Source organism: Rhinatrema bivittatum, chromosome 2 (genome assembly GCF_901001135.1).
Source record: "Rhinatrema bivittatum chromosome 2, aRhiBiv1.1, whole genome shotgun sequence".
In the NCBI taxonomy this organism is placed as follows: Eukaryota; Metazoa; Chordata; class Amphibia; order Gymnophiona; family Rhinatrematidae; genus Rhinatrema; species Rhinatrema bivittatum.
Genome location: NC_042616.1, coordinates 821,962,792 through 822,106,970, shown reverse-complemented (window position 1 = coordinate 822,106,970; position 144,179 = coordinate 821,962,792). Strand labels below are relative to the sequence as shown.

Sequence of the window (144,179 nt, the reverse complement as noted above, 5' to 3'; positions counted from 1 at the left end):
TATATCTCAGAAAGGCAGCAGGGAACTCAAGCTTATCGGATATATTTTTCTGTTGGTGAATCCTGGTACCTATAAGATTAAAGAAAAAGGAAAGCTAATATTTTAAGTTTTTGGAAAAACATGAAACAGAAAAGAAAGTAGTTAATAATGAAAGGCAAATAGTAAAAGAAAAGAAACTTACCCATTGAATATTTCAGTTGAAGTTGATAAAGGTGTTCCTGGAATGTATTTAAATAAATTTTGTTACCAAAAGAAGTTTCTTCAATTTGTGTTCTTTAAAAATTAATTCTATTGAATTTGAATCAATGTATTTTATTACTGTGAATTACTACCTATAGTATTTCAGAATTTTATTAATGATTATTTTTTTCTACAACTGAATCTTATAGCACTTCTCTCCTCTACCCCTGGAGAAATCATTAACATTGTTAATACAGAGAAGAAGTGTTCCTTTATGTGTGACTGCCATTGGAGAAAACGTGAGGGAGAGAGGTTATCCACTTTGGCCAGGTGACAATTCAAAAGCGCTCCCTTTACAGTTGACTACATTACCCAAGTTCCATAGCAGCCTGGAACTATGGGACTCTTAGGGAGGAATCCCTGTGAGTAGGGACGTGGGGACTTCACAATTACTAGGTACACAGGTGGGTTAAATTGGGGAGAATTAAAATGTCAAAGGGAGGGGAGGAAGGAGCTGCAGTCATACCCTGCAGACGAGCTACAATTGGGGATATCCACTCTTCCTGAGCCTATGGACGTGGAAGTTACCAGATGAAGAGGAGAAAATTGAGGTGCATTGAAGCTACACTGATTCACAGGAGGCTTATTGTCACTTGCTTTTTGCTAAACTTTGCTATTTGGGAGGGAGCATTTAACTCAGTGACCATGGACTGTGGCTACTACAAACATTGCAGGGTTTAATTGTGAGAGATATCAGTGCTGAGAGAAAAGTCTTGATTTTTGCTATGGGGGAGGTAACAGTTTAACTATAGCAACTGCTGTGATGGAAACTATTATAAACTGTGGCCTGGACCAGTAAAGGGAGCAAAAAACAGAGGGTGGACAGGCCCTGTTCTGCACTTGTCTTGGAACTATATTATAGAAACACCTCTTGCGAGTCAGTATTTAAAGAAGGAAGGTAGACACCTGCAGAGGATACCTATCAGTTGAAGCTGCACCAGTGGCCTCCGGCTGGCAGGACCTCCACACTATTGTAAATATCAATGGTGATCAGATTACACATTGCAACTATAGTAGGAATATTGTGCAGGAAAGTTGTAGCATCAACTGACTGTCACTGGAAGGCCCTGAAATCTAAAGGCCATGATCCACAAAGAACTAAAGTTACCAGTGATTGTGAGCCCAAATCTGGTTAGCTGTGTGAATGAATATTGGACTGGTAATGTGACAGATTGAAAATCTACTACTGTGCATCTTTTCAGTTTAGAAGTGCAACCATCAGTTGGGCTAGCCTAGAAAGAAACAATCAACACTGGTACTCTCTTCCACCATTTAATGTTTGTGTATTTATAACCTGCATTGACCACTATTGGAAACAGGATGCTGGGCTTGATGGACCCTTGGTCTGACCCAGTATGGCAGCTTCTTATATTCTCATGAATACATTGCAGCTGCCCAAATGTATGGCTAAGCCAATTGCTGATGGACATCAGAGTCAACATTCTCAAACAATAACTCTAGTAGATGATACCCAGAGGTCCATAAAGTTGGCACAAATTAAGAAGATAAACTCTCACAACAAACACATTGATATGAAATATCATCTTCTAGAGACTTACAAGAGAAGGGCACTATTAAACTTGAATACTGCCCCTCAGAAGAAATGGTTGTAGATGAGATGACAAAACCACTGTATAGAGACTGTCACTGCAACCTCATGGAAAGGATGAACCTCAGAGGTTGACCATTCAGCCATTGAGAAGGGCTGTTAGAGAATTCATAACTAAAATATCATTCCCTAGTCCAGGCAGCAAGGGGTTAAGCTTCCCTGGCTATGTCACCTGTCTTCATACGGGAAGGGGTGGGACTGAAAGGTGTGCTGTGGTTAGTGTGTACATGTGAATTTTCAGATTTTATTAACAAACTATGCGTGATCATCGTTACATATCTATGGATGTTTTTAGATCAGCTATTTTATGTGCCGAATTCAAATCTTATTTGGTTTTTGGTATCTGGTGTTGGGCTTGGTTGGTACTGGTATGGTTTGGAGATTGTAGATTGTGGGAATTCTTGGAGAATGGGTGCAGTGCTTGAGTGGTAACGTTTCTCCCATTTGTCATCAGGTTAGTATTTCGGAGGTCCATATTCAAACGCATTTTGCCAGATAACAAAAATGTATCCTTCTAAATGAAAATGTGGCCACTTATCTGGCTAAATTCTAGTTGGATATCTATTTATCTGGCTATAGTTTGGCTGGATAAGTAAGGAGCATTCCAGGGGTAGCACAGAGCTGTTTGGGAGAATGTATCCAGCTAACTACAATATTCAGATAACTTATCTGGCTAATTCTGGTCAGGATCCATGTGGGACCCCTCTATTCATTTTAAAAAGATACAAAAAAAACCATTTGCATGTTCACGTGTGCATGATTCCCAGCGCGCACACATAAACACGGTTATTTTACAACATGTGTGCGTCGGATGTGCACCGGATTTTCATGTCTGCACGCGCATGGCAGACGGGTGGCCTGATCCACGCACAGAAGGGGGATTTTACAAAAATACATGCAGTAATGCAATTGGGCCTCCCCCAGTTTCCTCCCAGTCCGCTCCAATTAAGGAAACAGACTGCGAGGGAACTTTCCTATCCCTAACCCTACCCTTCCTACCACTTCCGCTCTCCTCCTCGACCCCCAAACTAATCCTAACCTTCCCCATTTTTTATATTTTTATACTTAATGCTCCTTGGGAGCAGAAGTAAACTACACATGGGCCAGCTGCTCCTCCCTGCCCAGACCATATCCACCGGTCCGCATATTTTGGGGTGGACTGGGGGGGGGGGGCTGGGATGTAATCCCCTGTTTTTATGCGTGCTGCTCTTTTAAAATGGGGCCTTTTCTTGACCCACAATGAAACAAATATGATTAATCCCATTCATTTATGTTTCCTTTCACTTCTATAGCCCATTGAAGTCCATGGCTCTGCAACAGGTACAGGGATCTATTTGTTATGTTTTATCCATTTGTTTCAAGTGAATGCATATCCATAGCCTACTAGTACCTCACAGGCTCAGTCACCCAGCACATTGCTCTGGCCTCTCCTTCATTCCTCTTCTCTACCTTCTCCCCACAGGTGATAGAGGCTAGCCATTCAAACCTAGGAGTTCATGATCCCCCTACCATGACCTGAGAGTGTGGCAGATAGGGCTGTGCATTCGTTTGTGATGAAATAGGAAATAGAGACAATATTTCCTATTTCGTCGCGTTTCAGAGGGTGACAAAACGATAAGAAACCCACGAAACTTTCATGTGGTTTTCTTATCGTTTTCGGGGGGGGGGGAAGGGCACATTAAAAAAAACCAAAACCCCAAACCCACCCCAACCCTTCAAATTTAATTAATTGCAACCCCCCCACTCTCCCGCCCTTCCAAGACTTACCGAAAGTCCCTGGTGGTCCAACGGGGTCCCGGGGAGCGATCTCCACCTCTTGGGCCATCAGATGCCAGTAATCAAAATGGCGCCGATGGCCCTTTGCCCTTACCATGTGACAGGGGTTATTGGTGCCATTGGACAACCCCTGTCACATGGTAGGAGCAATGGATGGCCCGCGCTATTTTTTAAGATTTTTTAGGATCCTAAATTTAGGTCTGTTATTGATTTTATTATATTTGGTTCCAAAATTACGTGCTAGTTCAGAATAACAGTGCTAAGCTCTTAACTTTGATTCCCCACCCTAAACAACAGTTTTTAGTCTCCTAAATTTAGGATCCTAATGAAACTAGAAGCTCAACCCTACTAAATTCTCAAAAGAGCCAAGGTTAGAAGAGTAACTCAAAAGGTTAGGAGCCTAAAACCCTTTGAAAATTGATCACACAATGACTAGCTGTAAATCTACCAAGAAGGCAGTGATAAAGCCCCTTTCCTTATAACTGAAGAAATGGTAATATAAGTGATTGACAAAGGCTGAGGATGACTGGGTCCAAATTGCTCAACACTATTAAATAAAACAAGGAGGAGGAGAAGAAGAATCACTCATGTGGTGCCGAGTGATTGGAGAAGAGCGGCAGTGGTCCCGCTTCACAAGAGTGGGAACAGACACAGAGCTGGTAACTACAGGCCAGTTAGCCTCACCACGGTGGTGAGAAAAGTGGAGTCACTACTGAAAGAAAGAATAGTGAACTATCTACAGTCAGGAGAATTGCTGGACCAGAGGCAGCTTGGATTCACCAGGGGAAGATCCTGTCAGACAAATCTGATTGACTTTTTTCAACTGGGTGACTAGGGAATTGGATCAAAGAAGAGTGCTCGATGTTCATCTACTTGGATTTCAGCAAGGCTTTTGATATGGTTCTGCACAGGAGGCTGGTGAATAAAATGAGAAGCTTAGGAGTGAGTGCCAAGGTGGTGGCCTGGATTGCAAACTGGTTGATGGAAAGACGACAATGTGTGATGGTAAATGGAACTTACTCTGAAGAGAGAGCGGTGTTAAGCGGAGTGCTGCAGGGATCGGTGTTGGGAACGTCCTGTTCAATATTTTTGTGAGCGACATAGCGGACGAGATAGAATGTAAGGTTTGTCTGTTTGCAGATGACACTAAGATCTGCAACAGAGTGGACACGTCGGAAGGAGTGGAGAGAATGAGATGGGATTTAAGGAACGCTGGCAGAGTGGTTGAAGATATGGCAGCTGAGATTCCATGCCAAGAAGTTTTAGAGTCATGCATATGGGGTGTGGTAATCCGAAATAACTGTATTTGATGGGGGGGGATGAAGGGGCTGATGTGCATGGGCAGGAGAGAGACCTTGGGGTGATAGTGTCTAACAATCTAAAATCGGCGAAACATTGTGACAAGGCGATTAGCTAAAGCCAGAAGAATGCTGGGCTGCATAGAGAGAGGAATATTCAAGTAAGAAAAGGGAAGTGATTATCCCCTTCTACAGGGCCTCCCTCCATGCGATTGGATTCAAACAGATATCTCCTCACCCACTCACCAAGCTGGACATGCTTTAGACCTCATCTGCATTAACCACTGCTTCCTACCCTCCAACCTCCCCCCCCCCCCCCCACATGCTCCCCAGTTCCCCTGGTCTGACCACTTCCTCATTGAAGCATCCTCTCCACATAAACGCCCCAATCCCTCCCAACCCACTGCAGAGCTCTACCATTGTCTTTCGAAAACCGTATACTGGAGAAGAACTATCCCAGGCAATCTCCAACTCTTGCACATTCTCAACTGCTTCCAATCTGGAAGCAGCCCTAGCTTTCTGGACTAATATCACTCTGGATATCGCCAATAATCTATGTCCCATCTCCAGACGCGAACTACACACCTGTCTCAAAAACCAACCAACCTTGGTACACAACTGAGCTTGAAAAACCCTAAAAATAAACTCGGCAGCTTGAAAGAATCTGGCGGAAAGCCCCCTCCCCCCAAAATGCCTCAAGATACAAATCTGCCCTCACCACTACAGAACTTCAACACTTAACCACAAATGCAATTTCTATGCCTCCCAAAATACATAGGTATATGTATAACCAAAGGCTCTTTCACATATGTCGCCGACCTTACCAAGTCAACCCAACCCCCCATCCCTGATACTGAAGTCTCCTCCAGAAGTGAAGAAATCGCACAATACTTCCATAACAAAATCGCAAATATTCTCCTCAGATTCCAATACCCCTCTCCCTACAACCCCTCCCTCCTCCCCACTAGCGCAGACCCTATCACTTCCACTTTTGACATATTAGAAACCACCTCAGCCATGGAAATTGAAACTGTACTCAAAAAACTTAAACCCGCGTGTCACCCCTCTGACACCATCCCTACAAAAACTCCTCCTTTCCATTCCAAACACGATCGCCAAACCCATTGCCAATATTATCAACTCATCCCTCACTTCAGATACCATTCCAGACACTCTAAAATTAGCAATTGTCAAGTCGCTCCTCAAAAAACCCTCCCTCAATCCCAAAGACCCCTCTAACTTCTGCCCTATATCGAATCTACCCCTTATTTCCAAGATCATGGAAAAGATAGTTAATGCCCAACTCACAGAATATCTTGAAAAACAACAAGATACTACACCCATCTTAGTTTTGGATTCCGCAAACACCTCAATACCGAAATGCTATTACTTATACTTTCTGACCACACAATCAGAGGCATGGACCAGGGTAACTGCTTTCTCCTTGCCCTGATCGATATCTCTGCTGCCTTTGACACCATTAATCATAATCACCTCCTCACAAGGCTGGTGGAAATAGGCATCTCAGGTCTAGCCCTCCTTTGGTTTAAATCATACTTATCCAGCAGGAAATTTGCTGTCAAAATTGGTAACACTGAATCCTCCTCCTACTCTCTGCTCCAAGGTGTCCCTCAAGGCTCCTCCCTATCTTCTACCTTATTTAACATATACCTCACTACCCTCTGTCAGCTCCTATCTAAACCTTGGCCCCAAATTTTACCTCTATGCAGATGATGTCTAAATCATCATCCCCATTCATTCCTCCCTATCTGATGCCCTGGCTTTTTGGAACACCTGCCTCTCCTCCATAAACAGCTTTCTCACAACATCCCACCTCGCTCTTAATACATCCAAAATGAAACTACTCCTTATATCCCAACACCAACCCCCCTACCCTCTGATCTCTAATGACCAGCCTTCAAAGCACTATCTTCCCAGCAATGTGTTAGAGATCTGGGAGTCTTCTGGACCAACAACTGAGCTTAAAAAAATACATAAGCTGTATTCTCAAAGAGGGCTTTTTCAAGCTCAAACATCCTAAAAAAACTGAGACCTTTTCTCCACTATCATGATTTCTAAACTGTCATCCAGGCTACACTATCCTCAAAGCTCGATTACTGTAACCCCCCTCCTACTTGGCCTCCCTTCCTCTACTATCAAATCATTACAAATTTTCCAAAACGCTATAGCCAGGGTCATTACGAACACACGGAAATCAGACCACATCACCCCGATACTGAAAGACTACCACTGGCTTCCCATCTCATCACGCATCATCTTCAAAATCCTTACCAATAATTCACAAATCCGTCTATGGAAATTAATTCCAGCTGGTTAGACGAGCCCTTCCAATTCATGCTCTCTAACCGACCCACCAGGGCCCATCAACAAAGGTCTCCTCAAAATACCTTCGCTTAAAAAAAGCCCATCTCTCATCCATAAGAGATCGCACAATCTCCGTTGCAGGTCCTAGGCAATGGAACCTCCCTCCCCACTCCGCTCAGATTAGAACCATTCTATGCTAAATTTAGAAAGAAAGCTAAGACTTGGCTGTTTCGACAAGCCTACCCTGAATAGACCTCATTCCTTGCGCTCTCCCATGCCTCCCTCCTCGCCCCCCCCCCCCAACCCAACCCCTTATTTAAGTCATCAGCAACATGACACCCTCACCTTCCCTGGCACACCCCCTGTGTATATAAATCTACACCGTTGTACATAAGTTTCTACCTACCCCACTTCTTTCTCCTCTTGTTCCATTACGAATTACACTCTACTTCCTCCTGCTCTTCATTTTCTAGTTACAGTTTCACGTTTTTGTTCCCTTTCCCAGCCCCGTTTTATGTACTCTGTTTTCCTAGGCTTTCAGTTGCAATGTAAACTGGTATGATGTTTGTTTACTAATGTCAGTATATAAAAGCCCCCAAATAAATAAATAAATAAATAAATAACTATTGAAAAGCACTGGTCCAAGTACAAATCCCTGAGGCACTCCACTGTTTACTCTTTTCCACTGAGAAAATTGACTATTCAATCCTACTCTCTGTTTCCTGTCTTTTAACCACTTTGTAATCCATGAAAGGACACTGCCTCCTATCCCATGAGTTTTTAGTTTTCTTAGAAGCCTCTCATGAGGGACTTTGTCTAACGCCTTCTGAAAATCCAAACACATTACATCTACCGGTTCACCTTATCTTCTCTAAGTGCTCCTTTAACCCCTCGATCATCTAAACGGCTCCAACTGACTCCCTCACAGGCTTTCTGCTTCAGATATATGTATAAAACGTTTTTACTTTGAGGTTTTTGCTTCTATGGCCAACTTCTTTTCAAATTCTCTCTTAGTCTGTCTTATCAATGTCTTACATTTAACTTGCCAATCCTTATGCATTATCCTATCTTCTTCTGTTGGATCCTTCTTCCAATTTTTGAATGAAGATCTTTTGGCTAACATAGGTTCTTTCACCTCCCCTTTAATCATGCCGGTAATCGTTTTGCCTGTTTGGCCTCTGTTAAACACCTTCAAAAAAATGAAGCAGATTGGTTAGGCAAGACTTCCCTTGGGTAAATCCATGTTGACTGTGTTCCATTAAACCATGTCTTTCTATATGCTCTACGATTTTGATCTTGAGAATAGTTTCCAACTATTTTTCCCCGGCACTGAAGTCAGGCTCACTGGTCTATAGTTACCCAGATCACCCCTGGAGACTTTTTTAAATATTGGGGTTACATTGGCCACCTTCCAGTCTTCAGGTACAATGGATGATTTTAATGATAGGTTACAAATTTTAACTAATAGATCAGAAATTTCATTTTTGAGTTCCTTCAGTACCCTAGGATGCATACCATCTGGTCCAGGGTGATTTGCAACTCTTTAGTTTGTCAGTCTAGCCTACTACATCTTCCAGGTTCATAGTGATTTCGTTCAGTTCATCTGACTCATCACCCCTGAAAAACCATTCCGGAATTGGTATTTATTTATTTATTTATTTAAAATCTTTTCTATACCGTCGTTAAGTAAATATACTATCACAACGGTTTACAAAAAGGCACAAAAGTAAATGTTGAAATGTATATGGTAGTACATTCTTGGGTAGATTATAAAAGGGTTACGTGCATAACTTATGAGCGTAACCCTTTCAAAAACCCCCTGCGCGCTCTGAGTCTATTTTGCATAGGCTCAGCGGCTCCGCAAGCCCCGGGACTCGCGTAAGTCCCGGGGCTTTCCTAGGGCTGTGTTTCGGGGCACGTCAGGGGGGGCATGTCATAGGTGGCGCGTCATTCGGGGGCATTCCGGGGGCGTGGCCGTGGGCATGGTTCTGGCCCGGGGGCATTTCAGGGGCATGGCCGAGCCCTCCAAAATCGCTCCCGGGCAGGGGAATCGCGAAGTGGCGGCCGGCCAGCACACACGAGTTACACCTGCTTGGGGCAGGCGTAACTTTCGTGATAAAGGTGGGGGGGTGTAGATAGGGCTGGGGGTGTGGGTTAGGTAGGGGAAGGGAGGGGAAGGGGGGGGGAGGCCGAAGGAAAGTTCCCTCCGAGGCCGCTCCGATTTCGGAGGAGGCCTCAGAGGGAACAGACAGCGCACGGGGTTCGGCGCGCGCAAGGTGCACAAATGTGCACCCCCTTGTGCGCGCTGACCTGGATTTTATAGATATGCGCGGCTACGCACGTATCTTATAAAATCCGGCGTACCTTTGTTTGCGCCTGGTGCGCGAACAAAAGTACGAGCGGGCGTAGTTTTATAAAATCTACCCCTCTATAAGAAGTGCCATTTAGGTTCGATTACATAATTTCATAATAAAGGCTATTTGATTAATGTACTAAGTTTTGTCCTTTTATACATGAACCAGATTTACTTACATGTATATCTCTTTAGAGCAGTATCATTTTTCTAATGTTAGTGATGGAATAAAAATAAAAGGAAAAAATATGCACGCATTGATGTTCTACTGCCTGCTTTATCTACTCTTCTATTCTCCGTTCTCTTCGTCAATCGCTTGTTTAAACAGCCAGGTTTTTAAGCTCTTTTTAAAAAGCTTGAAATTTTTCTGTAGTCTAATTTCTAGGGGCATGGTGTTCCATAGTACAGGTCCCGCCAAGGACAAAGCCCTCACTCTGACCTGGGTTAGTCTTGCTGTCCTTATGGAAGGAATGGTTAGGAGGGCTTTGTTAGCTGGTATCTCCCCAACATCCTCATTAGTAAACACAGAAGCAAAGAACTCATTTAGTCTTTCTGCAATGGCCTGATCTTCCCTTGTATACTCCTATCACTATAGTCTTCCCCGAAGCACAAGAGATTTCTACCCATAAAGATTTGATTGTGCATTTAGTCTCATGCAGGATGTTTATCCTGTTGGACTCTATGCCATCCCGGACATAAAGCGCCACACCGCCTCCCGGATGCCCCTCTCTGTCATTGCGATATAATTTGTACCCCAGTATAGCACTGTCCCATTGGTTGTCCTCTTTCCACCATGTCTCTGAGATGCCAATTAAGTCTATGTTATCATTTACTGCTATACATTCTAATTCTCCCATCTTACTTCTTAGACTTCTGGCATTAGCATACAAACATTTCAAAGTTTGTTTTTTGTTTGTATTTTCATTCTGCTTTTTAATTGATAGGGATAAGTTAGAATTTTTTAGCTCAGGTGAGTTTTTAGTTACAGGCACTTGGACTGCTTTTCTAATTATTGGAACCTCACTGTCGGGATGCCCTAATTCTAATGCATCATTAGTATCCTTTGAAGATACCTCTTTCCAAACCATGCGCTGCTGAGCGACTGTCGGCTTTCCCCTTTGTTCTAGTTTAAAAGCTGCTCTATCTCCTTTTTAAAGGTTAGCGCCAGCAGTCTGGTTCCACCCTGGTTAAGGTGGAGCCCATCCCTTCCAATCCTGTGTTTAAAAAAGGATTGGATAAGTTCTTGGAGGAGAAGTCCATTACCTGCTATTAAGTTCACTTAGAGAATAGCCACTGCCATTAGCAATGGTTACATGGAATAGACTTAGTTTTTGGGTACTTGCCAGGTTCTTATGGCCTGGATTGGCCACTGTTGGAAACAGGATGCTGGGCTTGATGGACCCTTGGTCTGACCCAGTATGGCATTTTCTTATGTTCTTATGTTCGGAAGAGACTCCCCCTTCTCCAAAAGGTTCCCCAGTTCCTTACAAAACTGAATCTCTCTTCCTTGCACCATCGTCTCATCCACGCATTGAGACTCCGGAGCTCTGCCTGCCTCTGGTGACCTGCGCGTGGAACAGGGAGCATTTCAGAGAATGCTACCCTGGAGGTTCTGGATTGAAGCTTTCTACCTAAGAGCCTAAATTTGGCTTCCAAAACCTCCCTCCCACATTTTCCTATGTCGTTGGTGCCCACATGTACCACGACAGCCGGCTCCTCCCCAGCACTGTCTAAAATCCTATCTAGGTGACGCGTGAGGTCTGCCACCTTCGCACCAGGTAGGCATGTTACCAGGCGATCCTCATGCCCACCAGCCACCCCAGCTGTCTACATTCCTAATAATCGAATCACCAACTATGATGGCCGATCTAACCCTTCCCTCCTGGGCAGTAGGCCTTGGGGAGATATCCTCGGTGCGAAAGGACAGTACATCACCTGGAGAGCAGGTCCTTGCTACAGGATCCTTTCCTGCTGCATCAGGTTGATGCTCTCCAATCATGAGACCTTCTTCCTCCAGGGCAGCACCAGGGCTGCCAGTCTGAATTTGGGACTTGGCTACTATGTCCCTGAAGGTCTCATCTATATACCTCTCTGTCTGCCTCAGCTCCTCCAGGTCTGCCACTCTAGCCTCCAGAGATTGGACTCGTTCTCTGAGAGCCAGGAGCTCTTTGCATCGCATGCACATGTACAACTTCTCACCGGTGGATGAAAAAATCATACATGTGACACTCGATGCAAAAGACTGGGATGCCCCCCTCTTGCTGCTGGACTGTTGCCTTCATCTCAAATTTGTTCAGTTCCTTCTTAAGTTTCAGGTTGCTATGGGAGTAGGTATGTGTCTATTTAATGTCCTTTAAATGTATTAGTGAATTCACTATATGTCTGGTAGAGGCCTACAGGGAAATGATCAAACTCGTAATAAGATTGGTTTTTTGGGGATTTTTTTTTTAAAGTGGCACCTGCCTATAAATTAAAGGATGAGCTAGGGTAGGTGGGTTGGGAAATACAAACAGTTTAACTTCAGTGACTCATCGCTTTCTTGATTAACAAATGTTGGTACCTAATCAAACCAAATCACACTACCTTAACATCTTTCCAAGATGGGTAACTGAACTGAACTTTTCAACCTTTTTACTTAGGTATACCCTGCTCCGAGCTTATTTCTAGCTTCTGGCTACTTTTTTTTTGTTTTTAATATACAAACAATCTAACTTCTACTTACTAGCTGCCTTACAGACTATTAAAAATAAACACACTAACTACTGCTTCTAGCTGCCTTAATGACTGACGTTTTAAAAAATACAGTCTAACTTCTGTTTATTTGCTACCTTACTGATTATTAAAAGCACAAACACACTAAATAATATTCCCAAATAGTTAACTTCGCTCCCCATACTTTTAAAAAAAGAAAATTTGCCAAGGCAAAAAATCTTACTGATTCCTTTCAGCCACCAGCAAGATGATCCTCTCCTCTCAGTGTTCCCCCCCTAGATTCATCAGAATGCTGTAATATCACAGGCCTAATGCCTGGACTCTATCAAGCTAGGGCAAGATAACATAGTACAAATTTCATCTTTGTGAGACTTTCCTCATTCCAAATGATGTCAAATCTTCACCAAGGTGTACTGTGCTGTTCGTACGCCTCCCCTATGCATGAAAATCTGGCCCCTAAATCCTAAACCACCACCATCACCTCACCTTGAGGTATTAGCTGCCCCATATTGGAAATATTAAAAATACTTTTCAGGGTCATACTTTCATTTAATAGGGAGACCCCATTCGCTCACTCGCTTTTATGCACGGATTATCGGTGCGGGTTTGAGTGAGGATGAGGCCGCTTATTATATAGGCCCTGTACCATACTTAGCTTTGCGCATTTTTCCGTACATGTGGGAATTTATGTATGCAAATCATTTGCATAATTTATTTTTTTTTACATCCCACGGAGAAGCGGCAACTTCAGCCATGCGCGGTGATCAAAATCCGCACTCACAAAGAGTGCCTGTTTTGCTGTGGGTCTTATTATATCGGCTCCAAAGAAACCCATGTGGCCAGGACTTGCCCAGCTGGATTGAGCCAAGCCCATATGAAGGCATTCCTGGATTCCTCCAAACTCCCTCCTGCCCCCCTCAAAATGTGCCAGGGATAGGGACCTTCCCAGCACCAACTTACCCATTCTGGAGGTCCTTGCTGATGAAAGGAGCCGGAGCCATGCCCAATCATTATTGCTCAACTGTGAATCATTTTAAATGTGGCAACAGCCAGCCCAAGAACATAAGAACATAAGAAATTGCCATGCTGGGTCAGACCAAGGGTCCATCCTGCCCGGCATCCTGTTTCCAACAGAGGCCAAACCAGGCCACAAGAACCTGGCAATTACTGCCATATGATGTTCTTAGGGCTAGCTGATGGGCATGCAAACATACGGCCAAATTTTCAAAGGCCAGCATGTGTAAAACCCGGAGATACGTGGTGGCTGGGTCGTGAGCACAACTCGGGGATTTTAAAGGTCCGTATCACACGCTTATCTCCCAGCATGCGCTGAAGGAGCAGTTAACTAAAAGGGGTCTGGGCAGGGTGGGGGTGTTATTAGGTACTGTCCCGCTGAAGCGCACGCCAGTAGCTGGTCAGCCCGTGCAAACTACTTACTGATCTGGAGAGCAAGTAAAGTATTCAAACAACAACAATAAAACCTAGTCAGAAGGCTTTTAGGGGTTGATGAGGTTAGGGGAAAAGGCAGGTAGGGTAGGTAGGGGGTTTAGGAAGTTCCCTCCCAGTCTGCTTGTTTATTGGAGCAGACTGGGAGGGAACTAGGGAAAGGCCCTATCCTTTGATACGGTCCCGCACAGGAGACTGGTGAATAAAATGAGAAGCTTAGGAGTGAGTGCCGAGGTGGTGTCCTGGATTGCAAACTGGTTGAAGGACAGAAGACAATGTGTGATGGTAAATGGAACTTACTATGAAGAGAGAGCGGTGTTGAGCGGGGTACCACAAGGTTTGGTGTTAGGACCGGTCCTGTTCAATATCTATGTGAGCGACATAGCGGATGAGATAGAAGGTAAGGTTTGTCTTTTTGCGGATGACACTAAGATCTGCAACAGAGTGGACACGCCGGAAGGAGTGGAGAGAAAGAGATGGGATTTAAGGAAGCTGGAAGAGTGGTCGAAGATATGGCAGCTGAGATTTAATGCCAAGAAGTGCAGAGTTATGCATATGGGGTGTGGTAATCTGAAAGAACTGTATTCGATGGGGGGTGAAAGGCTGATGGGCACAGAGCAGGAGAGAGACCTTGGGGTGATTGTGTCTAATGATCTGAAGTCGGCGAAACAATGTGACAAGGCGATAGCTAAAGCCAGAAGAATGCTGGGCTGCATAGAGAGAGTGGATGAGATAGACTGAGAGTTAGAGTACTCACTAGGTGTTTGCTGTTGGTATGCGATTCCACCAGGTAGGTTGAAGAAGGTACAGGCACCGAGGCAAGGAGAGTGGGCCCTTGAGGATCGAGTACCTGTTCCCTGTAAGGCACCTGAAATAAAGCAGAGGGCCCCCGAGGAGTGGGTACCCAAGTTAGCAGTTACCCCAAAGGGCAGAGAGAGAGAGAGCTTCCAGCGGCAGCACGGAAGCGGCAGAGTAGCGTAGACAAGAATGAATTCGAGTCCTTGCTAACTCAATGAACTAGCAAACTAGTGAAGGTAATATACCCGGATGGCGTGACGTCAGCATGAGGGAACACCCTCGAGGTTCACGCCAAGGGTGGTATAAAGACGTGGGTTGCGCGCACGCACGCACTCTAGTAGGTACCTGGGAGGAGCAATGGTGGGAGGCTGCACCATAGCCGTTCCAGGGACGCCGGAGAGGTCGGCTTGTAGCCGCTGCAGTAGCCATCTTTCCTACGTAAGCGGGAGGAGCCATGAATAAGGTGAGGCAAATGGGGGGGAAGCCATCTAGCACCGATGGACGCAACAATAGCCACTGCTATTAATTGCATCAGTAGCATGGGATCTTCTTAGTGTTTGGGTAATTGCCAGGTTCTTGAGGCCTGGTTTGGCCTCTGTTGGAAACAGGATGCTGGGCTTTATGGACCTTTGGTCTGACCCAGCATGGCAATTTCTTATGTTCTTATGTTCTTATGAGAGAGGAATATCGAGTAAGAAAAGGGAAGTGATTATCCCCTTGTACAGGTCCTTGGTGAGGCCTCACCTGGAGTACTGTGCTCAGTTCTGGAGACTGTATCTCCGAAGGGACCGGGACAGGATGGAGATGGCCCAGAGAAGGGCGACCAAAAAGGTGGATGGTCTTCATCGAATGACTTATGAGGAGAGATTGAAGAATCTAAATATGTACGCCCTGGAGGAAATGAGGAGCAGAGGTGATATGATACAGACTTTTAGATACTTGAAAGATTTTAATGATCCAAAGACAATGTCAAACCTTTTCCGTTGGAAAAAAATCAGCAGAACCAGGGGTCATGATTTGAAGCTCCAGGGAGGAAGACTCAGAACCAATGTTAGGATGTACTTTTTTACGGAGAGGGTGGTGGATGCCTGGAACGCCCTTCCGGAGGAAATGGTGAGACCAAAACTGTGAAGGACTTCAAAGGGGCATGGGATAAACACTGTGGATCCATAAAGTCTAGAGGATGTGAATGAAGAGATGGTGCCTGTGGGAATGACGGCTACTACCTGGTGATTAATACCCTTATTCTATAAACATACACACGGTTAATGCGACTCCAACATTGCTCTAAGACTCCAACATTGCTCTATGCTTCAATTGCAAGAGGAAATATGGAAAAAATGGATTTGCATTCACAAAAAAGCGGGGAATAGCTTGCTTGTTACGGCGGTTACTACCCCAAACCAAATAAGCCTGATACTTCACTTTCAATGCATTTCCAATGTAGCTCTCTGCTTATCCAGCGTAGCTCTCTGCTTCAACGGCAGGGGGGAATGAAGAAAAGAGGATTTATATTCAGACAATAACCAACAAAGACTGAATTGCACAGGCTGGGTAAACAAATAAGTGTGGGAGTAGCAAGCTTATGGAGGCAGTTACTACCCCTAACCAATCAAGCTAGATACTTTACTTAGATGCAGCTCCAGCAATGCTCTCTACATTAATGGCTGGGGTGGAAGGGAATTGGAAGGGAATTGGAACCAAAAGGTTACTAAGGGCCAAAGAGTAAAAGTTAAGTATGAGAAAAAACAAGTATGAAAGCTTGCTGGGCAGACTGGATGGGCTGTTTGGTCTTCTGCCATCATTTCTATATTTCTATATGTTTCTATGTTTCTGCACTCATGTTACAAAATCGGCTCCATTTGTGTGCGTGAGTCGGCACATGCTATAAAATTGGTGTGTCCATGTGCGCACGCCGGGAACTGCATGCACATGGACAGCTGTGCACAGGTATTAAAATTCCCCTTATAGTGGACTAGAATAAAATGGCACAGTCCAGCCCAAGACCTTTGCCATTTTGGTGTTGCTAGAGATGGCCAACACCATTTTTAAAGGATTTGGCTGGGGCATGTCTGATTGGGCTATGCCCTTGCTTCTTTTTTTTAGCATATATGCCCACAGAAGGAATAAGCGGGTACCAAGGAGGTCCTCACCTCTGACACAATTTGAGGGAATCAGAGGAACTCAGGGAGACCACAGTTGGCTTAGCTCATCCCAACTGATTAGGCTTGGGCTCTGCAGGTTTCTTGCAAGGCACAAATGGAGTTGCAGGGCCCCCAAGAGGACCTGTTTCAGTTTTTGTTTTTGTTATGGGTTTTTTAAATGTTAATATTGGTTTGAGAAATGATCCAAACCTAAATAAACATTAAGGAGGTAATTTTCAAAGAATTATGCAGCAGTTGCACATGTAAAATGTAGAATATACACCTATAAGTAGCGTATACTAGCATACAGTATATGCTATTTTATAAAGCTCGAGAGTTTTCATGTACTTGCAGTATCATGTGTAAAGATGAACATGGTAAAAAGGTGTGGTTTAGGAGCATTCTGGGGCAGGATTCAGAAGTACGTATGCAAGATGCTATTTTATAAAGCTCGAGAGTTTTCATGTACTTGCAGTATCATGTGTAAAGATGAACATGGAAAAAAGGTGTGGTTTAGGAGCATTCTGGGGCAGGATTCAGAAGTACGTATGCAAGATGCTATTTTATAAAGCTCGAGAGTTTTCATGTACTTGCAGTATCATGTGTAAAGATGAACATGGAAAAAAGGTGTGGTTTAGGAGCATTCTGGGGCAGGATTCAGAAGTACGTATGCAAGATGCTATTTTATAAAGCTCGAGAGTTTTCATGTACTTGCAGTATCATGTGTAAAGATGAACATGGAAAAAAGGTGTGGTTTAGGAGCATTCTGGGGCAGGATTCAGAAGTACGTATGCAAGATGCTATTTTATAAAGCTCGAGAGTTTTCATGTACTTGCAGTATCATGTGTAAAGATGAACATGGAAAAAAGGTGTGGTTTAGGAGCATTCTGGGGCAGGATTCAGAAGTACGTATATGCAAGATGCTATTTTATAAAGCTCGAGAGTTTTCATGTACTTGCAGTATCATGTGTAAAGATGAACATGGAAAAAGGTGTGGTTTAGGAGCATTCTGGGGCAGGATTCAGAAGTACGTATGCAAGATGCTATTTTATAAAGCTCGAGAGTTTTCATGTACTTGCAGTATCATGTGTAAAGATGAACATGGTAAAAAGGTGTGGTTTAGGAGCATTCTGGGGCAGGATTCAGAAGTACGTATATGCAAGATGCTATTTTATAAAGCTCGAGAGTTTTCATGTACTTGCAGTATCATGTGTAAAGATGAACATGGTAAAAAGGTGTGGTTTAGGAGCATTCTGGGGCAGGATTCAGAAGTACGTATGCAAGATGCTATTTTATAAAGCTCGAGAGTTTTCATGTACTTGCAGTATCATGTGTAAAGATGAACATGGAAAAAAGGTGTGGTTTAGGAGCATTCTGGGGCAGGATTCAGAAGTACGTATGCAAGATGCTATTTTATAAAGCTCGAGAGTTTTCATGTACTTGCAGTATCATGTGTAAAGATGAACATGGAAAAAAGGTGTGGTTTAGGAGCATTCTGGGGCAGGATTCAGAAGTACGTATGCAAGATGCTATTTTATAAAGCTCGAGAGTTTTTATGTACTTGCAGTATCATGTGTAAAGATGAACATGGAAAAAGGTGTGGTTTAGGAGCATTCTGGGGCAGGATTCAGAAGTACGTATATGCAAGATGCTATTTTATAAAGCTCGAGAGTTTTCATGTACTTGCAGTATCATGTGTAAAGATGAACATGGAAAAAAGGTGTGGTTTAGGAGCATTCTGGGGCAGGATTCAGAAGTACGTATGCAAGATGCTATTTTATAAAGCTCGAGAGTTTTCATGTACTTGCAGTATCATGTGTAAAGATGAACATGGAAAAAAGGTGTGGTTTAGGAGCATTCTGGGGCAGGATTCAGAAGTACGTATATGCAAGATGCTATTTTATAAAGCTCGAGAGTTTTCATGTACTTGCAGTATCATGTGTAAAGATGAACATGGAAAAAAGGTGTGGTTTAGGAGCATTCTGGGGCAGGATTCAGAAGTACGTATGCAAGATGCTATTTTATAAAGCTCGAGAGTTTTCATGTACTTGCAGTATCATGTGTAAAGATGAACATGGTAAAAAGGTGTGGTTTAGGAGCATTCTGGGGCAGGATTCAGAAGTATGTATATGCAAGATGCTATTTTATAAAGCTCGAGAGTTTTCATGTACTTGCAGTATCATGTGTAAAGATGAACGTGGAAAAAAGGTGTGGTTTAGAAGCATTCTGGGGCAGGATTCAGAAGTACGTATATGCAAGATGCTATTTTATAAAGCTCGAGAGTTTTCATGTACTTGCAGTATCATGTGTAAAGATGAACATGGAAAAAAGGTGTGGTTTAGGAGCATTCTGGGGCAGGATTCAGAAGTACGTATGCAAGATGCTATTTTATAAAGCTCGAGAGTTTTCATGTACTTGCAGTATCATGTGTAAAGATGAACATGGTAAAAAGGTGTGGTTTAGGAGCATTCTGGGGCAGGATTCAGAAGTACGTATGCAAGATGCTATTTTATAAAGCTCGAGAGTTTTCATGTACTTGCAGTATCATGTGTAAAGATGAACATGGTAAAAAGGTGTGGTTTAGGAGCATTCTGGGGCAGGATTCAGAAGTACGTATGCAAGATGCTATTTTATAAAGCTCGAGAGTTTTCATGTACTTGCAGTATCATGTGTAAAGATGAACATGGTAAAAAGGTGTGGTTTAGGAGCATTCTGGGGCAGGATTCAGAAGTACGTATGCAAGATGCTATTTTATAAAGCTCGAGAGTTTTCATGTACTTGCAGTATCATGTGTAAAGATGAACATGGAAAAAAGGTGTGGTTTAGGAGCATTCTGGGGCAGGATTCAGAAGTACCTATGCAAGATGCTATTTTATAAAGCTCGAGAGTTTTCATGTACTTGCAGTATCATGTGTAAAGATGAACATGGAAAAAAAGGTGTGGTTTAGGAGCATTCTGGGGCAGGATTCAGAAGTACGTATGCAAGATGCTATTTTATAAAGCTCGAGAGTTTTCATGTACTTGCAGTATCATGTGTAAAGATGAACATGGAAAAAGGTGTGGTTTAGGAGCATTCTGGGGCAGGATTCAGAAGTACGTATATGCAAGATGCTATTTTATAAAGCTCGAGAGTTTTCATGTACTTGCAGTATCATGTGTAAAGATGAACATGGAAAAAAGGTGTGGTTTAGGAGCATTCTGGGGCAGGATTCAGAAGTACGTATGCAAGATGCTATTTTATAAAGCTCGAGAGTTTTCATGTACTTGCAGTATCATGTGTAAAGATGAACATGGAAAAAAGGTGTGGTTTAGGAGCATTCTGGGGCAGGATTCAGAAGTACGTATATGCAAGATGCTATTTTATAAAGCTCGAGAGTTTTCATGTACTTGCAGTATCATGTGTAAAGATGAACATGGTAAAAAGGTGTGGTTTAGGAGCATTCTGGGGCAGGATTCAGAAGTACGTATGCAAGATGCTATTTTATAAAGCTCGAGAGTTTTCATGTACTTGCAGTATCATGTGTAAAGATGAACATGGAAAAAAGGTGTGGTTTAGGAGCATTCTGGGGCAGGATTCAGAAGTATGTATATGCAAGATGCTATTTTATAAAGCTCGAGAGTTTTCATGTACTTGCAGTATCATGTGTAAAGATGAACATGGTAAAAAGGTGTGGTTTAGGAGCATTCTGGGGCAGGATTCAGAAGTACGTATATGCAAGATGCTATTTTATAAGCTCGAGAGTTTTCATGTACTTGCAGTATCATGTGTAAAGATGAACATGGAAAAAAGGTGTGGTTTAGGAGCATTCTGGGGCAGGATTCAGAAGTACGTATGCAAGATGCTATTTTATAAAGCTCGAGAGTTTTCATGTACTTGCAGTATCATGTGTAAAGATGAACATGGTAAAAAGGTGTGGTTTAGGAGCATTCTGGGGCAGGATTCAGAAGTACGTATGCAAGATGCTATTTTATAAAGCTCGAGAGTTTTCATGTACTTGCAGTATCATGTGGTAAAGATGAACATGGTAAAAAGGTGTGGTTTAGGAGCATTCTGGGGCAGGATTCAGAAGTACGTATGCAGATGCTATTTTATAAAGCTCGAGAGTTTTCATGTACTTGCAGTATCATGTGTAAAGATGAACATGGTAAAAAGGTGTGGTTTAGGAGCATTCTGGGGCAGGATTCAGAAGTACCTATGCAAGATGCTATTTTATAAAGCTCGAGAGTTTTCATGTACTTGCAGTATCATGTGTAAAGATGAACATGGAAAAAAGGTGTGGTTTAGGAGCATTCTGGGGCAGGATTCAGAAGTACGTATGCAAGATGCTATTTTATAAAGCTCGAGAGTTTTCATGTACTTGCAGTATCATGTGTAAAGATGAACATGGAAAAAAGGTGTGGTTTAGGAGCATTCTGGGCAGGATTCAGAAGTACGTATATGCAAGATGCTATTTTATAAAGCTCGAGAGTTTTCATGTGTTGCGATCCCGGGGCGGCCCCGGGATCGGCACTCACCCCGCCGCGGGTCTGCGGGCACCTCTCCCTCTTCGGGAACCTCGGGCGCAGCCTCCCCCTCGCAGCTCGGCCTTGCGCGGGCCTGCAGGGCCCTCTGGCACCGTGCTCCAGCGTCCTCTTCGCCGTCGGCGGCCTCCCGCGGCTAGCTCCGCCCCCTAGGCCCGCGCGCGCGGCTGAGCCCTGGATTTAAAGGGCCAGCGCGGGGAAAGGCTCAGCACCACCTCTCCTGACGTCAGACGCCTCAGGGTATTTAAACCCTGCACCGAGACTCTCCCCTTGCCTTGCAACGAGGTTCCAGGTTTCCTGTAGTTAGTTGCTGCGTCCTGTGCTTCCTTGGTTTCCTGATTCCTGATCCCGGACTGGCTTACGACGACCCTCTGGCTCCTGATCCTGATCTGGCTTACGACGACTCCTCGGCTTCTGACTACGGACTGGCGTACGACGATTCCCTGGCACTCGACTCTGGACTGGCAAGCGGCGATTCCCTGGCACTTGACTCTGGACTGGCAAGCGGCGACTCTCTGGCACTTGACTCTGGACTGGCAAGCGGCGACTCTCTGGCACTTGACTCTGGACTGGTGAGCAACGACCCTCCGGCCCTCGACCGCGGATCCCGTCTGACTCTGCCCCCACGGGCTCTCCTAAGTCCCAGCGGCCGGGTTCCTACGGGCTCCTCCTGGGGGGACTCCGGCTTCCAGGGTGAATCTCCTAAGTCCCAGCGGCCGAACTCCTACGAGCTCCTCTCGGGGGAGGCTCGGCTTCCAGGGCGAAGACTTCCTCACCACTGTGTCAGCTCCATCCGTCTTCCTCTCCCTTGCCTAGCCCTTGGTCGCAAAGGGCTTTCCAGGGTCTTCCTCGGGCCAGCCACTCCTCCGTCCTTGCCGCCTCCCGGTCGGGCCTACTGCTACTACCTCGCAGTACTCCATCTTCCGGTCCCGATCGGCCCAAGGGTCCACGAACCCAACATCATGTACTTGCAGTATCATGTGTAAAAATGAACATGGAAAAAAGGTGTGGTTTAGGAGCATTCTGGGGAAGGATTCAGAAGTACCTATACAAAATGCTATTTTGTAAGCAGTATAAATATACATTATTGAATTTCTCCAAACACGTTTACACCTGCTAATTGACTTGCACAATTAAAATCAGACTTGTCTTTTGTCTGCAGTTTTTGGGTTGGAATATAGGTGATCCTGTGGGGGTTCAGCTTGAGTACTAGATGAATGGAGAAGTTATAGGCATTTTGGTGATTCCAAGCATGTGCACAAGTAAATATTATCAGAGGCAGAATACAAGCAGGGGAGGTAATTTTCATAGGTGTTACATGCATAAATGTAACATACGATTGTAGCAATTTTCAAAAGACATTTATCCACATTAAGTGCACTTAACATGGGTATGACAATTCAATGGCATATATTGTAGCAATTTTACACAGGTAAAACCCAATTTTAATCATTTTTAAAATTACTCCCATACTTTACAAAATACCTGCCTCCGTATATATTTCTGGGTTATTACACATGAATTGTTACAATTATTGGGGTGGATTTTAAAAGGGTTACGCATGTAATATATGCACATAATCCTTTAAAACCCCTCCTGTGCATGCCAAGCCTATTTTGCATAGGCTTGGTGACGCACGCAAGCCCTGGGACGCATGTATGTCCCGGGGCTTGAAAAAATGGGTGGGGCGTGGGCGGGGATAGAGGCCTCACCACTGCCGCTGAGCCTGGGGATCGTGTGCTGGCTCTCGGCCGGTGCGTGCAACCTACGCCTTCCCAGAGGCAGGCGTAAATAATAAAACAATGGTGGGGGGGGGACTTGGATAGGGCTGGGGGTGAGTTAGATAGGGGAAGGGAGGGGAAGGTGGGGGGGGGGGGGGGGGGCGGAAGGAAAGTTCCCTCCGAGGCCACTCCGATTTCAGAGCGGCCTCGGAGGGAACGGGGAAAGCCATTGGGGCTCCCCTGGGGCTCGGCGCATGCAAGGTACACCCCCTTGTGCATGCCGACCCCGGATTTTATAACAGGCCTGCGGCTGCGCGTGCATGTTATAAAATCGGGTGTAGATCTGTGCACGCCGGGTTGTGCGCACAAATCTACACCCGTGCATAGGTTACAAAATCTGGCCCACTATGTGCCTACTTTTATAAAATGGTTAGAGAACGTATGACTGTTCCTGTACTACAAATATATCAGCATGCTGAAACAAATGCATGCACATTCAGGGCACACAATTTATAAAATATTAGCATACTAGCAATTTATAAAATACTAGCACACTAGCAATTTATAAAATATTAGCATACTAGCAATTTATAAAATACTAGCACACTAGCAATTTATAAAATATTAGCATACTAGCAATTTATAAAAATACTAGCATACTAGCACACTAGCAATTTATAAAATATTAGCATACTAGCAATTTATAAAATACTAGCACACTAGCAATTTATAAAATATTAGCACACTAGCAATTTATAAAATACTAGCATACTAGCACACTAGCAATTTATAAAATATTAGCACACTAGCAATTTATAAAATACTAGCACACTAGCAATTTATAAAATATTAGCACACTAGCAATTTATAAAATACTAGCATACTAGCACACTAGCAATTTATAAAATACTAGCACACTAGCAATTTATAAAATATTAGCACACTAGCAATTTATAAAATACTAGCACACTAGCAATTTATAAAATACTAGCACACTAGCAATTTATAAAATACTAGCATACTAGCACACTAGCAATTTATAAAATACTAGCACACTAGCAATTTATAAAATATTAGCACACTAGCAATTTATAAAATACTAGCATACTAGCACACTAGCAATTTATAAAATATTAGCACACTAGAAATTTATAAAATACTAGCACACTAGCAATTTATAAAATATTAGCACACTAGCAATTTATAAAATACTAGCATACTAGCACACTAGCAATTTATAAAATACTAGCACACTAGCAATTTATAAAATATTAGCACACTAGCAATTTATAAAATACTAGCACACTAGCAATTTATAAAATAGCACACTAGCAATTTATAAAATACTAGCATACTAGCACACTAGCAATTTATAAAATACTAGCACACTAGCAATTTATAAAATACTAGCATACTAGCACACTAGCAATTTATAAAATACTAGCACACTAGCAATTTATAAAATATTAGCACACTAGCAATTTATAAAATACTAGCACACTAGCAATTTATAAAATATTAGCACACTAGCAATTTATAAAATATTAGCATACTAGCAATTTATAAAATACTAGCACACTAGCAATTTATAAAATACTAGCATAAATCTTTGCAGGCCTACTTGTATGAGCAAATGGAGTACCATGGATAGTTTTGAAATTTGGGCTTTAAATGAACTAAAAAATGAAAACAAAGGATGAAAAAATAAACCAAAAGGAATTTCTTTGGCCTGCATATCCTAACTTTTTATCAGCAGACTTTAGCCAGAATTTTCAAAGTGGATTTCTGCATATAGATCTGCTTTGAAAATTCACAAGTGTGTGTGGAACCTCCATAGCATCCAAATCGGGCGCAGATTTGTGCACGCCGGGTTGCACGCACAAATCTAAGCCCACGCATAGCTATTAAAATCTGGCCCATTCTGTTGTTACATTTATCACTTCCTTCCCACATTGTAAGAGGCTTATTGAAAATGGAGTCAAGATTATAATCTACAAAATTCAAGCGAATCTGATGCAGATGCTTATCTTGCTTTGTTAATTTATTGAGTACCCCCTTGGGATATGCAATCCTACAACAAATATGTTCTACAACCTTTAGCTGTCAATAAACTTCCATATGTTATCTTGAGATTCAGTGCATCCTAAAGAGAAGATTTAGATGATGTACAAAGACATATTATGGTCAAGCCTCAAAATCTGTGAAATAAAATTACATAATTCATGTCCTTTACAATGTGACCTTCTTTTGGAATGACAGTATATAAAACGCTTACATAAGTAAATAAATAAATAAATAAATATTGTGCTCCTGCAGCAACAATAGTAAGAAAGGTAGTTTGATGTTGAGGTACAGTTGTCACAGGGAATGGAGAAACACAAAAGTGCAATAAACTATACCTTATATGTGTTCATTGAGCTCTTTGGTATGACCAATTTCAAGTCTTGAGTATGTTGAGGATGTTGAAGAAACCAGGGTTAAAGGTTGCATCTGAAATACCTACCAAAGACTGCCCATCATTAGAAGCTCCTCACAATCGATGGACCTTCTCCTCAGAAAGGACTGTCAGATTTCCCAAGGTGAATAATACAAGTGAAAACTTACCTTGCAGTCAGTTACATTTAGTTGCTGACTAGTTATTATTACATACATATGCAGAGTTATTAGAAATGTTTCCAATTCAAAGTATATTACTTAAAATAAATGGTGTTACACTGGATGTGTGTGGTGCGATTATTCTCAACTAGAAGACGTTGTGGTGATATTTCTGCCCCCAGTAACACTGTCTTCTTCCCACAGCTTTGAGGAATGTATATCTTACGTAAAACACTTTGGTCGGACTCTCTGAATATAATAATAGTATATAGTCAAACAGTGACGACCATATAGCATAATTAAGCTTTCCATCAAATTTAGACATCAAAGCTAGAATTCTCCCAGTAACACTGTCTTCTTCCCACAGCTTTGAGGAATGTGTATCTTACGTAAAACACTCTGAATATAATAATAGTATATAGTCAAACAGTGACGACCATATAGCATAATTAAGCTTTCCATCAAATTTAGACATCAAAGCTAGAATTCTCCCAGTAACATAGCAATGTAGTAAATGATGGCAGAAAAAGACCCAGTGGTCCATCCAGTCTGCCCAGTAATCTTTATTTTTTATTATTTTATTCTTAGGGTAATTATTGCTCTGTGTAGGTTCCCCTTTTCTTTGTCTCCATCATTTAGGGCCTCATTTTCCAATATCGCATTGGTAACGCATTAGGGGGCGTTACCAATGCAAATGAGGCACGCCGCACACGAAAACATTAGCGCAATGCACGATGTTTGGACGGCAATCATCGCGGGCCACGATAGTTCCAGACAGCCGGGGGGGGGGGGGGAGGGAGAGGGAGAGGGAGAGGGAGAGGGAGAGGAGAGAGAGAGAGAGGACGAAGAGGAGGAGCGAGAGAGAGACGAGACGGAGAGGAGAGAGAGATGAGAGAGGGAGAGAGAGAGAGAGAGAGAGAGAGAGAGACTTCCTATAGTGCCTATGCCCTACATAGGTATTTGAATCCCTATGGGACGGCTACCTACTAACTCGGGGTGGGGATTAGGTATGAGCGTCGGGGGTTGGGGGCCCACTTTCACATTCCACATGAGACCTACGGACAGAACAGTGGTCTCTAGTGCAGATTTGCTGGCCGTCGGAGTGAGGACGCTCACTCCAAGAAGAGATTTGGGCAACATTCTCTCCACCTAGCATGTTGTTGCCCAGGTAGAGTGTCCATCTCTCTCTCTCTCTCTCGCACCGCGATAACCCTTTACTTATTTATTTATTTATTTATTTATTTATTTAACAATTTTTATATACCGACATTCGTTTGGAAGACATCACATCGGTTTCCATAGAACAAAAATAGCCAACAGGGCTTTACAAGGAAACTGAGTAAAGTAACTAGAGAGGGGGGGGGTAAGGGGTGTAAAAGGAATATATTAGGAGAGCTGGGAAGGAGAGGGGTAGAGGGATAAGGGAGACCAAGGATATGCTGTACATGTAAATTCGAGGTAAAAAACATAAATATTAATTATAACTTATGTACAATAGTAATACAGTGGGAGGAGATACGAGAGGGGGTTTAAGAAGGGACCTTAGGGCGGGGATAGGGATTGGGGGGGGGGGGGGAGAGGGAGAGGAGAAAGGGGCGGAAAGGGGCAGGGGAGAAAAGGAAGGGTGGCTCAAGGAGAGGTGGCTCAGGTATAGGTTCGTGTGAACAACCAAGTCTTGAGATTCTGTCGGAATTTCTTAGGGCACGTTTCAAGGCGTAGGTGGGTGGGCATAGCGTTCCATAAGGAGGGACCAGCTAGGGATATGGCACGTTGTTTAGTGGCTGTAAGGTGATAGAGTTTGGGAGAGGGTGTGTGAATATTAGCTGTGTATGGGGTTCTGGTAGGTCTGGAAGAGGAACGAAGGTGTAGACTGTCTGGAAACCAGAGCATTTCAGGATTGTGTATGGCTTTATGGATGAGTGTAAGAGTTTTGAATTGATTCTGTCTGCGATGGGGAGCCAGTGGAGTTGTTTGAGAATGGGTGTGATATGTTCTTTTATACGGGTGCCTGTAAGTACTCGTGCAGCTGCATTTTGAAGCAGCTGAAGTGGGGCAATGCTGTTCTTGGGAAGTCCTAGGAGTAGGGAGTTTGATAATCAATTTTGGATTAATATTAAGGCTTGCAGGGCAGTTCTAAAGTCATGGAAGTGCAGCAAAGGTTTAAGTTTTTGAGGATGTGTAATTTGAAGTAAACATCCTTCATGGTAGAGGAGATGAATTTCTGTAAGCAGAATTGAGGGTCAAGTGTGACTCCTAGGTCTCTTACTGATTGCGAGAGGACAGGGGGAACAAGGGGAGAGTTGGGTGAGGGGGTAGGTAAGGTGTAAGGGGTGCGGTGAAATGATTCATAAGTTCGGTTTTGTTGGGGTTTAGGGCAAGGTTAAGTTGAGTAAGTAGACAGTTGATGGATGAGAGGGCACTGTCCCATCTTTTAAGGGCATTGGAGAAGGAGTCTCCAATGAGAACAATTTCATCTCCAATGCCAATTGCCTGTATCGCAGTCCCTAACGCACATTCGGGGGTTGTAGTTATTAGCCGCGGTAGCAGCCGCGCTACCACTGCGGCTGTTTCGCCGCACACGATAAGCTTGTTCCTGCTTTAAATATACTCCGCCCCCTGAATACCTAATCCCTAATTTGCATTCGCAAATCGCGTTAACGGCTGTTAGCGCGATTTGCGAATTTATCGCACGCGGTAAATAGCTTGGAAAATGAGGCCCTTAGTCTGTAAAAGTAATTACACATAGCACTCTTTAAAGGTACTGTTTCTAATAATTTAAATGACAGTTACCATCATAAGAAAAGAATGGGAAATTAAATCAATGAGAACAATTTCATCAAGTGATTTGCATTGAAACCTTTGAACTTTATTTTTACAAAACTCCAAACAGCACAAATACACACACAGGTCAATGCAAAATACATTCACACGGAACAGACATGTACATGTACATACTCACATTGATATGGACTTTGCAGGACCAGAGCACACCCAGAGATGGACTCACAACAGCTTAGGAGAAAAGTGTGATCTTGAGTCCAGGTGCTGCCAGCACTCACATCATCCCCCATGATTCTCTCTAGAATGACTTTATATCTTCTCAATCTTTTTCTGAGTTGATAACTTAGACTGATCACTGCTGGTGCTTCTTATAAGTTTATACTTTCCTTTTGGTTAGCATTCAACTTCCTCAGCCTTTAAGATTGGATTGTATTCTCCTCACATGAGTTACTTAATATAAAAATGGGGATGGTATTTAACTGATCTGATTGACCCAGATGATTCATATATACTTGGTTGCTGAGGGTTGGAAAGAAAACCTTTTTTTTTCTTTTGGTGCTTTTATATGTCAGCTGCAGCCACCCATGCAGGGAACAATAGCCTTCCTTAAACTCAGAAGCTGGCATCCCTGCCAGCCCAATAGGAGATCTCCAATGAGCTAGTCCCTGAGGAAATGGCATTTAATACACTCGGAACCCTCGCTGAACGACCTCCTGCAGTTGATCTCCTGCCGGCGCCATTTTCCGTATGGAAAATGGCGCCGGCCATACGCGTATGGCCAGCGCCATTATCCGTACGGAAAACGATTTGCGGCAGGAGATCGCTCCCGGACTCCCGCTGGACCCCCAGAGACTTTTGGCCAGCTTGGGGGGGCCTCCTGACCCCCACAAGACTTGCCAAAAGTCCAGCGGGGATCCGGAAGCGACCTCCTGCGGTCGAATCGTGTTGGTCTATGGCCGCCGCCATTTTGCGGCGGCCATTTTGCAAAATGGCGCCGGCTGAAACACGCTTCAACAGCAGGAGCCCGTTTCGGACCGCCGCTGGACACCAGGGTACTTTAAGGCATTTGGGGGGTCGGGAGGGGGGGGATTTAATTTAAAGGGTCGGGGTGGGTTTTAGGGGGATTTAGTGTGCCGGTTTTCCTGCCCTCCCTCTTCCCCCGATTTAGCTATGGACCGCCGCTGGATCCCAGGGTAATTTAAGGCATTTGGGGGTGGGGGATTTAATTTAAAGGGTCGGGGGTGGGTTTTAGGGGGTTTTAGTGTGCCGGTTCACGATTTTAACGATTTTCACGATATTCTAAACACCCAAACGGCAACGATACGATTCCCTCCCCCTCCCAGCCGAAATCGATCGTTAAGACGATCGAGGACACGATTCACATCTCTAATCTCTACACAACAAGAAACTGGAAGGAAGTAGAATAGAAGAAAACCCGTTTACAGTAGAAAATGTATGGAAAGAGCTAAAGAATCTGAAAGTGGACAAAGCCATGGGGCCTGATGGGATTCATCCAAGGATACTGAGGGAGCTCATAGATGTTCTGGCGGGTCCGCTGTGTGACCTGTTCAATAGATCCCTAGAAACAGGAGTGGTACCAAGAGATTGGAGAAGAGCAGTGGTGGTCCCGCTTCACAAGAGTGGGAACAGAGAGGAGGCTGGTAACTACAGACCAGTTAGCCTCACTTCAGTGGTGGGAAAAGTAATGGAGTCACTGCTGAAAGAGAGAATAGTGAACTATCTACAGTCCGGAGAATTGATGGACCAGAGGCAACATGGATTCACCAGGGGAAGATCCTGTCAGACAAATCTGATTGACTTTTTTGACTGGGTAACCAAGGAATTGGATCGAGGAAGAGCGCTCGATGTCATCTACTTGGATTTCAGCAAAGCTTTTGATACGGTTCCGCACAGGAGACTGGTGAATAAAACGAGAAGCTTACGAGTGAGTGCCGAGGTGTTGACCTGGATTGCAAATTGGTTGACGGACAGAAGACAATGTGTGATGGTAAATGGAACTTTCTCTGAAGAGAGAGCGGTTTTAAGTGGTGTACCGCAAGGATCGGTGTTGGGACCGGTCCTGTTCAATATCTTTGTGAGCGACATTGCGGACGGGATAGAAGGTAAGGTTTGTCTTTTTGCGGATCACACTAAGATCTGCAACAGAGTGGACACGCCGGAAGGAGTGGAGAGAATGAGACGGGATTTAAGGAAACTGGAAGAGTGGTCGAAGATATGGCAGCTGAGATTCAATGCCAAGAAGTGCAAAGTCATGCATATGGGGAGTGGAAATCCGAATGAACTGTATTCGATGGGGGGGAAAGGCTGATGTGCACGGAGCAGGAGAGGGACCTTGGGGTGATAGTGTCTAATGATATGAAGTCTGCGAAACAATGCGACAAGGTGATAGCAAAAGCCAGAAGAATGCTGGGCTGCATAGAGAGAGGAATATCGAGTAAGAAAAGGGAAGTGATTATCCCCTTGTACAGGTCCTTGGTGAGGCCTCACCTGGAGTACTGTGTTCAGTTCTGGAGACCCTATCTACAAAGAGACAAAGACAAGATGGAAACGGTACAGAGAAGGTCGACCAGGAAGGTGGAGGATCTTCATCGGATGACATACGAGGAGAGATTGAAGAATCTAAATATGTACACCCTGGAGGAAAGGAGAAGCAGGGGTGATATGATTCAGACTTTCAGATACTTGAAAACCTTTAATGATCCAAAGACAACGACAAACCTTTTCCGTCAGAAAAAAATCAGCAGAACCAGAAGTCACGAGCTGAGGCTCCAGGGAGGAAGACTAAGAACCAATGTCAGGAAGTATTTCTTCACGGAAAGGGTGGTGGATGCCTGGAATGCCCTTCCGGAGGAAGTGGTGAAGTCTAAAACTGTGAAAGACTTCAAAGGGGTATGGGATAAACACTGTGGATCCATCTAGTGGGCGTAAATAAAGAGGAGGCAGCAAAACACTGCACGGAGCGGCAGTAGCCACAGAGGCATTCACGGAGCGGGATGCCAGTGGCCAGTAGTTGGTGTTCCACCTTCAGGCAGCAAAACACTGCACAGAGCGGCAGTAGCCACAGAGGCATTCACGGAGTGGGATGCCAGTGGCCAGTAGTTGGTGTTCCACCTTCAGGCAGCAAAACACTGCACGGAGCGGCAGTAGCCACAGAGGCATTCACGGAGCGGGATGCCAGTGGCCAGTGGTTGGTGTTCCGCCTTCACGGAGGGCTGCCATCTCCAAAAAAAAACAACAAACAAACAAACAAACAAAGCAGGGGTGGGTAAGAGTATGGGGCAGGGGTGTGGCCTGCTTGTTGCGGCGGTTGCTACCCCTGATTGAGCTGGATGTTCACTGGGATGCGGATACGGCGCTGCTCTCTGCATTGGTGGAGGGGTGGAAGGGAGTTGGGGCCGGAGGGTGCTGGAAGCCAATAGTGACGGGTGGGAGGGAGAAAAAGGGGGGGGGGGGGGGGGAATGGATGAAGTGCGTGGCTTGCTGGGCAGACTGGATGGGCCGTTTGGTCTTCTTCTGCCGTCATTTCTATGTTTCTATGTTAGTATTTTTCAGACATATCTGGCTATGTGCCTCTACATAGTTGTATAAATCGTTATTTATCCTCATAAGTCCGAACTTACATGGCTCATGGTTTTACATATGTGAAAATTTGTGTCCGCATATGTACTTATATTTTATAACCTGCGCATATCATTTCCATTTAGGTTATAAAATACAGTAGCAACTTTGCGAGTGCCTATATAGACATGTATATGGGTGCACATGAGCCATTTTTATGGTCAAATTTTATTACATTATAATCACTGTTGGCAAGCAGTCCACCACCTTTATGTGTGCAGCAGGTCCTGCATTCCAATCAGAACTAGATCTAATACAGTTCCCCTCTTGGTTCCATGACCCACTGCTATATGAATGAAGCAGTCATTGATGGCATCTAGGAACTTTATTTATTATTAGGCAACACATCTGTTTTATTTATTATTTATTGAATTATACTTTGAGCTTTTTGGTAATTGCTTATTATATTTGAGAAATATGAGGAGGTCCATATTCAACCACTATGCGGCTGTGCTAGTTAGCTGGTTATACAAAGCCAGCTAACTAGCAGGGTATATTTAGCAATATGGTAAAATGAGAGAAATTTTTCTGCATCCTATAGTTTGATATATTGCTGCATTTTTTATGTATTACTGTTTTACATTCATTTATTTTACTGATGTATGTTTGTTGATGGATTACATTAATGATTATTGTATGTTTATTTAATCTAATACTAAACTCTTCAAAAAGCGAACTCCTCCTAATTTCCACCGAAAACAGTAACACAGACGCAAATCCACCACCCAATTTACAAACCCCACAAGTAAGAAACCTAGGAGCTATCTTCGATAATAAACTAAACCTTAAATCATTCATAAATCAAACTACTAAGGACTGCTTCTACAAACTCCAAGTCTTAAAAAGAATAAGACCACTGTTTCACTTTCAAGACTACAGATCAATTCTTCAATCAATAATATTCGCTAAACTAGATTACTGTAACTCTTTACTATTAGGTCTTCCTTCTTCTCACACTAAACCCCTTCAGATGGTTCAAAACACGGCTGCAAGAATATTAACAAACACTCGGAGAAGAGACCACATATCACCAATTCTCAAAGACTTACATTGGCTGCCAATTCACTACAGAATTCTATATAAATCCATCACCATTATTTACAAAACCATACATCAACACTCTCAGCTCAACCTTCAAATTCCTCTCAAAAAATTTACTTCCAATAGACCAATCAGAGTGTCCTACAAAGAATCCTTACAAGTACCACATTCCAAAACCATGCGACACATAACAACCAGAGACAGGGCTTTTTCCACCGCAGGACCAACAATGTGGAACTCCATCCCACCAGACTTGCGACAGGAACCCTGCCTCCCCACATTCAGGAAAAGACTCAAAACGTGGCTTTTTATGAAAGCATTTCCTGACCTAAACTGAACCTTAATCATTCTTTGACCATTCACTCTGACTTTACCTTAACATAGCAATAAATACCTTAACATAGCAATAAACTCCACAGCATTAGGGCAATTCGTTATTACCTCAAATCATTGATAGGCATATATGTATTTAGTTTAAAAAACCCCTGCTTCTTTTCTCTGTTCCAAGTTATATTACTCCCTTGTTTTATTGTAACTGCATCCCTTAACTTTCACTTGTATATTGTTTACTATTACTACTACCTTTATAATTTATGTTATTTATTGTTATTTATGACCTCTTGTTACCTCTTCACTTGTTAATTGTAAACCGACATGATGCGATACCCATCGCGAATGCCGGTATAGAAAAACTTTAAATAAATAAATAAATATTATTATTATATTTTTTTTGTAAACAGGTTTGGATTGTACTTTGGTACAAGGAAGGTTGTCTAGAAATGTAAATTAATATAGTAGTAACATAGTATATCCACAGTGAGAGATCCATATATGCTCTGACCATTCTGTGAAAGAAGTCTTTCTGTACTCTTATAATATGAAAAATACCTTTGTTCATGTCCTTTCTGCAAGCTATTTATAGAAAAGATATCTATCTCTATCCCAATTAATGTTTACAATAAGAAAAGTGTACTGGCAGCACCAAACAACTCTTGATTCATAAACTGGAACATCCACTCACAACATTAATAGCTGTAAACCTGAAAATGTTTATATATTTCTTTTTTGGCAGATGCATGACTGTCTCTCACTCACTGATCCCAGCTACCTGCACTAAGTGCCCTGCCACTGCTACCAGCAAGTCGTCCCTCACCCTGTGGTGGCTTTGAAGGGGCACACAGGATCATCTCCCGCTGTCCACAACATCTTTCTATTTTCCATACTGAGGCTACTCGTGCACCTCAGCCTTGAGAAGGGAAGAGATATGCTCCAATGTATTATACAGTGGAGAAGGGGGAAAACCTCACTTATAGTTTTGAAGCCAATATTAATTCTAAATTCCTCTTTGTGGAAATTACTTCTCTTCCCAAGAAGGAGGACAGATGTACTGGGAGATTTTCATGCATTCTGCAACTTTCTAGGCAGAAGGGCACTGACTCCGGTGAGACATTGGGAGTAGTGAGAAGAAGCCAGAGAAGGGTTAGCTCCAGCATCTATGCCCTGGATACGTAATAAAATAGTTCAAGCACCTCCTCACCTTTCCCTCTGCTCACTTACATATTTTTTATGCAGCAGAGTTTGATGTTGGGATATTCTAAGTTTGCAGAAAGAATCCCTGTTCTATGAGTTGCTTGTTCTGGTGTGGCCTAGAGTGCTCTGCTTTGGGGTAGGACATTTTCAGGTTGACGCTTAGGAGAGATCAGTTACAGAGTTCACAATATACGACACAGTAATTGCACAGTATCCCATCACTGATGATTCTGACCTTGTTACAGGCATTGTACAGGGGTTCACGTAGGGCTCTTGGATTCACAGTTCACTTTGGAATGTAGGAAGAAAGCTGCATAGGCAGAGAGTGACAGAACCAGAGAGAGAAAAAGTCATCAAGAGTAACACACACCACCCAGATCAGACCCTCACCAACAATGTCTTTAAGGCATCTGTTTGTATTTAGTGTATTTGGATGATTATTTTGATTATGGTCTGCTAGAAATAAGGGCTTTCTTGGACTTCCTGTCTTATTGCAATATCTAATGGTCAGGCTGATTGCACTCCATAATGTTCTGATATAGAAAAGCAACAAGAGAATGACAAATTTCTAATAGGGAACATCTCTCAGTCATTTCTATGTGCTCTAGCTTGGCTACTAATGTATGGGAACAATTCAGAATAAGCTAGGAAATCACACCTAGAGCTTGTCTGTGTCCAGCACTTAGAGAAACATTGCTGATTGCATTCTGCAGATGCTGAAACTCAGAATCACTTCTTAGGTCTGTGTTAGCCACCACGAAGTAACATTACACCAGGTAGCATATGTCCAGGGTGTAATCCATGTGATGGCATTGGGAGAAATCACAGCTGGCAGTGTAAAAGGTTCAGAGAGAGGTCAAGGCTCAGTGCTTTGTAAGTTGGCTGGAAAACCATATGTCAGAAAGAGCTATATAAATGTATATCAGCATCACATACAATGCAAGTGCTGGAAAAGAGGTCCTTTTATAAAGTTCAGGAAGACATCATGTCCAGGGCACCAGCTTGGCAGTCTCTCTTCTCTTTCTCTTGTGTCAGTGGAGGCCTGTAGAAGCCACTAGGAGCTATGGAATGGATTCTGCTATTTTACACATCTCTTTCTTCTGAATAGTTATAAAGTTTTCATTGGTTGCTGGCTTTTAGGGCAAAGGCACCTCACACTGAGATAACAACAGTAAAAGGTAGAACACTAACAAAATCCCGTGAAGGAGGATATTGGGACAAATATGGACTAAATTTGCTTAAACAGAGTGAAAATACACTAAAATCCATGATCTCTTTATAGGAGCATTTTCTATCACTTCCTGGACTGGAGAGCATCTTCAGCATCCATATTATTATTATAAAATCCATGATCTCTTTATAGGAGCATTTTCTATCACTTCCTGGACTGGAGAGCATCTTCAGCATCCATATTATTATTATAAAATCCATGATCTCTTTATAGGAGCATTTTCTATCACTTCCTGCACTGGAGAGCATCTTCAGCATCCATATTAGACGCACTGTGCATTTTTTCCTGGGATTATGAAGCTTCTTTTCTGTCTTTAGTGAGCAATGGTTGCACATACTTGTCTCATTTCTCGAGGCCATGGTGTTTCTATTTCATTGTACACTATGAGCTGTAGATAGAAAATATGGAGCAAATCATTGGCAGTGCTCAAAATCTGCCTCAGTTTGGCAGGAAAGGACCTAGGGAAGGCCCAAAGAATAGATATCTGTCAAATTCACATAAAGAGAGTAGAAAGAGCACTGGGATTAAGCTGGGATTTCTCCCATTCCTTCGGGTCAGGAAGAAGGCTGGGAAAAGAGTGTAGCTCCTGGGCAGTGGATTGATAATGTGTCATCCAGAACGTCCACTCTGTTCATTGCCATCTCTCTATCTCTGGTTCTGGGAGATACAAATGAATGACAGTTTTAGGCAGCTATGACTTCCTGCTCAACAAAAGAGAGGAAGGGTGAGCCAGTGAAAGGTCAGTCCTTAGGGTCCTGGCACTGCCAGCAGTAAGACATGTCTTCCAGGTACTTCTCCACCTGAATGGTACTGGCTACAAACCCAAACTTGCACTCCAGCAGAGCAGTAGCTTCTTTTAGCACAGCCTCTGCATCAGCATTTTCATCTGGGGATAAAAAATGAAACAGCATTACAATACAGAAGGAAAAGAAATTTCTTGGATACAAAACCAAGGAAAGCTGCATGCAAAGTGCAGATCAAACACTACACCAACTTTTATTTATTTAATTTAGATTTATATTCCACTTTTTACAGTGCTTCAAAGTGGATTACATTCAGGTACTGTAGGTATTTCCCTATCCCCAGAGGGCTTACAATCTAAGGGGCCATTTATCATAATGCACTAAGTCATTTTTGCATGTGAAAAGCCCCGTTAACGCATGAGATAGCACCATATTGTATGGTGTGATGCAAATTTGAAAAACATGGGAAGTAGACTGGGTTTGCCTGGTGAATTGAAGCTCCTGGAGGAGAGAGAGAGAGAACCTAGCCGTAATGTCTTCTACCTAGATAGATATTTGTATCCCTATGGTACGCCCACCTAGTAACTCGAGGTGAGGTTTAGGTATCAGTGTAGGGGGTTAGGGGCCACTTTGACATTCAACATGAGATGTACGAACTCTTGTGAAGATTTGATGGCCTTTGGAGTGAGGAAACTCACCCAAAGATGAGATTTGTGCAATGTTCTCTCAACCTAGCTTGATGGACTCTACCTGGGTAACATCAAGCTAGGTGGAGAGAACATTGGCCAAATCTCATCTTTGGGTGAGTTTCCTCTCTCCGAAGGCCATCAAATCTTCACAAGAAACCACTGTTCTGTTTGTACGTCTCACGTTGAATGTCAAAGTGGCCCCTAACCCCCTACACTAATATCTAAACCTCACCTTGAGGGATACAAATACCAATCTAGAGAGAGGACATTATGGCTAGTCTCTCTCTCTCTCTCTCTCTCTCTCTCTCTCATAATTAGTGCAAATTGCGATAAACTGTATATCTTCATAAACAACGCCCCTTTTGCTATCGCATGCGATACTTATCGCATTTTGATAAATCCAGGCCTAATTTTGTACCTGAGGCAATGGAGGGTAAAGTGACTTGCCTAAGGCCACAAGGAGCAACAGCAGGACTCAAATGCTGGTCTTTTGGTTTATAGCCCACTGCTGTAACCACTAGGCTTCTCCTCCACTCCAATACTTTTAAAGTATTTGATAAATGTGTGTGTTAAAAAAAAAATGAAAGTAGAAGAGGGAGATGAAAGATGATCTGCCAGTGTAGTACTAGTAGAGACTTATCTGGCTAAGTAGCAGGATTTAAATATTCAGCTGTGTTAGGTGGCTACCACTTATCCGTCTAAGTATTTATCTGTCAAAGTGGTAGGTGGGATAAGTTAACAAGACCTGCTATCAAGCGGATTTAAAGTTAACAGGATAAACTTATCTGGATACATTCAGTGGCACAGTCGCACTGCTGAATATCCTGGCTATGATATCTGGATAAGTTTATCTGCCTAACTTTCTTAGCTAGATAAGAATTGAATATTGAGCCCATGGTACCCAGTGAATCATGACTGGGATAGGAATATACTATCAGGAAGGCCTGCATAGAAAGGGAGAAGGCTATGTGGGTTAATCTGGAAAGAGGGAATGAAACATCTATTTATAGTGGAATGATACACAGACCTCCTTCAAAGGCAGAAGAAATAAATAGAAATTTAAGTTAAAGACATTCAGAAAATTGCTATGACAGGGAAGGTGCTATTGTTTAGTGATTTCAGTCTTCCAGCGGTTGATTGGGACATCCCAGCTGTAGTGTCACCAAGAAATAAGGAAGTCCTGGTTTGTCTGCAGGAAGAACTAACAGAACCAGCACATGAGGGGTGATACTGAACCTGGTGTTTAGCAATGGGGAGAGTGTTTCTGATGTCATAATGGATTCAGAGATCACAGGGTGGGGTGCTTCAGGATTAGAGCATGGGCAGTGAAGGTCCTAGACGTCAGAAACATCAGCTTTGTTAAGATGAAGAGGTATTTCAAAGAGGTATTAAGGGGTACATTTTCAGAATGTTTACATGTGTAAAACTGGAAGTTACATGAGTAATAAGCATGTATGCACATAAATAGTACTAGCAGCATTGCATGTAAATGTGAAAGGATAAAAAATGGGGTGATTTGGGTTGCTCCAAGGAGGGGTTCAGAAGTTCATGTACAAGTTAGCATTTTGTAAGTGCTATATTTAAATATTTAAAATAGCTTACAACCCGCTTATCTCAGCAACAGTCATTCCAGACAAGGAACATAGTACATAAATATAAATTTAAATCAAAGACTACAGACATGGTAAAACAAGTACATGGACATAAACAATAAAAAATAGAAGATTCAAATTATAATAAAATTACCAAAACCCTGCTGAAATAATTATTTTTTAGATCTTTAGACTAAAGATCTAACTACAGCATGTAAATCAGATGGAAGCACATTCCATAATGCAGGGCTAATGTGTGGCAACTAACCTTACCTCCTTAATTGATGTAATTACTAGCAAATCTTGACCTTGAGAACATACAGACCGATCCAATACTGTGTGCTAGCCACTGTGCATGGCTTAATATGCGATTGAATGCATGATTTGGAAATGCATCCATAACCCCCGATTGAATATGGGAATTAGTGCATCCAAAATGTGCATCTGAATCACTGTATAGCCAATAGCACTCATCACATGGAAATTCATATAGATGAGCTTCAAGCTACATGTATTAAAGAAGTTAAGACCCCTCCTACACGCCAACGACTTTCACACTGTTCTGCAGACCATCATATTCTCCAAAATTGATTATTGCAACTCCCTCTTCCTAGGCCTCCCAACCTCCACCATCAAACCTCTACAATTACTACAGAATGCTACTGCCAGAATACTCACTAACACACGGAAGAAAGACCATATCACCCCCACCCTAAAAAACCTACAATGGCTCCCTATCTCTTCAAGAATTCAATACAAAGATTAACCTTATGCTCAAGACACTATTCAATGATGACATAGACTGGCTACAAGACTTCCCTATGCTTCCATACCTCCAATAGACCCACCAGATCTGCATACCAAGGAATAATCCACACACCCTCTCCCAAACTCACACACCTCTCCTTGACAAGAAATCGAGCTCTCTCGATAGCAGGGCCATCCCTCTGGAACACCATGTCTCTCAAACTCGACATCGAGCCATCTACACAGACATTAAAAAAAAAATTAAAGACATAGCTTTTCAAACAAGCGTTTGAATAACCCCATTTTTCCCACCAAGTACGCCCTTAAGCAATCCCTATCTTTATCTGCTCCCCCTGCCTCCCCTCATCTCCCCTTCTTTTTCTTCAACTCCCCCATTGCCCCCACGGTAATCTTCTTCATTATCACCTGTTCATATTTACCTTACCCATTATACCTAGTTATGACATGTTCTGAATGATTTAGTATTCTTTTCCCTGCTAAATATAATCTTGCTACCATCTGGACTTTGTCCAACATACTTATGTTAATACTACTACTCTCATAGCACTTTAGTTTACTCTCTGACTATTGTATTTATTTACACCCTTGCTAACTATATATCATAACAATTGTTCCATGTAAATGTTACTGTTTCCTGTAAACTGATAAGATGTGCAAACGGTGATCGGTATATAAAAGCTATTAAATAAATAAATAACTTAGGCTATTAGCTAATCCCCATGATCCAATAAATTTTCTCCGTGGCCAATACTGTTGCGCCTTGTTCTGGAGCAGTGTATGGAGGCTCCCTGGTCGGACCCAGGAAGCACCTGCCACCAAGAGGTGGCACACAGGAGGAGACAGAGGCTAGCTGGAGCTTCACCACTGGAAGCCCGAGGTCCCCCTGGGTGGAGCCCTTGGGGACCCGGGCTGCTTGGACTTAGGTGGGCCTCACAGGGTCTCCCAGAAAGAAAGTTCTGGGGTGTGCCCACCAGGATCAAGGGTGCGCGGTCGACATCAAGGCTGGAGGTCTGGAGGACCAGAGAAGGCCAGAACAGAGTCTGAGATGACAAGGCTAGGAGCAGGGCCAGAATCAAGGCGGCACTGTCAGTAATAGCGGAGGTCAAGTCCCAAAGGTCAGTCCGAGAGTAGTCAGCCAAAGCAGAGGTCAGGTTCCAGAGGTCAGACGTGGTTGAATAGATAGGCAGAGGTCAGTATCCAGGCAGCAGTCAGCATAGTCATGAACAGGCAGAGGTCAGTACCAGAGAGTCATTCCAAGAGGTACTACCTGGGGGAATGTAGGAGAAGACGGACACTGGAACAGAAGGACGCTGGAACAGAAGGACGCTGGAACAGGACTGGAACAAGACTGGAACAGGCGATGAGACCTGGAGGCAAACTAGAACACACTCGGTGTTGACTCGATTGCCAGGCAAGGAAGTGCAGGCAGGCACTTCCTTTAATAGTGCGTTCAATCAGGGCGCGCTGCAGAGCTTGGACCTGCCCCTGGCCTTTTAAGGGACCGGGCGGTCCGCGCGCTCACGCCTAGGGGTAGGGCTAATGCCACGGAGGATGCCGAGCCCCTCCGTGAGGCCTGGTGTGCTTAGGTAGGTCTGGTGACCGTCACCGCTGGACGCTGAGGCCTGGAGGAGCTTGTGGCTGCTGCTGGAGAGGCTGACCCGAAATCTGCAGAGGAGTTGAAGAGGTGAGCAGGCCACCTGGAGGGTGGAGTCTGGTTTTGTGGAGATCCGAGGAGGCGAGGGATCTCTGTGAGAGGGCTAGGAGAGGACTAGCGGCTTCAGCAGGGAAACGTGGAAGGTATTATGAATACCCATGGCACATGGTAATTGCAGCTGTTAAGAGACTGCTCCCACTCTTTGGAATACCGGGAATGGACCAATGTATTTAGGTGCCAGACGATGTGAAGGGAGTTGCAGCCTTATGTGTCGGGTGCTTAGCCACACCTTCTGGCCAGATTGGAAGAGTGCAGCGGGACGTCTGTGGGCATCTGAGGTATGCTTGGAATGTTCAGCGGCCTGGTTAAGATGTTCCGTTACCTGGTTCCACACCTGACGAATGGTGTGAGCTGTGAATTGGGCAGCTGGTGATGGAACAGAGAGAGGTACTGGCAGTGGTAAACGTGGTTGTCAGCCAAACGCCACGGAGAATGGCAATATTTCGGTGGCAGCAGAGATGTGGGTATTATGGACAACTCGGCCCAGGGCAGCAGGTCGGACCAGTTGTTCTGCTGATCATTCACGTACGAATGGAGGAAAGTCTTCAGGGTCCGATTGGTTCTTTCTGTTTGGCTGTTGGCCTGGTGGTGATAGGCCGACATGAAATTCAACGTGATGTTGAACTTCTTACATAAGGAGCGCCAGTACCTTGCGGCAAACTGTGGTCCCCAGTCTGATATAATCTCTTTTGGGAGAACATAGAGGCAAAAGACATGCTTCAGGAACAGTTTGGCCAGTTCTGGGGCTGATGGAAGGCCTCACAGAGGGATGAAGTGACCCATTTTAGAAAAGCAGTCAATGATGACCCAGATCAATGTGTTGTTTTGAGACGGTGGTAGATCCGTGATGAAATCTGTCGATATGCTTGACCAGGGTTCAGTGGGGGCTGGAAGCGGTTGGAGGAAGCCAGTCTCGAATTCCTTGAAGCTTTTCTGGATCCATATAGAATCCTCAATCGGAGATGATATACCCTAGAAAGGGCAGGCGGATTTGCTCGAGATGCATTTTTACAGTTTGGCATAGAGGTGGTTCTCTCTCAGGCATTGAAGTACGGTCTTGACATGATCATGATGTAACTCTAGATCCTTTGAGAAGATCAGGATGTTGTCAAGGTATACGACCACAAAGGAATATAGGAGATCTCAGAGAATTTTGTTCATAAGACATTGAAAGATGGCAGGGGTGTTACAGAGGCTGAAGGGCATCACGATATACTCGTAGTGACCATCCCTAGTGTTGAATGTGGTCTTCCAAATATCTTCCGGTTGGATGCGTACAAGATTGTACGCACCCCTTAGATCCAACTTCGTGAAGATCCGGGCCCCTTGGAGGCAGTCAAACAGCTCACTGATGAGGGGCAACAGGTACCGATCCTTTCGGGTTATGGCATTAAGCCCTCTATAATCAATGCAAGGACGCAATCCTCCGTCCTTTTTCATGACAAAGAAGAAACACGCTCCTGCGGGAGAGTTGGAAGGTCTGATGAACCCTTTTTCTAGGTTTTCCTTAATATATTCAGACATAGCTAAGGTTTCTGGACAAGACAATGGATAGGTTCTGCCCTTGGGGGGCGTTGTGCCAGGCAGAAGCTCTATAGGGAAATTCAGTTTGCGAAGTGGAAGAAACGTGTCTGCCTTTTGCTTCGAGAAGACGTCCTCAAACTCGGCGTACTGGGTTGGCAACCTGGTGAGGGTGGACTTTAGGACGGTTACCACTGGAGACACTTGTCTTAAACAGGTCTTCTGTCACTTGGGACCCCATTGCACCAACTGCAGAGAATGCCAATCTAATTGAGGTCCGTGTACCTGGAGCCAGGGAAGCCCTAGGATGACTGGATGTGTAGAATGTTTCAGAACGTAGAAAGACATCTCCTCCTTGTGGAGAGTTCCCACGGTGAGATGGATGGCCGCTGTTCAGTGGGTGATGAGTCCTGGGAGAAGTTCCCCTTGGATGGATGCGATGCGGAGAGACACATCTAGGGCTATAGAGGGATGTTTAGGAGTTTAATGATGTCATCCATGATGAAACTGCCACTTGCCCCAGTGTCGACAAGGGCAGTGGTGGTGAAGGAGCGAGACTCGATGCCAAGGGAGACTGGAAGTAGAAGTTGGGGGCCAGTGACAGTAGCGCCCAAGCTTGGGACCCTCGCCTGGCTTAGGCATTGCAGTTTCCCGGTCGAATTGGGCATGACTGCCGAAGATGTCCGGAGGCACCTCAGTAAAGACAGATACCTTCCTTTCTCCGCCAAAGGCGTTCGGTCGGAGATAGTCGCCCACGGTTGACCTGCATAGGTTCCTCAGAGGGAGGCGGTGATGCTGATAAAGCCTTAGATGGAGTACTTTCAGCACGCGTTGGGCATGGAGTAGGAGATCGAGAGGCCTTTACTTCTAGTCGCCGTTGCCAAAGTCGGTGGTCGATCTTCCCGGTTAGGGAGATCAGATCCTCTAGAGATGTGGGAGTCTCATGGATGGCGAGTTCATCTTTGAGAGCACTGGAGAGACCATCTAGGAAGATGGTTTGCAGACAATCTTCTTGCCACCCGTCCTCAGTAACCCGGGTCCTGAATTCCACCATTTATTCAGAGAGGGTTTTCAACCCATGACGGATGTGGAGAAGGTTATGGCTGGTTACTGCTTGATGGCCTGTGTCTCCGAAGGTCTGCTTGCATACAGTGATGAACTCTGACAGCTGGGAGAGCATGGGGTCGAAGCGTTCCCACAACGGAGAAGCCCATGCTAGAGCCTTTCCCTCTAAGCGAGAAAGGATGAAAGTCACTTTCGTGGTTTCCTTCAGGAACTGTTATGCTCTCCCCCTCGAGAGGGGAGGAGTTAGCAATCTGTTGTGAATCTGATGCTGGATACTCCTATGGGAGGAGGAATTAGCAATCTTGTTATGTTTTACTCCTCGAGAGGGGAGGAGTTAGCAATCTGTTAGGAATCTGCTCCTGTGGAGGGAGGAGTTAGCAATCTTGTTATGATCTACTCCTAAGGAAGGAGGAGTTAGCAGTTTGTAATGCTCCATAGGTGGAGTTAGCAATCTGAAATGCTCAACTACTGTAGATGGAGTAGATAACAATCTCTTATGAATCTGTTGTTGAAGACTCCTGATGGGGAAGGAGTAGCAACCTGTACCAGCGGAGTGCTTAGAGAGGGAACTCAGCTGTAGAGGCATATAGATGGGTAGGTGGATCCCTGGGCTGATGGCAGATGACAACGCACCCAGGTGGATATCCTGAGAGGGACCACCGGCTAGGTTTGGGTATGGAGACAGACACAGATAGTTCTTTTATTAAACAGGTTAGTAGAACCACCAGAGGTGGCAGTAGTGAATAGATATTCCCGGCAGGGATGAAGTCCCTCAGGTACTGGAACAGCGATCCCAGTGTTGCTGAGCTATAGAAAGACTATAGATAGTGAGTAGACAGGGTATGCTGTGTTCATAGCCAGAACTAGATGACAATCTCACATAAGGTCTTAAAGAGGCTCAGTAGCTGGAAAGGGTTAGGCCCTCGAAGAGCGAGTACCTGGTTCCAGGGAAAGCTCTGAGAGAGCGAAAGTAACTCACAAATGTCTATATCTGCGATAGCTTCCAGGCAGTAGAGAATCTTCAGAGTGTTCAGGAACATGGGCCCTCGAGGAGCGAGTACCGGTTCCTATCTGCAATCTGAAATAAAGAAAAGAGAGCGAGGACCCCGAAAAGCGGGTACTCCTGGTAAGTCCGAGGAGGCAGAGTAGCTTGAACGAATCCTTAACGAGTCCGTATTCTTGTCCTTGCTAACTCGATTTGTTAGCAAATGTTGAGACCTTTTGTATTGGAAGCGGATGACGTCAATTCAGGGGGATGCCCCCGAGGTTCGTGCCCTTACTGATACATACATCATAGCACGCGCACCCTACATTATCAGGAACATGGCGGATCCGCAGCGTCGAGCCGGTCCGGGGATGCCGGAGGGAGACAGCATGGAGACGCCGCGGCCGCAAACTGTCCATCAGACCCAGAGGGAGTCGCCACAGAGGTAGAGAGGGCGTAGTGAGGGCGTTGAGCAGCGACGGACGCAACAGTACCCCCCTTCAAAGGGCGATCTTCTCTTCAGGTACCAGGCTTCAAAGGATGCGCGAGGTGAAACTGATGAAGCATCTCTTTATCCAAGATATTGGTCTGAGGCTCCCAAGCGATTAAATTGGGGCCGAAGCCTTCCCAAATCAGAAGGTATTCAAAATTCTTGCCTCTGTTGCGAACATCCAGAATCTCTTTGATCTTAATTTCTACTTCATCTTCTGCAAAGGTGACAGGTGGCTCTTGAGATTTGGAAGAATCTTTCAAAGTGTTATTGGTGATATCAACAGCAATGGGTAGAGCTGCTGTGGACATTACTGAGGAATTCAGTGGAAGTGGTGATGTTGAAGAATGTCCAAAATCCACTTTTACAGATGACTCTCCAGTAGATGATGCTGGATGAGAGATGGTAGAGTTTAGCAGCAATAGCTAACTGCTATAGACGCCACTGAAACTTCAATGGAAGTGGTGATGTTAGGGTACGTCCAACCCCACTTCTAAGGGTAACCTCTTCAATATTGAAACTGGATGAGGTGTTGAACTCAGCAGCAATAGCTTAGCTGCTATGGCTTCACTGAACCTTCAGCGAGAGTGGAGATGTTGGGTACGTCCAACCCCACTTCTAAAGATATCTCTTCAGTAAGTAACGGGATGAGGTGTTGCATTCCGCAGCAACAGCTCAGCTGTAATGATGTCACTGAACCTTCAGCGAAAGTGGAGATGTTGGGTACATCCAACCCCACTTCTAAGGGTAACCTCTTCAATATTGAAACTGGATGAGGTGTTGAACTCAGCAGCAATAGCTTAGCTGCTATGGACATCAGTGAAACTTCAACAGAAGTGGCAAAGCTGGGGTACGTCCAAAACCCACTTATGGATAACTCTTCCGAAGAATTGCCAGAAGAGAGATGGTGGCAGCACCAGCGAATCAAACAGGCTGGTAGCTAGAGATATCTTCTTTGGATCTAGTAGTGCAGTAGTCCTTGAGGCACGACTTCCGAGTGAAAGCAAACGTAGTAGATATCTCTAAGTAATAGTCCGTGAAGACGGTAAAGATGTAGAGCGCCATCTAGCCATGGTGAGCATAACAACCACTATGAATATCAGCAGTCAGGAAAGAGAGACTACTGTGTATGTCAGTAAGATCTTCAAAAGAAGTGGCGATGTAAAGGAACATCCAAAGCCCACTTCAAGTTGTGATGCAATAATGGATCTTCTAATTTGACAAAGGGACTCCTCAGGTCTTCCACAAGACATCTGATAATAAAGTTGCCTCCTGCCCCTGAGTCCACCAGGGCAGGGGTTTGAACTGTGGCTGGTTCAGAGGTCACAGAGACTGAAAGAGAGAGTGGAGGAGATAACGCCGTATGGCCCAAGAACAGTCCTCCCGCGGGACTTAGGCCCGTCCATTTCCCGGACAAATGGGGCATATAGAGACATCATGGCCGGGCTGACCACAGTACATGCACAGGCCGCGTTTCTTCCATAATCTTCTCTCCTTTGAGGACAAGTGACCATGACCAAGTTGCATCGGTTCCTCTTTATTAACAGCAGGAATTGCTGGACCCATCCGAGGTGCAGGGGTACTGGCCTTTTTCAACCCTGGTAACACCTTAGGCCGGAGTTCCTTCGCCTTGTCTCGGAGCCGACAATCAATCCGAGTAGCTAAGACTATCAATTCTTCCAGCGAGTCAGGTGTCTGGCGAGCGACCAGCTCGTCTTTCAAGCGGGTATCCAGGCCTCTGCAGAAGAGAGTCTTGAGACATCTGGGGTCCCAGCGAAGTTCCGCTGCAAGAGCCTTGAATTCTATGGCAAATTCAGCCAATGATCTGTTGCTTTGCTTCAAGTCCCCGAAAGCAAACCCGGCAACAGACATACGAGCAGGGTAATCAAAAGCGGATTTAAACAAGTCCATAAATCCTTTTATGTCCTGCAAAATACGGGCCTTGCGTTCCCACAAGTTAGATGCCCACGACAAGGCTCTCCCATCTAAGTCTGACAGGATATAGCTGGTCTTAGAGAGACCCGTGGGAAACAATGAAGGTTGTAAGGTGAAATGTAAACTGCACTGGTTCAAAAAGCCCCGAGTCTTCTGGAGTTCTCCAGAGAAGCGAATAGGAGCTGCCAGTGTAACTGCAGTCTTTAAAGTTACCTCCTGTAACTGACCTTCTTGAGTAGAAGCTGTGCCTTGTATCTTCTGTGTATGAAGCGGTGGAATGCTGCAGTAAATTTTTCCAAGGTTTCTTGCTGTTTTGAGATGCATTGAGCCAGGCCCAGTATAGCCTGCAAGGCGGAGAGGTGTCCGGGGTCCATGGGTTACTGACATCCCATACCTTAAGCTGGATTCCCAGGAGTACTGCTTCCAATTTAAAGCCGGATCCACTGGAGTTAGCAATCTTGTTATACTCTCCCTCTTGAGAGGGGAGGAGTTAGCAATCTGTTGTGAATCTGATGCTGGATACTCCTATGGGAGGAGGAGTTAGCAATCTTGTTATGTTTTACTCCTCGAGAGGGGAGGAGTTAGCAATCTGTTAGGAATCTGCTCCTGTGGAGGGAGACGTTAGCAATCCTGTTATGCTCTCACCCTCGAGAGGGAGGAGTTAGCAACCATTTTATGATCTACTCCTAAGGAAGGAGGAGTTAGCAATCTGTAATGCTCCGTAGGCGGAGTTAGCAATCTGAAATGCTCAGCTCCTGTAGATGGAGTAGATAACAATCTCTTATGAATCTGTTGCTGAAGACTCCTGATGGGGAAGGAATAGCAACCTGTACCAGCGGAGTGCTTAGAGAGGGCACTCAGCTGTAGAGGCATATAGATAGGTAGGTGGATCTCTGGGCCGATGGCAGATGACAGCGCCCCCAGGAGGATATCCTGAGAGGGACCACCAGCTAGGCATGGGTATGGAGACAGACACAGATAGTTCTTTTATTAGACAGGTTAGTAGAACCACCAGAGGTGGCAGTAGTGAGTAGATATGCCCGGCAGGGCTGAAGTCCCTCAGGTACTGGAACAGCGATCCCAGGGTTGCTGAGCTGTAGAAAGACTATATATCAGGGGTGGGCAGTTCCGGTCCTCGAGGGCCACAAACCAGTCTGGTTTTCAGGATATCCCTAATGAATATGTATGAGAGAGATTTGCATGCACTCTGCCTCCATTGTATTCACATCTACCCGTTCTAGACCTCTCATGATTTTAAACACCTCCTTCATATCCCCCCTCAGCCGTCTCTTCTCCAAGCTGAAAAGTCATAACCTCTTTAGTGTTTCCTCATAGGGGAGCTGTTCCATTCCCCTTATCATTTTGGTAGCCCTTCTCTGTACCTTCTCCATCGCAATTATATCTTTTTTGAGATGCGGCGACCAGAATTGTACACAGTATTCAATGTGCGGTCTCACCATGGAGCGATACAGAGGCATTATGACATTTTCCGTTTTATTCACCATTCCCTTTCTAATAATTCCCAACATTCTGTTTGCTTTTTTGACTGCCGCAGCACACTGAACCGACAATTTCAATGTGTTATCCACTATGACACCTAGATCTCTTTCTTAGGTTGTAGCACCTAATATGGAACCCAACATTGTATAATTATAGCATGGGTTATTTTTCCCTATATGCATCACCTTGCACTTATCCACATTAAATTTCATCTGCCATTTGGATGCCCAATTTTCCAGTCTCACAAGGTCTTCCTGCAATTTATCACAATCTGCTTGTGATTTAACTACTCTGAACAATTTTGTGTCATCTGCAAATTTGATTACCTCACTTGTCGTATTTCTTTCCAGATCATTTATAAATATATTGAAAAGTAAATGGAATAAAATATAAAAAAGTAATGCAGCAATGGGCTTTACAATGAATGCGGAACTCAGGGTATTAACTCTAGAGGGTATCCAAAACAAATGCGGAGCTATGTACAGAAAGCAAAATTATAATAAATTATATAATAATTGTAAAAACATAATTACAAAGGCAAAAGAAGATCTGGATAGCTATTTATATTTACAGGGTGCGTCACTGTGACCTGGGGGGGAATGAACATTGAGAGAAAGTCATTAAGGGGGGTAACGGAAATAAGGGGCATAGGCTGTTGGGACAATATATATAAAACAGAAGGGGAGAAAAGGTGGGAGAAGGTAAGGGTTAATATTGTGAAAGCTTGCTTGAAAAGCCAGGTCTTGAGTTTCTGCTTAAATTTCTTTGGACATAGTTCCTCGTGAAGACTGGGGGGCATATTGTTCGAAAGCAAAGGACCTGTTATAGAGAGGGCACAGTCTGAGGTGGACTTAAACTTTGTGAGTTTGGGAGAGGGTGTGTGCAAGGTTGCCAGGTGTTGGTTTCTGGTGGGTCTGTTAGAGGTACGAAAATGAAGGTGCTCATTGAACCAGTGTATATTTTTGTTGTGTAGAGATTTAAGGATGATGGCGAGAGACTTGTATAGAATCTGGGATGTGATTGGCAGCCAGTGCAGATGTTTGAGCACAGGGGTGATATGAACATTTCTACGGGCATTAGTGAGGATTCGGGCAGACGCATTTTGGAGCATCTGTAGTGGTTGGATAGCATTTTTGGGAAAGCCTAGGAGGATGGCATTACAATAGTCAACTTTGGACAGTATGGTGGCTTGGAGAATTGTGCGAAAGTCATTGAGATGTAGTAGGATTTTGATTTTTTTTAACTTATGAAGTTTGAAAAAACAGTCTTTTAGGGTAGGGTTGATGAACTTTTTTAAGTTAAATTGATTGTCTAGTATGACGCCTAGGCTACGAACATGGGGGGAGAAGGGGATGGAGGTGTGTTGGGCAAGGGTAGGTTAAAGTTGATATTGCAGGGTGAGATGACTAAGAGCTCAGTTTTAGCGGTGTTGAGAGCAAGGTAGTTGTCAGAAAGCAGGGAGCTGATTGAGGCAAGGGCGGATTCCCAGGTCTTCATGGCATTGAGCAGTGTGTCGTTGATGGGTATGAGGATCTGAACATCGTCCGCATATATGACATGTGGAAGACCAAGATCAGATAGGAGGTGGCAGAGAGGAAGGAGGTATATATTGAACAGAGTGGACGAAAGCGAGGAACCTTGTGGGACGCCTTGGGTCAGGTTAAATGGTTTTGATTCACTGTTCCCAGTTTTTACTCTGTATTGTCTGTTGCTGAGGTATGACTGAAACCAGCAGAGGGGGATGCCAGAAATGCCAATTTCTTGGAGGCGTTTTATTAAGATGTTGTGGTTAACAGTGTCAAATGCGGAGGATATATCCAAGAAGGCAAGCATGTAAGACTGGCCTTTGTCTATGGCTTTTAGTATGTAGTCTGAAAGGGAGATGAGGAGCATTTTGGTGCTATGGTGTTTGTGGAACCCATATTGGGAGGGGACGAGGATGTGGTTTTCATCTAAGTAATCCGTAAGTTGACAATTGTTTGTTTTCTTTAGGATTTTAGATATAAAGGGAAGGTTGGAGATGGGGCGAAAGTTGGCAGGATCAGCATGGTCGAGGGAGGTTTTTTTTAGAATAGGTTTTATGATGGCTTGTTTAAGTTGGTTTGGGACTGTATCAAGGGATATGGATCTATTGATGATGTTGGAAATCGGTTTGGTGATGATGTTGGGGATGGTGAGGAGGGTTTTAGTGGGAATGGTGTCTGAGCGGTGCACTGAGGGTTTGATTTTCTTAAGGTCAGATTCTATTTTCATCGATGTAGTGTTCTCAAAAGACTTAAGAGTGGTGGTAGTGTTAGTTATTTGGATGTTGGAGGGCATGGGGGCATCGGCATTGTTGTTGGTTGCTTGGGTTTTTGATGAAGTGGACGGAGCAGTTAAGCATGACATAATTTTATGTATTTTATTGTGGAAATATAGGGCAAGGTTTTCACAGTTGGCCTTGTCATCCATGTCAGGGGTGGTGGTGGGGGAAGTTTTAGTTAGGTTTGACACAAATTCAAAAAGGGCTTGAGCATTAAATTGGAGTTGATGAATTCTTTGGGAGTAGAAATCTCTTTTGGTTTTGTTTATGGCTTCTCGGTAGGTGTGGAGGAGGGATCTGAATTTTGCCAGTTGGGCAGGTGTGGGATCTTTATGCCAGGTTTTTTCTAGTTTGCATTGGTTGTGTTTCATGTTTTTGAGCTCTGACGTGTACCAGGGTTTCTGTTTGTTATTTGCTGGGTTGATTTCTCGAGATTGGATGGGGCAGACGTTGCTGGCAACAATGCTGGTTAGATAAGTCCAAGAAGAGATAGCGGACTCAGAGTTGGTCAGGTCAAGATTGGTAAGTTCTTTAGTAAGGGCTACGATGAAGTCAGTTTTTCAAGTTTTATGAAAGTGAATGGGTTTTTTTAGGGCGTGTGGGATTGCTAGTATTTTTGGTAGTACAAGTGGTTTTGATGCAGAAGTGGTCGGACCAGGGGATAGGATTGCATGTAGGGGGGGTCTGGTAGGATCAGGGAATTGGTGAAGATGAGATCAAGGGTGTGGCCTGCCTTATGTGTAGGACTGGTAATTATCTGCTTGAAGCCGAGGGCATTCATTGATCCAAGAAGGGCATCACAGGAGGATGATAAAGGTACTGAGTCCACATGGAGATTAAAGTCCCCAAGTATGATTGCAGGGGAGTTTATGTCTATATTTTTAGTAACATATTCGATCATGGGGGATGAGTTATTATCAAGGAGCCCTGGGGGCGCGTATATTAAGCAGATTTGGAGGTTGGGTGATTTAAATAGTCCAATTTCCAATTTGTGAGGGAGGAGATCGGTTGTTGTCTTAATCTAAAGCTCTTTTTTGCAGCTAGAAGGAGGCCTCCTCCACATTTCCTGGGTCTAGGGATAGAGATGATGTCATATAGGTCAGTGGGAAGTTGGTTTAGTAAGACAGAATCAGAGTCCTTTAGCCATGTCTCGGTAATAGCACAAATGTCAGGACTATCATCAGTGAGAAAATCATTGAGTATTGCCGTTTTTTTGACGATTGACTGAGCATTTAAGAGGAGGATTGTGAAGGTGGTAAGGCCAATTAGTTGGGTGAGGGGGGTGATCATGATAGGGAGCAGTGATCTGTGGTGTTCATGAGGGGTTATGGCCTGTGGGGGCTGAGCTTTAGGAGTGTAATACTTGAGGGTGAAGAGGGACCACCGCCGATCTTCTCCAATCACACGGCACCACTCCCATTTCCAGGGATCTATTGAACAGGTCACTCAGCGGAGCCGCCAGCACATCTCTGAGTTCTTTCAGTATCCTGGGATGAACCTCATCAGGCCCCATGGCTTTGTCCACTTTCAGTTTTCATAGCTCTTCCCATACATTCTCTTCTGTAAATGAAGTTTCATCCATTCCACTCCCCTCCAGTTTCATGTTAACTAGTGATGGTCCTTCTCCGGGGTCTTCTTTAGTGAACACCAAACAGAAGTATTTGTTTAATATTTCTGCCATTTCTTCATCTCTCTCCACCCATTGATCCTTTTCATCTTTCAATTTCACTATACCACTTTGGACTTTTCTCCTTTCACTGATGTATCTGAAAAATGTTTTGTCACCTCACTCTACCTCTTTGGCAATCCTTTCTTCTGCTTGACTTTTCGCTTTCTTGATTACTTTCTTCGTCTCCTTCAGTTTTACCAGATATTCTTCCTTGTGATCCTCCCTTTGGGATCTTTTATATTTCTTAAACGCTATTCTTTTAACTTTTATTTTATCAGCACCTCCTTTGTGAACCAGATAGGTTTCATTCTTTTCTTGCTTTTCTTTACTTTTCTAACATATATATTAGTCGCTTCAGTAATTGCTCCTTTTAGCTTAACACTTCTTTAACTTCAGAACATCTTCCAGTTCAACTTAAGAAAGTGATGGTAAGCTGATGTAAATATTTTGTCCAATTTTTGGGCTGTCCCTGCACAATCATTTCTCACCAAAATCATTGAAAATTTAGCTTTGCAACAGTTATCTACTTTCATGGATTCAACTACATTCTGGACCAACACCAGTTTGGATTTAGGCGCTATCACAAATAGATACCATCAAAAGGGGCTTTGATTCAGGCATGTGTAACATACTGTTAGATTTGAACTCTGCTTTCGATATTGTTAATCATGAGATTTTGATATCATGTCTCTCAGAATTCGGGATAGGAGGCTAAACATGGCTATCACACAACAGATTGGCTTTGAACATACAATATACTGAGATTATAATCTTGGGTCAGGCAGTGAAATTTCCAATACCAGAGAATGTTAGTTTTGAACACTATTCTATTGAAATATCACAAAAAGTACACAGTTTGGGGGTCATTATTAATCCCACATTGTCCATGAAATTTCATATCGCAAAGGTTTTTCAGACTTCACTTGAAATCCCTTCTCAACCCTGATGATTTCCATACAGTTGTACAAGCATTCATTTTTTCATCACTTGATTACTATAATTCTCTTTTCATTGGCTTGCCTCAAAGTACATTCCATTCATTAGAAATTATTCAGAATGCCACAGCCGGAATGTTAACAGGAACAAGATTACATGATCACATCACTCCTGTTTACATTGATTACTCATGCAATGGTGAATTCAATATAAAATAGAATCTATCATTCACAATTTATTACATGACATATGTTTTCTATAGATTACCTCCACCCTCAGAATATGTATGCTCATGGACTCAAGCACTTCTAGATATTCCTGGACCCCATTAAGCTTGGCTAGATTTACCAAGAGAAAGTGCCTTCTCAATTTGCAGGGCCCAAAGTGAAGAATAATCTACCAACACAGCTCCAGAGCATTACAGACCTGAAAGAATTCAGGAAGAACCTAAAAACATACTTATTTATTGAACCATTTAAGAAGTTTCAGGAACAATAATAATACAAGAAACTATTTGCCTCATTAAGTTAACCTCATTGGGTCCTATGAAATTTTAAGTGTTATTTTATTGATATGTATTGTTATATTGTTTGAGGTCCATAAGCAAAACCCATTTAGATGAATAACTTAATAGTTATCCATCTAAATGACTTTCCCGGCTATATTCAGTCTTTATCCGGCTAAATTCTAGACAGCTAATAAGTTAGGCGGCTAGAATTTGGTCAGATAAGTTAAGGATGGTTCAAAGGTTTAACTGGGAGGAGTTGTGTTAGCCAGTTAAGTTAACTGGGCTAACTCCGATACACAGAGTTTGCTGGATTACTTAGCCAGCTTAGGGAGTCATTTATCAAAATGTGATAAGGTGTTTTTGCATGCGATGGCACCATATTGTATGGTGTGATAGGAGGAGTGTGGGCTGGGTTAGCCTGTCTGTGAAGAGCTATAATGCTGATTTTAACTACACCTCTTTGAATTGTGTTAGCTGCTGTGACCATGTGATAAGGTTCATTGCCTTTTGTGATGTCTCCTGTAAGGCCTGAGAGAGAGAGAGAGAGAGAGAGAGAGAGAGAGAGAGACTGGCCATAATGTCATCCCCAGAGGTAGGTATTTGTATCCCTATGGTAGGCCCACCTAGTAACTCGAGGTGGGGTTTAGGTACGAATGTAGGGGTTTAGGGGTCACTTTGACATTCTGTGTGACATGTACGAACAGAACAGTGGTCTCTTGTGAAGATTTGATAACCTTCAGAGTGAGGAAACTCACTCCAAGATGAGATTTGTGCAGTGTTCTCTCAACCTAGCTTGATGGTCTCTCTACCTGGTGTGACGGGGTCACTATGCTAGACCAGAACCGTCAGAGAAAGAACCAGGAACCAAAGATTCAAGGGAAGGGGGGAAGGAAAATATAGCAACCCCAGGCAAGAGACGTTCCTTCCCCCGGAAGTTATAAGACCAGAGGAACCACAGGTGTGGGAAGTTGAGGGTGTGGCTAAAGGAGCCAATCAGCTGGCGGAAGAGACGGAGTTAGCCACAGGATAAAAAGGACTCCCTAGGAGAGCAGTCTCAGTCTCCTGCCGGGGACTGAGGAGGAAGGTCGGGCTACCTGGCGGCTGCGGGAAACTTTGACACCGGATACTCCCCGACCGTGTGGAGGACGGCAACCCCTATCACAAGGAAGGTGAGCGCGGGGACTTTTGTTGGTCTGGACTCACGATAAAGATACATTTGCCTGGAGAACTGCCAGTGGGTGGCTGTATCTCTGGGGAAGTGTTGAGCTCCCAGAGGTACGGAGGGAGGTGGCAGTTAGGCCCAGTGGGGCCGGACTCTTGAACTATGGACATTGTGAGGGACTTCGGAAGCCAGTGGTTGGACAGTGAGTTGCTGGCTCAGTGGGGAAGGCATCGGCCTTCCATCCAGGTGGTGAGGGTTCAATTCCCACCTGGGGACTTGTAGGATAAACACTACTAAATTGCTATTTTGAGTTTCCAAGGGACCAGGGAGGCTCTGCAGGGATTGGATCCCGGGAACAGACGCAAGTGGCACTATACAGACCGGTGAAAGCGTCACAAATGGTGTCAGAAGTGGGATTGCTGACAATTACCAGGAGAGGAACTGGAGGGACTGTCGGCCAGAGACAAGGAATAGAGTATCCAGCTCAAGGCGTATTTCAGCGGCCCTGGGAGGTAAGGGTACCTACAGAGGGCGCTGATGGATTGGACAGGGCTGGAGGGTGAAACAGAACTGTAGAGGGAAAAGTGGAAAAAGGGTAGCGCACTTGGGTTTGTTTCTTTTCCCTTTGCAGACAACATGGCGTCGGAGGAACTGCTGAAATGGGTGGTCGAGACAATGCAGGCACAGCAGGCGGTTACGGACCAGCTGGTGCAACAGATGCTCGAGCAGCAAACTCGCCAACAGCAGGTCATGCTACGGATGATGGATGGACTCACCCAAGGTTTTAACAGGTGGACCCTCTGGGGAAAAGAAGAGGTACCTGAGAGGGAGGACTACACTGCAGATCTAGGCCAGAAGGAAGAGGAGCTGCAGGTCATGAGGGTGAGAAGTGATGCAGCAGCTGTGGGGAAAGTTCAAGCCCAACCAGAGAAGTCAGAGCCAGAATCCTGTATCCGAGGTACTTCTGAGGAATCACATACACATGGGTGGAAGGATGGACAGCCAGGTGAAGTGGCTGGGGAATCCAGGCCCCTAGGTTCAGAGGAAGGACTGGGTAAAGGAGAGGATGGACAGCCAGGGGAAGTGGCTGGGGAATCCAGGCCCCTAGGTTCAGAGGAAGGACCGGGTAAAGGAGAGGATGGACGGCCAGGGGAAGTGGCTGGGGAATCCAGGCCCCTAGGTTCAGAGGAAGGACCGGGTAAAGGAGAGGATGGACGGCCAGGGGAAGTGGCTGGGGAATCCAGGCCCCTAGGTTCAGAGGAAGTACCGGGTAAAGGAGAGGATGGACGGCCAGGTGAAGTGGCTGGGGAATCCAGGCCCCTAGGTTCAGAGGAAGTACCGGGTAAAGGAGAGGATGGACGGCCAGGTGAAGTGGCTGAGGAATCCAGGCCCCTAGGTTCAGAGGAGGGACCAGGTAGAGGGGAGGATGGACGGCCAGGTGAAGTGGCTGGGGAATCCAGGCCCCTAGGTTCAGAGGAGGGACCAGGTAGAGGGGAGGATGGACAGACAGGAGAAGAGTCTGAGGAAGAGTGGCAGTCTGACCGGGTAGAAAAACTGGAATGGGAGACGACGGAGAAGGTAAAACAGCTGAAAAAGGTTTTAGAGGGGGTTTCTGAAGAAGCGACCCAAGGACTAGATAAAATGCAGAGAGACCAGGATAGTCAATGGGGACAGGTCTGGGGAAAGATTCAGTGCAGGAACTATAGGAAGAGTGCACCCAAGTATAAGCACTGGCCCAGGAAAGGAAGGGGCTGGTGGGTGTTTGAAAGGAAGACGTTTTGGGGACTCAGAAATGCCGGCTCCTAGTTAGGGAAGTGGTAGGAGTCTCACCATAGGGCGAGACTCCTAGAAAAGGGGGGAGGTATGTGACGGGGTCACTATGCTAGACCAGAACCGTCAGAGAAAGAACCAGGAACCAAAGATTCAAGGGAAGGGGGGGAAGGAAAATATAGCAACCCCAGGCAAGAGACGTCCCTTGGTTCCTTCCCCCGGAAGTTATAAGACCAGAGGAACCACAGGTGTGGGAAGTTGAGGGTGTGGCTAAAGGAGCCAATCAGCTGGCGGAAGAGGCGGAGTTAGCCACAGGATAAAAAGGACTCCCTAGGAGAGCAGTCTCAGTCTCCTGACGGGGATTGAGGAGGAAGGTCGGGCTACCTGGCAGCTGCCGGAAACTTTGACACCGGATACTCCCCGACCGTGTGGAGGACGGCAACCCCTATCACAAGGAAGGTGAGCACGGGGACTTTTGTTGGTCTGGACTCACGATAAAGATACATTTGCCTGGAGAACTGCCAGTGGGTGGCTGTATCTCTGGGGAAGTGTTGAGCTCCCAGAGGTACGGAGGGAGGTGGCAGTTAGGCCCAGTGGGGCCGGACTCTTGAACTATGGACATTGTGAGGGACTTCGGAAGCCAGTGGTTGGACAGTGAGTTGCTGGCTCAGTGGGGAAGGCATCGGCCTTCCATCCAGGTGGTGAGGGTTCAATTCCCACCTGGGGACTTGTAGGATAAACACTACTAAATTGCTATTTTGAGTTTCCAAGGGACCAGGGAGGCTCTGCAGGGATTGGATCCCGGGAACAGACGCAAGTGGCACTATACAGACCGGTGAAAGCGTCACACCTGGGTAACATCAAGCTAGATGGAGAGAACATTGCCCAAATCTCATCTTGGAGTGAGTTTCCTCACTCTGAAGACCATCAGATTTTCACAAGAGACCACTGTTCTGCTCGTACATGTCACATAGAATGTCAAAGTTGTTTGTTTTATAGTTATATGTAAAGCCCGTTGTCTTATAGTTATATGTAAAGCCCCTTCCTTTTGGGCATCTCACTGTTTTATGTAAACCGGAGTGATTTGTATCTGATACAAGAACCTCGGTATATAAACATTAATAATAAATAAATAAATAAAGTGGCCCCTAACCCCCTTCACTCATACCTAAACCCCACCTCGAGTTACTAGGTGGGCCTAGCATAGGGATACAAATACCTACCCTTGGGGATGACATTATGGCCAGGCTCACTCGCTCGCTCTCTCTCTCTCAAAAATGGTCCTCCCAGTGTTCATATGCAGGAAATACAACAGGTCTGACACCTATCACAAATTCAGATAACGTTATCACAATGTGCACTAACTTAGCTCTTCACATAGGGGTGGATTTTCAGAGCCCTGCTCGCCTAAATCCGCCCAAAACCGGGCGGATTTAGGCGAGCAGGGCCCTGCGCGCCGGTAAGCCTATTTTACATAGGCCTACCGGCGCGCGCAGAGCCCCGGGACTCGCGTAGGTCCCGGGGTTTTCGGAGGGGGCGTGTCGGAGGCGTGTCGGGGGCGGGCCCGAACCGCGCGGCGTTTTCGGGGTGTGTCGGGAGCATTCCGGGGGCGGGCCCGGGGTGTGGCTGCGGCCCGGGGGCGCGGCCGCGCCCTCCGGACCCGCCCCCAGGTCGCGTCCCGGCGCGCAGGAGGCCCGCTGACGCGCGGGGATTTACGCCTCCCGGAGGGAGGCGTAAATCCCCCGACAAAGGTAAGGGGGGGGCTTAGACAGGGCCGGGTGGGTGGGTTAGGTAGGGGAAGGGAGGGGAAGGTGAGGGGAGGGCAAAAGGAAGTTCCCTCCGAGGCCGCTCCGATTTCGGAGCGGCCTCGGAGGGAACGGGGGTAGGCTGCGCGGCTCGGCACACGCCGGCTATACAAAATCGATAGCCTTGCGCGCGCCGATCCAGGATTTTAGTGGATACGCGATGCTCCGCGTGTATCTACTAAAATCAGGCGTACTTTTGCTTGAGTCTGATGCGCAAGCAAAAGTAGGCCTATTCGCGCTTTTTGAAAATCTACCCCATAGCTAATTAGCACAAATTGTAATAAACTGAATTTTTGCATAAACCACGCCCCTATCACATGCAGTACTTACCGCATTTTGATAAATCCAGGCCTAAGTCTGGTTGAGTCAAAGAGCTGTCCTAAAGTTAGCTGGCTAGAATTATCTAGTTAACTAATTAAGGGGGTCATTTATCAAAATGTGTTACGGCATTGTTGTCGGTGTTAGGGCCATAATGTCATTACGCGTGTGATAAATACTAGGGGTGTGCATTCGTTTTCGCCATATTGGCGAACAGCAACGTATACTGCACTATTCGTAGTATTCGTGGGGAAGCGAAACGTATAGCGATTCCCCACGAATACACGAATATTCGCCGAATTATACGGCCACTTAAATAAAAATTTAAACAAAACCCCCCACCCTCCTGAACCCCCCCAAGACTTACCAAACCTCCCTGGTGGTCCAGTGGGGGGTCCGGGAGCCATCCCCTGCACTCACACCCTCGGTGCCGGTTTCATCACGGGCCGATAGCCTTTGTCACAGGTGCTACCGGTGCCAATGGTCAGCCCCTGTCACATGGCCATCGATGCCATCTTGTGCTCCTACCATGTGACAGGGGCTGACCAATGGCACCGGTAGCCCCTGTGACATAGTATGGGCAAAGGCTATCGGCGCCATTTTGAGTATTGGCATCGGACTGCCGGCGTGCAGGAGGTCGCTCCTGGACCCCCGCTGGACTTTTGGCAAGTCTTGTGGGGGTCAGGAGGCCCCTCCAAGCTGGCCAAAAGCTCCTGGGGGTCCAACGGGTGTCCCGGAGCGACCTCCTGCACTCCGGCCGTCCGATGCCAGTACTCAAAATGGCGCCGATAGCATTTGCCCATACTATGTCACAGTGGCTACCAGTGCCATTGGTCAGCCCCTGTCACATGGTAGGAGCACAAGATGGCGCCGGTGACCATGTGACAGGGGCTGAGCAATGGCACCGGTAACCCCTGTGACACAGGCTATCTGCGCCATGATGAAACCGGCACCGAGGGTGTGAGAGTGCAGGGGATGGCTTCCGGACTCCCCGCTGGACCACCAGGGAGTTTTGGTAAGTCTTGTGGGGGTCAGGAGGGTGGGGGGTTGTAGTTAATTTTAATTTTAGTCGGGACACGAATAGAATTCGCCGTATTAACGGATCGGGGCACCATACGGCCGAATGTAACGCATTTGTTCCCCGAAGAATCCGAATCACGAATGCAACGTTTGGCGTCCCTCTGCACATCCCTAATAAATACTGCATCATGAGATGCATATGCAAATTTGAAAATCTTATTCAAGTGGGAGGAGTAAATAGAAATGAGGGCTGGTTAATGTTGCATGCAATAACATAATGCACACTATCACGGGATTTAACTGCACCTTTTTTCTAAGCATTATGCCTGTAATAGCTGTGTGTTACAGCCGAAACAGGATTTTATCGCAAATCCCATTTTGGGGGCAGAGGGAAAGAGAAAGAGAGCCTCTGAGGAGGCTCACATATAAGTCAATTTTTTAAACCAATATAAGAGGGGACCTTTGTAACTCAGGGTGAGGTTTTGGTGGTGGGCACTCTCTACCTAATTGCTATCAAGCTAGGTCTTTTTGTACCTTTCATCACTCCAAATCACATAAAATCTTCACTGATGTCCACTGTGCTGTACATGTAAAACGGCCCCCCAAAACCTAGTCCAGCACCAAAAACTCACCCCGAGTTACTAGTAGCCCCCTTACAGTAGTATAAATAGTTAACTTAGATGTAAGTCTCTCTCAACTCATATTGTGGAAAAATAACAATGTAGTAGGGATGTGAATCATTTTTATAACGAATTGAAAAATCGTACGATATTTCTTAATTCGTTATATATTGGTTAAAACGAGAAACGAGCACTTTTCCCCCCGAATTTGTGAAAATCATTTTTCGGGTTAGTTTTCTTTTTTTTTTTTGTTACTTTTTACTATGTTTTTGTTAATGCGCGCTACCGGGAGTTAGTACGCACTAACAGGAGTAGTGCGAGCTAACTCCCGTTAGCGCGCACTAAGCCGAAAAACAATTTTTTACTAAAAAAAAAAATGCCGATCTGTGGGAAAATAAGATTTCCTGCGGCCACACGAACCCGAAAGCGCAACTGATCGGGCACCCGATGCATATCCCTACAATACAATACCTGCAAAATTGTCCAAACCACTCCCCTTTTTTTATTATAGCTAAATTATAAATCTAGGCCTTAGATAGGCAGCTATATTCAGTAGATTGAATGTACTGTTGAATATGCCTCCAAAGTTTGCTATCCGGACTGTGTCTGAATATAGACCTCTTTGTGAACAGTGATTATGGGTATTTTTATTAGGGATATGTATCATTTTTGTGACGAATTAAAATATCGTACGATATTTCTTAATTCGTCATTTATCGCACAACCAATAAACGATCACACTTCCCACGATTTTTTGGAAAAAATTGGTTTTTGGTTTAGTGCGCACTAAACAAAAAACGATTCTGTACAAACAAAAAATGCCGATCCGCGGGAATACGAACTTTTCCCGCGGCTACACGAAACCAAAAGCAGAAACGATCAGGCACCCGATGCACATCTCTAATTTTTATGTAATCCATCCCGAACTTTGGAGGGTGCAGGATACCAGTAATTTTAAATAAATAAATAAACTCTGGGAGTACAATGCACCCACAATCTCTAGTCCTATGTGGGCTATTAAATTATTTATTTTATTTAACACTTTTTATATACCGGCATTCGTAGGACACATCATGTCGGTTCACAAGTAACTGAGAAAGGAAATTACAATGAACGAGGATGGAGGGCTAACTGGGAAATAGTTGGATAATATACGAACTGGATAACATTTGAAAGTACAGGATAGAGAGTCAAAAGGCAGGGATATAACTTTGTTGAACGACATGGAATTTGCTTATCCATGTTAAGATAAAATATGCATAAGCAGTGTTAAGGGGGGCATTTGTGTGCACTTATAAACTTGGTATATGAACTTATTTACAGTATAAAGGAGGCAAGTGCACTTATGTACAATTATATGCAGAGGGAGGAGGGAGAGAGCGAAGGGGGAGAGGAGGAAGGGGTGGAGGGAAACAAGGAAACATTATGGCAAGGTACTTTCAGGGAAAGTTTACTAGAGGGTGACGGGCGGGGTGGAAGGGAGGCTGCGGGGTGCAGGGGAAAGGTGTGGGGAAGGGAGCAGGGGGGGTATTGGGATGGTAAGAGGGAGGTAAGGAGAAGGTATGGAGGCTGGGCGGGAGCTGAGAAAGTTCAGAGATGAGCAGTGATTAGGGTTGAGAGGAGTTGGGGTAGGCCTGTTTAAAGAGCCATGTCTTGATTCCTTTTTTGAAATGGCTCAGGGACGGTTCTAAACAGAGTTTGGCAGGAAGGGAGTTCCAGAGGGTGGGGCCCGCGATGGAGAAGGCTCTTTCCCTGGTAGTGGTAAGGTGCCCAATTTTGAGTGAGGGGGTTTGAAGGGTGCCGGCGAGGGAGTTTCTAGTAGGGCGATTAGTTTGGCGGAACTATGGCATATCTTCAAGCCAGGGGGAGTTGTTTTTGTATAATGTGTTATGGAGGGTGGTGAGTGTTTTGTATTGGGAACGGAAGGCAATGGGGAGCCAATGTAGATCTTGTAATATGGGAGTGATATGATCAGTTTTTCTGGTGTTTGTTAGGATTCTTGCCATAGCATTTTGGAGGATTTGAAGGGGTTTAATAGTGGAAGCTGGGAGGCCTATGAGGAGGGAGTTACAATAGTCGAGTTTAGATAATATGGTAGTTTGCATAACAGTACGGAAGTCATGGGCGTGTAGGAGGGGCTTCAGTTTTTTGAGGGTTTGAAGTTTATAGAAGCCCCCTTTTAGCAGAGATTTAATGTGGGATTTGAAGCTTAGTTGATTGTCTAGGGAAACTCCTAGGTCTCTGACACTGGGCGGTAGTGTGTAAGCTTGTGAGGCGTTTTGAATCATTTGGTGGATCGAGTCGATTGGTTGATTTGTTAGGATAAGGATTTCAGTTTTAGAGGCATTGAGTGCAAGGTGGAGATTGGAGAGGAGAGTGTTGATAGATGTCAGACATATTTCCCAGTACTGCAGGGTTTCGTTGAGGGATTTCCGAATGGGAATAAGTATTTGTACGTCGTCTGCATATAAGAAAAAATTTAGTCCTAGTTTAGAGAGTAGGTGGCAAAGTGGGAGTAGATATATATTGAAGAGGGTGGACGATAAAGAGGAGCCTTGTGGTACGCCTTGTGTGAGGGGAATGTGAGCAGATTCAAAGTTATCAAGCTTGAGTAAGTATTTTCTGTGGTCGAGGTATGAGGAGAACCAGGATAGGGCTGTGTTTGAGATGCCTATCTCCGCTAAGCGTGAAATTAGGATTTGATGGTTTACAGTATCAAAGGCGGCTGAGATATCAAGAAGGGCAAGTATATAGGATTGGCCGTGATCCATGCCTTTGAGGATGGTGTCTGTTATGGCAAGTAGGAGTTTTTCGGTGCTTCGGTCTTGACGAAAGCCATATTGAGCGGGATGTAAGATATTGTTTTCTTCTAGGAAATCGGTGAGTTGAGTATTAACCACCTTCTCCATGATTTTGGATATAAGAGGCAGATTGGAAATGGGCCTGTAGTTTGCAGGGTCGTTGTGGTCGAGGGTGGGTTTTTTTAGTAGTGGCTTTACAATGGCAAGTTTAAGTGGGTCGGGGACTTTCCCGGTGGTGATGGAGCAATTTATAATATCTGCTATAGGTTTTGCAATGGCGGAAGGAATGGTGAGGAGAATTTTTGATGGAATGGCGTCTGCGAAATGGGTGGCAGGTCGCATCTTTTTTAGTATGGATTCAACTTCCTTCAAGGAGGTGAGGTCAAGGGAGCTGAGATTAATTTTATTGTCAATAGGTAGTGGGTCTGTGGGGGCAGGATTGTAGGGGAGCCGAGTTAGAATATTGGAGATTTTATTTTTAAAGTAGTCTGCTCTCCTTTAGGATTATTTTCTCCTATGTGCATTGCTTTACATCTGCCAGTGTTTGCACTAGAATAGAAGATAGCAAAGGCTAAGTTGAAATTTTTAAGATAATTTTAATCCTCATCTTTGTCAAAAACTGCAGCATCATTGTTTTATGCATTCATGTCATTTTCTTTTCGGTTAACAGATAGAACATGCATGATCAGTAATACTGGCACATGCAAATTTAATTGTTATAATTTATAGGAAAATATGTCAGAAGTATAACAAATTCACAGACATAAAGCCAGGATACCGTGAATGAAAATGCCTGCATAACATTGATGTGGGGTTCATAGCATATCTTAACAATTAAATAAAAGTGATTATTTTAGCCAGCACCTTTCTTCAGGTGCACGACTGTTCCTGGAGGTCAGTGTTTTAATCTCAAGTAAGTCCAGAGCATGCACACAGATGAGGAACAACAAATTGAATGACAATGCCCAACATGTTTATTGCAATATGGACTTCCTCAGCAAAAATGGAATTGTCCAGCATTCTGATTGAAATTCTGATGACAAAACATTCCTTGTATGGACCGACTTACCAATAGCAAGATGGACTGACACCACATTCTGACTGAGGGTCAGAGCCCAGAGTCGGAGACTGTGAATGGCTTTTACTCCTTTCACCGACAATAATACTTCCTTCACTGATTTGAATTCAATTCCCCTGGGCACACCTGAGAAGCAGCAAGAGAATGTTGATGCTTGGAAATAGAATTGACTCAAATTGCACAACTTGCAGTGTGGGAGAAACAGCAAGGGCACACAATATAAATATAATAACTACATGGCACCTAAGCCTAAGATGGAGCATACACAGGTCTGCAAGTGTACAGTACCCCCATCACAACCTGCATCCCCCCTGCCATTCCAGTACTCTGTCAGTGCACCTTAATCATGATCTAGCCTGAAAGTACAGTATCAAATCTAACACAACTGCTGATTCATCTCAGTCCTTACTGCATAGTTTTGTTTCATATTATAGAGACCTAGGGATCCGCTGGTACACCTCAATTTTAACATGTCGCCACATTTTATTTTGTCTTACTCTGCATTCATTCAAAGACCTTCCTGTCTGATTGTTGGTAAGATGGGGAGTAGGAAAACAATTTTGAAATAAATTTACCTGGGTATAACTGGCAGCTAAAAATGATCCCCTCCCCCCATGCATGAAAAAGGTACCTTCCATACTGTTTCACAGCACACAAAGGGCCAGGGCTGGGGCAGGGTAGATCCTAGGGGTGTGCATTTGTTTTGAACTTAAATGTAAAACGCAACTTTTTTTTTTTTTTTAACTTAAAGTGATGAGGCGAAAACGATCGGATTTCCAACTTATTCAACATAGCTATGTTGAATAAGTTGGAAATCGCGATTGTTGATCCTAAATAAAAATTTAAACCCCCCCCCCAAAGACTTACCAAAACTCCCTGGTGGTACAGCAGGGAGTCAGTACGCCATTTCTGAACTCCTTTGCGAGGAGCACGTGACGTCGGCGCTGGCCAAAAGTTCCTTTTGGGTGCAACGATAGTCCCGGAGCGATCGCGCGGGGAATCACGTGACCCCGCGTCACTCCGACGTGACGCCGACGTCACGTGCTCCTCGCAAAGGAGTTCAGAAATGGCGTACTGACTCCCTGCTGTACCACCAGGGAGTTTTGGTAAGTCTTGGGGGGGGGGGGGATTAAGGAGGGTGAGGGGTTTAAATTTTTATTTGCACGTATGGACATAGACTCAACTTATGGAATTCTCCATATGTCCATATTGACTGAAATTGACCCCCCCTTTCGACTTATGGACTTATGAACATAAACGTTTGCTCTGCACATCCCTAGTAGATCCCCAAGTTTTCATTGCATGCACAACATTTCAGGGGTTACTTCTTAAGGCTATCATTCTTATAAGACTATCCAGTTTTTTGTGGCAGTACCTATCAATTGAGATTCGACAAGAATCAGATTATCTGGCTACTCCTATAAAGCTAAATGGAAGGTAGATCTTATTAAGATGAAAAGGGCATTTGGGGTGAAGACTGGGCAGGAAATTTATTTTTGGGCTGACGATGATTGGTTAATAGTGGGAAAAGATGTGTGGTAAGAACGATAATGTGATGGTGTGGTAAATGAGGATGATATACTATTTAGTTTTATTTGTTGTTTTTATGTATTGTTTTTTATTTTTAAATTGTTGCACACCTCTTTGATTGGTGTATTGACCATAAGGCATTATATAAAGGTTTCAAATAAATTACAAAATAAATACATAATAAAACTTAAGATATTACATATTAATCAGGGTGCAACCGGGCTGCTGGCGCTAACCTTCAAAAAGGAGATAGAGCAGCTTTTAAACTAAATCAAAGGGGAAAGCTGACAGTCACTCAGCAGTGCATGGTTCAGAGGGAGCTATCTGCAAAGGATATTAAAATAACAGAGAGAGTATAATAAAAGCAATAGTAGCCCATGTGCCTGTAAGAACCATCTGAGTTAAAAGATTGCAGAATATCCCATCAAGTGATAAGCAATTTGTTAATACTAACAAAAAACATGTATGTTAAAGCAAGAAGTCTAAAAGTAAAATGGCAGAGTTAGTGTTTACAGCACTGAATGAGGAGGTAGACATAATTGGCATTTTAGAGATTTGGAGGAAGGAGGATAACCAATGGGCCAGTGCATACCATGCATGAGACTAAATACAAAATTGAATCTTTATGGGTAGAAATCCCTTGTGTGTCAGGGAAGACTATAGTGAAAGGGGTATACTACCATCCACCTGGTCAAGATGGTGAGACAGACAGTGAAATGCTAAGAGAAATTAAGGAAGCTAAGCAAATTGGTAGTGCAGTAATAATGGGAGACTTCAATTACCCCAATATTGACTGGGTAAATGTATCATCGGGACACGCTAGAGAGATAACGTTCCTGGATGGAATAAATGATAGCTTTATGGAGCAATTGGTTCAGGAACCAATGAGAGAGGGAGCAATTTTAGATCTAATTCTCAGTGGAGCACAGGACTTGGTGAGAGAGGTAACGGTGGTGGGGTCACTTGGCAATAGTGATCATAATATGAGAAAATTTGATTTAATGACTGGAAGAGGAACAGTGTGCAAATCCAAGGCTCTCGTGCTAAACTTTCAAAAGGGAAACTTTGATAAAATGAGAAAAATTGTTAGAAAAAAACTGAAAGGAGCAGCTACAAAAGTAAAAAATGTCCAAGAGGCGTGGTCATTGTTAAAAAATACCATTCTAGAAGCACAGTCTAGATGTATTCCACACATTAAGAAAGGTGGAAAGAAGGCAAAACGGCTACCGGCATGGTTAAAAGGGGAGGTGAAAGAAGCTATTTTAGCGAAAAGATCTTCATTCAAAAATTGGAAGAAGGATCCAACAGAAGAAAATAGGATAAAGCATAAACGTTGGCAAGTTAAATGTAAGACATTGATAAAACAGGCTAAGAGAGAATTTGAAAAGAAGTTGGCTGTAGAGGCAAAAACTCACAGTAAAAACTTTAAAAAATATATCCGAAGCAGAAAGCCTGTGAGGGAGTCAGTTGGACCGTTAGATGATCGAGGGGTTAAAGGGGCACTTAGAGAAGATAAGGCCATCGCAGAAAGATTAAATGATTTCTTTGCTTCAGTGTTTACTGAAGAGGATCTTGGGGAGGTACCCGTACTGGAAAAGGTTTTCATGGGTAAGGATTCAGATAGACTGAACCAAATCACGGTGAACCTAGAAGATGTGGTAGACCTGATTGACAAACTGAAGAGTAGTAAATCACCTGGACCGGATGGTATACACCCCAGAGTTCTGAAGGAACTAAAAAATGAAATTTCAGATCTACTAGTAAAAATTTGTAAACTATCATTAAAATCATCTATTGTACCTGAAGACTGGAGGATAGCTAATGCAACCTCAATATTTAAAAAGGGCTCCAGGGGCTATCTGGGAAACTACACACCGGTTAGCCTGACGTCAGTGCCAGGAAAAAAAGTGGAAAGTGTTCTAAACATCAAAATAACAGATCATATAGAAAGACACGGTTTAATGGAACAAAGTCAGCATGGCTTTACCCAAGGCAAGTCTTTCCTCACAAATCTGCTTCACTTTTTTGAAGGAGTTAATAAACATGTGGATAAAGGTGAACCAGTAGATGCAGTGTATTTGGATTTTCAGAAGGCATTTGACAAAGTTCCTCATGAGAGGCTTCTTGGGAAAATAAAAAGTCATGGGATAGGTGGCGATATCCTTTTGTGGATTACAAACTGGCTAAAAGGAAACAGAGAGTAGGATTAAATAGACAATTTTCTCAGTGGAAGGGAATGGGCAGTGGAGTGCCTCAGGGATCTGTATTGGGACCCTTACGTTTCAAAATATTTATAAATGATGCAAAATTGTTCAGAGTAGTTAAATCACAAGCAGATTGTGATAAATTGCAGGAAGACCTTGTGAGACTGGAAAATTGGGCATCAAAATGGCAGATGAAATTTAATGTGGATAAGTGTAAGGTGATGTTTATAGGGAAATATAACCCATGCTATATTTACACAATGTTAGGTTCCATATTAGGTGCTACTACCCAAGAAAGAGATCTAGGCGTGATAGTGGATAACACATTTAAATCGTCGGTTCAGTTTGCTGCAGAAGTCAAAAAAGCAAACAGAATGTTAGGAATTATTAGAAAGGAAATGGTGAATAAAACGGAAAATGCCATAATGCCTCTGTATCGCTCCATGGTGAGACCGCACCTTGAATAATGTGTACAATTCTGGTCGCCACATCTCAAAAAAGATATAATTGCGATGGAGAAGGTACAGAGAAGGGCTACCAAAATGATAAAGGGAATGGAACAGCTCCCCTATGAGGAAAGACTAAAGAGATTGGAGAAGAGAAGAGAAGGCTAAGGGGGGATATGATAGAGGTGTTTAAAATCATGAGAGGTCTAGAACGGATAGTTGTGAATCGGTTATTTACTCTTTCGGATAATAGAAAGACTAGGGGGCACTCCATGAAGTTAGCATGTGGTACATTTAAAACTAATCAGAGAAAGTTCCTTTTCACTCAACGCACAATTAAATTCTGGAATTTGTTGCCAGAGGATGTGGTTAGTGCAGTTAGTATAGCTGTGTTTAAAAAAGGATTGGATAAGTTCATGGAGGAGAAGTCCATTACCTGCTATTAATTAAGTTGACTTAGAAAATAGCCATTGCTATTACTAGCAACAGTAACATGGAATAGACTTAGTTTTTGGGTACTTGTCAGGTTCTTATGGCCTGGATTAGCAACTTTTGGAAATAGGATGCTGGGCTTGATGGACCCTTGTACTGACCCAGTATGGCATGTTCTTATGATCTCAGACATAGTGGCAAGATTATTTTCCCTCAATGAATCAGGCCTAAATATCCGATCACCCTATGGGCTCCAACATTGGGGTCCAGAGACATTCTTTCTTGTCCTCATTCCTCGGAAACAAGTTCAGGTGCTGGGCCTGATTCCCTTTGGATATGGACACTTTTTCATAAGCCATCCCAAGATGTAACCAGGCCAATGCATTTCCTGTACTGGGTACACATTCTGTGATCTCCAGCTCATTGGCTGCAGAAACACCCACTCATCCATTGACTCCCTACTAATCACCAGAGGCTCCATATCCTGGATACACTTCTGTCTGTGATCCAATGCTGGTATCCACTGGTGTAGTTTGCTGAGACTGAGTGGGAGTGGTTTAAGACTTCTCAGTCTTGGAAGAAACCTCATTAGGATTCTCTTGGTCTGTACTTCTCCTCCATGACTTCAGATAGGTCAATCAGTGCACATTTGTGCCAGCAGGCCAGTGAAAACCACAGGAGTCATCAAGATTTTTGAAAACACTGGCTCATACATGAGTCATTTGCAGTCAAAACACTTGAGTTGTACTAGCACGGACCCCAGCAGCAGATGACAATGGGGGAGTTGATCTCTGCCCATGGTCTCTAAACCATCCAATGGTGTCCAAATGCTCTGGAGCTAAGGGCTGTAGTGATGTCTCAGGTGACTTGGAGGCACAATCTTGACTTTCTTCTGTAACATGAGTTGAGGTACTGTGGCAAAAAATTGCATGGTTCAAGTAAGGACTTCAGTTTTCCTTTGGTTATGTTCCCAACATGCTCTACTCTTACTGCTGAGCTCTAGCCATGTTGTCATCCAGGTGTGGCAAGCATGAGCTTTTAATCTCTATGGTGACATTAGTGACTTCCTTAGTGACTGCTGAATAATTATGTTAACTTCTGCAACCAAATCACTCGCACGGGTTCATCTCTGGTAGGACGTTTTCATGGCCTTTGACTTTTGCTCAGTGAAGATGGCAGACATCTTTGGCCTCCTGAACTCCAAAGAGCTCCAGAATCATCTGGATGCCATTTTCAGGTAATGGACTCATTGGCACATACTAGGGATGTGCAGAGGGCTGGCGCCATCTTGTGCTCCTACCATGGACAGGGGCTGACCAATGGCACCGGTAGCCCCTGTGACATAGTAAGGTCAAAGATTATTGGCGCCATTTTGAATACCGGCAGCCGACGGCATGAGTGCAGAAGATGGCTCCCGGACCCCCCGCTGGACCACCAGGGAGTTTTGGTAAGTCTTGGGGGGGTCAGGAGGGTGGGGGGTTTGTTTAAATTCGCTCCTTTAGACGGCCAAATAATTCGGCAAAGATTCATTGTATTCATGAAGAATTGCGATACGTTTCGCTTCCCCACGAATACAACAAATATGGCCCTATATGTTGTGGGTTACCAATACATAGGAAATGAATGCACACCCCTAGCACATACCCAAGAATCTCAAAGAAACCTTCAAGCCCCACATTGGGTGTCATTTTTGTATAGTTCCTGTCCTGCTGGCTAACAAGAATCAGTTCTCCCTCGACTAATACATGAAACTCTGCTCTCAGTCTCTGAAATGATCTTCCAAGGTAAATTAGGAGTATAAGACTAATTCTATTCTAGCCATAGATCACCTTCTTGTTCTTCAATATTCTCAGTGGGCCCTCTTGCACCCAAAGACAAGATCTCCCTGATCCCTAAGGCCTAGGAACCCCACTTTGGATTCATCAACCACCCTCTCTAGAGAGGAGGAAAATATCCTGTGGAAAGGCAATTGCCAAAGAACATTGAACCAAGTGGGCTGGGCTGATGAATTCATAATAGAAAGACATTTTCCATTCAAGAGTTTCAGAATACACAATACTCCCAGTCTCCTACCTCATCAGCCAGTGTTTGGAGAGACACTGAGATCATTAGTAAGGGATACGTTTAATGACCCCCTTAAATATGACAGTGGTAGGAAAGGTTTGGGAGGTTTTAATATTGCATACAACTCCTTCAAGAGGAAAGGCAAAGGGATAGGTGATGAGAATTAAAAAAAGGTGGATATCGGAAGCATTACCTTTTAGTACCAGTAGGTTATAACACCAACTAGGTTGGTATTGGCAGGTTGATGGTGAGTGGGTACTGTTCAGCAAGACCAGTGGCACCTAGGAGTCTGGGTGTTTGAGCAAAATCTTTTTAGTTTTGGTAGTTGTTTACATTATTACAAAACCCTGATGTAAGATAAGTTGTTTTTTGATTCAATATGGCATCCTGTATGCTCATCTACTCAGGAGAGTAGAGACCCAAGGAGGGGAAAAAACAAAAATGAACTGGATAAGGAGTGATATCCTGATATTGTCATGCCTCTATGCCTAATCACCAACACTGATAGTCACAAAAGGGCTATCCTAGGAAATAGCCACCGCACATTTACAACGTATCAAGGAGTTCCCTTGATGTTGGGTTGTGTACCATGCGTCTATGCCTGGCAGCTGAGATATATCCTTGCAGTGTAGACAGGAATATCTGGGCAGACTGGATGGGCCAATTGGTCTTTTTCTGTTGTCACCTGCTATGTTACCATGCTACAAACTTAATTCAGGGAAACGGTTTTCAAAGCCTCCTGATTTTGCCCATATTTATTCAAAAGCCTTTTATCATCTTCTTCTCCTCCTTATGTTTTCCACAGTCTTATTCTATATTATTCAGTATTTTGGTTTTTTCTGTTGCGCCCGTTGGTCACAGATGGCTGCAACCGCTGATGCTCACCTCATTTCTCCCTGTGTCTGCCTCGTTGGGACAAGTGGCGGCCTCTGTGAGTCAACGCCGACCTCCACAGTGTCTCCAGAGCAGCGTGGACACGCGCACGCAAGGGCCTCCTAAGTACACGTCATGGTGAGAACCTCGGGGGTATCCCCTCCCGATGACGTCAGATGCCTTCGGTACTTAACCTGACTGGCCCTTGGCTAAGACGAGTTAGAAAGGATTACCTTATTCCGCTCTACTTGGATTTCCTGTCTCTCCGTGGGTTGGACGCTAAGTACCCACTTCTCGGGGGCTCACCAGCACTTCTGGTTATCTGCTCCTCAGAGGGCCTTCCTGCCTATGTCTCCTGTTACCCACTGCCTCGGAGCTTCCTGGATTCCTCTGTGAGTACTTCATTGCCTTCTACTACTCTGCTTGCTGGACTCATCTGCGGCGTACCCCATTCCTGGGGCCACTACCGCACCTCTACAGTCAAGCCTTCTCTTCACTATACACAGCTTTTCCTGCCTCATTCTGCTACAGCTTCCTCGGGCTCCTACCTCAGTCTTGTACCAGCGCAGACTCCTCGGCGTACCCCGCTCCGCGGGCCACTACTGGAGCTGCACCCCGAGGTCGGTCCATCGCCTGTAGGAATGTCTGGCTTACCTGCTCTGTGGCCACGACCAGGATACCATCTTCTTCATCATCATTGGGGTATTCCCTACTGCACAGAACTGTGTCTCTCTATTTCCCGCTCTGTGGGTTTTGCCTTTTCTCCATAATAAAGTCTCTCCACTAGGGTGTGCTGTGTTATCAGACTGAGCCTGCCTACGGTGAGGTCCACAGGGCTCCAACCTGTGGACGGAGTCAGCTCTCACCTAGGCCAAAAGATTCACAACTACTCCAGTTCATAACAGTTTAATTTTTCTTTATTATGATCCTTAGTTTTTTTTAAGTTATACATCTTCCACTTTTTGCCTTTTTCTTTTGTACCTTTTTCACACTAACATGTCTTTCTTTTTTTCCTTCTTTTTTTGTGTTAATTTTGCCCTCCCTCTCCTGCTTAACATCCCTCCCCAAAGTATTTGTAAAATGTTAGACCTACTCTCCTCCCCACACATCCCACCTCATAAGAAATCTTGATGAAATTGCCTACCATGGTACCCAACTGCCTTATCAGTAAATTTTGTTATCTGTGGAAGGAGAGGATGTAATGCCCCCACACCATGTGAAATGTTTCAGGAAAGTCGATGAAGGAACTAAAGAAGTGGAACTTACCTTCCATGAGGACCCAGAAGACATCTTTCAGGATGGCCAGGGTGGTTCCCAGGACAAAAAGAGAAAAGAGGAATGTACAGATAGGGTCTGCAACTTTATACTGTGGCTGAAAGAAACGAATGATGACAGTGCAGTGAGTATCCTGAGTTGGAAATAATTAAGAAAGAGCACAAGATATAGTGAAGTCCATTGAGCTCAACATCAAGTCTTTAACAGTAGGAAAACGAGATCACAAATACCCAGCAGATCCCAAAAAGTAGATGATTTCCCTGTTGCACCTATACCCTGGAGATAAGCGGTTGCCTTCCCAAGTCTACCTGGCTAATAATGGTGAATGAACTCTTCTTCAATCAATAGATCCTGGGAGAGGAGTGACCATATAAATGTAGAAGATAATCCCTTCAAAATTCAGCCAAAAAAGTAACAGAATAGATTCCAGAGTGGCCATCATACACATATATAATGTGTTGCAGATTTTTAAAGCACTGTTAGTTGTAATCATAGGTCACGTCAATTAGTATGGCATCTCAGAATTTTTTCAAGAGATTTTTGGTAATGAAATTTTAAAAAGTTGTTAGAAAGATGCAAACTTAGCTTTGAAGGTTCCTCTTGTATGCCAACACTGGCTCAGTGTTTCAAAAACGTTTCTTTAAATGATTTATATTGTTCATGGGTAGGCTTCACTCCAGCCTACCCATTCTTAGACACTGGCTCAAGGTTTTGAATAAGTCTGCATCAGGGATACATGAAAAACCTTAAATGCCAGTTTCTGGGACCACAAAACGTTTCAAAATATAGTCCAATTGCACCAAATATTCTATGCAAGAGATATATATTGATCCAAATTGACATGATAGGCTTCACTCCAATCTACCCATTCTCAAGAAGCAAACAAAATGGCTGACACATATTTATAAAAGTTAGAAGTGCTAGTTTCTAATAAAAAACACAGCTGAGCAGATGACCTGTGCCCTAGGTTTATTCTCGTTATATTGAAAAATGACAATCAGCTGTAATTATGCAACCCAATGAATGGAGCTTTAGAGCTAATACAATATCTCTATAGACATGCTTAACCAGCTGATTTTTTCATTGAGACCAAGCGGTGTTATTATGTTTAAATGATAATCAAATACTGCTTGCGTTTATTAAGTACTCACACAATAGCCCCTCTCCATGATTTTTAGATTATGGATATCCTAAGAAGGCAGTCAAACTTGCTTTTCTTCAAGCAAGATTTTTGGACCTGGATTCTTTATTATGTGGCAGGGTTACCAGTCCTGACCTCAATAAGACCTGGGTGAGACCTTGTTTAGCTAGAGAGAGTGAATAGGTTAGAGTAGGGGGAGGATCCATTCCCTTTGAGGGGTGTGAAATGGACCTGGATTCTTTATTATGTGGCAGGGTCACAGGTCCTGCCCTCAATAAGACCTGGGTGACCCCTTGTTTAGCTAGAGAGAGTGAATAGGTTAGAGTAGGGGGAGATACCATTCCCTTTGAGGGGTGTGAAATGGACCTGGATTCTTTATTATGTGGCAGGGTCACCAGTCCTGCCCTCAATAAGACCTGGGTGAGCCCTTGTTTAGCTAGAGAGAGTGAATAGGTTAGAGTAGGGGGCGATACCATTCTCTTTGAGGGGTGTGAAATGGACCTGGATTGTTTATTATGTGGCAGGGTCACCAGTCCTGTCCTCAATAAGACCTGGGTGAGCCCTTGTTTAGCTAGAGAGCGTAAATAGGTTAGAGTAGGGGGAGATACAATTCCCTTTGAAGGGTGTGAAATGGACCTGGATTCTTTATTATGTGGCAGGGTCACCAGTCCGGTCCTCAATAAGACCTGGGTGAGCCCTTGTTTAGCTAGAGAGAGTGAATAGGTTAGAGTAGGGGGAGGATCCATTCCCTTTGAGGGGTGTGAAAAGGACCTGGATTCTTTATTATGTGGCAGGGTCACCAGTCCTGCCCTCAATAAGACCTGGGTCACCCCTTGTTTAGCTAGAGAGAGTGAATAGGTTAGAGTAGGGGGAGATACCATTCCCTTTCAGGGGTGTGAAATGGACCTGGATTCTTTATTACGTGGCAGGGTCACAGGTCCTGTCCTCAATAAGACCAGGGTGACCCCTTGTTTAGCTAGAGAGAGTGAATAGGTTTGAGTAGGGGGAGGATCCATTCCCTTTGAGGGGTGTGAAATGGACCTGGATTGTTTATTATGTGGCAGGGTCACCAGTCCTGTCCTCAGTAAGACCTGGGTCACCCCTTGTTTAGCTAGAGAGAGTGAATAGGTTAGAGTAGGGGGAGATACCATTCCCTTTGAAGGGTGTGAAATGGACCTGGATTCTTTATTATGTGGCAGGGTCACAGGTCCTGCCCTCAATAAGACCTGGGTCACCCCTTGTTTAGCTAGAGAGAGTGAATAGGTTAGAGTAGGGGGAGATACCATTCTCTTTGAGGGGTGTGAAATGGACCTGGATTCTTTATTATGTGGCAGGGTCACAGGTCCTGCCCTCAATAAGACCTGGGTCACCCCTTGTTTAGCTAGAGAGAGTGAATAGGTTAGAGTAGGGGGAGATACCATTCCCTTTGAGGGGTGTGAAATGGACCTGGATTGTTTATTATGTGGCAGGGTCACAGGTCCTGCCCTCAATAAGACCTGGGTCACCCCTTGTTTAGCTAGAGAGAGTGAATAGGTTAGAGTAGGGGGAGATACCATTCCCTTTGAGGGGTGTGAAATGGACCTGGATTGTTTATTATGTGGCAGGGTCACAGGTCCTGCCCTCAATAAGACCTGGGTGAGACCTTGTTTAGCTAGAGAGAGTGAATAGGTTAGAGTAGGGGGAGATACCATTCCCTTTGAGGGGTGTGAAATGGACCTGGATTCTTTATTATGTGGCAGGGTCACAGGTCCTGCCCTCAATAAGACCTGGGTCACCCCTTGTTTAGCTAGAGAGAGTGAATAGGTTAGAGTAGGGGGAGATACCATTCTCTTTGAGGGGTGTGAAATGGACCTGGATTGTTTATTATGTGGCAGGGTCACCAGTCCTGTCCTCAGTAAGACCTGGGTCACCCCTTGTTTAGCTAGAGAGAGTGAATAGGTTAGAGTAGGGGGAGATACCATTCCCTTTGAAGGGTGTGAAATGGACCTGGATTCTTTATTATGTGGCAGGGTCACAGGTCCTGTCCTCAGTAAGACCTGGGTGAGCCCTTGTTTAGCTAGAGAGAGTGAATAGGTTAGAGTAGGGGGAGATACCATTCCCTTTGAGGGGTGTGAAATGGACCTGGATTCTTTATTATGTGGCAGGGTCACAGGTCCTGCCCTCAATAAGACCTGGGTGAGCCCTTGTTTAGCTAGAGAGAGTGAATAGCTTAGAGTAGGGGGAGGATCCATTCCCTTTGAGGGGTGTGAAATGGACCTGGATTCTTTATTATGTGGCAGGGTCACAGGTCCTGCCCTCAATAAGACCTGGGTAAGCCCTTGTTTAGCTTGAGAGAGTGAATAGGTTAGAGTAGGGGGAGATACCATTCTCTTTGAGGGGTGTGAAATGGACCTGGATTCTTTATTATGTGGCAGGGTCACAGGTCCTGTCCTCAATAAGACCTGGGTGAGCCCTTGTTTAGCTAGAGAGCGTGAATAGGTTAGAGTAGGGGGAGATACCATTCCCCTTGAGGGGTGTGAAATGGACCTGGATTCTTTATTATGTGGCAGGGTCACTGGTCCTGCCCTCAATAAGACCTGGGTGACCCCTTGTTTAGCTAGAGAGAGTGAATAGGTTAGAGTAGGGGGAGATACCATTCTCTTTGAGGGGTGTGAAATGGACCTGGATTCTTTATTATGTGGCAGGGTCACCAGTCTGGTCCTCAATAAGACCTGGGTGAGCCCTTTTTTAGCTAGAGAGAGTGAATAGCTTAGAGTAGGGGGAGGATCCATTCCCTTTGAGGGGTGTGAAATGGACCTGGATTCTTTATTATGTGGCAGGGTCACAGGTCCTGTCCTCAATAAGACCTGGGTGACCCCTTGTTTAGCTAGAGAGAGTGAATAGGTTAGAGTAGGGGGAGATACCATTCCCTTTGAGGGGTGTGAAATGGACCTGGATTCTTTATTATGTGGCAGGGTCACAGGTCCTGCCCTCAATAAGCCTGGGTGACCCCTTGTTTAGCTAGAGAGAGTAAATAGGTTAGAGTAGGGGGAGATACCATTCCCTTTGAGGGGTGTGAAATGGACCTGGATTCTTTATTATGTGGCAGGGTCACCAGTCCTGTCCTCAGTAAGACCTGGGTCACCCCTTGTTTAGCTAGAGAGAGTGAATAGGTTAGAGTAGGGGGAGATACCATTCTCTTTGAGGGGTGTGAAATGGACCTGGATTCTTTATTATGTGGCAGGGTCACCAGTCCTGTCCTCAATAAGACCTGGGTGAGCCCTTGTTTAGCTGGAGAGAGTGAATAGGTTAGAGTAGGGGGAGATACCATTCCCTTTGAGGGGTGTGAAATGGACCTGGATTCTTTATTATGTGGCAGGGTCACCAGTCCTGCCCTCAATAAGACCTGGGTGAGCCCTTGTTTATCTAGAGAGAGTGAATGTATAAAGTCAGAGTATATATATGCGCTTGTATAAAGTCAGAATATATATATGCACTTGTATAAAGTCAGAGTATATATATGCACTTGTATAAAGTCAGAATATATATATGCACTTGTATAAAGTCATAGTATATATATGCGCTTGTATAAAGTCAGAATATATATATGCACTTGTATAAAGTCACAGTATATATATGCGCTTGTATAAAGTCAGAATATATATGCACTTGTATAAAGTCAGAGTATATATATGTGCTTGTATAGAGTCAGAGTATATATATGCACTTGTATAAAGTCAGAATATATATATGCACTTGTATAAAGTCACAGTATATATATGCGCTTGTATAAAGTCAGAATATATATGCACTTGTATAAAGTCAGAGTATATATATGTGCTTGTATAGAGTCAGAGTATATATATGCACTTGTATAAAGTCAGAGTATATATATGTGCTTGTATAAAGTCAGAGTATATATATGCACTTGTATAAAGTCAGAGTATAAAGTCAGAATATATATATATGCACATGTATAAAGTCAGAGTATAAAGTCAGAGTATATATATGTGCTTGTATAAAGTCAGAGTATATATATGCGTTTGTATTATGTTTGATTTTGATGTTGAAATCCACCTCAAACAAATTTTCTGGTAAGAGTGCGGAATATAAAAGCTTTTGTAAATAAATAAAGAGGAGGTAGCAGGGAGCAAAGAAAATCCACTGTGTTCCCTAATCTTGTCCCTCTGCTTTTGTCATTTAGGGACGTAAGAAGGGGTAAGCATGGAACAGATAGAGCAGAGCAAAGACGCTTGTGCCCTAGACCTTCTACTCTGTTGTCCTTTGTCAGAGCGAGGCACAGGGGTAGGGACGATGGCACCAACGGTGCCTAGGGGTGGCAAAATCCTTCATCTGTCACTATCTCTAACATGATCTGATGTTACATTTACCCAGTCACTATTGGCATAATTGAAATCTCCCATTATTACTGCACTGCCAAATTGGTTAACTTCCCTAATTTCCCTTAGCATTTCATCATCCACCTTATCATTCTGGCCAGAAGGACGGTGGTATACTCCTATCACTATACTCTTACCCAACACACACAAGATTTCATGCTTACTACGTTAGATGTAATACTAAGTTTTTTTGGTTTATCTATAATGCTTTTTAGGCATGCCTTGTTATATGTATCCCTCATATTCGATGTAATTTCTAACTTTAGTTCTCTGTAAACCGACGTGACATGTACTATTACATGAACATCGGTATAGAAAAGCCTTTAAATAAATAAATAAAAAAGATTTCTACCCATATAGATTCTACTGTGCATTTAATCTCTTGCAGGATCTTTATCTTGTTGGACTCTATGCCATCCTGGACATAAAGTACCACCTCGCGCCTAAGTTGATCCACCCTCTCATTGAGGTATAATTTGTACCCCGGTATAGCACTATCCCATTGGTTGTCCTCCTTTCACTATGTCTCTGAGATGCCAATTAAGTCTATGTCATCATTCACTGCTATACACGCTAATTCTCCCTTCTTACTTCTTAGACTTCTGGCATTGGCATACACACATTTCAATGTTTGTATTAACAACCTGCTTTTCAGTTGACAGAGATAATTTGGAATTCTTTAGCTCAGGTGATTTTTTACGTATAGACACATGGACTAGGTTTGCTTTTAATGGAACCTCACTGTCAGGATGCCCTAACTCTCCTGTTTCATTAGTCTCCTTCAAAGATACCTCCCTCTGAACCATGAGCTGCTGAACGACTGTTGGCTTTCCCCTTCGTTGTAGTTTAAAAGCTGCTCTATCTCCTTTTTGAAAGTTAGTGCCAGCAGCCTGGTTCCACCCTGGTTAAGGTGGAGCCCAGCCCTTCGGAAAAGTCTCCCCCTTCCCCAAAAGGTTGGCTAGGTCCTTACAAAACTGAAACTTTCCTCCCTGCATCATCGTCTCATCCATGCATTGAGATGAATGTTGATATGTTAGCACTTCCCTCTCTTGTCTTCTAAGAGATCTTATTGGTGCACGGGGGTGTTTTTGCTGTCTCAGTGAATTTAAGTACCTTAACGTAAATGATGATGGCAGCGACTAGTACCCCGAGACTCTGTAGTAAATCTCCAATCACATGGATGAAAGCTGCTCTCACACTGGTGTTGCCGTGGGGACTGAGGTGCTCAGCATAGCCTCCATTTCTGCTGGGACTGTCCTCAATCTTTTCATAACTCGGGTCATGGCTGTGCCCGTGGAATGTGGTGGATTGGTGGAGGATGTAGGCCATTCTAGAACAGAAACAGAAATTAAGTTTTATTTAGGTAGGTATCCTCTCCAAGCTGAATGAGTTAATTCAGCCAATGCTAATGAAATAGTGGATTGATTGGAGCAGTACCTTCAGGATGATGCGAGCTAACGAGACCAGGATTAGTGTGCTTAATTAGTAGGGATGTGCAGAGCAAAAGTTTAAGTTCATATGTCCATAAGTCGAAAGGGGGTCCCATTTGCGGTCAATATGGACATATGGAGAATTCCATAATTTGAGTCTATGTCCATACGTGCAAATAAAAATTTAAACCCCTCACCCTCCTTAATCCCCCCCCAAAGACTTACCACAACTCCCTGGTGATCCAGCGAGGAGTGAGGACGCCATTTCTGAAATCCTTTGCGAGGAGCACGTGACGTCGGCGCCACGTCGGAGTGACGCGGCGTCACGTGATTCCCCGCGGGTTCGCGCCGGAAGGCTCGTTCGGCCCAAAAGGAACTTTTGGCCAGCTTGGGGGGGTCACCCCAATAAACTCTGTTTATTGTAACGCCTTATCCGCGACAGTTTTGTTCTTTGGAAACCGACCTGATTTGATACTTGTATTAAGAAGGTCGGTATATAAAAATCTTAAATAAATAAATAAATAAATATAACATAAGCTGGATAACATATCCACATGCTTTCCAGCCCTGGATCCCTGCTGGGGGTCATGCTGTTATTATAACTTTATATAACATAAGCTGGATAACATATCCACATGCTTTCCAGCCCTGGATCCCTGCTGGGGGTCATGCTGTTATTATAACTTTATATAACATAAGCCGGATAACATATCCACATGCTTTCCAGCCCTGGATCCCTGCTGGGGGTGCAGGAGTCTCCTACTCGCTCCTAGTATCATGCTGTTATTATAACTTTATATAACATAAGCTGGATAACATATCCACATGCTTTCCAGCCCTGGATCCTTGCTGGGGGTGCAGGAGTCTCCTACTCGCTCCTAGTATCATGCTGTTATTATAACTTTATATAACATAAGATGGATAACATATCCACATGGTTTCCAGCCCTGGATCCTTGCTGGGGGTGCAGGAGTCTCCTACTCGCTCCTAGTATCATGCTGTTATTATAACTTTATATAACATAAGCTGGATAACATATCCACATGCTTTCCAGCCCTGGATCCCTGCTGGGGGTGCAGGAGTCTCCTACTCACTCCTGGTATCATGCTGTTATTATAACTTTATATAACATAAGCCGGATAACATATCCACATGCTTTCCAGCCCTGGATTCCTTCTGACCCCCTGCTGGGGGTGCAGGAGTCTCCTACTCACTCCTAGTATCATGCTGTTATTATAACTTTATATAACATAAGCTGGATAACATATCCACATGCTTTCCAGCCCTGGATCCCTGCTGGGGGTGCAGGAGTCTCCTACTCGCTCCTGGTATCATGCTGTTATTATAACTTTATATAACATAAGCTGGATAACATATCCACATGCTTTCCAGCCCTGGATCCCTCCTGACCCCCTGCTGGGGGTGCAGGAGTCTCCTACTCACTCCTAGTATCATGCTGTTATTATAACTTTAGATAACATAAGATGGATAACATATCCACATGCTTTCCAGCCCTGGATCCCTGCTGGGGGTGCAGGAGTCTCCTACTCGCTCCTAGTATCATGCTGTTATTATAACTTTATATAACATAAGCTGGATAACATATCCACATGCTTTCCAGCCCTGGATTCCTTCTGACCCCCTGCTGGGGGTGCAGGAGTCTCCTACTCGCTCCTAGTATCATGCTGTTATTATAACTTTATATAACATAAGCTGGATAACATATCCACATGCTTTCCAGCCCTGGATTCCTTCTGACCCCCTGCTGGGGGTGCAGGAGTCTCCTACTCACTCCTAGTATCATGCTGTTATTATAACTTTATATAACATAAGCTGGATAACATATCCACATGCTTTCCAGCCCTGGATTCCTTCTGACCCCCTGCTGGGGGTGCAGGAGTCTCCTACTCGCTCCTAGTATCATGCTGTTATTATAACTTTATATAACATAAGCTGGATAACATATCCACATGCTTTCCAGCCCTGGGTCCCTGCTGGGGGTGCAGGAGTCTCCTACTTGCTCCTAGTATCATGCTGTTATTATACCTTTATATAACATAAGCCGGATAACATATCCACATGCTTTCCAGCCCTGGGTCCCTGCTAGGGGTGCAGGAGTCTCCTACTCGCTCCTAGTATCATGCTGTTATTATACCTTTATATAACATAAGATGGATAACATATCCACATGCTTTCCAGCCCTGGGTCCCTGCTGGGGGTGCAGGAGTCTCCTACTCGCTCCTAGTATCATGCTGTTATTATACCTTTATATAACATAAGATGGATAACATATCCACATGCTTTCCAGCCCTGGGTCCCTGCTGGGGGTGCAGGAGTCTCCTACTCGCTCCTAGCATCATGCTGTTATTATAACTTTATATAACATAAGTTGGATAACATATCCACATGCTTTCCAGCCCTGGATCCCTGCTGGGGGTGCAGGAGTCTCCTACTCGCTCCTAGTATCATGCTGTTATTATAACTTTATATAACATAAGATGGATAACATATCCACATGCTTTCCAGCCCTGGATCCCTCCTGACCCCCTGCTGGGGGTGCAGGAGTCTCCTACTCACTCCTAGTATCATGCTGTTATTATAACTTTATATAACATAAGATGGATAACATATCCACATGCTTTCCAGCCCTGGATCCCTCCTGACCCCCTGCTGGGGGTGCAGGAGTCTCCTACTCGCTCCTGGTATCATGCTGTTATTATACCTTTATATAACATAAGCTGGATAACATATCCACATGCTTTCCAGCCCTGGATCCCTGCTGGGGGTGCAGGAGTCTCCTACTCGCTCCTAGTATCATGCTGCTATTATAACTTTATATAACATAAGCTGGATAACATATCCACATGCTTTCCAGCCCTGGGTCCCTGCTGGGGGTGCAGGAGTCTCCTACTCGCTCCTAGTATCATGCTGTTATTATAACTTTGTATAACATAAGATGGATAACATATCCACATGCTTTCCAGCCCTGGATCCCTCCTGACCCCCTGCTGGGGGTGCAGGAGTCTCCTACTCACTCCTAGTATCATGCTGTTATTATAACTTTATATAACATAAGATGGATAACATATCCACATGCTTTCCAGCCCTGGATCCCTCCTGACCCCCTGCTGGGGGTGCAGGAGTCTCCTACTCGCTCCTGGTATCATGCTGTTATTATACCTTTATATAACATAAGCTGGATAACATATCCACATGCTTTCCAGCCCTGGATCCCTGCTGGGGGTGCAGGAGTCTCCTACTCGCTCCTAGTATCATGCTGTTATTATAACTTTATATAACATAAGCTGGATAACATATCCACATGCTTTCCAGCCCTGGGTCCCTGCTGGGGGTGCAGGAGTCTCCTACTCGCTCCTAGTATCATGCTGTTATTATACCTTTATATAACATAAGCCGGATAACATATCCACATGCTTTCCAGCCCTGGGTCCCTGCTGGGGGTGCAGGAGTCTCCTACTCGCTCCTAGTATCATGCTGTTATTATAACTTTATATAACATAAGCCGGATAACATATCCACATGCTTTCCAGCCCTGGATCCCTGCTGGGGGTGCAGGAGTCTCCTACTCACTCCTAGTATCATGCTGTTATTATACCTTTATATAACATAAGATGGATAACATATCCACATGCTTTCCAGCCCTGGGTCCCTGCTGGGGGTGCAGGAGTCTCCTACTCGCTCCTAGTATCATGCTGTTATTATACCTTTATATAACATAAGATGGATAACATATCCACATGCTTTCCAGCCCTGGGTCCCTGCTGGGGGTGCAGGAGTCTCCTACTCACTCCTAGTATCATGCTGTTATTATAACTTTATATAACATAGGATGGATAACATATCCACATGCTTTCCAGCCCTGGGTCCCTGCTGGGGGTGCAGGAGTCTCCTACTCGCTCCTAGTATCATGCTGTTATTATAACTTTATATAACATAAGATGGATAACATATCCACATGCTTTCCAGCCCTGGATCCCTCCTGACCCCCTGCTGCGGGTGCAGGAGTCTCCTACTCGCTCCTAGTATCATGCTGTTATTGTAACTTTATATAACATAAGCTGGATAACATATCCACATGCTGGCTCTCTATATTTCTTTCCTCTGTATCTCAAACCATAGTAACAGGACTCACATGAGGTTGACTCCCACAGCACAGCCAGATGTGATCAGCATGACATGTCCATGGATCTCAAAGTCGTTACTGATGATCCTTGCTGTGGCAAGATAAACCAGCACACCAGTCACAATCCAGATGGAAACCACCGAGGCCAGTGCCCCAAGAATCTCTGCAAAGCATGCAAGACAAGGCAGCGAATCAACTTCTGCAGAGGAAGTGCGTGAGGTCTCTGTTCCCTGTAAGCTGATGTGTGCAGGAGGCCCTGACGGAGCAGTCACATAGGGACAGCGAGGCAGCCATGAGACAATCTGGCACCATCACTCTTACTGACCCCCATCTTTCCCTCAGACAAGCCGGATTTGTTTCTGTTTTTTGCTTCCCATAAATTCCAGTCTTTCATTTTGTCTTTTAAACGCACTCAATTATTCTCCTGAGGTACTTGAGCTCTTCCGTTCCCAAATACCTATTCAGCAGCAGGCATCTATGTAACTCTGTTTCTCTCTGAAGGGAAAAGTAATATTCTAGGCCTTGAATTTCAAAGCAACTAGCAAGAGAGGTATTCATGGGGTGGGGGATCAGAGGTGAAGGAGGGAAAGCATTCTCATGTAAACTTTCAATTCTCAAAAGTATCTGCGTAAATGTTCAGGCAGAAAGTTACACCTACTCGGGACAACCTGTGAATTTTCAACGTAGAGTTATGTGCGTAAGGTGAAAATATGGGATTGTCTGTATGGTACAAAATTCAAACAATTATTTTCTGCACGTGTCTAGTAAGCTTTTGCTAAGAATAGAAATGCAATCGGAATTTTCTACCCTGCTTGTGACCAGGTTTTCATGTTGTGTTCAGATATCAGGAGGCTCCTTAATAAACCAGAGCGGAATCCAGGCTGATCCTTTCTCCCAACTCAAGGGGACAGATTGGGAGGATAACTTTCAATCATGTACACATGATGGTATATGCATGCATATATGAGCATGCATAGTTTTTCCATAGTATATTATAACCTGTGTATATCACAAATGCATGTATTATAAAATACCTGTATGTTTACTCTGAAACATATGCACATATCTATGCTTACACACAAATAAATGCAATGCATTGATACCTCTTATGCAAATGCATGAATAAATATATCTACTTTTCCTACCAATTTTAATAATATATACTTGTACATTTTATGTGCAAAAGACAAGAAAGACTTACTTGCATAAGACCTGATATATGCATGTAAGTCAGCCAATTTTAATATATCCGCACATAAATTAGTACAGCAGTTCATCTAGTCCTTCCTGGTTCTTCAGCCTGAGCTCCCACCCAGTGCGCACTGCATCACATACACCAGATAATTAACAGATGTAAAAATACATGAGCAAATTGGAAAATGTACGCACGCTTCTTTTCATATAGCAAAAAATGTGTGTAAGTGCTGGCCCCTCCCTGGAATGCACCTAGATTACTTCCTTATTATTTATTTATTTATTTATTTATTTATTTATTTGTTTTTATATACCGCCGCTCATCAGAGATATCACGTCGGTGTACATAGAACAAAAATCCGCAATTGCGTTGTACATAAAACAGTAAGAAAACAACTGAGAAACTTTACATTAAAACAGTTAAATGCATTAACAAAAAACATGTTATAAAGATATAAATAGATATATGGTGATAATATTATATGGATTAGTTGTAATATTACAATTTATTATAGAATCAAGGGAGAATTGTAGGGGGGGAAAAGGAGTGAGGGAGTATGAGTTTAAATAGGGGAAGAAGAGAATAAGGTAAAGGAGGAAGGGATTATATACATGTAAGGCTGTTAAAAACAGCAAATTCTTCGGTTTTATAAAATAGCAAGAAAGGTGCTAGGGATGAAAAAGGTAGGAATGAAACTGGTGTTGACTGCTGTAAGATGGAGGTAGGAGTGAGGGGTCAGGGAGGGGGGTGACATCTTCAGTGTCTTAACTTAATGGATAAAAGATTGAGGAGGTATAAAGGGGAGGGTAAGTAGGGCTGAGAAGGAACATGTGAAGGTCATGTGTAGGCTTTAGTGAAGAGCCATGTCTTGAGCTTTTGCTTAAAGGTTTTTGGGGACATGCGCATATGGATGCATGCAAAGGGGAAAATCCATGGGGTAGATTTTCAAACCGCGCGATTTGGCGTACTTTTGCTGGCACATCAGGCGCAAGCAAAAGTACGCTGGATTTTAGCAGATACGCGCGGAGCCGCGTATCTGCTAAAATCCCTGTGCGCCAGCGGGCCGCAGGCGCGCCGGGACGCAACCTGGGGGCGGGTCCGGAGGGCGCGGCCATGCCCCTGGACCACCCCGGGCCGTAACCACGCCCCCCGGGCCCGCCCCCGAAACGCTCCCGACACGCCCCGAGAACGCCGCGCGGATCGGGCCCGCCCCCCGACATGCCCCCCTCAGAAAACCCCGGGACTTACGCGAGTCCCGGGGCTCTGCGCGCGCCGGTAGGCCTATGTAAAATAGGCCCACCAGCGCGCAGGGGCCTGCTCGCCTAAATCCACCCGGATTTAGGCGGATTTAGGCGAGCAGGGCTCTTAAAATCTGCCCCCATGTGTATTTGTGACATTTATAAAATACAGAGCATCTTATGCAAGTCTATGCGCATTTTTACACAGGCAAAGTTTAGAAAAGCTACCCTATGTATTTTGGCCTATCTCAAAGTAAAGTATTCATGGCCAATGCAGTCTTCCAAGGATGAAAGCAATCTTGTGCCAACCTGGCATTCCAAGGATGGGAAACGTTATCCTGTCTCTCTGACTGTGCCAGAAAGTGCACACAGGAAGTCAGCAATGCTTTTAAGCAGCTACGTGCCCCAGGAGTATGGGTAAACAAAAGTGTACTTTCCAGCCTTTTAGCCATTCTACACTCTTTCCTGAATGCCTCTATTTTCCAAGGATGAAAGCAATCTTGTGCCGACCTGGCATTCTAAGGATGGGAAACGTTATCCTGTCTCTCTGACTGACTGTGCCAGAAAGTGCACACAGGAAGTCAGCAATGCTTTTAAGCAGCTACGTGCCCCAGGAGTATGGGTAAACAAAAGTGTACTTTCCAGCCTTTTAGCCATTCTACACTCTTTCCTGAATGCCTCTATTTTTTGCCAAATTACTAAGGCAATGCTCTCTGAAACCATGAGGACAAGAGAAGATAATTTAAGGGTGGGGGAGAGTGAGAGTTCATGGCAGCCCTAGTCCTGGCCCCATTCTTCCACCCCCCCAGTTCTGCTTCATTTTTGTCTACTAATTAAGGTTTGTTTATGCAATGTTATGTTACATTATGTTGTGTTAAAATTTTTTTATTTTATTTTTTTTATTTAACATTTTTTACATACGGAGGTTCTGGTAACAAGTTACCAATCACTCCGGTTTACATATAACTTTGGGATGACATAACACATGTGTCTTACATATAACAAGGAAATGAAGAACTGGGTAAATAATTAAATAAATTAAATTAAATTGCTTAAAACATTAAGAGAAACAACATTTTAACTTAATGAAATCTAACATACTAGCATACTAGCGATTCGATTAAAAGATACTAAAAGAATTATGACGGCACAAAAAGAGCAAATGGTCCATTCAATCAACCAGCAAATTGTTATAATACTAACTGCCGCTCCTTGCAGGTTACCCCCATGTTTCTGTTAAGTGAAGTAACTGCCACTCCGTGCAGGTTACCCCCATGTTTCTGTTAAGTGTAGTAACTGCCGCTCCGTGCAGGTTACCCCCATGTTTCTGTTAAGTGTAGTAACTGCCGCTCCGTGCAGGTTACCCCCATGTTTCTGTTAAGTGTAGTAACTGCCGCTCCGTGCAGGTTACCCCCATGTTTCTGTTACGGGTAATAACTGTCGTTCCATGCAGGTTACCCCCATGTTTCTGTTAAGGGTAGTAACTGCCGTTCCATGCAGGTTACCCCCATGTTTCTGTTAAGGGTAGTAATTGCCGCTCTATGCAGGTCACTCCCATGTTTCTGTTAAGGGTAGTAACTGCCACTCCATGCAGGATACCCCCATGTTTCTGTTAAGTGTAGTAACTGCCGCTCCGTGCAGGTTACCCCCTTGTTTCTGTTAAGTGTAGTAACTGCCGCTCCATGCAGGTTACCCCCATGTTTCTGTTAAGTGTAGTAACTGCCGCTCCGTGCAGGTTACCCCCATGTTTCTGTTAAGGGTAGTAACTGCGGTTCCATGCAGGTTACCCCCATGTTTCTGTTAAGGATAGTAACTGCCGCTCCATGCAGGTTACCCCCATGTTTCTGTTAAGTGTAGTAACTGCCGCTCCGTGCAGGTTACCCCCATGTTTCTGTTAAGTGTAGTAACTGCCGCTCCATGCAGGTTACCCCCATGTTTCTGTTAAGGGCAGTAACTGCCGCTCTGTGCAGGTTACCCCCATGTTTCTGTTAAGGGTAGTAACTGCTGCTCCGTGCAGGTTACCTCCATGTTTCTGATAAGGGGAGTAACTGCCGCTCCATGCAGGTTACCCCCATGTTTCTGTTAAGGGTAATAACTGCCGCTCCGTGCAGGTTAGCCCCATGTTTCTGTTAAGGGCAGCAACTGCCGCTCCATGCAGGTTACCCCCATGTTTCTGTTAAGGGTAGTAACTGCTGCTTCATGCAGGTTATCCCCATGTTTCTGTTAAGTGTAGTAACTGCCGTTCCATGCAGGTTACCCCCATGTTTCTGTTAAGGGTAGTAACTGCCACTCCATGCAGGATACCCCCATGTTTCTGTTAAGTGTAGTAACTGCCGCTCCGTGCAGGTTACCCCCTTGTTTCTGTTAAGTGTAGTAACTGCCGCTCCATGCAGGTTACCCCCATGTTTCTGTTAAGTGTAGTAACTGCCGCTCCGTGCAGGTTACCCCCATGTTTCTGTTAAGGGTAGTAACTGCGGTTCCATGCAGGTTACCCCCATGTTTCTGTTAAGGATAGTAACTGCCGCTCCATGCAGGTTACCCCCATGTTTCTGTTAAGTGTAGTAACTGCCGTTCCATGCAGGTTACCCCCATGTTTCTGTTAAGGGCAGTAACTGCCGCTCTGTGCAGGTTACCCCCATGTTTCTGTTAAGGGTAGTAACTGCGGTTCCATGCAGGTTACCTCCATGTTTCTGATAAGGGGAGTAACTGCCGCTCCATGCAGGTTACCCCCATGTTTCTGTTAAGGGTAATAACTGCCGCTCCGTGCAGGTTAGCCCCATGTTTCTGTTAAGGGCAGCAACTGCCGCTCCATGCAGGTTACCCCCATGTTTCTGTTAAGGGCAGCAACTGCCGCTCCGTGCAGGTTACCCCCATGTTTCTGTTAAGGGTAGTAACTGCTGCTTCATGCAGGTTATCCCCATGTTTCTGTTAAGTGTAGTAACTGCCGTTCCATGCAGGTTACCCCCATGTTTCTGTTAAGGGCAGTAACTGCCGCTCCGTGCAGGTTACCCCCATGTTTCTGTTAAGGGCAGCAACTGCCGCTCCATGCAGGTTACCCCATTGTTTCTGTTAAGGGCAGCAACTGCCGCTCCGTGCAGGTTACCCCCATGTTTCTGTTAAGGGTAGTAACTGCTGCTTCATGCAGGTTATCCCCATGTTTCTGTTAAGTGTAGTAACTGCCGTTCCATGCAGGTTACCCCCATGTTTCTGTTAAGGGCAGTAACTGCCGCTCCGAGCAGGTTACCCCCATGTTTCTGTTAAGGGCAGCAACTGCCGCTCCATGCAGGTTACCCCCATGTTTCTGTTAAGGGTAGTAACTGCTGCTTCATGCAGGTTATCCCCATGTTTCTGTTAAGTGTAGTAACTGCCGTTCCATGCAGGTTACCCCCATGTTTCTGTTAAGGGTAGTAACTGCCACTCCATGCAGGATACCCCCATGTTTCTGTTAAGTGTAGTAACTGCCGCTCCGTGCAGGTTACCCCTTTGTTTCTGTTAAGTGTAGTAACTGCTGCTCCATGCAGGTTACCCCCATGTTTCTGTTAAGTGTAGTAACTGCCGCTCCGTGCAGGTTACCCCCATGTTTCTGTTAAGGGTAGTAACTGCGGTTCCATGCAGGTTACCCCCATGTTTCTGTTAAGGATAGTAACTGCCGCTCCATGCAGGTTACCCCCATGTTTCTGTTAAGTGTAGTAACTGCCGCTCCATGCAGGTTACCCCCATGTTTCTGTTAACTGTAGTAACTGACGTTCCATGCAGGTTACCCCCATGTTTCTGTTAAGGGCAGTAACTGCCGCTCTGTGCAGGTTACCCCCATGTTTCTGTTAAGGGTAGTAACTGCGGTTCCATGCAGGTTACCTCCATGTTTCTGATAAGGGGAGTAACTGCCGCTCCATGCAGGTTACCCCCATGTTTCTGTTAAGGGTAATAACTGCCGCTCCGTGCAGGTTAGCCCCATGTTTCTGTTAAGGGCAGCAACTGCCGCTCCATGCAGGTTACCCCCATGTTTCTGTTAAGGGCAGCAACTGCCGCTCCGTGCAGGTTACCCCCATGTTTCTGTTAAGGGTAGTAACTGCTGCTTCATGCAGGTTATCCCCATGTTTCTGTTAAGTGTAGTAACTGCCGTTCCATGCAGGTTACCCCCATGTTTCTGTTAAGGGCAGTAACTGCCGCTCCGTGCAGGTTACCCCCATGTTTCTGTTAAGGGCAGCAACTGCCGCTCCGTGCAGGTTACCCCCATGTTTCTGTTAAGGGTAGTAACTTCTGCTTCATGCAGGTTATCCCCATGTTTCTGAAGTGTAGTAACTGCCGTTCCATGCAGGTTACCCCCATGTTTCTGTTAAGGGCAGTAACTGCCGCTCCGAGCAGGTTACCCCCATGTTTCTGTTAAGGGCTTCTGTTAAGAAATCACTGGGACTGTTTCAACAGGGTGTAGATGGTGATGTTAAAATTAGTGGTTTTATAGGCAGCCAGGGGGGCTGGAATAAGGAGCAGGGTCCTCAGGAGAAAGGGATATACGAGGAACTGCAGGAGATTGACACAGCAGGGGCCAAGAAGGCTAGATCCCCAGGGGGTGGGACTGAACCCACCAACCAGCGGCCAAAGATAGAAATGGCCTGGAAGGGTCCTAAAAAGGAGAGAGAGGAATGCTTATGGGGCCCGCAGCCAGACCAGGTTAAGGAAGACTGCCCGTGTGAGGAAGTACACAGAGAGGGGCAGGAGATTAAGGTGGCAAAGTTAGGGTCTAGCACAGGAAGTGTCGTACGTAGAGGAGCCCAAGGGACACACCAAAGAAATGGGAAAAAAGGTAGAAGCCGGGGGGGGGGGGGCAGTACCTCTTGCCAGATTTGTGGAGAAGACAGCCATGTAGGGAAGGCTTGTCCCAAAGACCCACTGGAAATGCTATACAGAGAGTGGGTTGGGGAAGGGACGGACCTTGAGGGGTCTCCGCATGGAAGGGGTGAGAGTATAGGCACCCTCAACGTTTGTACCCAGGTTGAGAATAGGGGTGGTTTTAAGGCGGAACAGTCGAGGGGTGTTTTGCACGGTTTTAGTAAGGACAATAAGACCCAGAAGATGGAGGGGGGTCACGCGAGGCAGATAATGATGGGGGAGGATGGAGAGAATACCTCACAGTCTCAAGGTGCAGGTGACCCAGATGTCTTCCCGGGGGTTTGTCTTTCAGCAGAATCCCACGAGGTAGGAGAGGCACACTCTGGGCAGGAAGGGGCAGTAGAGGGGAATAAAAGGGAGGAATTTCTCCAAGCTTGTTTCCCAGCCAGAGAAGGGGGCCTGGCTCCAGAGGGGTTGAGCACTGCTGATACTGAACAGGAAAGCAGCACCAGTGACAACGTAGTAAGAGACTCCCTTTGCAGTGGTCAAAAGGGGGAGGGTTATTTGAAGATAGGGAGTGTGGAAGGAAGCCTAGAAGTAGGTAAGACTCCAGGTCTAAAGGGGAAGAAAGCAAGAAAGAAGCAAGCTGATTTTGGGAAGAGGATAGAAGAAGAGAAAGTTTCCTCAGTACAAGGCATCCGGGTTGAGCAGGAGAGTCTGCGCAAGCCAGTGGGAAGAGTGGATCAGGACTCTGTAGGAGGGTCCTTGGCCCAACAACTAGCACTAGCCCTTCAGGAGAAGGTGAAGGTAGAGCTGGAGTTGGGGACAGCCCTGAGTTTATTGCAGCAGCAGATAGAACAAAATCAGCAGTTGCAGTTGCTAATGTCCGGATTACTCGATAGCCATTCGGCCACTAAGGGGGAAGTTGCATGCCTGCAGGGGAAGCTGCAGCAAGCACAGCAGAGTAATGCTGAGTCAGAAGAAAGGTGGACAAGGGTGATAGAGGAACAGAGGAGTATGCAGGAAGCTGTGGTGAAAAGGTGGGAGGCAAAGTGCCAGGAGCTCTCTGACCTTGTAGCCACCCAGCAGCAACTTCGGGAAACTGCTGAAGAGGAAGCTGCTAGATTAAAACAGTTATTAGATCAGGAGGCTGAGGTGCATGCTACTCAGCAACGGGAGATGGAAGACAGGTTCAAGGGGCTGCAAGACCAAAATTACAAGATTTTGGAGGAAAAGGCAGCGCTGGAGGTCTCAGTTGACGCCAGGGTCAGACAGCTAACTCAGAAAGAAGAGGAACGGCAACTTCAGGTTACTGCACTGCAGGAGGCTCTGGACGCAGAAAAGTTGTTACGCAGGGAGGCGGAGATCGAGAAAATGAATTTGAATCTAGAGTTAGAGAAGTTGAAAGAAGAGCAGAGAGCATGCTTAGATACCAGCGAGACTCAGTGTGCATTTCACTCGGGGTCTACCTGTCCAGTCAAGTCCAGAGCAGTGAGGCCAGAAGTTAGTGAAGTATCTGAAGCCCAAGGCCATCACGGTCAGACTCAATCAGGTGGGGGGGAGGATGGCCCCTACCTGGGGGAGAAGGGTCAGTTGCCAGTGGAGTGGGACAAGCAGACTTTGGGAATCCAGGATGAGGAACAGCCCTGTGGCCTAGTGCAGTCGGTTGAGGAAGGCCCGGCATTGCAGAGGTGGGGAGACAAGACAAATCAGCTTCAGGGAGAACTGCAAGATATTTCAGGGGGGTTGCCAAGGGAAGAGGAGATTATGCAGCTCGCTAGAGAACGCACTCTCTTAAGAGCAGACTCACGGGAGCCCCGCAAGCCAGATCAAGAGGAAACCGAGCGGCCTCAACCAGCTGACAGGGGAAAAGGCCAGTTTCAGGAGGGAAAGGAGGCATCATGGTTCCAGATAATAAGGGGAGTGAGCTGGTGGAGACAGAATAGATTAGGAATATCTGGGGGATATAGGGGTTGGGGCCAGCCACTCAAAGGTATGGGTAACAGCAAAGTCCCAGTAGTAATCTTTGACACATCCTCTGCCAGGAATAGAAAGGACAGAGGGTGGTGGACTTTCAAGAAATCAGAGAAATTCCTTATGGTGGAGTATCAAAGACTCAGAACAAACCAGAGGAGAGTAGATGAGGCTACTGCTTATAAAGCCTTCCTACATATCCCTATTGGTAGCCGGTGGGAAGTAGGGATGTGAATCGTTTTTTGACGATTTAAAATATCGTCCGATATATTTAAAATCGTCAAAAATCGTTAGGGCCACGATACAATACCAATTCCCCCGATTTATCGTCAAAAAATCGTAAATCGGGGGAAGGGGGAGGGCAGGAAAACCGGCACACTAAAACCCCCTAAAACCCACCCCCGACCCTTTAAATTAAACCCCCCCCCCCCCCGAACCCCCCCCCCCCAAATGCCTTAAATTACCTGGGGGTCCAGCAGCGGTCCGGAACGGCAGCGGTCTGGAACGGCCTCCTGCCGCGAATCATGTTGTCTTCAGCCGGCGCCATTTTTCAAAATGGCGGCAAAAAATGGCGGCGGCCATAGACCAACACGATTCGACTGCAGGAGGTCGTTCCGGACCCCCGCTGGACTTTTGGCAAGTCTTGTGGGGGTCAGGAGGCCCCCCCAAGCTGGCCAAAAGTCCCTGGGGGTCCAGCGGGGGTCCGGAAAACGATCTCCTGCCGTGAATCGTTTTCCGTACGGAAAATGGCGCCGGCAGGAGATCGACTGCAGGAGGTCGTTCAGCGGCGGTCCGGAACCCCCGCTGAACGACCTCCCGTTGGAATGGGAGTGTATTTTCGCTGCTTTGTTCATCATTTAATGATCAAATTGAATACTTGCTATAATTTTTCGTCCTGTTACAACATCCATAATAGAGGACGATGCAATTGAAGCCTATAACCCAGTGCTTTACTATACCTTTAATGATAATAACACAACCTGATAGAAGACTGAGGTTGGCGAAACCGGATGCCGGCATTGCGTATATAAACCGGAAGAGCTGCCATGCTTTGGATAAAATGGCCGTCGAGGATGGCGACCGGAGATAAAATCAGGCACAACAAATGGAACCGCAAGAACAGCCATTGCTGAAGACCCGTTTTTCTTGGATTAAACGCTACCCCTGAAGCAGGACCAGGGCGGTCCGAAACACGATCGTGTCGGGACGATGTCAAATGACGAATAGAGCGTTGGGAACTTCACAAGAGATGAGTACTTTGCATGAATGACTATGAGTACTATGAATGATTGATCATACAAACGTGAGAGCTTTACTCTGTCTAAAATTGTGGCATGGTGATGCAAAAATTAACAATCGGGGTCTACTAATATTTTATAGAAAAAACTCAAAAAAGTTTTTCCAAAAAAAGTAAAGAAAACTAAAAAAAAAGAGTAGTTTCGTGATAGTTTCGTGATTAATAAAGTAATTTTGGACCTGTAAACTACTAATGGGTCTGGATGTGTTACAGACTCACGTAGATCAGAGGTCCTGCAAATACAAAATCAATTACAATTAGCAATTGCATGTGGTTCTACAGTATTATTGTTGATAAATATAATACCAGGTACCTTAGTTGGTTTGATGTAGGGTAGGGCCAGCCAGTGAAAAGGCTCTTTTTGTTGTGGAGGTAAGTTTAGTGGATTTGATCGGAGCGTTCCTTGATGGGTGGAACGAGTAGGTCTTATGGAGGTACGTGGTGTGAATGGAGGGTTGATCCAGTGAGTGCTCTCATTTATGATGCATTTATGGATGAGGGATAAGGTTTTGTATAGGATTCTTGATTTAATTGGTAGCCAATGTAGCCCTATGAGTGTTGGTGTGATATGGTCTCTCTTTTTAGAGTTTGTAAGGATGCGTGCTGAGGCATTCTGTAAAAGTTGTAAAGGTTTGGTATGGGTGGCAGGGAGGCCAAGGAGAAGGGCATTACAATAGTCTATTTTGGAAAAAATAATAGACTGTAGAACGTTGCGAAAGTCGGTGAAGTAAAGCAATGGTCTGAGTTTTTTGATCATTTGCAGCTTGAAGTAGCAGTCACTGAGGATAGATTTTATAAAGGGTTTAAGGGTGAGTTGGTCATCAATCAAAACACCCAGGCTACGAGTGTGAGTGGGGAAGGTTGTGGATGAGTAGGATGGGGGAATGGGTGGTAAAGGGCGTTTAGAGGAGATGATGAGGAGTTCAGTTTTCTGAGGATTGAGAGTCAGGTGCATGTCAGTGAGTAGTTGGTTAATAGAGGTGAGGCAGGATTCCCAGTTTTGGAGGGCGGTTTGAAGGGAGTCTGTAAAGGGGAGGAGAATTTGCACATCATCTGCGTAGATGAAGTGTTTGATACCTAGACTGGTAAGGAGATTGGCAAGAGGGAGCATGTATAAGTTAAATAATGTTGAGGAGAGAGAGGAACCTTGGGGAACGCCTCGGTCAAGGCTGATCGGGTCAGATTCATAATTATCAATAGTAACTGAGTAGTGTCGATTTTGTAGGTAGGACTTTAACCATGAAAGAGCAGTTCCAGTGATACCAATACTCATGAGGATATTAATAAGGATCTTGTTTATTTATTTATTTATTTATAGTTTTTATATACCGGGAGTTCCTGTATACAATACATATCACTCCGGTTTACAGATAACAGTAAGAACTACTGCCGGGGGCAGTTTACATGGAACAAATCAGAACACTTGATCTAAATAAATAGTAAAAGAACAAAACTGCTGGGGGCAGTTTACATGGAACAAATCTTGGAACAAATCAGAACACTTGTGATTAAGTGTTTAATCTTGTGATTAACAGTATCAAAAGTTGCGGAAATGTCTAACATGGCCAGAATATAGGAGTTACCACTGTCCATTCCTTTGATTATAGTGTCTGTTAGGGAAAGAAGCAAGGTTTCAGTACTGAGGTGTTTCCGGAAACCATATTGTGTGGAAGAGAGGATATTATGTTGGTCAAGATATTCTGATAGGCGAGAATTGACTAGTTTTTCTAGGATTTTGGAGAGGAAATAGAGATTGGAGATAGGTCTGAAATTAGATAAAATAGAGGGATCAAGATTGGATTTTTTAAGAATAGGTTTAACCACAGCTTGTTTTAGTATGTTAGGGACAGAGCCTTGTTCCAAGGATTGGTTGAGTATGTTAGAGAGAGGTTTAGAAATGGTTTTAGGAATAGATAAGAGGAGCTTGGTGGGAATAGTTTCAGAAGGGTGTGAGGAAGGTCTCATCTTTTTTAATATATTTTCTATTTCCAGGGAGGAGGAGAGTTCAAAGGACGAGAGTGTAGCTGACTGAGTGATATTGGGAAGTATCACATTGTCAGAGCTGAGGGAAAACTGAGCGGTGATTGAGGTGACTTTGTTTAGAAAGAAGTAAGCTGATTCATTGCACCGCTTTTTAGATGTAGGTTCTTGTGGTTGGGTTAGAGTGGAACTGGTAAGGTTAGATATCATAGTGAAGAGAGCCTTGGCGTTGTATTGTAGATTGTGAATTTTTTTTGCATAATATTCTCGCTTAGTTTGAAGAATAGCTTTCCTGTAATTGTGCATGAGTTGATAGTAGGAGGTTTTTGCAGCTGGGGAGGGGTGTTTACGCCAATGTCTTTCTGAGGTTCTGAGGAGTGTTTTGAGATTTTTGAGTTCAGGTGAGTACCATGGTTTTTTGTTTAGTTGGGCAGGTTTAATAGTTTTCAAAGAAATAGGGCAGGTTTGGTTCACAATATTAAGGGTAACCTTGAACCAGGTGGAGATGGCGTTGTCAGCTGAGGAGAGGTAAATTTGGTCGGGTATGCTTGAGCATGCTGTTGTGAGGATATCTAAAGGACAAGTTTTTCGGTATTCAAAGGAGCGTGGTTGAGGTGAGAGGGAGGGAGGGGGTAGGCTGTTTAGTGCGAGGGTAGTTTTAATGATGGTGTGGTCAGACCATGGTACGGAAAGACATGATGGGGAGTTGAGAGTATTGATGGCGGAGTTAGTGAAAATGAGGTCAAGGGTGTGACCAGCCTTGTATGTGGGGGAGTGTATAATTTGTGTAAATCCCATCGCTTCAAGAGAGGAGATGAAGGCTTCACAAGCTGGAGATTGCAGATACTCAGTTTAGATTATTGTTCCCCTTGGTGAGAATGATGTGGCACATAGCTGGAACAGCTGGGACAGAAAGCACTGTCACTTCATAATTTATAGTATATCTGAACGTGGTTTTGTTTTTTTGAAGATTACAAGCTGGATTTGATTTTTGTATTTTCAGTGTAATGTTTCTTATATTAAAGATAATTTTAAGGAATGGAATATTAAGGCCTGAGCCCAGAGACCTCATCTGTAAATGGACCCAGATACCTCTCTTTCAGGCCGATGCAATATGGACACACAAAAAACTTGCGTCCAAACTGGACATACAGGGGTAGATTTAAAAAAAAAAGCGCGTTCGCGTACTTTTGTTCGCGCACCAGGTGCAAACAAAAGTACGCTGGATTTTACAAGATACGCGCGTAACCGCACGTATCTTCTAAAATCCTGGATCGGCGCGCGCAAGGCTGCCGATTTTGGGCAGCCGGTGCGCGCCGAGCCGTGCAGCCTGTCTCCGTTCCCTCCGAGGCCGCTCCGAAATCGGAGCGGCCTCGGAGGGAACTTTCTTTCGCCCTCCCCTCCCCTTCCCCTCCCTTCCCCTACCTAACCCACCCCCCCCGGCCCTATGTAAACCTCCCTCCACCTTTATCCATGGATTTACGCCTCCCGGAGGGAGACGTAAATCCACGCGCGCCAGGGGGCTGCTGGCGCGCCGAGACCCAACCCAGGGGCGGTTCAGGAGGGCGCGGCCTCACCCCCGGAACGCCCTGGGCCGAAACCACGCCCCCGGGCCCGCCCCCGAAATGCCCCATCCCGCCCCCAAAACGCCGCGTCATTCGGCCCCGCCCCCGACACGCCCCCTAAAAAAACCCCGGGACTTACGCGCGTCCCGGGGCTCTGCGCGCGCCGGCAGCCTATGCAAAATAGGCGCGCCGGTGCGCGAGGGCCCTGCTCGCATAAATCCAGGCGGATTTACGCGAGCAGGGCTTTTAAAATCCGCCCCACATTTTTTAACTGTGTGCACAATCATCTCCCCTGGGTATCCGATGCAATAAACAAAATTAGCTGCTGCTGCACTAAAAAGGATGCACTGTGGATAAATTGTAGGCATCCCTAGCATGTCCATGTCATCTGGTGCCCAGGAGACAAGGCTGTGCATGGGATAGGAAATGGACGCTCAATTTACGAGCATCCGTTGTATCTCGCAGCCCAGAGCGTGTATATTGTACGCCCTGAAATTTTTTTTTATGTCAAAACATTTTTTTGCATAGTGCTGCTTTCTATGGTTCTTCCTGTTTAGTATCGCAATGATATTAAGTAGGAGAAACCACAGAAAAGCAGTTTTTATGGTTTTTAAGTTGAGCCCTTGACATGCAGGATGATTTTATGCCTGCTCCGAGAAGATGAAAAATTTTCCGTGTTAAAAAGCGTGCCTTGGGTGCACGGGGATTTTTTGCATCGCAGGGGAAGAGCTAATATTCTCATCTACATGGAATTTACTTGTGATGACTGCTATTAGCTATGCACAAGTTTGGAAGCGCCGATCCCCTTATTGCATCAGGGGTTATGGACGTGCATCCAAAACATGCGTCTGAATACTCATTAACCTGTGCGTTGGGCTGGACGCACTTCATCCCTTTATTCCTTGGTCTTGACTAGGGGTGCAAAACCTCCCCCTTCCCCAGAAATCTGAGCATTGAAAGCAGCATAAGTGAAATAGTAGAGATTGTGCAAGCTAGGGTGTACTACCGTGTTTCCCCGAATATAAGACAGCGTCTTACTTTCTTTTTACCCCCAAAAGTCCCACTATGTCTTACTTTCAGGGTATGTCTTATATTGGAAAAACAGTCGAATTTTTTAAATACCTGTCGGAGGGCCGCGTGGGTCCAGGCGGCCGGCGGGAGCCGGGTGGTCGCGTGTTAAATCTAGGCCGCGGGCGGGTGGGCGCTTGTTCCGGGCGGCGGGGGGGGGGGGGGGAGCGGGTGGACGCGCGTTAGTTCGAGACGGCCGGCGGGCGGCGGGTGGTCGCGTGTTAAATCTAGGCCGGGTCGCACAGGCGCGCATTCATTCACTGCCGGTGGGGCAGCCCCCACCGGCAGTGAATGAATGCGACCCCTGCGATTCGATGCTCAAGGCAGTCACATGCCGTGACGTCACGGCATGTGACTGCCTTGAGCATCGAATCGCAGGGGTCGCACAGGCGCGCCTGTGCGACCCGGCCTAGATTTAACACGCGACCACCCGCCGCCCGTCTCGAACTAACGCGCGTCCACCCGCCCCCCCCCCCTGCCGCCGCCTGGAACAAGCGCCCACCCGCGGCCTAGATTTATGGTAACACGCGACCACCCGGCTCCCGCCGCCAGCCGCCTGGACCCACGCGGCCCTCCGACAGGTATTTAAAAATAATTTTTTTACTACGTCTTACTTTCGGGGGATGTCTTACATTAGCCGACCCCCCTAAAATTCCCACTACGTCTTACTATCAGGGGTGTCTTACTATCGGGAAACACGGTAGCAGCCAGGCGCTGTGGGGTCTCGTCCCTCACAGGAATCCTGTACCGGAGGAGGGGGTGGGATGGAAGCAGACCCTTTAAACATGCCCCAGTTTGCAGTCCTTCCGCTGAATTTTCGGTCATGTTGTACCTCTGGTTGCACTGTCACTCTGCTCCTCCTCCTGGAGACCCTCCTCCTCTCCTCAGTCTCAATGGTATGCAGGAGACCCTCTTTCTGCCCTGGAGGCCCAACACAGATTAAGAGTGGAGGAGTAGCCTAGGGGATAGAGAAGTGGCCAGCAAACCAGGAAAAGCAGGTTTCAAATCCTGGTGCTGCTCCTTGTACCTTGGGCAAGTCACTTCACCCTCCATTGCCTCAGATACAATCTTAGGAGGTCATTTACTAAACGTTTTGACCCATTTTGTGTCTATGAGAAAAATGCTTAGTAAAGAGGACTCTTAAATTGTGCTCCCTCTGGAGATAGGAAAATAGCTACAGTACCTGAATGTAATCCACTTTGAAGTGCCTGATAGTGGAATATAAATACATAAAATAAGATGCCACAATTCATATTTTGTGAGAAATTCCACAGAAGCTATGGAGGTAAATGATGTGGATGTGAGTATGAGCATGGATTTTTTAAAATGAGGGTGAGTTGGAAGGTCAGGGAAGACAGTGATGCATATGGTCTGGTGCATCCTTACCAGATCGATGCCAGCCAAAGTTCATGGTCTTGGTTGGAGTCCGGGAAGAGATCCACAAGGAAAAGAGACTGACGCACATACTGCCCAGATCTGTCAGCAAGTGAGCTGCGTCTGTCATAATGGCCAGGCTGTGGGCCAGGTAGCCTCCTAGAAAATGGAAGAGGTTCAGCTTTCAGTGCTCCAGCGCAAGAAATGGGGGCCTTAATGAGACAGATAGGAATTCAGAACAATATCCTTTCTTTTCATCATAGGCACGGATTCACTAAGGAAGGGGTTGGCATTTGCAGCCCTTGAATACCACAAACCGGTTGGGATTTCAAGATATCCATACTGAATATTCATGAGATACATTTGTATTCATCATCTCCATTGCATGCAAATACATCTCATGCATATTTATTGTGGATATGCTGAAAACCCGATTGGCTTTGGTTCCAGACTAGTGTTGCCTACCCTTGCGTTAATGTTTTTTCTCCCGTTCTGTGTCTATGGTAAAAGATCTTCATGACTCAGCCCCATAAACTCCTAATGTACTTTTTTCAGATGAAATCAGACGCAGACGTGTGAGGTAATAAAACCCCATGCATGGCTTCCTGTTAGTTGGGTGCTAAATTGGGTTACTATTTGGCATGGCTGATCATTATTTGCAATGTTAGTATAATTCAACAATCAAGTCTCTTGTGCCCAAATGAAATTCAGGCTGGTGCTAGGCATTTTCTGATTTTTTAAGTTTCAATGAAAGCAATGTAATAATGAAAGACAATACAATAAGAAGTTAAACAGGAGCGAAAACATACCACCCAAAATACGAAGTACATCATTCAGCAAAGAAAGGTAGAACATATATAACATATTACAATATCACAATTCCTCACCACCCTGATGCTGCTCTAGGTAACATTTGATAGAGTGGAAACAGATCCCACTTCTTTACTAAAAAGTTTCAAAAAAGTATCCCCGACTCTAGGCACTTTGTAGTTTGTATCACGCACAAGATATGTAATTAATTCCATATAAATACAGACCAGCATGCTTGGATCCACCCTTCAAGAAGGTTTAAATGGAAACTTCTGAAATCTAGCTACCATACACCTTGCCACAACAATTTCTTCCCCCCTCCTGCAAAAATACTTCGCGCATTCAATCATACAAATTTTGACAAGCTACCACAAAATCCCCAAATCTCTTTAACCAAAAAACACTGGAGAGGTTCCTCCTATTAGTGTTTGCAACCAGTATCTGACCCATGTATATCTGTACACATATAGTTATCCTCGCCAGTATGATCCTATTAGTGTTTGCAACCAGTATCTGACCCATGTATATCTGTACACATATAGTTATCCTCGCCAGTATGATCCTATTAGTGTTTGCAACCAGTATCTGACCCATGTATATCTGTACACAAATTGTGCCCTGTGTTCTTTTTCTGCATCATTTCTATACACCATTTCGATGTCTAACCCACATATATTTATTTATTTATTTATTTAGAATTTTTATATACCGAAATTCTTGTTGGGAAACAAATCAGTCCGGTTTACAGGTAACAACAATAATGCCGCGGGACAGGAAACAGTGCCCCTGGCTTTACAATGTTATAATTTATTTTAATTTTGGAGTTTGTACACCTATATATGCTGTTTATTGATTTTACATTTTCATGTGTTTCATATATTTGTTTTTAGTTGCCCCTGAGGCAGCTCTAGATAAAAGAGCGAAACTCGGCCAGAGTCAGGCAAATGTTGAATAAAGGGCTTTTTTCATCATCCGATTCTCGTTATCCTTAATCCTCCTTAATAGCCTTCAATAGGGGCACATAGTTTAAAGTGAATAATCTGTTCAAACTCTTTGCAATATACACCCCTAAGTACTTAACTGATTAGCAGCCCATTTAAAATAAAATTAGGCCTGAATTTTAGCACTCACTTCAGGCTTTAATCCTAGATCCAAAACCTCTGTTTTCCCCATGTTAACCTTATACCCAGACACTTTATTAAAAGCCAAAATTAGGTCAGAAACTATTAACAGAGACTTTTCAGAATGATCAATAAAAAGTAGAATGCCATCTGCAAATAGGGCAATTTTAGGCTCATCCCCATCCTGACCCCTCTTTTCCAAAATAGCCTGATTCTCTCTAATCACACAAAAATAATATAAAATGTAACAGTGAGAGAGGACAACCCTGGAAGGTGCCTCTACTCCGTTGGAAAGGACCAGAAACGGAACCATTCCCTTGGACTTGTGTTCTCGGGGCATAGTAAAGGCATCCTACCCATTGAAGACAATTTGAGCCAAAATGCATTCGCCACATTACCGCAAACAAAAAGGCCAACTCCACTCAATCAAATGCCTTATCGATATCCAAAGAAAGAAAAATGGAGTTTGATTTCTGGCGAATGGGACTGTATAGTAAATTTATAGCTCAATTATTATTGTCTGCACCCTGTCGACCCTTCACAAAACCCATTTGATCTTTATGTACCAAATGAGGTAGAAAATGCTCAAGACAAGTTGTCAACACCTTGGCAAAAATCTTGATATCATAATTAGTAGTGAATATTGGTCTATAAAAGCTACAATATTTGAGATTCTTCCCTTCCTTCAGTATAACACTAATTGATGCAAGCACCATAGATGATGGCAACATATCGCCTTTTAAAATGCTGTTATATATATTCGCCAAGTTTAGTACCAAAATGTGCATAAATGTTTTATAATAATTTAGAGAAAAAGCATCTTCTCCTGGACAATTTCTCCCCCCCCCCCCATAATGATTTAATCACCTCCTCAATTTCAAATATGAGACTTCTTTATCAAGAATTCCCTAATGCACGTGCAAGTGCCATCTTGCTTGTGAAAGTGTGTGGGGGATTTTAGTAAATGCGCAAGACGACACAATAGGCCTGTTCCCCAGTTCCCTCCCAGACTGCTCCAGTAAAGGAGCAAACTTCCTAAACCCCCTACCTAACCTGCTTCCCTTTTACCCAACTATCTCCAACTCTAAATCCCCACTAAGTACTGTAGAAGTTTTTGTTTTTATACTTACCCGTGGTCTGAAGCAGCAGCAGATTATGCAGCCTGGTCAAATCCTGGCACAACCTTGTGTGGGACTCTGCTTAATGGCACTGCCCTGACCCATCCATGCCCTACCCACCTGTTTTTCAAAACTCCTTCATAATGTGTATACCTGGAGATATGCGCATGACTGCAGGCCTCTGAAGATCCGTGTGGTACACACGCGGCCCAGCCATGCTCGTATCTCCCCTTTTCTCCATGCAAAGGACTTTTAAAATTAACCCTTACGCCTGGTCCATCTGAAGACTGTCCACAAGGGAATCCTGGTTGCAGGGCATTTCCCGTGGTAATAGGATAAAGACGGCAGATCCCAGAGAAGACAGAGTGCCCCAAATGAGACTAGGAGATACAGGATCTTTAATAACTGACTTATGTGTTTGAACTGCTGATTGTCTGTTTCCAGCACTGCTGAAGAAAGCAGGTTTGTGTTCTGTTAATTTTTTATTGTAATAAATAAAACCTGCAAAAGGATATCCATAGTCCAGACTGAATCTGTCCTCTGGCAAGTCTTACAGTATCACATATGGTGTCAGTTTGGGGATTTCTGCGCTAAACAATTGTACAAGCAGAGACCCATGCCAGAAAAAGGAAGAAAAGAGAAATTGTTTTCTGACTGGCTCTGAGTCTTGCACAGAGCAAGAACTTGTGCTAAGGAATCCTGACCTAAGGAGCTGCACAGAGCAGGGAAGCATGCAGGAGAAAAAAGTCAGAATATATTTTTCTGAGGCTGAGCTGCAGATGTAGCTATGGGTAAAATACAATAGGCCAAGGGGGTAGCCCTACCGGAATAGACAGAAAAGTAAGTCAGTCAGAGTTGAGTGACTAGGATTTTGTTTTCTTTTCAATAAAGTAAGGAAATGCAGCAAAGTCTCTGAAGTGACAAGGCTTATTAGCTAACATGGAGCGTTTAGTATAGGCTCTCGCAGAAAGGTAACAGCAGCTCAAGAAATGGGTTCAAACCTTACATGAACGATATGGTGACCAATAACAGTACCCAACCAGACAGGTCCTAGTGATGACCTTGGTTGGACAAGCCTAAATAGAAGTGGGAATACTTCCTGAGCTTCCATACTCCATTGTTCTGGGAAGTGATTATTCCCAATCTAAGACTCTATGGGGCCAGCTTATGACCAGCTGTGCTATCCCATACTGTAGGGAGATATCACCTCTGGAAGCCTCTCCATGGGATGTTGAGAACAGGTACCACACAGAGTAAAAGTTGTTCATACCATGGAGACAGCACTGACAAAGAAAATCTGAGATATCCCATTGTCTAAAGACTGCCAGGGACTTTACCATTTCAATGTTGCATGGTGACATGTTTCAGAGGGAATTGTGGGTCTCTTAGGAACTTTTAACTGATACCACAGAAAGGCTGGAGAAAGGTAACCCTGGAGAAGTTAAGCCACCCACAATTAAAAGTAGGCCCCTTGAGTTTGGCTGAAGTCATTTATTTATTTATTTATTTGCTTTTATATACCAACATTCGATCGAGATATCACATCGGTTTACTTATAACTGAACAAATAAGGCAAGATTTGCTTATTTTACATTGTAACGTGGTAACTTGTATAAGGGATAACGAGATACATTTATATTATAACATTATAACATTGCTTGGGAATAACGAAATACATTTATATTATAAGGAGATACATTTATATTATAACATTACAACATTGCTTGGGAAGATAAGTTATAGACAGCGATCTAAGTCAAGTCTTAGGGTGGTTAACTGGGGGTGGAGTCTAGAGGGAAGGCTTTTAATACATGGCTATGGAGGGGGTGGGGAGAGGGGAGGAGGGGGGAGGGGGAGAGAGGGAGAGGGTGGGGAGGAATGATTGGGTAAGGGGGGGCTGTGGGGTGGGTTACACCGGGTAGGTGATAGCAGTAAGGGGTTTTCATTTTAGAGGAAGGGTAGAGCCCGGGAGGGGGGGGGGGGGGGGGGAATAAGGATCTGGCGGGAAGGCTTTTCTGAAGAGCCAGGTTTGGCCAGTCCCAGTTCATAGTGGGAAAGGAAAATAGGAATGAGAATTTACTTTCCAGGAGTTAACCCAGGAAGAGGCAGATGCTTAACCTGAGAAAGCTGAACTGAGGGGGAGGGTATGTAAAGGAGTGCACGTTAGGCCCTCCTCCACAATGAATATGCATGAGATACATTTCTATATCATGGAGACTCAGTGGAGTGGAGTGAAAGAGGATTCTAGGGGCTACAAACCAGGGAAATCAGGGTTCAAATCAAAATCATGCTCCTTGTGACCTTGGGCAAATCACTTTAGCCTCCTTTGCCTCAGGTAAAAACTTAGATTGTAAGGAAATACCTACAGTACCTGAATGTAATCTGCTTTGAAGTGTCAAAAAGCAGAATACAAATCAAATAAATATGTAAATTTATCTCATGCATATTCATTGTGGATATTCTGAAAACCTGACTGGCTTTGGGGTCCCCAGGACAGGTTTAGGAAACCCTGCTCTAATCAGTCTGCTTGGTATTGCTGAGTCAACATTATTCTCTTATTTTCAGACACAGAAATTGCCAAACGTTAGCAAGCATGAGGCTTTGGTACTTGAACTTATTAGGATTCAGGCCTGGCTGAACTGCACAACTCAAATTAGAAGTGTCATATGTTACCTACAACCTCTCCAATCATGAAGATGAAGCACACCGCACAGGCGAAGCAGAGTTTTCTCTGTGCCTGCCGCTTTTCATGGTTTCCTGTGGCTGGCGAGGGGCCACCGTGGCAGTGCTGAGTCACCTGATGTTCCAGCTCAATCGAAGTGGCACCATTTCCATTTTCATATGGTAAGCTACGAAAGGCTTCTTTTGTCCTCGTGAAAAGACTGAGAAAGATAAGCAACACAAAGACCAAAAACTGAGGAAGACCACTATAACAATAATAATAATAATAATAATAATAATAATAATAAATTATAGACTGTGATGGAAGTATCAGCAATCAGATTTCTTCTTTAACTTGTGGGCATCCTTATTTTTGTAAGTAGATCTTATATATTACTAATGTCATACATGACTACTAGGGTGAAAGATATTAGAATCATACCTATTGATTTGGACCACCAAAATAAACACTTAATACTAGCAGCTTCAAATAAAGATCTTTATTTTAGATAAAGTATGGAATATTCCAAGAGAGTGCAAGGCAATTCAGAAGCAGTCTCTCAGAGCATTGTTGACTCAACAAATTAAATAGATTATCACCTCCAATTTACATAGCAATGAGCTAGTTTGTTTGCATAACATTTTCCTAATTGGTTGGCATTATAATTTTATCTCATATATGTTAATGAGTTGGGATTCTTGTAAGTCATGTGATTTATTGTAAACTGAGCCCAGAAGGCAGGAACAAAACTTAGGGGTAGATTTTCTAAATCTACGCGCGCACGTACTTTTGTTCGCGCACCAGGCACAAACAAAGGTACGCCGGGTTTTATAAGATACGCACGTAGCCGCCCGTATCTTATAAAATCCAGGGTCGGCGCACGCAAGGGGGTGCACATTTGTGCAACTTGCGCACACCGAGCCCTGCGCGCGCTGCCCATTCCCTCCGAGGCCGCTCCGAAATCGGAGGGGCCTTGGAGGGAACTTTCCTTCTACCCCCCCCGCACCTTCCCCTCCCTAACCCCCCTCCCCCCGGCCCTATCTAACCCTTCCCCCTACCTTTGTTGGCAAAGTTATGCCGGCCGGAGGCAGATGTAAATTTGCGCATGCCAGCGGGCTGCTGGCGCGCCATCACCCGACCCGGGGGCTGGTCCAGAGGCCTCAACCACGCCCCCAGGCTGGCGCCATGCCCCCAGCATGCCCCTGACATGCCCCCCTTGCGAAGCCCCAGGACTTACGTGCGTCCCGGGGCTTGCGCACGCCGCCGAGCCTATGCAAAATAGGCTCGGCGCGCACAGGGGGCTTTTAAAAGGGTTACATGCATAACTTATGCGCGTAACCCTTTTAAAATCCGGCCATTAAGGCTGAACTTTGACATACTTTTTAACTTCTTGCATGCATTCTAGCATTTCAGAATATTTTGGCATGTCAGCAACCTTCAATAGTTTTACAAGTCTGATCAATGCAATTTCACAGTGCAGTAATAATAGATTCATAGGAAGTCATTTTCAAAGCACCCTTACATTCCCCCCTTTGTTATATTTAGTATGACATGAGGTATAGTTTGAATTATCAAACACTACATACACAGTCAATACATAAAATATGTAGCCAAAGAGTCAAGCTGTTTCAAATATCAATTTCTTTTTATTCAAAGGAAGCTCCAACAAAGGCAGCAGTTCAAACAATGTGCAGTCCCCTGATATGGGAGCATGTTTCACCGAGGCTACATCAGGAGGGACAATGCAGGAAACCACTTTTTCTGTATAAACAAGGAAATGGTTCACAATAGACAAGAAATATACTTAGAAATATATGTGACAGAACCTACCAGTTTAATGGAGTATAAGTACATAAGGGCATATAATATCCTTTAGCACACCTCAACATAAGAAAACAGGCTAGAGGATGGGAATAAATAAAAAAGCTAAACCAGAGGGAGTGGCAGTTACTACTCTTAAGAGAAACATGGGGGTAACCTGCAAATAGCAGCAGTTACTACCCTTAACAGAAACATGGGGGTAACCTGCACGGAGCAGCACTTACTACTCTTAAGAGAAACATGGGGGTAACCTGCACGGAGCGGAAGTTACTATTCTTAAGAGAAACATGAGGGTAACCTGCATGGAGCGGCAGTTACTACCCTTAACAGAAACATGGGGGTAACCTGCACAGAGCAGCAGTTACTACCCTTAACAGAATCATGGGGGTAACCTGCACGGAGCGGCAATTACTACCCTTAACAGAATCATGGGGGTAACCTGCAGGGAGCGGAAGTTACTACTCGTTAGGGATGTGAATCGTTTTAGGACGATTAAAATTATCGTCCGATAATTTTAATATCGTCTTAAACCGTTATGGAACACAATACAATAGAGATTCTAACGATTTATCGTTATAAATCGTTAGAATCGTGAGCCGGCACACTAAAACCCCCTAAAACCCACCCCCGACCCTTTAAATTAAATCCCCCACCCTCCCGAACCCCCCCCAAATGACTTAAATAACCTGCGGGTCCAGCGGCGGTCCGGAACGGCAGCGGTCCGGAACGACCTCCTGCAGTCGATCTCCTGCCGGCGCCATTTTCCGTACGAAAACGATTCGCGGCGGGAAATCGCTCCCTGACCCCCGCTGGACCTCCAGGAACTTTTGGCCAGCTTGGGGGGGGCCTCCTGACCCCCACAAGACTTGCCAAAAGTCCAGCGGGGGTCCGGAAGGACCTCCTGCCGTCCAATCGTGTTCGTCTATGGCTGCCGCCATTTTTCGGCACCATTTTGGAAAATGGCGCCGGCTGAAGACAACAAGATTCAGTAGCAGGAGCCCGTTCCGGACCGCTGCCGTTCCGGACCGCCGCTGGACCCGCAGGTTATTTAAGTCATTTGGGGGGGGGGTTCGGGAGGGTGGGGGATTTAATTTAAAGGGTCGGGGTGGGTTTTAGGGGGTTTTAATGTGCCGGTTTTGCGATTTTACGATTTTTCACGATTTTTCACGATATTTTACCCCCCCAAACGGCAACAATACGATTCCCTCCCCTCCCAGCCGAAATCGATCGTTAAGACGATCGAGGACACGATTCACATCTCTACTACTCGTAAGAGAAACATGGGGGTTACCTGCATGGAGGAGCAGTTACTACCCTTAACAGAAACATGGGGGTAACCTGCACAGAGCAGCAGTTACTACCCTTAACAGAATCATGGGGGTAACCTGCACGGAGCGGCAATTACTACCCTTAACAGAATCATGGGGGTAACCTGCAGGGAGCGGCAGTTACTACTCGTAAGAGAAACATGGGGGTAACCTGCACGGAGCGGCAGTTACTACCCTTAACAGAAACATGGGGGTAACCTGCAGGGAGTGGCAGTTACTATCCTTAACAGAAACATGGGGTTAACCTGCACAGAGCAGCAGTTACTACCCTTAACAGAAATACGGGGGTAACCTACATGGAGCAGCAGTTACTACCCTTAACAGAAACATGGGGGTAACCTGCAGGGAGCAGCAGTTACTGCCCTTAACAGAAACATGGAGGTAACCTGCATGGAGCAGCAGTTACTACCCTTAACAGAAACATGGAGGTAACCTGCACGGAGCAGCAGTTACTACCTGTAGGATAAACATGTTCTTGTTAAACAGGTTGTGCAGCTCAGCTTTCTGGCTCCCTGTTAGGAATATGGCGTCTGATCAACCGCCTACATGCCAGGGACAGGATGGAGCCGACTGGGCAGTAGCAACTGTTGATACATAACATGGGGGGATAGTGATCAATCATTTCTCTCTCGCAGGCATACTTGTTTACGGCACGGTATAAAAGAGCAGGACTTTCCAGTGTCCGGCGGGAGTAGGAGATATTGCCTCTATAGACATATAGAGGCAATATAGACATATAGAGTGCTGGACACTGAAAACCCCCTTCTCGCCTTTGCTGACCTGACGACTCCTCGATACAAGGCTGATGACACGAAGGCTGCTGGATGGCATATGCAATCATGCGTTATGTAAATAACTTTCTGTAAATAACATATATTACCATGATGTCACATTAATATCCCTTCTGTGTTACCCTACTCCCTTCCAACCCCTTCTTCTCCCCCCTCTCCTCACCCCTTCCCTGCACAATTGTTATTTTATGTTATTCCCTATAATTGTACATTTTGTATATACCTGCAATCTTTGCCTACATTAATTTATTAATCTATTTTTATTCTTCTGTCACTTTTCCTCCCCTTTTTTCTCCTTTTTACCCTCTTGTAATCATGTTATTTTAATTTTAGTTTAATGCTTTATTTCCCCTACCTTTCCTTACTCTCTAGTTATTATGTTTCAATATGTTTTTAACTGTATTATGTTAAACTTGTTCGATGTAAAGCGCCGCCACAGGCACTAGTTTCATGTTACGCTGTGAACCGATGTGATATCATTGATGAATGTCGGTATATAAAACCGTTAAATAAAATAAATAAATAAATAAAATAAATAAATGATGTCATAGATATTGTGTCAGAGTACCTTACTCTCTCATTCCCAACATTTGGCGTCACGAACAGGATGTCTCTATTTAAAAGGAAAAACGGAAAAGAGACATCCGAACCACCAAGCCCGGTGGATCTAAAAATTCCCAGATGGGAAAAAACCCCGTATAAAATGTTGGCCCAGGAATGGGCTACGAATACAGGGCTCGCGGAGGCTTGGGATATAGGAGGAGAACCTTTAGATATTGTAAATCAACTCCAACAGGTCCCCGTAATAAAAGGAAAAGAATTGGGGACAGTTGGATGGAGAGGATGGGTAGTATTAACAGGATATAGGAAATGTCATGAACAAAAAAGCATGTTGAAAGAGAAATTAGTTGAACTAGAGCGAGAGATAGACAACCTCCTCAAAGATAATGTTATGCTTAGGTGTCACTTAGAGACGTTTAAACAGAAGGCAGAACATTATCAGATGGTGGCCGAATGAGCCGCTGTGCGGGTAGCACAACACAAATATAGAAAATGAAGAGGAAGAGTAAATCATTCTAAAATACGAGCATGTATTATGAAAGATGACTGGGATCCAGAGATATGGGACGGGGACATATGGGACTCTATGGACAGTGAGGAGGAGGCAGTAATACCCCCTCCCCCCCCCCCCCCCCCCCCCCATAGAGCAAGCCTGTCCCATAGTCAGGAGTAAATTAAAGCAGACCAGCAATGGTAGAGCTATAGAACAGGAGGGTACACAAGTAATGGAGGACTTCACCCAACAAGAAGTAAGTGAGATATTGGATCGCATGGGGCAAAAACCAGGAGAACCTATTGACCGCTGGCTAGTGAGATTATATGAATCGGGGGTGGGAGACATTATGATTGATCAAAAAGATGTTAAAAGATTCACTATGATTTCTACCGATCCCGAGGTAAGGGCAGCTATCAGAACAGTAGTTTGGCAAGGGGACATGACGGACTTGTTTCGAGTAGTTGCCGCTGCCAAGAAAACAAGGTATAGCACTGTATTAGATTGGCCCATCAGTAACAAACCATTATATAATATGCATGATATTATACAGCGTATCAAAGAAATTACCATGCAAACATGGTGTCTGAAGAATTTGCAGGGAGATTTCCTGGATCTACCCCTGCCCGGTATGGCTCGGGCAGAGATTATGCGTACCGTAATCCCGGCACACAGGTCCATTATGTTGACCTTGCTATTAAATACTGCTGGGAAGAAAATTGGAGATCTGATTCGGGCAATCAGAGAGGTCCTAGATTTAGGGATACAAGAGCGCAATGATAAGACTTTCACATTTAAAGGCGAAGTATGTGACAGAGGAGAAGGTATTCGAAAGGGATACAGGGATCTCCGAAACCGAGATACGGACGCACAGGTGTCAAGGAGAGATATGTTTGCAGCATTGATAGCTGCTGGAGTGGCTAAAAAGAAAATAGATGGTATTCCAACCAAAGACATGTATAAATTGTATCTGCCAAAATGCAAGGGTAAACAAAAGAAAGTTTACGCGGAAAGGGAGGAAGACTGGGGAAAAGTGTTACTAACAAAGATGAGCCAATTGTTGCAAGAGAAAAAAGAGCAAGAGGTAAATGCTACAAACCCCTTCATAAACGAGTCTGAGTCCGTACAACCCAGCGCCCCACCTCAGGAGGCCAATAGTACCAGACTGTATCCGGACTTATCCTGGGCACAATAGGAAAAAGGCCATACCCCCCAAATCGCTACTGTCACCATGGATAATTGCCCCCAAATTGGGGTAGAAATACAATGGCAAAATGGGGCACAGCAGGTGATAGCTTTAGTAGATACGGGGGCGGAGGCCACTTTAATATTTGGAAATCCCAAGAAACACGGGGGGGGGGGGGGGGGGGTGGCAAAAGGTAGAATTAGCGGGTCTCGGAGGAAAAACTGTGATAGGAAAACGAACCATAATTTCTTTAGTCGTGGGAGGATACAAAATTCCTTCAAGCTAAGGTAGTAATTGTACCCATTAAGGAATATATAATTGGGATGGATCTGTTACAGGGACTTAAGTTGAATACAACATGTGGGCAAATGGTGTTTGGAAAGGCGCTCCAAAATCGGAGCGGCCTCGGAGGGAATTCGCTAACGCCCTCCCCTCACCTTCCCCTCCCTTCCTCTACCTAACCCACCCCTCTGGCCCTGTCTAAACCCCCCCTACCTTTGTTGGGGGATTTACGCCTCCCAGAGGGAGAAGTAAATCCCCGCGCGCCAGCAGGCCGCTGGCGCGCCTAGACGCAACCTGGGGGCGGTTCCGGAGGGCGCGGCCACGCCCCCGGACCGCCCCGGGCCGAAACCACACCCCCGGGCCCGCCCCCGAAATGCCCCGAAAACGCCGCGCCGATCGGCCCCGCACCCGACACGCCCCCGACACGCCCCCCTCGGAAAACCCCGGGACTTACGCGAGTCCCAGGGCTCTGCGCGCGCCGGCAGGCCTATGTAAAATAGGCGCACCGGCGCGCAAGCCCTCCTCGCGTAAATCCGGGCAGATTTACGCGAGCAGGGCTCTTAAAATCCTCCCCAAAGAGATAACTTATCTCTTTGGGGCAGAGATAAGGTATCCTACTTATCTCCCTCTCGGAAACCATACTCAAAGCCCTGGACAAAGGATAGCCCCACATACTCGCACTTCTAGACATATCGGCGGCATTCGACACAGTTAATCACAACATACTCATTAAACGCCTCAAAGAAATTGGCATCACAGACAATGCCCTTCTCTGGTTGCAGTCCTACCTACAGGACAGGAGCTATACAGTAAAAATCGGCCGCAATGAATCCAAACTGGTCAAGCTAACACAAGGAGTTCCACAAGGCTCATCCCTATCATCAACCCTTTTTAATATATACCTCATACCCCTCTGCATACTGCTCTCCAAACTGGGCATCCAGCACTTCATATATGCAGACGACGTACAGATACTCATACCTATAACAGACTCTATCACTAACGCAATGAAGACTTGGAAATCTGCTTTGTCTGACATAAACAAATTACTCACTGACAACTTTCTGGCACTCAACACCAACAAAACCGAACTACTCATCCTCTCTCCCCCCAGCATTCCCACCCTCAGCCTTTCATCCCCCTCGCCACCAGACTGCCCCCCCACCCAATTCGTCCGCAGCTTAGGCATATGGATAGACAACCACTTTAACCTCAAAAAATTCATTTCTAACACCATAAAGAGCGGATTCTTCAAACTCCACACCTTGAAGAGAATCAAACCACTCTTACACACTTCTGACTTCCGAACAGTACTGCAGGCCATGATCCTATCCAAATTAGACTACTGCAACGCTATCCTACTAGGCCTCCCAAAAAATACCCTTCAACCGTTACAGCTCCTACAGAATGCTGCCGCCCGCATTCTCACAAATACTCACCGTCACGAACACATCACCCCAGTTCTTCAATCCCTACACTGGCTCCCAGTAAACTCCAGGATAATCTATAAATCCCTCACCCTCATACACAAAGCCATTCACAACCAAAACATGCACTGGTTCCCTGAACATCTCCACATCCACAACACAACCAGACCAACCAGAAAACAACACCAAGCCAAACTCCTGACACCCTCCCCCAAAGTCATCAAACATGCCACGATCAGAGAAAGATCATTCATTATAGCAGGCACATCCCACTGGAACAAAATGCCACCCCATCTACGCCAGGAACCCTGCCATAGAAAATTCAAACAGAACCTGAAAACCTGGCTCTTCAAACTAGCATACCCCGAATAACCAACCCCGCCCAACTCTACATACCTGACCCTCACGCCCCTCCCGACTGACACGCCCTACTGAACTTAACAACCATGACCCCCCCCCTCTTCCCTACCCCCCCACATCATACACATCATACCCCTCCTCCCACCCCCCTCCTCCTCCTCCCACTTCAACAGCCCCTTCCTCCTACTCCCACTTCATCAGCCCCTCCCTCCTCCTACCCCTCCATATCCGCCCTCTTACCTATCACCTTGTGAATAGTTAAAGAACCTATTGTGAATAGTTAAAGAACCTACTTTTCTTCTACCCGCCCAAGAATTACCTCCCCATTCACCTTTTCTCTTCTACTCTCCTTAAGAGTTTATCAAGTAATCACCTGATAAACCACCTATCCCAAGTTGAACAGTTGTCATAATGTTTATCTATTCTAATTTATAGTAAAGCTAAATAATGTTTATCTATGCTTATCTATTCTAAATTATTGTAAAGCCTGTTGCTACGTTACGTTACATTGTGAACCGGGGTGATGTTTCTAACGTGCCCCGGTATATAAAAAACTCTTAAATAAATAAATAAATAAATAAATAAATAAATAAATAACAGAAACAATTAAGGATTTACAGGAAGCGGGGGTGCTAATTCCAAGCACTAGCAGTTGGAATAATCCCATCTGGCCAGTGAAGAAATCAGATGGTTCGTGGAGAATGACAGTAGATTACAGGGCTTTGAACAAAAATACGGACCCTCTGACTGCTGCGATCCCTGATATTGTAACATTGGTAGAGCAGATACAGCAACATTCAGGGAAGTGGTACGCCGTAATTGATTTAGCAAATGCTTTTTTCACAATTCCTATCTGTAAAGAAAACCAAGAACAATTTGCCTTCACGTGGGAAGGACAACAGTATACCTTCACTAGACTACCTCAGAGATACTTACATAGCCCTACCATATGTCACCGGAGGGTGGCAGAAGATTTAGAAAGGTATGATTGTCCAAAAGACATACAATTAACTCATTACATTGATGATATATTAGTACAAGGGGAAACAGAAGAGCAAGTAGCGATAGCTCTAGCACAAGTAGTAGAAAATATGGAGAATAGAGGTTGGAAAAATAACAAGAATAAAATACAAGGACCTAGCAACACTGTGAAATTTTTGGGGATACAGTGGTCGAATGGTAAAAGAGAAATCTTACCAAAGGCAAAGGATAAGATATTGTTGTTTTCCCCACCGCGGAATCAAAAAGAAGTCCAGAAGTTTATAGGACTATTTGGATTCTGGTGGCAGCACATTCCACATTTGGGGCAAATATTGTCCCCATTGTATAAAGTCACTGGAAAAAGGAAAAATTTGAATGGGGACGATTACAACAAGATGCTTTTGATCAGGCTAAGGTCGCTATCCAAACAGCATTAGACTTATGGCCTATCAGGGAGGGGCCAGTAGAATTACAAGTTTCATTTTCATCTTGTCATGCGGACTGGAGTCTGTGGCAGAAACAAGACGGTAAATGAGTACTGTTAGGGTTTTGGAGCAGGAAATTACCTGATGCTGCATGGCAGTATTCAGCCTTTGAGAAGCAGTTACTAGCATGTTACTGGGCTTTGTTAGACACGGACCAATTAACTCAGAACCATGAAATCCTTATGCGCCCTTTAATCCCAATTATGCAGTGGGTACACAGCACCCCGCATACCCATCGGATAGGGTATGCGCAAGAAGCTTCCATTGTAAAATGGAAATGGTATATCCAGGACAGAGCGAAATCAGGCTTGGCTGGGCACTCCATGATCCATGAACAGGTAGCGGAAATTCCTATTAATCAAGAAAAAGAACAGATAGAAACATTGGATATTCCTCTTTCTCCGGTTACTACTGGGGTACCATTCGACCAATTACCCAAAGAACAGCAGTTACATGCTTGGTTTACAGATGGTTCGGCTAGAATGAAGGGAACCGAGCGATTATGGAAGGCTGTAGTGTATAATCCCCATACAAACGAAGTAAGTCAGGAGGAAGGGAAAGGCAAATCTAGCCAGTTTGCGGAACTTTATGCCATATGGATGGCTTTACAAAAAGGGGAAACGGATTGCCACATTTATACTGACAGTTGGGCAGTCATGAAAGGAATGACTCAGTGGATGCCAAAATGGCATAAAGATCAATGGAAGATACATCACCGCCCGGTATGGGGCACTGACATTTGGCAAAAAATCTGGGCTGAGTGTCACAAAAAGCATGTTACAGTGTTCCATGTAGACGCACATGTGAAAGATGTTTCTTTATCTAATCTGTACAATTCCATTGCAGATAAACACGCAAAAATCTGAGCCAGTGTCACGACCACAAATGAGCAGGGGCTATGGAAATGGGCACACGAAAAAAGTGGCCACTTGGGGGCTGAAGCTACTCACAGGTGGGCCCAAGCCAGAGGGATACCAGGATCCCTCCCTGATTTTCAAAACATACTCACACAATGTGAATATTGTCAGTTAACACATCCAAGGTCACCACAAGCTATTGAGCAGGGGCATATCCATCGTGGTTTAAGTCCTGCCACTATTTGGCAAATAGATTTTGTAGGCCCTCTACGAAAATGTGGAGGAGATGTATATTTATGTACGGCAGTAGATACATTTAGTGGAATCATGATGGCTGTGCCTGCACCAGAGGCTAATCAGAAAGCTACGTTAAAACTTTTAAATGAAATGAGTAGGTATTATGGAATACCAAAACAAGTTCAGAGCGATAGAGGGACTCACTTTACTGGTAACTTAGTGCAGCAATATGCTAGAGACAACTACATTGAATGGATCTTTCACATTCCTCCAAGCCTCCAAGTTCCATTCCTCCAAGCCTCCAAGTTCACCCTCCTTGTTGAATGTAACTTTGCCACTTCCGTTCATATGTTTATTTCTGTTTCAGTTTTTTACCCTGTTCGATGTAAACCGATCTGATATGGTCATTACCATGAAGGTCGGTATAGAAAAGTGTTAAATAAATAAATAAATTCCATATTATCCACAAGCTGCCGGCCTTATTGAGCGTATGAATGGGTTATTAAAAAATATGTTACGCTCTTTTACAAAATCTGCCACCATGAAGGGGTGGAAATCTGTATTGTCCACAGCTCTACAGCTGCTAAATAGTAGACCTTTAAAAAAGGACAGAAAGACTCCTTTCCAGAAGTTATATAATCAGGAACCCGCTTCTACTCAGATCCGAAATATCATTTGCTGGGCCACGGCTTCGGGAAACGTTGAATTGCCCCGCCAAAATAGTTATGAAGCTGCGGGATATGATGTAACCAATCCCACCTAGTGATACCTCCCCATGAATCTTTATTGTATGATTTACAGATTGGGTGCAGCATCCCTAAGCAACATTTCAGATGGCTGTGTATTCGATCTAGTTGGGCAAAACAAGGCATAGCTGTATTGGGGGGACTCATTGATTCTGACTACTGTGGTCCCATATATGTACTGTATCAGAACTTGACGATTAAAGACATTTACGTTCCTGCCCAAACCCAAATGGTACAATTGATTATTATTCCCTATGTAACAGACCAAATGGTATGGGGAATTCCCAATTCCACTCCCCGAGGACAAGGTGCCTTTGGAAGCACCTCCAATCCAAGTAAACTACATCCAGGAGCTAAAATATGGATCTTCACACCTCATAGAGAACGTAGGAAAGGTGAAATTTTAGCTGTTGGCAAAGATGCAGTACTGACTGTTCTACCAGAAGGAGATGAACATTGGATACAGGTACCCATTATCCGATGTAAACTAAGGGAATAACTAACGATGGGTTCTCTCGCTACAGGTTGGCTTGCACCTCCCGTTTATGGCGATCAACCTCTTTGCCATCATTGGTATGGTGCACACCCTATATCAGCCTGTAGAAGTAACCTCTGGACGGGGGACTATCAAGTGGAAGAACAGCACCTCCTCTCGGATGCAGGATTTACATCACTTCCTTTCCCAGTCTATCTTCCTTAAAGAGGAAGTGTGCTAATACAAGTTTTGCATACTAACAATTGGATACGGACCACCAATAATCACACTATTGACAATACAATATGTACCCCTACACTAATGGGATTGGCTTGCCCTTTAATGTATTCCACATTACCCGATGATTGCTCGTTGCAGCAACCTTTGGCACACTGTAGTCTTCTAATATTACCTGATAATGTAACTGGTTTCATAATTCCATTCCCTGAAACTGTATGTGTATATAATTTGACTTTTACAGGATGCCTGTATAATGTTACTTGGTTTACTTTTGGTTCTCGACAATATTATTTACCACCAATGGACATCGCTGATGCGCAATTTGGGGTAAAATTGGACTTATCATTCTTTAAGACACCATTGTTGGATTTGACTAAACTGCAAAAGGTATTGAATACCTCAGATTCATTGAAACAGACCCTGAGACATGTGGACATTGCTGTAACTGGTGCCCTGCTTCGAGCGGACTTTGCCAAGGAACGCCTACTACATTTACAACAACAATTGATAAAAGACACCTCTCATTCTTGGTGGGATGTGTTTTTTGGTCGTTCCTCTACTGCCACAATGACTCTGAATTGGATTTTTCATCCTATCCTTATTGTAATGTGTGTATGCCTCCTGTGCCTAGTGTGTATTTGTTAGCTTACCTATCGAGTGCATAAAATAGCACGTCAAAGTAAACATACCACTACAGTGGCTTCGTATGCAGTGGTGCCTGCATTGGAGAATGATTGATCAAGGGTGGAGTGTAGGATAAACATGTTCTTGTTAAACAGGTTGTGCAGCTCAGCTTTCTGGCTCCCTGTCAGGAATAAGGCGGTCTGATCAACCGCCTACATGCCAGGGACAGGATGAAGCCGACTGGGCAGTAGCAACTGTTGATACATAACATGGGGGATAGTGATCAATCATTTCTCTCTCGCATGCACACTTGTTTACGGCACGGTATAAAAGAGCAGGACTTTCCAGTGTCCGGTGGGAGTAGGAGATATTGCCTCTATAGACATATAGAGGCAATATAGACATATAGAGTGCTGGACACTGAAAACCCCCTTCTCGCCTTTGCTGACCTGACGACTCCTCGATACAAGGCTGATGACACGAAGGCTGCTGGATGGCATATGCAATCATGTGGTATGTAAATAACTTTCTGTAAATAACGTATATTACCATGATGTCACATTAATAAATGATGTCATAGATATTGTGTCAGAGTACCTTACTCTCTCATTCTCAACACTACCCTTAACAGAAACATGGGGGTAACCTGCATGGAGCGGCAGTTACTACCATGGGAAGCTTGCTGGGCAGACTAGATGGACCATTTTGGCTTTTTCTGCCGTCATTACTATATGTAAAATAGGATTAGAAAGGTTAACGCTACTGCAGAGCATAACATAAGTAAACAAACAAAAGATTGAAAGCACAGTTACATAGAATTTCAGTTAGTTGCGCGTATGGAACAACTCAATCTTACAGATGCATTTGCATTTTGCACAAACAATTATAGAGCTTAAAACTGCACCAATAGCTGGTCACATGATTGTAGCTATCCAACCAATCAGCGGGAGCATGGACCAATCAAAGCATATAAACAAATAGAAAAAGACATGCCTCTTACAAAAAGCTGGGTGGAGAAAGCTTACATGCTGCTGTAATTATACAGCTCAGTGGTGACAGAAAATCAATAGGAGAGAAAAAAACAAAAAGGAGAAGACCTAAGTGAAAGAAATACAGATCACTAAAACTGTCCAATCAGACCACATGACAAAAAAGGGGGCGGGTTCTTGACACAAATAAGCACAGCAGCATGTAAGCTTTCTCCGCCCACATTTCTGCTTATTTACTAAAAGTGTCCAATCAGAGCACATGACAAAAAAAGAGGGCGGGTTCTTGCCAAATATAAGCACAGCAGCAGGCAAACGTTCTCCGCCCACATTTCTGCTTATTTACTAAAACATCCAATCAGAGCACATGACAAAAAGAGGGGGCGGGTTCTTGCCAAGTATAAGCACAGCAGCAGGTAAACGTTCTCCGCCCACATTTCTGCTTATTTACTAAAACAGTCCAATCAGAGCACATGACAAAAAAAGGGGGCGGGTTCTTGCCAAATATAAGCACAGCAGCAGGTAAACGTTCTCCGCCCACATTTCTGTTTATTTACTAAAACATTCCAATCAGACCACATGACAAAAAAAGGGGGCGGGTTCTTGCCAAGTATAAGCACAGCAGCAGGTAAACGTTCTCCACCCACATTTCTGTTTATTTACTAAAACAGTCCAATCAGAGCACATGACAAAAAAAGGGGGCGGGTTCTTGCCAAGTATAAGCACAGCAGCAGGTAAACGTTCTCCACCCACATTTCTGTTTATTTACTAAAACAGTCCAATCAGACCACATGACAAAAAAAGGGGGCGGGTTCTTGACACATATAAGCACAGCAGCAGGTAAGCTTTCTCCGCCCACATTTCTGTTTATTTACTAAAACAGTCCAATCAGAGCACATGCCAAATATAAGCACAGCAGCACGTAAACTTTCTCCGCCCAGATTTCTGTTTATTTACATTCTTGGACTGGTCCAGGCTCCTGCTGATTGATTGGGTAGTTCTGGCCATGTGACAAGTTATTGGTGTGTTTTTATCTTTATAATTGCTTTGTGTAAATGCATCTGTAAGAATTGAGTTATGCCATGCATGCCACTAACTGAAAGGGCATGTAATTGTGTATTCTCTGTTTTGTTTGTTTACTTGTATTATGTCCCACAGTAGCTCTAACCTTTCTAATTTGTCTCATTTTCTTATGTAGAGGTGTGATAAAGGATATTACATACTAGGGATGTGAATCGTTTTTCTGACGATTGAAAATATTGTACGATATTTTCAAAGTCGTCATAAATCGGGGGCTCCTACCATGTTACAGGGGCCGGCCAATGGCATGGATACCCTGTCACAGGGTAAGGGCAAAGGGCCATCGGCGCCATTTTTATTAATGGCAGCCAATGGCCCGAGAGCGGGAGATCACTCCCGGGACCCCCACTGGACCACCAGGTACTTTAAAAAAGTTTTGGGGGGTCGGGAGGGTGGGGGAAGCTAAGGGATCTGTATTAAAGGGTCGGGTGGGTTTTTTGTTTATTGGCTCGGGCGCAGCCGATAAAAAAAAACCTGATCAGACCGCACGAAAAAAAATTTCATGATGTGAATTGGAACCGGAATCGGAACCGATTCCGGTTCCGATTCATACCTCTAATACATACCCTTATGTAGTTAACCTTCGTTAAATTGATAGGTTCCTTCACATATATTTCTAAGTATATTTCTTGTGTAGAGGTGTGATAAAGGATATTACATACCCTTATGTACTTAATCTTCTTTAAATTGATAGGTTCCTTCACATATATTTCTAAGTATATTTCTTGTGTAGAGGTGTGATAAAGGATATTACATACCCTTATGTACTTAAGCTTCGTTAAATTGATAGGTTCCTTCACATATTTTTCTAAGCATATTTTTTGTGTAGAGGTGTGATAAAGGATATTACATACCCTTATGTACTTAATCTTCTTTAAATTGATAGGTTCCTTCACATATATTTCTAAGTATATTTCTTGTGTAGAGGTGTGATAAAGGATATTACATACCCTTATGTACTTAATCTTCTTTAAATTGATAGGTTCCTTCACATATATTTCTAAGTATATTTCTTATGTAGAGGTGTGATAAAGGATATTGCATACCCTTATGTACTTAAGTGTTAGAACTGCTGTCTTTGTTGGAGCTTCCTTTGAATAAAACAAAAGAGTTTTGTTATTTGAAACAGCTTGACTCTTTGACTACATCCTTTATTTATTTAGAATGAGAACACAATAATGATAAATATATGAAGGTTTGTTAAGATTAAGTTCTAAGTCTTGGGTCATAGGAAATATTAGCACATAGGAGGGTTAGTGAAGACACATCGGAGTCTGTATAGCAGAAAGAGCAGACATGTGCTTCATAATTTCTAGTTCCAGAGACAAGAGGATTTCATAGATTATTTGCAGTTTAAGGATTTTTAATTCACGAACATGAAGCAAATTTTATATTTTAAATCCAAAAAATGCAGTTCACAAGATATACATCATAAACAGTCTTTGGACCCTCAACATGGAACCATGTTTCATGCAGAGCTGTTTTGGGGAGGACTCATATCTTATTCAAAATTGTGAGGGCTTATTACTTTTGAGAGGGGACAAATGAGGCTCTTATTTAAAATTTGAAATAAATACTAAATATTAAGGGGCGGATTTTAAAACCCCTGCGCACCGGTGCGCCTATTTTGCATAGGCCGCCGGTGCGCGTAAAGCCCCGGGACGCGCGTAAGTCCCGGAGCTTTCGAAACGGGGAGGGAGGGGGCGTGTCTGGGGGCGTTCCCGAAATGACGCGACGTTTCGGGGGTGGGCCCGGGGCGTGGTCCGGAGGCCTCGACCACGCCCCCAGGCCGACGCCAAATTTTATATTTTAAATCCAAAAAATGCAGTTCACAAGATATACATCATAAACAGTCTTTGGACCCTCAACATGGAACCATGTTTCATGCAGAGCTGTTTTGGGGAGGACTCATATCTTATTCAAAATTGTGAGGGCTTATTACTTTTGAGAGGGGACAAATGAGGCTCTTATTTAAAATTTGAAATAAATACTAAATATTAAGGGGCGGATTTTAAAACCCCTGCGCACCGGTGCGCCTATTTTGCATAGGCCGCCGGTGCGCGTAAAGCCCCGGGACGCGCGTAAGTCCCGGAGCTTTCGAAACGGGGAGGGAGGGGGCGTGTCTGGGGGCGTTCCCCGAAATGACGCGACGTTTCGGGGGTGGGCCCGGGGCGTGGCGTCGGCCTGGGGGCGTGGTCGAGGCCTCCGGACCACGCCCCGGGACCAGAGGACGGAGCGGGGCTGCCGGTGACGCGCGCAAAGTTAAGGGGGGGGGTTTAGATAGGGCCGGGTGGGGGGGTGGGTTAGGTAGGGGAAGGGAGGGGAAGGTGGGGGGAGGGCGAAGAAAAGTTCTCTCCGAGGCCGCTCCGAAATCGGAGCGGCCTCGGAGGGAACAGGCAGGCCGCGCTGGGCTCGGCGCGCGCAGGTTGCACAAATGTGCACCCCCTTGCGCGCGCCGACCCTGGATTTTATAAGATACGCGCGGCTACGCGCGTATCTTATAAAATCTGGTGTACTTTTGTTTGTGCCGGTGGCGCGAACAAAAGTACCGGCACACGTATTGTTTTAAAATCCGCCCCTTAATGTTAATAGCCTTTGCTGTCCTGCTCTTGAAAGCAATAAGTTTTTAAGATTGTAAATAAAATACTCATTTGTCTGCTCTTGAAAGCAATACGTTTTTTTAAGATTGTAAATAAGATACTCATTTGTCCGCTCTTGAAAGCAATAAGTTTTTAAGATTGTAAATAAGATACTCATTTGTCCGCTCTTGAAAGGAATACGTTTTTAAGATTGTAAATAAGATACTCATTTGTCCGCTCTTGAAAGTAATACGTTTTTAAGATTGTAAATAAGATACTCATTTGTCCACTCTTGAAAGCAATAAGTTTTTAAGATTGTAAATAAAATACTCATTTGTCCGCTCTTGAAAGTAATAAGTTTTTAAGATTGTAAATAAGATACTCATTTGTCCGCTCTTGAAAGCAATAAGTTTTTAAGATTGTAAATAAGATACTCATTTGTCCGCTCTTGAAAGCAATAAGTTTTTAAGATTGTAAATAAGATACTCATTTGTCCGCTCTTGAAAGCAATAAGTTTTTAAGATTGTAAATAAGATACTCATTTGTCCGCTCTTGAAAGCAATAAGTTTTTAAGATTGTAAATAAGATACTCATTTGTCCGCTCTTGAAAGCAATAAGTTTTTAAGATTGTAAATAAAATACTCATTTGTCCGCTCTTGAAAGTAATAAGTTTTTAAGATTGTAAATAAGATACTCATTTGTCCGCTCTTGAAAGCAATAAGTTTTTAAGATTGTAAATAAGATACTCATTTGTCCGCTCTTGAAAGCAATAAGTTTTTAAGATTGTAAATAAAATACTCATTTGTCTGCTCTTGAAAGTAATAAGTTTTTAAGATTGTAAATAAGATACTCATTTGTTCGCTCTTGAAAGTAATATGCCGTCATTATTATGAATAAGATATATGTCTCCCTGATGCAGCTCTGTGGAAACATGGATTTATGTTGGGAGATGGAAGATTCTTGATGATGTTTATTTTGTAAACAGTATTTTTGGATTTAAAATATCAAATATGCTTCATGTTTATGAATTAAAAATTCTTGAACTGAAAGTATTCTATGAAGTCCCCTTGTCTCTGGAACTAGAAATTACAAAGCACGTTTCTCTTATTTTGTTATCATAGGAAATAATAACATTAAGAATCATTAGCAGTTTTGATGCTTTGAATTATAAATGATCCTTTCTAGAGAGGAGGGGCAGAAAATGGCCAATTGTCTGTCCATGATATGTATCATTCATTTACTTAAATGGAAATGTGTTTCCATATAACACTGTACGTTTAATATGAGAGAAGGAAGAAAAACTCTTTTAGATTAAATGAATTATGGAAATGTAAACAATTATTGAAGAGAAGTTAGATCTGAAAATAAACTTTGTACACAAATGTTTCTGTGCCTCTGAGATGGCTGCACATATCAGGATTTTCAGAATAATTAAATGCTTACAAATCAACACTTCATTTTCATATAAATATATTTAGATAATTATTACTATTTTTTCTACTTGTGAAGAATATACAAAACATCACATGTAATCTGTTTTAAAAGCTGTTTCAAATCAATTCTGATATTTGTTTTTATGACTGGGTAAAAATATACATAACATTTCTTGGACTCTATGATGGCAACTTTAAAAACAAGCAGACACGCACGCACACATGTGCATATGGGCACACACGCGAACATACACTGGAATTTTAAATCATGTGAACATTTACACACAAATGATTTAAAACACACCTACCGCATGTATGAGTGCTCCTGATATTAAATGGTTACTTGAGCAAATGTAAATTGCCTATCTTCCTTAAGAATTTGTTGACTTTAATTAATGCAAGGAAGTGGTCACATGAAGGACATTCCCAAATTTATCCATTAGTCCATCTCAAGGTCATCTTGACTTCTCTGGTTCTTTGGCCTTTACCCCCCCCCCCCCCCCCCCCCACAATTGATCAAGACCCCGCACCCTAAGCAGAGATTTCTGAAGACTTACACCTCATCAGGAGCAGAAGTAAACCCATGTGGCTAACTGTCCACCATGTGCTGTGGCAGCAGGTTTTAAAATACGGAGTTGTACACAGAACTGTCGGCCCCGCCCCAGAATTGCTCATGCCCCATGCATATACACATGTAATTTGTGGCTTTAAAAATATGCATTGCTCTTGTGCAGCCGAGATACTCACGTATTTGTGCTTTATAGCATGAGCAATACTTTTAAAATTCACCCCTATTAGCATAATGTTTTCTAGCAAAATGAAAGGAATTTATTGAAGAATACAAGCTGGTGAAAAAGAAAGATAGGAGACAGAGAAAGGGGGTAAATACTTTTTTTTTTTGCTCACAAAGCACAGAGAAGGACAGATACAATAAGATAGGAGAATTCTCATCTCTGTGCAACAAGGTTTCTGTTTTTTTCAGAGTTTACAGGAAGAAAAACAAGACTTCCAAAGACAATTACTCATGTATTACCTAAAACTCTTAAAGTTATTTTAATCTCTGACAAAAACAGATGAAACAAACATGCACTCTCAGGACTTCCTTACTAGCACTAAAGAGATACCTTACACCAATATCTCGCACATCCCAGGGACTTCCACTCTGAGGATAACAATAATGTGCCAAAGCTCTCACAATTAACTGTTTGCTCTGTTCAGTTACCAGGAAAAGCCAGGAGTGGACTGGAGTCCCCTTTAATCCTAAATACCAGAGAAACACACTCCAAGCATTTGGTGGCAGATGCCACAACTAAACCAACTACAAAGCAAGATAAACACAAAGACCAAATAGCCTACAATTAAGCAAAACCTAAGCCAAAATCAAACACAATTTCTCTTTCCTGCTGGTATGTTGAAAAGTTATGGCCAAATCAAATGGGATCTCAGACATGGAGGAAGGGGAAGAACAGGAAGCTTGCCTGGATGGGAAGCAAGGCAAGGGACAAGCCTATGTTTTCGTCACCCATGATCAAGAATATACTCTAAGAGGTTGATATTCAGAACCACTTAGCTGGATTAGCCATGTTACTGCTGCTTGGGTGGGAAATGGGCATTTTGGGGAGGAACTACTTATCTGGTTAACTTAGCCAGGTAAGTAGTGATATTTGGACTTATCCGGTTAAGTTAACTAGATTGGTTAGACCTGTTTAATAGCACATCTAAAGTTAGACTGATAAGACTTATCTGGCTAATTAGCAGCTGTGCTGCTGAATATCCCTTGTAAGTTAACCACATAAGTCTTATTCAGATAACTTACCTAAATATTGATCTTTGAATATCTATCTCTTAGATTGTATTCATCCACCCCATCTACCCTCTTCCCTTGGAAACCCGGCCTACTAAACCCTACCACCCACTACCCCCTATCCCCAACCCCCACCTCACACTTCCTACCTCCTTCCCTCTATTCATCCCTTATCTCCATCACCCCTACAGCTCTTCCCCTATTCTGTTTCCCAAACCCCACCCAGCTTCCTATTTCCCACTAAATACTTACCCCACAGAGATAGGAAGCTCTTTGATTAAATTGTTGTTGGAGGCTGTGCCAGGCCGGGCTCAGCATCCTGTTGTCTTGTTGGACCCACCCAGATTGGGAACAATCCATGTTGCATCTTCACCACCAGGGACACCATTTCTTTTCCTTGTGGAAGGTAGAGTCAGTGTGGAGCCCCTTAGGCCAAAATGTACCTTCGCTTCCTACATCTATTCATGACTTCAGCCAAACTCAAGGGGCCTACTTTTAATTGTGAGTGGCTTAACTTCTCCAGGGTTACCTTTCTCCAGCCTTTCTGTGGTATCAGTTAAAAGTTCCCAAGAGACCCACAATTCCCTCTGAAACATGTCACCGTGCAACATTGAAATGGTAAAATTGGGCTGCCTTACCTAGAGGAGAGGCCATATTGGAATGATGCAGAAGCATGTGTGCATGCGTATTAAAACATATGTGTATATGCAAGTTCACATACAGACTAATATTTGCACTTATTGTGAAAGTAGCACATATGTTTGGGGACATGGATATGTTTATTTTAGAATTTGCACATAAGAACATAAGAAATTGCCATGCTGGGTCAGACCAAGGGTCCATCAAGCCCAGCATCCTGTTTCCAACAGAGGCCAAACCAGGCCACAAGAACCTGGCAATTACCCAAACACCAAGAAGATTCCATGCTACTGATGCAATTAATGATATAGTAAAAAGCCTTACTAGATGATACGAATGAATAAACTGCAGAGAAAACACGTATTCATCAAAAATAATACTATATATTATTTTGTTTTATGGGACCATCATATAAACCCCAACTGTTGATATCTTTTAGAGCATTAATTGTGCTCCATTAATAGCTCACAGGGGTGCAGTTTTAATCATAAGTCCAATTTTTTGAGGGTTTTTAAAAGCATTTCAAAAAGATTTTTTTAAAAAAGTACACTACTTCCCTTAGTCATGGAAATGAATTCATGCCCCGCACGGTACCATGTTTTGCTAAGCTGCTGCTTCAGGGGCTGGAATCAAGGTGTTTCAGAGTCCACAAATATTCTCTTTTCTTTTTAGTCCCGTAATTATTTTTCTGTAACACAATAAATGCATATTTCAATGTCTCAAAAAATATAACAAAAAATGGTAATGGGAAAGCAACTTACTTGAGTAAACGCGACTGCTGATTTCTTCAAAAGCGCATTCTTACCCGTCACACACTCGGTGTTTTCATAGGGTTTAGAAATAAAACGGAAATACTCCTTATCTCTCAAGACGGTAACTACGCCAGGCCAAACGCAAACCAAATAAATCAACCATCCTTGTCTGCCCAAGTGAGAAACCTAGGAGTCATCATGGACGATCAACTAAACCTAAAGAGATTCGTCAATAACACTGCTAAGGAGGGCTTTTTTAAATTACAAGTCCTTAAACGTCTCAGACCACTACTGCACTTCCAAGACTACCGATCAGTACTCCAAGCAATCATTTTCGCTAAAATCGATTACTGCAATTCGTTGCTAATCGGCATTCCAGCTATCACCCTCAAACCCCTTCAAATGCTGCAGAACGCCGCAGCCAGGATACTGACTAAGACTAACAGGAGAGATCATATCACCCCCATTTTGAGGGACCTACATTGGCTCCCAATAAAGTACAGAATCTTATTCAAAACACTATCAATCATTCACAAAAGCCTTCACAAGGGCATTCCTCTTGAACTCAACTCTCCACTTCAATTTCATCTTCCAACTAGACCAACAAGAACAGCTTACAAAAACACTCTCAGAACAACACACGTCAAAACTTCACTAAGCAAACGGGCACTGTCTTCCGCAGGACCATCAATTTGGAACTCCCTTCCTTCTCTGCTCCGGTCAGAACATTGCCCAATCAATTTCAAAAAGAGACTAAAAACCTGGCTATTCGAACAAGCGTTCCTATCAGGGCAATAAAATACATCAACACCTACTCACTAGCAAATAGTCTACCTAAAGACCCTCAAACCAAGCTTAAAATATAAAACATCACTATAAGATAATTTTCAGTTTTTTTCTCCATCCTCCCTTATGCACTAAGGGGCGGATTTTCAGAGCCCTGCTCGCGTAAATCCGCCCAAAACCGGGCGGATTTACGCGAGCAGGGCCCTGCGCGCCGGTAAGCCTATTTTACATAGGCCTACCGGCGCGCGCAGAGCCCCGGGACTCGCGTAAGTCCCGGGGTTTTCGGAGGGGGCGGGTCGAGGGGCGGGTCCGAATCGCGCGGCGTTTTCGGGGCGTGTCGGGAGCGTTCCGGGGGCGGGCCCGGGGGCGTGGCTACGGCCCGGGGCGGCCCGGGGCGGCCCGGGGCATGGCCGCGCCCTCCGGACCCGCCCCCAAATCGCGTCCCGGCGCGCTAGCGGCCCGCTGGCGCGCGGGGATTTACGTCTCCCTCCGGGAGGCGTAAATCCCCCAACAAAGGTAAGGGGGGGGTTTAGACAGGGCCGGGCGGGTGGGTTAGGGAGGGGAAGGGAGGGGAAGGTGAGGGGAGGGCAAAGGAAAGTTCCCTCCGAGGCCGCTCCGATTTCGGAGCGGCCTTGGAGGGAACGGGGGTAGGCAGCGCGGCTCGGCGCGCGCCGGCTATACAAAATCGATAGCCTTGCGCGCGCCGATCCAGGATTTTAGTGGATACGCGCGGCTCCGCGCGTATCTACTAAAATCCAGCGTACTTTTGTTTGCGCCTGGAGCGCAAACAAAAGTAGGCTATTCGCGCGCCTTTTAAAATCCGCCCCTAAGGGGGTCATTTTCAAAGGAGTTACGCATGTAAATGTGACATACTATCGTAGTAATTTTCAAAAGCTATTTACTCGAGTAAAGTGCACTTACTTGAGTAAATCCTATGGACAATTCAGTGGCATATATTGTAGCAATTTTGAAAAGCCCACTTACTTGAGTAAAGTGTATTTACTCGAGCAAAAACCAGTTTTGCTCGAGTAAATGCGTTTTAAAATCTACCCCTAAGTTATTATACCCATGTTAATCTACCCTAAGTTATTATACCCATGTTAATTTACCCATGTACTAAGTTATCTTACCCATGTATTCTGTTTTCCAATTTTAATACCCTGTTTTATGTAACTTGCATTCCTTCATGCTTGTCGTTTTCAGTTACAATGTAAACTGAGATGATATGCAAATTCTGCATGAATCCCGGTATATAAAAATGTTAAATAAATAAATAAATAAATATAAATAAATAAATAAAGCCAATTTTTAAACTTATTGCGTAATGACGTAAATTCTACTGTTCCAGATGGGGAAAATTTAAAGGGCTGCCAGAAACTACCTGACAGAGAACTGACGTGTTGACGTAAGCATGGTCATTATGTTCACAGAATTGTTGAAGAGGCGTTTACAAGCGTACCTGAAAGAAAACTAAATTAGGAACACTCATAGCAATCATTCAATGGGCATTTAGAAATTTTTGGAAACAAACTCAGCGGAATGCCATCCACTCAGTTTCTTTATTGAGTCCACAAGGGGTCACGGTACGAAGCTTAAATATCCATTTTTGCTCTTGCTGAAAGAGACGGGTAGCTCTGTCACCACCGCGCCAATGAGGCAACACCTTCTCCAAGATTGTCCACTTACAATCTGTAATTTGATGGTCAAATTGCAAAAAATGTTCGACTAAAGGGGCCTCCATCTTCCGTGTTTTCAAGCGTGATTTATGTTCTGTCATTCGGCTCAAAAACTTCGCTGTGTCATCCCTACATAGAGGAGTTTATAAGGACATACTATGCAATATACCACGTAGTCCGTTTTACATGTAAACTCTGAGGGAGGTACAGTTTTATGTCCATGGAACAAATTGTCAGCATCCAGAAATTTTTGTTGACATAAAGCACAATCACATACACAGGGTTTCGATGTTTCTTGAGCTGGAACATAATTACTAGACCGAACCACTTGATCTCGAATATTTTGGGCTCGAGAATATGTCTCACATACAATGGGAATGCACGTTGAGTTTTTCTCAAGACCATTTGAATGAAGCCCTCAAGGGAGCAGCTTTGTTTTCTGACAATCTGCGTGAAGAATTGGCTCCTAGTTGGTCTTAGATGGTGGCCTTACAGAAGTGGTTGGTTCGCACTGAATTACAACATTAATTGACTATTTGAAGCACAAACGTATACCCAGCGGCCTACGTATAGTAAAAGAACCTAAATTTATACTGAAGTTCCTGAGTTCTTCGAGAAATGGTCCTTTATTTTAAACAAATGCTCGATGGACCTTATGCTTTTAATTGTTGAACAAGCACAGAAAATCTTAGAGGAATTACACATCAAGGCACAGGAGATGATGGATGTTCTTAAAAAGGATACGGTCCTTGATACATTCGATACTAGCCTCCAGGAGTTCCAAAAAACAATGGATAAATTTAAAGCAGAGGTTAAGAACATAAGAACATAAGAAAATGCCATACTGGGTCAGACCAAGGGTCCATCAAGCCCAGCATCCTGTTTCCAACAGTGGCCAATCCAGGCCATAAGAACCTGGCAAGTACCCAAAAACTAAGTCCATTCCATGTAACCATTGCTAATGGCAGTGGCTATTCTCTAAGTGAACTTAATAGCAGGTAATGGACTTCTCCTCCAAGAACTTATCCAATCCTTTTTTAAACACAGCTATACTAACTGCACTAACCACATTCGCTGGCAACAAATTCCAGAGTTTAATTGTACGTTGAGTAAAAAAGAACTTTCTCCGATTAGTTTTAAATGTGCCCCATGCTAACTTCATGGAGTGCCCCCTAGTCTTTCTACTATCCGAAAGAGTAAATAACCGATTCACATCTACCCGTTCTAGACCTCTCATGATTTTAAACACCTCTATCATATCCCCCCTCAGTCGTCTCTTCTCCAAGCTGAAACGTCCTAACCTCTTTAGTCTTTCCTCATAGGGGAGCTGTTCCATTCCCCTTATCATTTTGGTAGCCCTTCTCTGAACCTTCTCATTCGCAATTATATCTTTTTTGAGATGCGGCGACCAGAATTGTACACAGTATTCAAGGTGCGGTCTCACCATGGAGCGATTCAGAGGCATTATGACATTTTCCGTTTTATTCACCATTCCTTTTCTAATAATTCCCAACATTCTGTTTGCTTTTTTGACTGCCGCAGCACACTGCACCGACGATTTCAGTGTGTTATCCACTATGACACCTAGATCTCTTTCTTGGGTTGTAGCACCTAATATGGAACCCAACATTGTGTAATTATAGCACGGGTTATTTTTCCCTATATGCATCACCTTGCACTTATCCACATTAAATTTCATCTGCCATTTGGATGCCCAATTTTCCAGTCTCACAAGGTCTTCCTGCAATTTATCACAATCTGCTTGTGATTTAACTACTCTGAACAATTTTGTGTCATCTGCAAATTTGATTATCTCACTCGTCGTATTTCTTTCCAAATCATTTATAAATATATTGAACAGTAAGGGTCCCAATACAGATCCCTGAGGCACTCCACTGTCCACTCCCTTCCACTGAGAAAATTGCCCATTTAATCCTACTCTCTGTTTCCTGTCTTTTAGCCAGTTTGCAATCCACGAAAGGACATCGCCACCTATCCCATGACTTTTTACTTTTCCTAGAAGCCTCTCATGAGGAACTTTGTCAAACGCCTTCTGAAAATCCAAGTATACTATATCTACCGGTTCACCCTTATCCACATGTTTATTAACTCCTTCAAAAAAGTGAAGCAGATTTGTGAGGCAAGACTTGCCCTGGGTAAAGCCATGCTGACTTTGTTCCATTAAACCATGTCTTTCTATATGTTCTGTGATTTTGATGTTTAGGTTTAGGTTTAGGTTAAAACGATAACGTTCACTAAATTTAGAAGGGATGAGGCCGATTATAAAAAGGGGCAATCTATTCTTGGTTAATTCCTAAGAATCCACAAGGGGGAAAACATGTGACATTCAATTTGTCAGATAGTTCATCAGGAAGCGATGAAGAACTGCCGTCCGGGGACTACTATCGTTCAACGAGGAGAGGATACGGATCTTGCAACAGAAGACAGGGGGGGGGGGGGGGTGTGCAAAATCAACCATCCTCAGAGTGGAAGAAACCCAAGATGAGATCACAATACCAGTCGGATTATTCCAATGAATGGGAGAAACCAAAAACGAGGTCCCAACATCAACTAGATTATCCTCCACCATAAGCCAATCTTCCAAACAAACAAATTCAATGTCCAAGACAGCTGTCTTTAATATTTCGGGACTCCCTTTGTCAGAGCAAGAAGAAGAGATTCTCAACAAAGGGCTCAATTTTGTTCCCACATCTAAGCACGATCCTTTCCTGTTTCGGTGTAATTTTTTTCAGTTTATTCAGCAACTCCATTGTGCAGCTTTTATTGACAGTATGCCTGAACATATGAATAAACATACACAAGAGGTGTCATTAGTTAAAAACAAATCTACATGGTGTCCACCAGTTTCTGGTGATTCAGCAATTGTTACTTTTCAAAAACTGGTTTTGTGAGACATGGAAGTGCTGGAAAATAAAAAACAACATGTCTATTACAATTTATCTTGTGAAGAATCTTCTACCCTACAAAAAATGAGCCAACGAAGAGACATTGTAATCAAACCGGCCGATAAGGGTGGCGCGGTTTTTGTCCTCAGCGAATCTCAATATTCACAAGAAATCTCTCGTCAACTCTCAAATGCCCAATTTTACCAAACCATTCCTGAAGATCCCACATTATTGATTATGGAAGAGGTGGCACAGCTGGCTAAAGAAGGGTTTGAGGAAGGATTCTTAACCAAGGCTGAACATGGTTTTCTGACTAAGAAACATCCACGAGTACCAGTGCTATATACAATACTCAAAATCCACAAATCCTTGGATAACCCACCGGGACGTCCGATAGTCTCGGCGAATGATTTGGTATTGCAACCAGTCTCGATTCTGCTGGATAAAATTCTGCATCCTCTGATTCCATTGGCACCATCGTTTATTAAAGATTCCTCCACCATGATCCAGTTTCTTTATTCTTTGAAAATAGACCCGAATTCAATTCTTGTCACTTTGGATACACAGTCTCTGTATACCATCATTCCGCAAAATGAAGCTCTACTAGCGGTAAAGAAGGTCTTATTAAAAAGGCCACCCCACAACGCATTCCTACTGAATACATCTTAAAATTGTTGACGCTAGCATTGAGCAAGAATTATTTTGCATATAATGGCCAATTTTTTTAATCAAATTTGTGGCACCGCAATGGGTGCCGCAATGGCCCCCGATGTGGCAAATATATTCGTAGAGGATTTTGAGGAAACACATTTACGTAACACCTCGTGGTCATCTCAGCTTGTTTGCTGGAAGTGCTATATAGACGATGTGTTCGTCATATGGCAAGGCTCAATTTCTAGCCTACTTGATTTTTTTTCAATGGTTAAACACACTATCAACATGTCTCCAGTTTACAATTGTCTATCATACATCTGAGATTGTCTTTTTAGACATATTGATTAGTAAACATCATAATTTGTTGAAAACTAGTATTTTTCGCAAACCCAAAGAACGCAATAATTTATTGCGCTTCGATAGTGCACATCCAACAACATTCAAAAGAAATTTGCCAGTTAGCCAATTTTTTCGACTCAGGCGCTTGTGCACTGACAGACAGGAATACAAAGATCGTGCCAGGGATATGGCGGCCCGTTTTTTGGATAGGGGCTATCCACCTTCCTGTGTCCGCAATGCATATCGTAGAGCGTTATACAATAATTGAGAAAATCTCTTTTTGAAATCAGTGTCTGAGGACTCGGATCATCATACAATGGTTATGAGACATTCACCATTAGCAGCCGCTGCAAGCAATATTATTCGTAAACATTGGCGGTCTTTACAAGATGTCCATCCAATCTTTTCATCTCCTCAACTCATTGCATATTCTCGAGTCCAAAATATTCGAGATCAAGTGGTTCGGTCTAGTAATTATGTTCCAGCTCAAGAAACATCGAAACCCTGTGTATGTGATTGTGCTTTATGTCAACAAAAACGTCTGGATGCTGACAATTTGTTCCATGGACATAAAACTGTACCTCCCTCAGAGTTTACATATAAAATGCTCTATGTGGTATACTGCATAAGCATAGTATGTCCTTGTAAACTCCTCTATGTAGGGATGACACAGTGAAGTTTTCGAGTCTGAATGACAGAACATAAATCACATTTGAAAACACGGAAGATGGAGGCCCCTTTAGTCGAACATTTTTTGCAATTTGACCATCAAATTACAGATTGTAAGTGGACAATCTTGGAGAAGGTGTTGCCTCATTGGCGCGGTGGTGACAGAGCTACCCGTCTCTTTCAGCAAGAGCAAAAATGGATATTTAAGCTTCGTACCGTGACCCCTTGTGGACTCAATAAAGAAAATGAGTGGATGGCATTTCACTGAGTTCGTTTCAAAAATTTCTAAATGCCCATTGAGTGATTGCTATGAGTGTTCCTGATTTAGTTTTCTTTCAGGTACGCTTGTAAACGCCTCTTCAACAATTCTGTGAACGTAATGACCATGCTTACGTCAACACGTCAGTTCTCTGTCAGGTAGTTTCTGGCAGTCCTTTAAATTTTCCCCTCTGGAGCAGTAGAATTTATGTCATCATGCAACGTCATTACGCAATAAGTTTAAAAACTGGCTTTCTAAATCCTATGAAAACACCGAGTGTGTGACGGGTAAGAATGCGCTTTTGAAGTAATCAGCAGTCGCGTTTACTCAAGTAAGTTGCTTTCCCATTACCATTCTTTGTTTTATTTTTTGAGACATTGAAATATGCATTTATTGTGTTACAGAAAAATAATTATGGGACTGAAAAGAGAATATTTGTGGACTCTGAAACACCTTGATTCCAGCCCCTGAAGCAGCAGCTTTGCAAAACATGGTACCGTGTTGGGCATGAATTAATTTCCATGACAAAGGGAAGTAGTGTACTTTTTTAAAAAAATCTTTTTGAAATGCTTTAAAAAAACCCTCAAAAAATTGGACCTATGATTAAAACTGCACCCCTGTGAGCTATCGATGGAGCACAATTAATGCTCTAAAAGATATCAACAGTTGGGGTTTATATGATGGTCCCATAAAACAAAATAATATATAGTATTATTTTTGATGAATACGTGTTTTCTCTGCACTGATACAATTAATAGCAGTGGCTATTCCCTAACTAAACTTGATTAATAGCCGTTAATGGACTTCTCCTCCAAAACTTATCTAAACCTTTTTTGAACCCAGCTACACTAACTGCACTAACCACATCCTCTGGCAACAAATTCCAGAGCTTAATTGTGCGTTGAGTGAAAAAGATTTTTTTCCGATTAGTCTTAAATGTGCTACTTGCTAACTTCATGGAATGCCCCCTAGTCCTTCTATTATTTGAAAGTGTAAATAACCGATTCACATCTACTCATTCAAGACCGCTCATGATTTTAAAGACCTCTATCATATCCCCCCTCAGCCGTCTCTTCTTCAAGCTGAACAACCCTAACCTCTTCAGCCTTTCCTCATAGGGGAGCTGCTCCATTGCCCTTCTCTGTACAGTTGATTCTAGGGATGTGCAGAGCAAAAGTTTATGTTCATAAGTCCATAAGTCGAAAGGGGGTCCCATTTGCGGTCAATATGGTCATATGGAGAATTCCATAAGTTGTCTATGTCCATACGTGCAAATAAATATTTAAACCCCTCACCCTCCTTAATCCCCCCCCCCCCTCAAGACTTACCAAAACTCCCTGGTGGTAGAGCAGGGAGTCAGGACGCCATTTCTGACCTCCTTTGCGAGGAGCACGTGACGTCGGCGTCATGTCGGAGTGACGCGGCGTCACGTGATTCCCCGCGCGATCGCTCTGGGATCCTTGTTGCACCCAAAAGGAACTTTTGGCCAGCTTGGGGGGGCCGCGCGTATCCGCTATAATCCTGGATCGGCGCGCGCAAGGCTATGAATTCTGTATAGCCGGCGCGCGCCGAGCCGCGCAGCCTACCCCCATTCCCTCCGAGGCCGCTCCAAAATCGGAGCGGCCTCGGAGGGAACTTCCTTTTGCCCTCCCCTCACCTTCCCCTCCCTTCCCCTACCTAACCCACCCACCCGGCCCTGTCTAAGCCCCCCCCTTACCTTTGTCGGGGGATTTACGCCTCCCGGTGAGCCATAGGCGCCGGTGAGCCTATGTAAAATAGGCTCACCGGCGCGCAGGGCCCTGCTCGCCTAAATCCACCCGGATTTGGGCGGATTTAGGCGAGCAGGGCTCTTAAAATCCGCCCCTAAGTGTGAAACCTAAAGAGAGTCAAAGTAATCCACCATTGACAGGAGAAATAATTGTATGACTGTACAAAAGTCATCTCATGACAAAATTGGAGGAGAACTAGCCTAGTGGTTAGAGCAGTGGGTTGGAGACCAGGGTTTGAGTCCCACTGTCGCTCTGTGTGACCTTGGGCAAGTCACTTTACCCTCCATTGCCTCAGGCACAAAACTTAGATTGTAAGCCCTCTGGGGATAGGGAAATACCTACAGTACCTGAATGTAAACTGATGTGATATCTCAGATCAAATGTTGGTATATAAAATGTATCTTTAATGCCTAAACAATGTGAGCCTCTAAAGTGCTGTTTTTATGAATGTTCTCAGCTGTGATTTCAAAGACAAATGTGAATCTATTAGAAATCCCAAATCGCTTACATTTATGGAGAAATGAAGTGATGCCCCCTCAATTTGCAAGGTAGACAAAATATCGGGCATTGGCGAGCCACATCCATAAAGCCTCAGATTTGAAAAAGTTTAAATCAAGTTATTACATCTCAGCCATCTGTGCCTTTGAGGTTTTGAAGCCACTGTGCTGTTCACCATTCTCCACACCTTATGCCTTGGGGCTTAAATGCCATTTTGCATTTTGTCATACTCCACGCTCTACCTTTTGGGTTTTGTACAATAGTGCACTGCATATATCCTGCACATATGTAGTTATAGCACTATGATGCACTATGATCATTGAACTTGCCAGAGAATCATCCAGCACAGATGACATCATTCCTGGAAGGATGGAACTAAGTTTGTTATTCTAACTGATAAGAAGAGGCCTGTGGCCTATAGTAAGAGCAAGCTGCTGTACACATGTTAAAATATATATTGATTGGTTATTAAAGGTAATGGGTGTGGATTATGCAGATGTCTGATAGTAGCAGATTCAGAAACCTATATAAACTGATGCACACGTGAAGAACACTGAGCAGATTTTAAACAGACTTTGTACACCTTTGTTTGTACCCTTTTTTCTCTGTATTTTTCTGCTCCTAGAGGAATTCTCCGTCTTCCTCTATTTAATTATCTGTATTAATAAACCTCTCTCTTTATTACCGTCTGAAGCTGGTATTCATTCTGTAATTAGATAGAGGGGAAGCCCCTCTTTTAACAGTTTTTATTTATTTGTTTATTCCACCTTCATCAGAACAAATACTGCTGCTATAGTCTGTCCCTTGGGATTTTGATGCCACTTTACAGTTTTCCATACCCCTCTCTCTACGCTTTGGGAGTTTGATGCCATTCCGCTGTTTTCCATATGCCACATTTTAAATCTCGGGTGTTCATGCCATTGTTTGTGCTGTTTTCACCCTCTTTCAGGACCATGGGGCTATTCATGCCACTCTTTGTACAGCTATGAATCTATTTTAGTGCATTGGGGTCTTTGTTTCACTATTGTTGGTGCCATTTTTTGCTGTATAGGTGCCTTTAGGTCAGGGCCAGCACAAGGATTAGGCATGACTAGGTGTTTCACTAGATTGTGGGAATTGGGCAGGGCACTATAGGGGGACGCAAGGATGCCATTTTTTAAATGCAGGATGGAGGCATGAGAGAGATTGCGACTTGCGAGCAGTTCATCACGCAGGAGACAAGGAGGTAGTTGAGATCAGGAGTAAAAGATATGCGATTTTGGGGTTTCATAGAGAGAGAGAGAGAGAAACATGTGGCTCTGTGATGTCATCACCCAGGGCGGCTGGAAACTCTCTCACCAGTGCTGCTTGCGGTGCATATGTCACTATTGTTGGAACCCTTTGCATCTCTCTAGGTGCCTTATGGTCTTCATATCACTTTTGTTGGAACCCTTTGCATCTCTCTAGGTGCCTTATGGTCTTCAGATCACTTTTGTTGGAACCCTTTGCATCTCTCTAGGTGCCTTATGGTCTTCAGATCACTATTGTTGGAACCCTTTGCATCTCTCTAGGTGCCTTATGGTCTTCAGATCACTATTGTTGGAACCCTTTGCATCTCTCTAGGTGCCTTATGGTCTTCAGATCACGTTTGTTGGAACCCTTTGCATCTCTCTAGGTGCCTTATGGTCTTCAGATCACTTTTGTTGGAACCCTTTGCATCTCTCTAGGTGCCTTATGGACTTCAGATCACTATTGTTGGAACCCTTTGCATCTCTCTAGGTGCCTTATGGTCTTCAGATCACTTTTGTTGGAAGCCTTTGCATTTCTCTAGGTGCCTTATGGTCTTCAGATCACTTTTGTTGGAACCATTTGCATCTCTCTAGGTGCCTTATGGTCTTCAGATCACTTTTGTTGGAAGCCTTTGCATCTCTCTAGGTGCCTTATGGTCTTCAGATCACTTTTGTTGGTGCCCTTTGCCACACATTTGGAACTTTGCAGTGTTCTTGCCACTATGGGTGGATGTTTTGTCCCTCTCATGGTACTTTGACATTTTCATTTTATTTATTTATTTATTTCGGATTTTTATATACCGGCATTCAAGACCGCAGTCACATCATGCTGGTTCACATCAAACAGGGGTGCATAGTAAAACATTAACTATAACAATGGTGCGGAGAAAGGCAGTTACATTTAACAGGGTGACTAGAACTTGGCGAAGAAGGAAGAGAAAGGACAGGTTATTAATTCAAAAAAAGGCTAACGATAGTGGATGGAGTTGAGGGATGGCATTGAGGTGTTAAATCATTTGGAGTCCGGGAATGCTTGTAAGAATATCCAGGTCTTTAGTCTTTTTTTGAAGGTTGAGATGCATGGTTCCAGTCTGAGATTAGGGGGGATGGAATTCCATAACGGTGGACTAGCTGTAGAGAACGCCCGATCTCTTAGCGTGCTGTGCCTGGTGGATTTGGACGGCAGTACCTGTAGCGATCCCTTGTATGCATCTCTTGTCGGTCTTGACGATTTATGTAGTCGGAGAGGGATCTGTAGGTCAATGGGAGCCAGTAGGTGGATGTTTTTGTATGTGGTAAGAATGGCCTTGTATATTATTCTAAAGTGGATAGGTAACCAGTGGAGGCTCTTTAGGATGGGGGTTATGTGATCCCTTCTCCTGGTATTTGTCAGTATTCGAGCAGCTGCATTTTGCACCATCTGAAGCGGTTTGGTGTAAGAAGCAGGAAGGCCAAGTAGGATGGTGTTACAATAGTCTAATTTTGAGAATAGGATTGCTTGCAGAATGGTTCTGAAGTCTTGGGCGTGGAAAAGAGGTCTAGTTCTTTTCAGCACTTGTAGTTGGTAGAAACAGTCTTTGGTGGTTTTGTTGATAGTGGCTTTGAAATTCAGGCGATTATCAATTAGGACTCCTAGGTCTCTCACTTGTGTGATTGTTGGCGTGGCTTGCTGTGTAGGGGTGATGGTGCTGTTCTCTGGGGCGATGAGCAGGAGTTAAGTTTTGCAGGAATTTAGTACCAGGTTTAGGCTGGTGAGAAGGAGTTTAATTTTTTGGAGGCATGTATCCCAGTAAGCCAGAGTTTTAGCGAAGGAATCCTTGATGGGGATCAGAACCTGGATATCATCCGCGTAGAGGAAATGTTTGAGGTTGAGGTCGGTGAGAAGTTGGCATAACGGTAGAAGATATATGTTAAATAAAGTAGGCGACAGGGAGGACCCCTGTGGGACTCCAACTGATGAGGGGTGTTGTGAAGATTCTTTGTTCATGCCCATGGTTTTGCTGCTTTGATTCTCTATTGTTGCCTTGGCATTCCTTTTGCCTCTTTTGGTCCTTCCTTCCCTTTCTTATGGTGCCTTGGGCTGTTCATGCCTCTCATGGTGTCTTCCTCTTTCTGCAATCTCTTGTAGTTTATGAATGCGAACCTTTTCTCCCTTACCTTTTCAGCTACTTCTTTAGAAACCATAAAAGTCTTTTTTCCTCTTCCCTTTAATTACTTTCCTAACAAAAGGATTAGTTGCCCTTATGATATCTCCTTTTAGTTTTCCCAACTGCTTGTCTGCTTCCCTTAGATTTTTCCACCCAGCTAAGGACTCCTTGAGCTGCTCCCTTGTTTTGAGAAAGTTAGTTTTCCTGAAGTCTAGGACTCTAACCTTAGAATGAGCCTTTATCTCTTGCATCATAATACTGAACCACACCATCCAGTGATCACTGCTTCCTAGATGATCATCCACTACAACATCAGAAATGCTGTCCCCGATGGTAAGCACCTGTCCAGTATCACCTCCTCCTGTGTGGGCTCTGTTACCAGTTGACAGAACAGTTCTCTTTGCAAAGAATCCAGAATCTCTCTGCTTTTAGAAGACACAAGTTGGGAAGTCTCAATCAACATCTGGAAGATTTAAATTATCTAGCAGCAAATCCTCCCATTTCACAGCAATCCTGGGAATATCCTCCATTAAATCTCTGTCCATCTCCTCTGTCTATGATGGAGGTCTGTATATTACAACAATTTAAATAGAAGTTCCATTCCCTCTTTCCAGATTAACCCACAGTGCCACCTCCTTACCTTGTAAGCCCAGCAATGATTTTGCTTTAATACTCTTCTTTATATATAATCCATGCCTCCTCCTTTCCCTCCTACCCAGCCCTTCCTGATTAGATTGTAGCTGGGTATAACTATATTCCAGCCATTGTTTTCCATGTATCAGGTCTCCATGACAGCTACTATATATAAATCAGCTTCTTCCATGATTGCATCTAGATCTGGAACTTTATTCCCCATACTATGAGCATTAGGGTACATAACTTTCCAAATATTGCCTTTTTTTCCCATATTTCCTATTTCTACATGAGCATTGAATGTTTTACTTACCTTGGTGTTTTGTTCATCCATCTGTGTTGAATGATGCTGTGCCCCTTCTTCAATAAGTGGATCCCATCTCTGCTCAGCAATCCTTGAAACATTATCCCATGATTAGGAAGTTAAAATGCTCATGTCAATACCATCTACACAGCCATTCATTTTATACCAGAATGCAAGCTTCCTTGCCTAGCTTGCATTCTGCCTCTGAGAGGATTGAGGAGAATACCAACTATGCATCTATTTGCTTTACTCACTTTCCCAGAGCCATGAAGTCACTTTTGATATGATCCGAGTGGTACCTCATAGTATCATTCATGCCAACATGAACGAGTATCATCGGATAATGGTCAGTAGGCTTGAGGATTCTTGACAATCTCTCTGTAATGTTTTGGTTTTTGGACCCCAACAGACAGAACATGTCCCAGGACAAAATGTCTTGTCACCAGATGGATGCCTCGGTGCCCCTCAAAAGTGAGTCATCATCAACCACTAACCTCCACCTCCTAGGGGCAGTAGTTAATGTGACCGCAGCTTTGGGATTTGCATATCCTGGTTCCTATTCATCATGGGATGACATCTCCTCATCCTCATCCAGGGCTGCACATTGGCTCTTTAATTCAAAGGATGTGGTTAGTGCAGTTAGTGTAGCTGGGTTTAAAATAATTTTGGATAAATTCTTTGGAGAAGAAGTCCATTACCTGTTATTAAGTGACTTAGAAAATAGCCACTGCTATTACTAGCATCAGTAGCATGGGATAGCTTAGTTTTTGGGTACTTGCCAGGTTCTTATGGCCTGGATTGGCCACTGTTAGAAAGAGGATGCTGAGCTCAATGGTCCCTTGGTCTGACCCAGTATGGCATGTTCTTATGTTCTAATGGAAATTGAAGCCATGGTATAGGGTCTAGTAGCCATAGACATCTGGGTCCAGCTGTCATTTCATGGACCAGTTTCACCTTCCACTCTGCTTGAGTTCTCCATCTTAGATGCCTTGATAAAAGTAAGTCCAAAGTATGATTGGCTTTATGAGTTAGCACGAGTCCACCTCAAAACAATCCAGACATTATCAAATAAATTGACAAAGGAGCAGCTGTGGTTGTCAAGAATAGATTGGACTACATATGAGACAACTCTTCAGCACAACATTTTACAAGCCCTTGCCCTCTGACCCTACTGTAGAATACTAGAATGAACTACACAATCTC

The 144,179-nt window shown here is 44.1% G+C and overlaps 1 protein-coding gene across 1 annotated transcript; it reads right to left on the bottom strand.

Moving 5' to 3' along the window:
• Positions 1-36,500: 36,500 nt before the first annotated feature.
• LOC115083419 (zinc transporter 2-like) lies at positions 36,501-143,292 on the bottom strand. The gene is made up of 8 exons (XM_029587224.1): positions 143,231-143,292; positions 106,913-107,121; positions 101,203-101,349; positions 84,679-84,832; positions 80,209-80,425; positions 73,567-73,672; positions 64,743-64,877; positions 36,501-36,646 (listed from the first exon to the last, which is right to left on the bottom strand). The coding sequence occupies exons 1-8, from the start codon at positions 143,290-143,292 to the stop codon at positions 36,501-36,503; spliced, it is 1,176 nt and encodes a 391-aa protein (XP_029443084.1).
• Between the last annotated feature and the right edge of the window lie 887 nt (positions 143,293-144,179).

Bases quoted from the DNA above. Each gene is read 5' to 3' on its own strand.
- LOC115083419 (XM_029587224.1), bottom strand. From the start codon at position 143,292: ATGAATGATACTATGAGGTACCACTCGGATCATATCAAAAGTGACTTC. The intron at 73,673-80,208 runs GTACTTAAATTC...CGTTTCTTTCAG, and splicing joins CCATCATCATTTACGTTAAG to CCACAGTATAAAGTTGCAGA. The intron at 64,878-73,566 runs GTAAGTTCCACT...GCTGCTTCTCAG, and splicing joins CTTCTGGGTCCTCATGGAAG to GTGTGCCCAGGGGAATTGAA.